At 37.7% G+C, this 115199-nt stretch overlaps 7 protein-coding genes and 1 long non-coding RNA gene across 11 annotated transcripts; 4 read left to right on the top strand and 4 right to left on the bottom strand.

Annotated features, from left to right (window-relative positions):
- The first annotated feature begins 701 nt into the window (after nt 1-701).
- LOC139937850 (eIF5-mimic protein 2-A-like) lies at nt 702-13043 on the top strand. The gene is made up of 16 exons (XM_071933198.1): nt 702-809; nt 2998-3092; nt 3533-3609; nt 4306-4482; nt 4884-4993; nt 5548-5616; nt 5948-6083; nt 6227-6336; nt 7294-7380; nt 7863-7952; nt 8240-8305; nt 8770-8850; nt 9169-9240; nt 9698-9764; nt 10242-10364; nt 11867-13043. The coding sequence occupies exons 3-16, from the start codon at nt 3549-3551 to the stop codon at nt 11887-11889; spliced, it is 1272 nt and encodes a 423-aa protein (XP_071789299.1). The 5' UTR covers nt 702-809; nt 2998-3092; nt 3533-3548; the 3' UTR covers nt 11890-13043.
- A 137-nt stretch (nt 13044-13180) lies between these two features.
- LOC139937849 (uncharacterized) lies at nt 13181-23029 on the bottom strand. The gene is made up of 17 exons (XM_071933197.1): nt 22786-23029; nt 22253-22299; nt 22041-22058; nt 21645-21665; nt 21186-21287; nt 20985-21033; nt 20727-20759; nt 20395-20496; nt 19694-19804; nt 19278-19427; nt 18924-19037; nt 17620-17760; nt 17100-17276; nt 16523-16639; nt 15507-15789; nt 15248-15336; nt 13181-14865 (listed from the first exon to the last, which is right to left on the bottom strand). The coding sequence occupies exons 1-17, from the start codon at nt 22868-22870 to the stop codon at nt 14675-14677; spliced, it is 1830 nt and encodes a 609-aa protein (XP_071789298.1). The 5' UTR covers nt 22871-23029; the 3' UTR covers nt 13181-14674.
- Nucleotides 23030-25717: 2688 nt separating this feature from the next.
- Nucleotides 25718-45450, bottom strand: LOC139937848 (serine/threonine-protein kinase ULK4-like). The gene is made up of 26 exons (XM_071933195.1): nt 45353-45450; nt 44231-44538; nt 43765-43904; nt 43062-43233; nt 42682-42867; nt 42242-42320; nt 41443-41623; nt 41027-41202; nt 40365-40626; nt 39527-39772; nt 38184-38230; nt 37699-37777; nt 37165-37356; nt 35959-36120; nt 35298-35480; nt 33637-33764; nt 33064-33203; nt 32311-32432; nt 31708-31816; nt 31097-31243; nt 30628-30859; nt 29988-30142; nt 29562-29728; nt 28846-28944; nt 27693-27875; nt 25718-27202 (listed from the first exon to the last, which is right to left on the bottom strand). Exons 2-26 carry the CDS (start codon nt 44466-44468, stop codon nt 27041-27043), a joined length of 3987 nt encoding a protein of 1328 aa, XP_071789296.1. The 5' UTR covers nt 44469-44538; nt 45353-45450; the 3' UTR covers nt 25718-27040.
- Nucleotides 45451-45529: 79 nt separating this feature from the next.
- On the top strand, nt 45530-53506 carry LOC139936985 (3-hydroxyisobutyryl-CoA hydrolase, mitochondrial-like). Its single transcript, XM_071931887.1, has 9 exons — nt 45530-45640; nt 46383-46575; nt 47036-47120; nt 47627-47760; nt 48240-48464; nt 49501-49587; nt 50510-50650; nt 51346-51465; nt 52250-53506. Exons 1-9 carry the CDS (start codon nt 45609-45611, stop codon nt 52397-52399), a joined length of 1167 nt encoding a protein of 388 aa, XP_071787988.1. The 5' UTR covers nt 45530-45608; the 3' UTR covers nt 52400-53506.
- A 1234-nt stretch (nt 53507-54740) lies between these two features.
- LOC139936984 (uncharacterized) lies at nt 54741-86146 on the bottom strand. 2 transcript variants are annotated; one of them, XM_071931885.1, is made up of 7 exons: nt 86062-86146; nt 65797-67945; nt 64989-65176; nt 64230-64408; nt 63034-63125; nt 61843-62007; nt 54741-61209 (listed from the first exon to the last, which is right to left on the bottom strand). In XM_071931885.1, exons 2-7 carry the CDS (start codon nt 67858-67860, stop codon nt 60955-60957), a joined length of 2943 nt encoding a protein of 980 aa, XP_071787986.1. In that variant the 5' UTR covers nt 67861-67945; nt 86062-86146; the 3' UTR covers nt 54741-60954. The 2 variants fall into 2 exon arrangements, with proteins under 2 accessions (XP_071787986.1, XP_071787987.1); XM_071931886.1 differs by lacking the exon at nt 86062-86146 and adding an exon at nt 75824-75899.
- Nucleotides 86147-87310: 1164 nt separating this feature from the next.
- Nucleotides 87311-92101, bottom strand: LOC139937073 (uncharacterized). The gene is made up of 3 exons (XR_011786047.1): nt 92010-92101; nt 90443-90597; nt 87311-89574 (listed from the first exon to the last, which is right to left on the bottom strand). It is a non-coding gene; the product is annotated as an uncharacterized lncRNA (long non-coding RNA).
- Nucleotides 92102-93023: 922 nt separating this feature from the next.
- On the top strand, nt 93024-97853 carry LOC139937576 (uncharacterized). 3 transcript variants are annotated; one of them, XM_071932783.1, is made up of 3 exons: nt 93024-93102; nt 94267-94416; nt 95915-97853. In XM_071932783.1, exons 2-3 carry the CDS (start codon nt 94404-94406, stop codon nt 96565-96567), a joined length of 666 nt encoding a protein of 221 aa, XP_071788884.1. In that variant the 5' UTR covers nt 93024-93102; nt 94267-94403; the 3' UTR covers nt 96568-97853. The 3 variants fall into 3 exon arrangements, with proteins under 3 accessions (XP_071788884.1, XP_071788883.1, XP_071788882.1); XM_071932782.1 differs by lacking the exon at nt 93024-93102 and having other exon boundaries at nt 94150-94416; nt 95915-96522; nt 97568-97853; XM_071932781.1 differs by lacking the exon at nt 93024-93102 and having other exon boundaries at nt 94150-94416.
- Nucleotides 97854-106061: 8208 nt separating this feature from the next.
- LOC139937817 (uncharacterized) lies at nt 106062-114209 on the top strand. Its single transcript, XM_071933142.1, has 2 exons — nt 106062-107006; nt 111128-114209. The coding sequence occupies exons 1-2, from the start codon at nt 106478-106480 to the stop codon at nt 111652-111654; spliced, it is 1056 nt and encodes a 351-aa protein (XP_071789243.1). The 5' UTR covers nt 106062-106477; the 3' UTR covers nt 111655-114209.
- Nucleotides 114210-115199: the final 990 nt, after the last annotated feature.

Below are 115199 nucleotides of genomic sequence, written 5' to 3'. Positions count from 1 at the left end.
TGTGTACAGTAGGCCTTCTACAAACACGGAAAAGTCTTTCTCAACCAAACATGTTATTTTCCAAAAATGTAGATTTATTGATAGAAAAAGATGTATCAGCCGCAGGCTTATTTGCTTAAAAAAATCTTTTGGTAGCATTCGAATCATTCGGCTCTCGAGTTTGTGAGAGTTAAAAGCTCCCTTCTTAGGGAAAAAAGAAATAGCAACCATGCAGCGTTTCTCATTATTATGCCTTGACCGCTAAAAGATAAATAAACAAACGAATAAAAAAAAGTAAAAAAAACAAACAATCAAACAACAACTAACTTTTGAAAATCCAGAAAAAACCTTATAGACTATGCTCATGTTGCGATCATCTGCTTAAAAAAGCGCAATATATATAGCTGCATTACACAAAAATTCCCCATGACACTCGGACGGATCTATAAGCAAAAATTGTATAATAATGTATCATATTTAACAGAAATAAACAGATGGAAGTAGAACAGATGTTTTTGTTTGATTTCTCACGTCACCGACTAATCTATGTGTCATAAAACCAGAGTAAGGACAGTGGATGTCAATTAATAAAAGGTCAAAGGTCACGCACAATTATGATTCAAGCGCTGTACAACATTCTGACGCATTGAGTCATTATTCGACCCGTAATGTATATAGGAGGTACACCCCTAAACACGTTGAACGAAAGCATGCAAGATGTACATGACATTTGTATACACACACAGCGCATAGAGTTTGGATGTACATGTACCACACGCTCTCAAACTTGCAGTTGCTCCTAAAACGTTGAATCCGAATTAGGAACTTTGGTAAGTTACTCCATATTTCGTTGTGTAAAAATGTTAATAAAAACTTTAGATTTTAACAAAAACAAACAGATCGTGTAGAATAACACTTTGTGATTAAATTGGTGGGAGTTTTGACGTATTATTTTTGTACTGAAAGGGTAATTTAAGCGGATAAAGTGTGCCATTTCAAAGTCAAAACTGGACAACTGCGACGACGTGTTTGTTGGTACCCCGTCATTGGGTTTGAACTAAAAAGAGAAAGGGACCAACTAAATTTCTAGGAAAAATTAAATTGTGTTTTCTCCCTTTTCTTTTTTAGAACCTTGAAATGAAAAATGAAATCTTTTCTTTACTTAGTTTGAATGGTTCAATATAGAAATGATTTAGGATTTAGTACATATAAATGTCACCGATGTTTCACTATAACTATAAACGCTTGTTTAAAGCCATTGGACCCTTTCGGTACAGAAAAAAAAAAAAAAGTTCACAGATTTACAAATAATTTACAGGGTTTACAGAAGGTAATGGTGAAAGACTTCTCTTGAAATATTAGTCCATGAAATGCTTTACTTTTTGAGAAAACGGTAAAACAATATAAATTCTCGTTAACGAGAATTACGGATTTGTTATAAACACATGTCATGACACGGCGAAATGCGCGAAAACAGGAGTGGGTTTTCCCGTTATTTTCTCCCGACTCCGATGTCCGATTGAGCCTAAATTTCCACAGGATTGTTATTTTATATATAAGTTGTGATACACGAAGTGTGGGACTTGGACAATACTGTTTACCGAAAGTGTATAATGGCTTTAATAATATAATAAAAGGAAAGATTTCATTTTCAGTTTCTTCCACCACTTTTTGATACATTGTTAATTTTATCAAAAGCTAATTCTAATTTGTGATGAGAATATCATCAAAATACACTTCGTATTGTCTAAAATAGGTGAAAAGGACAGTTGGGAAAGGCATCATACATACCATGTTAACTTCATTTAAACCCAAATTACTTCTTGAAAATGCACTAAATAAAATGTTTACCATAGCAATAACATGGAACATGCATGGAACACATACATTACAATTCTCCGTTTCAGAACTTAAATCTTTGTCTGTTTCAATTCACTGAACATGGGTCTCACTAAATACCGACAACTCATGACGACCCCTCACGATAACTCACGACAACAGTTTTTAAATGCACTGTAACAGAACATTTGAACATAAGTCAACCGTTAAAATTAAACATATGCACAAGAGTCATATGCACCCAGATCACCTTTAAACTGTTGAAAAAATTGTATTTTTAACTGTATAAAAAGTGTTATTTACCCCGAATTTAGTAATGAATGGAAATATCCGCCATGTTGTCTTTCAACGTCTTAATTTTACTCATCACCAAACTAGGATTTAAGAGTTGGAACTTACAGTATTTCAATGTCTTTATCACTTGGCTGACTTGTGGCGTTGTTGTCTACTCAGTGCCTTTATGTTTGGTTCACATCCACCATAGAGAGAACCAATATTTCCCAACTGTGTTCCACTGAATGATGCTCAAAGCTTATGGCTGGCTGTGAGCACTAGCAGTCTCTTACAGCCCTCTCCTCTTTCTCCACATGTATCTAGTACTCTAGTACATACTAAATTGTTCACTTCTTATACATGCACTCCATCTTTCAATGATGTTCATTCTTGTCTTTTCTTATTCTCTCACACAGTGAAACCACACCCCTCTTATATAATTCCACAATACTTCTTCAAGATCTACTTTAACTACACTGAAATAAAAGAACTCTTGAAAACTGCATTGCCCAGCTGTGTTTTTTTTTTCACTGCATTTTTTATTTCCTACTTTTGTAATTCTGGGTTAAGTACTGGAAGAATCCAACATTGTCTTCTAAATGGATCTACAGTATTAGACCAGAGGGCTGTAGGATATAACAAAAGGTTCTGTTTAGCAAGTCACATTGTAAAGAATTCCAGTTGTTTAGAAAGTACAATCAGACTGTTCTATTAGGTTAAAAGGTAGGCTTATGTAAAGGTTGAACCATTTTGTGCATAGGTAACTGAATAAACTTGGGTTAAAATTATTTTTTTGACAGTTTAAGTTGTGTACACTAAATCAGTACTGCATAAGGAAGGGCAGACATTTTAAAAGTAGCAATTTATTTTATTCAATTTCCTTGAATTTCTCAAACATTGTTTTAGGTCCAGAGACTTTGGACATTTTGTTGTACCACAAGGCGCTATAATCACAGACTGGTGGAAACGTTTGTTAGTGACAGGACTTATTGATCTTTCCGGTAAGTGTAACATTTACTTTTTATTTTTGTGTGATTGTTTTCTGATGAACTGTATTGTTTAAAATTGTTTTGTATTGCTTTACGTGCCATAAAACTATATTTAAATTACATCATCACTGTTTTCAGGGACTTTGTCAAACATGAAAGTTTGGCTGCAGGCGATAATTTTTTTTCTTGTGAAAACGGTGAAGACATTTTAAGTGACGAGTTTTGAATTTTTTCTTGGATGGTTATTTTTTAAATTCAATCATGGTGAATCCAACAACAAAATTGGCCCAGACAGAAAATATTCTTTGTTTCTTTCATGTTGGGGTGGATCTGCAGGGTGCTGTGTATCCTTCAGATTTTAAAGAATTTAATGTTTTTTCCCCCTGATCACAGAATCTCACTGTATACACTATTTACCCTGTGTTCTTCTAATACTTGTCATTTGTTCACAGCTAAAAAGTTTTATTTATGAGTAACAAGCAGCAGAAACCCGTCCTCACAGGCCAGCGGATTAGGACCCGGAAACGGGGTAAGTCGGATTTAACCTTTCCTGATTCATCAACCCAAAGTACTAGAAGTAGTGATGATTATTACTCATCGGGACAAAACATGTTGTTTGAATGAAATGTTTCTGTACACTTACTTTGACCTAAGGTCATTGCCATGTTACCACTAATTTGTCCTTGATTAGAAGGTTAGTCAAAATCTGGCTAGTCTGGCTAGCTAGTTTATTGCTTCTCACTGTTGTAAACCATTGATTGTTCATTTAGACCTTTCAAGAGTAAGGCACCCTCGCCTAGACATCAAGGGGAGGTTCTTATTGGCAAGATCTGTACGCCGTGTGTACTAATAATGTGCATTTCCATTGTGCCATCACCAATTTACCTCCAAGATGGCTGCCTTATGATGTCAATACATAAGGTCTATCTATTGCTACAAATGAAAAAGTCCCTTGTAAATTACGGTGTTATTTAAGGAAATCTTGAAAAAGAGATTGGTTAAAATACTTGCAGACCAGTAAAATGATATGCTAACTGGTGCTCCAATAAGAAACGCCCAAATAAATAACCATCAAATAATAACAAAAAGCAACACAAGGTTACAATTTCAGCAGTTTACCTAACCCAATTTCCCCGTTGTCATGTTTATGTCCTCTCTACCCGTACCCCTTTCACCCCCGTCTCTCTAATATCTCTTTGACCCTAACCCCCCCTATCTTCCACAGATGAGAAAGAGAAATACGATCCCAATGGGTTTCGCGATACAATTGTGAAAGGTCTCAATGCAGCTGGGTTTGATCTGGAACTTGTGTCCAAGTTTCTAGATACAAGTGGTGGCAAGGTTGACTACAAACGCTACTGGGAGACGCTCTTCGATATTCTTTTCGCTGGAGGAATCTTGGGTAGGTGGAAACTTATTTTGAAATCATTTCCTTCGGCAGCATCAAAGGATGCTGGATCCGCAGCAGGCCTCGTGTGTCTGGCGACTTGCATACAAAATATAAAAAATAAAATAAAAAAAAATCTACGGAAGCCAAGTCTTTCTACCCAAATTTTTTTTAAAGATGTTTTTTTTTTTCTCTTTTTTTTTTCCACAATGAACTATTTGACAGCAATTTCTATTTTACTTACTCAATTTTGTTTGTGCACATACAAGAAAACACTAAAAACTTTACACAGTGCGAAAGAATACTTTTAAAAATCAAAGGAAATGATTACTAAAGATGGACCTTGTGGCTGGTTTGTGATAGTACATGGAAATGAATCAACGTTTTTTTTCTTTCTTCTCTCTTTTTTCATAAAGCCCCGGGAGGGACGTTGGTCGAACATGACGACAAGACAAAGGTTGCTCTCTGTGAGTTCTGTCTCTTCTCGGCAGAGGAGAATATCGAGGCTATTAAGGGGGTGGCCACGGTAAGTCAAACTTCAAATCATTTCATTTCATTCTGGTTGGAAAGCCAAGGACTCTCAGAAAAGCAAACTCAATGACTGTACTAGCCAAGAAACCAATAGAGAGAAAAAGAGGAAGGAACTTTCACGCAGGTTTTCCAGGGAAAACTCATGCAGTCAGGTAGGTACTGAAAATCCAATCCACAAAGTGCCCCCGGTGGGAGTCGAACCAGGGTCCTAGAGGTGGAAGGTGAGGAAAGATACCACTGCATCAACTCGACTACCCTATGAAAAAGGCATAAGTCATAAGAACAGGGTCGGGAATCTTGGGTTTGGGTGAAGAGTTAGAATGTCAAGGAAAACTTTCCATCACTTTGATTTGATTGGGTTTGATGGAGTCGCAGCTGTATGTCAACTGAATGCATGAGTCAAATGAATAGGGTCAGGAATCTTGAGTTTGGGTGACGAGTTAGAATGTCAACGGACATGGGGACTTTCAGCCGAGATGTCAAGGTGTAGTATTTCATTATTCACCAGAAGTTTAATTGTTACTTTGTGCGTTATATTTATTGTGACAGGTGTTTCAGAGATTGACGAGGCGTTACAGGTATCTGGGAAAGAAACTAGAGGATGATCAGATGAAAAAGGTATTGTAGATAACCTTAAAACATGTTCTGTTTTAAATACTGTGTTGAGATATGTGCTCTTGGTTTATTAAAACTAGTCCACATCAACCCTTGATCTTAAGCTGCACTGACACTTTATTCTCAGGTGTTGAATTTCATCTTCGATTTTTATTTTGTAAAGGTTAGGCCCTTTCCATTTTGGAATCTATTTAAAACATTTGAAGGGCACCAAAGCTAAGACCAGGGCAATGACAATCATGATGTTTGTGTAATTCCATGCCTGTATTCTTACACATAGTATTTTGGAAGCAGTTTGCTAACCAGTTGTTACTTTTCCCTTGAATGGATGTAGATCCTATCATTTCTGAAGTCGTTCTCCCCATCTGAGCGTAACAAGTTGGCCATGTTTACTGGACTGTTCCTCAGTACTGGCGAGAAGCCTGCCAACTGCCTGGAGAGTCTTTTCCAGGAGACACTCGTCAAGGAAGGTAAGACTTTAATTCTGTCTTGAAATCAGGAGTAAAAAAGGTATTTGATAGAGGCAAGGCAGACAACTCTATGATGGTTATTTTGCTTTAACGGTCATTATCAATTAAAATCATAAAAACCCTGTGCGTTTTTTTTTCATTAGGGATTTCGCTGGAGTTTTGCAAGGTGATGTTCAAGGCTTGGTTGGATGAGAAGGACATGAACAGCGTGGAAAACATTCTTGTCAAAGCCGCATTGGATAGAAGACTCTTGGTGAGTGGCTCAAGATACTAACTGACCAATAAATATTAAAATCACCCTTTATCACTTCAGTCTCCTGACGATGACTAGAGCAAGCTAGTTCAAACGTTGACACCAATTCAAGAACTGACACCATGGTAGTGCAGTTAATAACGATCCTATAAGCAAAAGTAGTAGTCTCAGCCAAATTTCTATACCTTCCTCCCTTGTAGTAGTTAAGAAGCAGGACAGTTCTTTTCAGAACTGAAGAGTCTCCCGAACCTCAGATAAATCTACTCCTCGGTAGTAGAATAGAGAAAGACAGTTCTCTAAGAACAATCTCTACCTGGCAAGTAGATACACACGTGGTGTTACTGCAAACCAAATATATATTGATACCTCACCATGCAATGCCTCAACTCTTTAAAACCAAAATAGATAGCCAAGCAGAGCTGCAAACTCCCCTGATTCAGCAGAAAGTTCCCAGAAAAGAATACTCTCAATGATTTACAACTTTGACAATACTCCCTGGTTATAGAAACTTTGTCAATCAATCAAACATAGTTTGTACAGCGCCTAAATAAAAGGGTTGCTCAAAGGCGCTGCGGACGGAAGAAATAAGTCATTGATTGTTGGCCTCCTGTTGAATGTACTTCTGAGTCTCTCCCTGATTGTTGTGCAAAATTTCCCTGATTTTAATATCCCCTCCTAGGAACTCTATGTAGGCTACGTTTTCCAATTACTTTCTGTTTCTGAATCCACTGAAGTTGCCTTTCAGAGAGAGAAGTCCTGGCTTGGTTGATCATAGAACAATGACCAGGCCTTAACCTTTGCTCCTGAAGAGGCTCAGCAATTTCTGCCTCGGGCACTTACAAAGGAGATGTAAATTTGTAGCAGAACTTTGCAAATGGTGTCACAGCAGATGCAGTTGGTTTGCGTAGGTTAATTTGAAGTCTGGATAATAATGTTTTGTTTGTTTGTGATTTTCAGGAGTTTATACCCAGTACTAAACGATCTGAAGCTTATTTTGAGAAATATTTTACAGATGCTGGATTGGATCAGCTTGTTACCTTTCAGGTAAGTCAAGTTATTACTTTAGAGGGCAGGTATATGTTTGGTAACCAGTCTTCAAATTAATGACTTAAAAAAAACCTTATTTAGTTAGTAAGTACAGTAGCTTTTGATTGTTAGTTAAGTTTTTTTAAGAATCATCTCATTACTAATCAATGTGGTTATAGAAATACCATGAATTGTGCTTTTTTTTGTGACTGGGTTCCCTATTAATATTTGCTTAGCAGAAGTCTGTATTAAGCACCATTTGCTGCTGAACAGCATCATGACATTGGACCCACATTGCAACTATAACCAACCTAGCCTCCCTTGTTTAGACCCTTTGCATGTGACTGTACATGCTCTGAAAGTGCCCTCACTGGGGTCAAAGGAGGTAAATGATTGGATGATAGCTGTCTTTATGCGTGAACATGTGCGCGTCAGTGTAGCGTTTCGCGGTATGCAAGAGGTCTGTGGTCAGTTAATGTTTCTGTCTTTTCTCTTTTCAGCGAAACCTGCAACATGATGACAACAAGAACTTCTTCAAGTCTGAGATGAAGGAACTCATGCAGAAGGACCCGCCACCTTCAGTCAAAGATGTAAGACATGAACATGATTTGTGCATTATTTGTGACTGGGTTCCCTTATACTTTATGTCAGCAGAAATCTGTGCTAAGCACCATTTGCTGCTTAACAGCATCATGACAATTGTCTGCTATGAGTGATATATAAGCCACAAATTGTGCTTCATGTAATTTGGTTGGGGACCTTAATCTTGTAAGCGTATTTGCTGTGCCTTGCTTCTTTTGAATATTTACCATCATCGAGATTGGCTGATAAAATGTTGGGTTGGTTTGATAATTATTTGAATTTTCTTTTCTTCCAGTTGGAGGCAACTGCCAAGGAAATTATGGTGAAGACATCTCTCACTGAACCTGAAGTTATTAAACTGGTAAGAATTCATGTAAAAGTGTTAAAGTGCAAGTTTTAAAGCTATGTAACATGTCTGGTAAGCAGAGTGAGTGATATACAAGCCACAAATTGTATATCATTGTAATTTGGGTGGGGACCTTTTAATCTTGTAAGCATATTTGCTGTGCCTTGCTTCTTTTTGTGCTTAAGCAGCTCTATGAAATCAGGCCCTGGTTAAAGTGTTAGAGGGAAAGTCCCGTATAGTGGCTTTTGATAATAACAATAATACTAAAGGGTATTTGAATTGCGCCAAATCTACCAAATTAAGGTGCTCAAGGCACACAAGACAGAATCCTCACACAGACAGAAAACCCGTATTGAACAAGTAAGTTTTCAAACTAGTCTGAAAATTTTCAACATTTTAAATGTGATGATGTTAGGGCAATCTTGTATTCTCGATGTTTTGTTAAATGTTGACATTTGTTTCGTTGTCTGTTCAATTAGATCTGGAGCTGCATCATGGGAATCGTGGAATGGAATAAGAAAGAAGAGCTCATTTTGGATCAGGCTCTGCGACACATTAAGGTACTTTACCCCCTTTCTTATCCTCGTGACTCCTGTCTTGTTTTTGAGCTTGAAAAAATATTCTATCTATTCTAGCTATAAGCGAGTTTAAAGTTGCCAAAATGTACCTGGCTTATAATAGCCCAGATAAACACACAAAATAAGTACGCGCAGAGACCGTTTTTGCTTAGAGCATTTTTTTACAGAACTGAGATATGGCGTTTGTTTAGTGAGGCGATGAGTTGTTCATATAGTAAGGACTCTTCTTTTAAAATCTACGTGAATTAAAAATTAACAAATCTTCACACTAGAAATTTTGTTTGATGTCATTCCTTACAGCCCTATGCACCTCTGTTGGCTGCCTTTAATACTCAGGGTTCATCAGAGTTGACTCTCATCTATGAAATACAGGTAAGAACCCATCAATACTTCGTTATTTATTTTTTGATTTATTTTTCATTCTTGTCAATTGTTGCTATGCCTTTCTTGTATGTAATGTAGTTTCCTTCACACAGGGAAGACAAATTTCATGTTTTTTTTTCATGACAATAAATATTTTTTATCTTTGGTCTTTGTTATTAATCCTGGTATAAACATGTATTCACACTTTAGAATAAATGATATACACTGGATGTGTAGTTTTCCCGAATCGTTTATCGGTATTTACTTAGCTCGATTTAACCGAGTAAGACAAAACATCGTTAGACAAAACAGTATCGCTATAGTGATTTGTATTTGACATCACTAGCAACTACGATTGGTTTGCAGTGAAATCTGCCCCTGAGTGGGTAATTTCTTTTTCAGTATTCTTTTATCCAAGATGATGTGATTTCTCCTTAATTTACCATCTATTCTGAACCTTTTTCAGGATTACTGTTACAACAACATCAGCTTCATGAAGACTTTCCAGAAACTGATTGTGCTTCTCTACAAAAGTAAGTCATTTTATATTTGGTTATTATCTTGATTTCCGTATTTTACTTGTTTTTATAGGAAGAGACTGTCATTTACAGTGCTTTGTAATTTAACTTTGAAACATTGTTTGTAAAAAATCTACTTTGCTGTAGTGGAGAAGTCCCCCTGAGTTCTGAAATAATCTACCTGCAGTAGTAGAATCAAAAGCAAGACAAGTTCTCAAAAGAACAAAATCTACCCAACAAATAGATACACACATGGTGTTACCGCAAACCAAATATACATTGATACCTCACCGCGCAATGTCTCTAGTCCTATTATATTGCTTAGTACGTAAAATTGCCGACAGCTCATGGACATGATTTTTTATTTCCAGCTGCATTTTGTCCAAGGAGGAATTGTTTTGAAACATTATTGTACTCACCAAGTTAGTATGTAAAAGTGATGAGAGTTCATGGACATTCAATTTATGATTTATTTTAATTTTTTTTTTACAGCCGACGTGTTGTCTGAAGAGCAAGTGTTGAGGTGGAATCGAGGAACTCACACTGGCAAAGGGAAGAGTGTCTTCTGCAAGCAGATGAAGCAGTTTGTGGAATGGTTGGAGAATGCTGAGGAGGGTAAATACTCATCTCCTTTAAACTCCAAGGCAAAGACTTTGCAAGTCGTTTTTGATAACAATATCTAGTTTAATAGATGTCAAATTTACATCAGAGATAAAGAATATTTAAGTTTCTACCCATACACCGATGTGTGTGTGTTAGCATTGTATACTCCGTACTTTCTCAAGTCCTGTGAAAAAATATCACAGGCATGTTACTCGGGTGTGATTCGAACCCACGACCCTTGCAATTCTAGAGAAGTGTCTTCCAAACTAGACTACCAAGATTGCCGGGTAGCTAGAGGCAGTTCGAATCCTATGTTTTGGCAGTGGGTACAGAAACGATATAGTAGATGTTAAATTTGCAACAGGGGAAAAAAGAAGAAAGTTTTTTTACCGGTGTTCTTCCTTAACATTGGTCCGCTGGCCAAATGCCAGTAAAAACAGAAGAGGACCAATCAACACACTCTCCGAGTGGTCCGGCTGGCTAGTTCAGTATTGAAAAGCAACCCTGTTCAATATTTCGTACGACATATGGACAAGTTAAGAAGAAACTATAAATAAATAGTAAAATAGTAATATGGACAAGTGAAAAACCTGAAGGACTAATGTAATGAACAAAAACTTTCTAAGCACAGAAAATATTGCTTAACAGAAACCTCTTGTAGAAACCAACCTCCAATCATCATTAATGTCTTGTTACTGAACAGTATGAAGCTTGGGTGATATCGATTTATTTTATTCGCAATATATCGCTGACAATATGCCGTGATATTCGATATAATCGCGATAAATGAATTTTGACATCATCAGTCTTAAAAGTGAAAGTTGTAGAAGAGACAGTCCTTGCCTAAGAGAGGTGTTCTCATGACCTATTCTTCTGGTTTTACTCCAAACCTATGGGGTGCAAGATGTCTCAGCTAGCAAATACATCGCGATATTTAATCGATATCGCGATATTCCACGATATATCGCGATGTATCTCGATATTTTGATTAAAACCAAATCCATCCGATATCGAAATCGTTTCCAAATTAATATCACGATATTCGATAATATCGTGATATTGCCCAAGCTTAGAGCAGAGTATACTGTTTGAAACGCCGATACCACACAGGGTCTTTTCAGAGCCGATACTCCCTCCAAAGAGATATTGCACATGGTTGTACCCGCAGGTGTACTATTCATATTTTAAGTTAGCACACAAGCGCGACTGGAATACAGAAAAATATAGCGCTTCCGCATCCCATATCCAGCAAGGCCGTTTTTCCACGATCGTGTGTGTGATAACGTATTTATCTTCAAGCAAACTTGGCGCGTGACATAGAACACACAAGACGTAGGTAGTGATTTTAGCCGTGCAATATAGGTTTTTATTACTACTCCATTCTGCAGTTCTGATTGGTGGATTTGCGCGTACTTGAAGATAATTATATTTATAGTTTCTCTAATTCTTCACACCATGCAAACTTCAAACATTATTTTCAATATTCTGATTTCTTATTTCTCTTTCCTTCTCAGAATCTGATGAAGAAGAAGACTAAACTCCTACCTCCAATCGTAAACTCTCCGCATCATTCTAGTTTTCCTGTTGTTAACATTGTATGTATTGGTCATGGAGAGAGGGTTAAGAACAATAAGAATGATTCATCATCTCTTTTTCCATAGCGTCTGATCTGGTGATAAGGTACAGTAGTCTAGTCTCTGACTTTGATTATGCAATATTTGAGAAAGATTAATAAGTAATGTATGATTAAAAAAACTCTTTCTTAAGTAATTTTAGTTTACACTTCTAGAGGTTTCATTACAAATGTAATGCTTTGAATGCATATGGAGAAATTTGCATCAGGAAAAACGGTGGCCTCAAACTTAAATAAAACCATTTTATTTGTGTATTTTGTTTCAACTGATGATCTGGTCTTTGTTGCTCTGAACACTTTCATAAAACATCCGGGGCATTTTCTGTTTCTTTCGTTAAAACAAGTTTTAAACATTTGGCCTACCCAGGCTTGCAACTTATTTTTCATAGGTTTTCAAAGTAGTACAATTTATTAACAGTAAATTTTAGTAGTAATTACCGACCAGCCTGTTTAATATATTATGTACTCTGGTTTTTCTTTTATAAAATAAAAGTTTATGATACTTCCATATTTGTAGTAAAATAAAAAGAATCACACTTAAAATTTAGAGGAAATTTTGAAAGAAGTTTGGTTGAATGATACTGTTTTGCTTTCATACAGCGTCTCCAGCAAAATTTCATGATACGTTCACCTCTATAAAGATAATACGTGATAATAATGAAATTGTTGACTTTAAATTAAATTTCCTTTTGTTTTTTGTTTTTTCTTAATTTTTTTAATATTAATTTTATTTTTTGTTGAAACCAATTTTTATAAACTTACTTTGATTCCATTTCGTTAAGTGTAAGTAAGTTTTTCTTGTGGTATATTTCAAGTGATTACAAAAATATTTCCTTGGTGAAATGTGTGGGTTTTAAGAATTGTTTCTGCACTAACGTTTCACCAAAAACATCTCTATTTTTGTGATTATTTTATTGGAAATCACTGAACCTTTCACTTTAACTCTATTTTTGTGAGGGTTTCTAAAATACTTAACAAATTAAATGTGCATACAACTGTTCTTACTTTGTTTAAATTGAGTCAGGAGAGAAATAAATTGCTGGGTTATGGAAATTAAATTTTTGTGAATTTGATTTTTTGTTAAAGTTAGTTTATTATTCCTTGAAGCAATAACCAGTGTATCGTTTGTTTCTTTTAACGATACGCCTCTCTTAATATTTATGCATGAGGTACATCACAATTCTTACTCAAACAAGGCGATGGGCGCAGCCACTGCAAGTGGTGGCGGACGTGCACCCATAGCCTCATTTTGGGTAAGAATTATGACGTCATGCATAAATATTAAGGGAGGCGTGTATACCTGCACACAAATTCAGGATTATTAAAATTGGAATATGGTATTACTGATTTAAAATAAATGTACTTAAAGGCTTGTATCAACACTAAGCCTTACTATTGGTTGCTTACTCGAGTCGCGACTACCGTTTACCAGTTATTTGGATATGCATTCTGCCAAGACTACATGATTGGTGTTGTTAAACGACTATTCATGACAACAAAATTTACTTACTATCAGACATTAGTGACACAATCCTTCAATCCTTTCAGCGTGAATGTTACAATATTGCGCCTGCGTCTTGGGAATTAAAAATTAGTCACTACTATCACTTAAAGGGACGACTGGTCGAGTAATAAATATCACTTGTTGCCCAGGCCTAATCACACCAACAGATGAAAGAGAAAATGTAGCCCTTTCACATTAAATTTGCCCTACACTGTATACATGTTAACACACTGGCACTTCCAATCCCAAAATTGTGCACTAAAATTATGGCAAATTGGGTCGGAACTAAGAACTTGGCAAGCTAGGAACTTGCTCATAATGATACTGTTGCAGAGTTTAGTAATGCGCAGGTCAAAGATGATCAGAATTTGCCTGCACTGCAAACTAAAGTTTTTACTTTAATTGAATCAAATGGCATGAGACATAAGCAATCCCCAAAGACATTTATACACCATTGCAAGATGACACCCACTTTGTGGATGTTCTAAACAGTCCTTCTCATAAATTAAAACAACTAAAAAGTCTCCTGACAATGACTAGAGCAAGCTAGTCGAAACGTTGAGACCAATTCATAACTGACTCCGCGGCAGTACAGTTATTACGATCCTGTAAGCTAAAGTAGTAGTCCAGTCTAATTTCTATACCATCCGCCCCGGTAATAGTTATAAAGCAGGACAGTTCTTTTCAGAACTGAGAAGTCTCCTGAACCTCTGATTATCTACTCCGCGGCAGTAGAATAAAGCAAGACAGTTCCCTAAGAACAAACTCTACCTGGCAAGTAGATACACACATGGTGTTACCGCAAACCAAATATATATTATAACTAAAAACACATCAACACGAACCTATGATATACATGTACTGTGGTTTGGCTTAGCAGAACTGATATCATCCAAAAGAGGCATTATTTGAAGAGGGTCGTACAAATACTAAAAATATTTCCATTTACAATTCTCAAAAGCTATATACAGACGAAGAAATTTATAATTACACTAACAAAACTTCTACAAAAGAAAGAAAGAAAAAGTGTGTGCATTGACATTGTAATTTCAAAACTGGGACTTGTCTTCAAAACGGGAAACAGATGTACATTTCAAGGTCAAATTTACTGTTGCCTTGCCTTATGGGGGTGCAGTCCAGGAATTATGATGTCATTGTATGTGAACTTTGACCTGAAGATGTCATCTACATGTTGAGTAATTCATTCTTCGTCTTCTGACGTTTCTGCTGTTTTAACATTTCTAAGAGATCTTTCTCAACTTGTTCCAACTTCTCTTCTCCTGCATCCTTTTCCTTTTCCTCAACCTCATCTGAGACTTCATCAATACCCTCCTCATTCTCAGCTTCATCTATTGTCACAATCTTAGTAGGCTCATCTGAAAAACAAAGAATAAAAGAAGTGGCATATTCATGGATCAATTTAGCGTTATTTCTGTCACAAGTCTAATATTTTAACTTGTGAATGAGTGAAAGTTTTGACAAGGTTGTGTGCGGATGGGCTCTTACTCATCACCTTCTTGTTGTAGCCATCTTTATTTTGTCATACGGTGGTCATAAACATTTCCAGCATGTACATTTTACCCAAGAAAATAATAAGAAAATAATAACTGTACTTCAAGCAGTAACTTAAAGGTTTGGGGTCATCGCTTGTTCTTTGTCAACCAAATGTTCATTTATAGTCAAAATCATAAAAAAGGTACAATAAAATTCCACAGTGAGTTCTTAGGACTGCTTTATTTCGTTTCATTCCATACTGACCTTGTTCCTGGTTGCATTTCAGTGATTCTACCTTCCACAATGTAGTTTCTCCCTCTGTGGCCGCACCAAGTTTGTCAACGCAGTAACACCTAAGAATTCAAAGAAGGTTCTAGATAATAGCATATCTACAGACAAAAATAATATAGTGATTAAAAAAAAAAAAATTGGGGCTTTATAGGTGCCTTTGACATAACCAATGATGATTTTTGTTCTTAACAGCCAGTGCCAATTCTCATGGTTTAAAATTAATTAGACTTACATAGATCCAGAGCATTGAATGTCATCATAAAACCCATCGTCGTCGCAGTTGGGTACTTCGGCTCCAAGGAGAGGAGTTCCGTTGAGTCTAGCGCCCTCTATGATCTCTAAGACAGCGTGTTTCTCAACAGCACAAGGTCCTGGTTCTAGAGCGGAACTACTGCTGGAAACCTCATCCTCCTCCTCCTCATTTTTCTCACCCTCTGTCTCCTCATTTTTCTCCTCATTATTTGCATCGTTTCCGAGGTACTCGGATGCTACTTTCTCTGCTGCTTCTTTCATGGCTACCATGGAAAAATACAAAGGTAAAATCAACAACAAATGTTTGGCTCTAAATGTTAAATTTGTTAAGTTAAAAAATTCCATTGTGATTAAAGGGGATGTGTTGTCACGATCAAATTAGGAACTATGACTGCACAAGGAGTTATAAATCCTCACCAAGTGCCTTCTATGGATTTAATAAAGAGGAGTCACAAAAGACAAAGAGAAAGTGGAGATGAAGGTTACACAATGTATATTTGGTTTGCGGTAACACCATGTGTGTATCACCTTGCCAGGTAGAGTTGTTCTTAAGGAACTGTCTTGCTTATTCTACTGCCGTGGAGTAGATAATCAGAGGTTCGGGAGACTTCTCAGTTCTGAAAAGAACTGTCCTGCTTTTATAACTATTACCAGGGCGGATGGTATAGAATTTAGACTGGACTACTACTTTAGCTTATAGGATCGCAATAACTGTACTGCCGCGGAGTCAGTTATGAATTGGTCTCAACGTTTCGACTAGCTTGCTCTAGTCATTGTCAGGAGACTTTTTAGTTGTTTTAATTTATGAGAAGGACTGTTTAGAACATCCACAAAGTGGGTGTCATCTTGCAATGGTGTATAAATGTCTTTGGGGATTGCTTATGTCTCATGCCATTTGATTCAATTAAAGTAAAAACTTCAGTTTGCAGTGCAGACAAATTCTGACCATCTTTGACCTGCACATTACTAAGCTTCATCTCATTATAAACTACTTACCCAGTTTCTTCATCTGTACAGCAAGTAAGGTTTTGTTCAAATCCTTTGTGCTCAGACCAGCTAGGAAGTTCATCAGTGATGTCATCACCTCCTCTTCAGGAATATGACGTTCAGTTTCTGAAAGAAAAAAATGCAAATGTCATGTTAAAAAATAAATAAAGATAATGTGTATGTTATAATAATGCTCTCTTGTATGATTGTGGAAATAAACCTCTTGTGAAAGTGGTTCATCAATTAGACAAACTCAGCAATTAAGATTGATTTGCAGTTATGATCAATCTTAGCTCTTTGTGAAATTGGCCCCTTGTCGTGGTTATGCTCTTGAAACTATAATTTTATAATACTTCATCAAGGCAACGAAGGCGATTGCCTCCGTGCCCCAAAGCCTTGATAGCAGTTTCAGATCCATGTTCATCAAAATCATAATAACATCCATGAGTAACATTTATAGTTCTGTAAACAAAATGGGATTTCAAGACCAAACTCACAGTGAAGAAAAGTGTGTCATCCAAATATATTTCATTGATAAATATTTGGTGAATTATGCAAAGTAATGATGTATTCACGAAATACTAACCTCCGTCTTTTGATGAGTCTCCATTACTGCCTGAATCCACGTCACTGGATGAGGATCCTTCACTGTCGTCTTGACTAGAACTAGAACTAGAACTAGAACTAGAACTAGAACTAGAACTAGAACTAGAACTAGAACTAGAACTAGAACTAGAAGACTCATTCTCATCTTCACTTTCATCTGTATTCAAATCAGAGAGAAATAAGAATTACAAGCTGTTGTTTTGGGAATGAAAACCTGTCTTTTCCCTCCATTGAAAATCAAAGCTTCAATTCGAGACTGGACAAATTCAAATTATGAAGTTTATTTATTTATTCATATATTTGTTGATAACCAACAGTCCCTGCCACTAATATCATCGAATAAGAAATAAGAAAGCATAACAACAAGAAATATATCAAATATTTAAATATTCAAGGGAAACCACCAAAATTAAAAATTAAATATAGAATACAAACTGAGTCAACACCATCTTAATCAACCATTAAAATGACCAGAATGCAAGGAAATATTTGGATCATACCCTCTTTCCTTGCTTGAATAGCTGCCAATATTCTTTTGAGATCAGCCAGGTTGACATGGCTAACAAGTGCTGCAATTGCATCGTTCAATTCTTCATCTGTCATTCCAACTTCTTCTGTTTCCTCTGAGGAGGAAGAGGGTACTGAAGAAGTACAACAATATTTATAATTATTATAATAATAATAATAATAAAAGATCTTATATAGCGCAGAATGCGCCTCAAAAGGCGCCCATGGGGCTTCACACAAACATTAAATTAGTAAAAGGTTAAAAATGCATAATGAAGAAATAAATGTTACTTCAAAAGTACAGTAATATGTAAAATAAAAGCAATGAAAAGAGGGTCATAAAACTACAGAAGAATTAAATGTTACTTAATAATTACAGTACAATGCAAAATACAAGCAACGACAAGAGAATAATATTATAAAGAGGTTACCTCATAAAACTACTGGAGAATGAAACATTAATTAAAAGTACAAGTAGTAAGGGCCTAAGGGCCTATGTACAATAGAAAGCACAGACAAGAGGATACTATCGAGAGGTTGCTTTATAAAACAACTGAAGAATTAAAGGTTATTTAAAAAGTATAATACAATGCAAAATACAAGCAATGACAAGAGAATAATATTATAATGAGGTTACCTCATAAAACTACTGAAAATTAAACATTACTTAAAAAGTACAAGTAATATGACCTATGTAAAATACAAACACACAAGAGGATAGTATCAAGAGGTTGCTTTAAAAACCTACTAAAGAATTACATGTTCCTTTCAAAAGTAAAACAATATGTAAAAAACAAGCAAGTATCAGCATACATTGTAGGAAACATGTTTTGAGCGTTAAATTTAAATTGTTGTGACTCGTACTGATTTGAGGTTAGTTGGTATAAAGGCAGAGTCACGCACAACTTTTGAAGCAACTTTTAGAGGCAACAAACTGCACTGCGTGCTCAAGGAACACTTAGGTAGCACAAAAGACACTGTTCTAGCTGTAACTAACATCCCCAAGAAAATAATAAGAAAACGTAAATGAAGATTGCCTGGAACTGGTTGCCTGTGAATAGGCTCATATGTGTGACATGCCGTCGATTTTACAAAACTCTTCCTAACTTAAGACTAATCTTAGGACTTGGGACGAGTCCCAACCCTGCACTGTAGCATGCAGACCTTAAGATTAATCCTAAGTTAGGAAGAGTTACTCGTCCTAACTCGAGATAAGACGAGTCCTAACTCTTTGTGAAATCGACCCCTGGCCTTATAAGGCTTCATCAGATAAGGTCAAAGTTCAATGGATGCTTACCAAGTTGATTCTTTTCTCTTAGAGCAGCTAGTATTTGCTGAAGATCTCTGATGCTGAGACGACTCACAAACTCTTCTGTTGCTTCTTGTAGTTCTTCCTCTGTCCACACACCATCTAAGAACAAGAGAAGGATAGCATCTTAAAACCTAAAAATAAGCAAGCTATAATATTTAATATTTATTTTCTCATGTCACTTCTGAGATTTTTTTTAAGATCACAGGGGGTAATGTCAGTCAGGGCCACATTTAATTATGCGGAAAATACTGCTTGACAAATTTCTTTGCCAAGCAAAAATGGAGTCGGGCACCAGCCACAACAATGCAAATGTAATCTAATTTTTGTTGGAATATTTACCTTTGTTTTTCTCTCTGATATCATCTGCAAGTTTCTGCAATTCGTCAACGCTAATGTCTTGAAGGAATCCCCCAGCTCCATCCTCCTCCTCCTCCCCAACCTCCCCCTGATCAATCTTATTGTCATCTTCTTCTCCTTCTCCCTCAGAATCTACAAAGGTCAAGTTTAATATTTATAGTAAGTTTATGCTGATAAAAGCACTCTGTCTGAATCAAGTGATTCAGTTTCTCTATTGCTTAAAATCACATTACTATTATTATTATTTATTTGGGATACAAAATAAACAATACAAAATACAGGATGAACAACACAATAAGCCAATGGCACATGCCTGGAATGAAAACAAAATGTAACTCAATAACTGTGACTCTAAAGCCTTTAACTCCTATGTATAAATTTAATTCTTGTTACTTTACCTTGTTTGTTTTGCTTGATGGCATTGAGTAACTGTTTCAGATCATCAATGTCGAGATCGTCAAACACTGATTTTAAATCACTTCCACCAATCTCAACTTCATCATCACCAACTGAAGAATAAGAAAACAACACAAAAACTCTCAATCAATGGTGTCAGTGTTGTTAGGAATGAAGTCTAGACAAATGCAGCCTGAACCTTGAGCATCGGACAGTGTCTTGCCAGATGTAAAAAATAATAATAATAATAATTTTGGGAGGCTAACCATTCTTATTAACAGCTGAGAAGCTGAATTGCGAAATAAGCGACTATAACTTGTTCGAGCAGCAGGCACTTGCAAGGCAAGCCTGTATGCAGCCAGTCACATCAGTCCATGTATGACCACCTACAACGACAGCCTGAGATCAGAGGGAGGAAAACTGAAGGAGAAAACCAAATCACAACTGGTGAGAGGCAAGCACTATACACACTAGCCACCCATGTATCTTTGTACCTTTGACTCTGCATGCCATATTACTGTGTGTGTCACTACACTGATTGTTTGTAGTATCACTGTCAGTCTGGGATGTGTTTAGCAGTCACAACCAATAACTGCGTTTTACATCTAAAGACAGGGGACTAGTCTGAGGCAAATACATCAAGTAACAATTACTGATATCTCTGACAAATTTTTGGCCAACCTTTGTCTGTCCTGATTCTTACCTGTTTCTTGTCCAACGTCATTATCATCGAAAGGTTGATCAACAAAATGGCCACGCTCAATCTCATCATCCAGGAGACGTTTTAAAGCTTCTTTGTAGGGCTCTAAGAATGAGAACAAATACAAGGCATTTCACTATAAATGTACTATAAATGTATTATGTTAGATTTTTTTGTTCCATGGTTTAACTAAAGACTAGGAATGACTTTACACTTCCAAAGGGAATGATTAACGTTCCTGATGGATAACATGCTGGGGATACTGAAGTTAAGATTTATTCTAAATGTACATCAAAGAAAAATGTGGATGTATGTTGCTTAGTGATTGGACTCACCATAGTCAGTTATCTCATTGTCATCGCTGGGAACTGGAAAACAAAAACATATAATTTAAATTAAAAAACAGTTCGACCATAGCAAGAGTTTTTCTCACAGGCTAAACATTTAGTAGCCTTTGAGACTTTGAGAAAGACTCTGCCAGGGTTGAAACAAAATCATGAATTACATGGACAATTTTACTAACTAAAAGGCTGAAAAACAAATTCTTGAATTATTCTAGAGTTTTCCTTATTGAACTGTTCTCACATACATACCCTCTGGATCTTCAACAGCCTTTGGAATTGAGCCTCTCTTTAAAGCAGACTGAACAAAACAAAGAGCAACAGAAAAGTAATGAAAGTTAATGTGGTATTTCCTATAGCTTTTGTTAACAATTCATTGCCATTCTTCTTGTGACGTAGTTTGATCAAATGCCTTTTATCAAATAAATAAAGAAATGAGGTATTTTAACTTACATTGAGAATGCCTGCTTTGACCTCTGACCTTGCTGACTCTGCTCTCTTATTGGAGGAATCTGTTTTTAAATTCAAATCTTCATTTGATCTTCTTCCAGTAATCTGTGCCAGAATGAAACATAAAATACCGCTTTAATAGCAATCTTTACTAAGACAGGAATAATATTCGACCATTGGAAAAAATTATTGTGCTGTTCTGTTCATTTGTTTGTCCTTTTTGCAAGTCCTTCTGTGTTCTTTGTGTATTTATGTAAACAATTTTTAACTCAGTATTTGCCAATGGTTGAGTGCAGGTCGTCGGCCCAGTGTTCATCCAATGTACAACTTTTCACTGTTTTCCTTTTTGATGACCTGTATCATTTTTTATTTGCATCAGTCAACTTTCATTTCAACCACCTCAACAAAAAGTAAAGGTTCTTAAAATAGTTCTTTTGTTCTCTGTATAATCTGTAAACTTACCTCGCTTTCTAGATCTTGGAGCTGATGGAAAACCACAAAAACAGTCAAAGATTAATTTCAGTTTTGATTTATATAAACAAAAATGAAGACTGGTCAGATTTATATAAACTTAAAGGGAAAGCATACATTTGTAATCAGTTTATCTTGTTGTAAAGCGCCTTGTAGCATTTTTAAATGGATTTGGCGCTATATAACTTACCAATTAATAACCCTTTGCAATAACAAGTTGCATAGATATAACCGCTCCATATATTCGGCAATATCTCAGAAATGCAACTATCTTTTGAATTGAAATTCTCACAGGTTAGTTTTGATTTGTATAAAATGTACACTTTGGTTTCAATCAAACTATCTTATGATTGAACAATCCCCCAACATAAGAAGTGTTCTACTCACCCTTTTCAGAAGGGACTCCTGCATAAAAAAGGGACAAGAAAAAGTGTCACTGGGATATTTTTTTCAGAATCATTACACAATTTACATTGGCAACCTGTCCTGCACAGTTTACATTGAGTTTTAGAATTAACGACAAGATCATTCTACTGATCTACAAAACACTTTCATTAATATTTTTTAAAATTTAAAGAAATTATGGAGACTAAACTCACCTTATCTTTACTCAAGTCATGCCTTCTTGACTCTTTCTCTTCTGAATCTTTTATAAATAAAAAGGTAATCATTTCAAAATAAATTCATCAAAAGATATTCTTGTTCTTTTAAAATGCACTATCAAGGAATTCTTTTCAAATAATGAACATATATCAAGTAAGAAGACCACAAGGGAAACTGACTGGGTGATTCTAAATAGTTAATTTGGAGGTAATTTGTTCAAATCACTCTCCAGTAAAAGCAAATTCTGTTCAGCCCAAAATCAAATATGTTTATGTACAAGTATTACCTTTCGACCTCATCACACAATTTTGTACATGGGACTGCTATTTTACTAGTCAGAAATTAAATGATTGAATTTAATGTATTTATCATTCCAAAAAGTATTCATTTGTGAAAACAAATTTACAATAATAATTGCCAATAAATCTTTCCAATTTATGGTATCAATGAAAAGGCCACCAATCAGGAAACCATTGATTAGCAACACTACCTGTTATCATAATAATAACAATAATCAAACCATTATTACCTTTTACTGGAGCAGCCGTAACAATCACCACCATTGAATAAATTACCATCAAGTTGAAACAAGTAACAAACTTCATCTTTGCCATTCTACCTCACATTAATACAGTGTAGCAGCAGACAGTGTATACGTTACTACATCAACCACTTCTAAAACCAAACTTGTTCTCACAATGAGTCTAACCTGGACGACTGCCGAACTACCATCAATTTTTTCTGTAGTGACTAAACTTATCTGGCAATCAAATCATCTTTTGTTAGTACAAGACAAACCCTACTGGGTTCAAAGTCTACCGCTTCAAAGCACTCATTTCATGATCTAACTTGAAGTTTGATTGTCCGGTGTATAGAATGTTTGCATGTCACGGCCACAAACACACCCAGCTTTTTAGAATATTCCAGTTATTTGACATTGTTCAATGAACGAGTATAAGTCTGTTGTTAATTACTTAATCTTATTAAACCCACTCCGGTTGCGGGGGAGGGGGATAGTTCCGGATAAGTTTGCTAAGAGTACCTAATAGTATAGAACAAGGACCAGACTGGTTCTTGCTAACAGCAAACTTATAATAATTATAATAACAATACTTTGCATTTGTATCATGCTTAATGCTATGTTTCTAATATAGAAAAATTAATTTCTGATTTTAATTCTTCGTACTATTTTTATCTTTCGTATTTGTAATACTTTTCAGAGTTGTTTATATTATATTTCCATGTATTTTTGTAAATGGTTAATTTTTAGTTGTATACAACATAATATTTTTAGACACGCAAAACCAAAACGAATTTCACTGTACTAATATTTGTTTTTTTACAAGTGACAATAAAACATTATTCTATTCTATTCTAAGTGTTCATAATATTTGCCCTGCAAGGTATATGGAGCTACGTTTTGAAGTATGAGCCTGTTCTTTTATAATGGTTTACAAGGTGCTGTTGTGCAATAGGCAGTAAAAAAGTTGAACCCTTTCTTTTTACGTGCATTACACAACGTACAGGCAGACGGCTTTACATCCCATCCACAAGACGAAGCAATAATGGTTAAGTGTCTCGCTTAAAGACACTGGACACTATTGGTAATTGTCAAAGACCAGTCGTCTCACTTGGTGTATCTCAACATATGCATAAAATTACAAATCTGAAAAAATTTGAGCTCAATTGGTCGTCGAAGTTGCGAGATAATAATGAAAGAAAAAAAACACCTTATCATACAAAGTTGTGTGCTTTCAGATGCTTGATTTCGAGACCTCAAATTCTAAATCAAATTCGTGGAAAATTACTTCTTTCTCGAAAACTACGTCACTTCAGAGGGAGCCGTTTCTCACAATGTTTTAAACTATCAACCTCTCCCCATTACTCATTACCAAGTAAGGTTTTATGCTACTAATTATTTTGAGTAATTACCAATAGTGTCCACTGCCTTTAAGGACACAAGTGTTATGAACAGGACTAAAACCCACACTCTGCTGATCAGAAACGCCAGAGCTTGATTCCAGTGTTCATATCCACTCGGCCACAAACACGCCACCAAACTTGGTTTAAGAATCTGAATATGCTATTAAAATGATATTTTATGCATTGATGTTTTCTGATTAGATTAGAATCACTGAAAGATGATTTTGACGGTCTTAAAAAGTACCAGTAAAGTTCATGGATAACTTTGTGAGCCTTATCAGAATGTATACTTGGTGTTGTCATTACAAACAATTTGTATCTGGTAACTAAACAGTAGAAAGACCAGCAGAAAATCCTTGCAAATACAGCTTTCTGCCGATAGTATCAGAAAATAACGACAGCATTAACATTATAATTAAATGACAACCAAAGGCCCAGCTATACTCATGGTTTTAGAAGATCACATTAAAGGAACACGTTGCCTTGGATCGGTCGAGTTGGTCTTTGAAAAGCGTTTGTAACCGTTTTTTATAAAATGCATATGGGTAGAAAGATGTTGTAAATGTAGAATACAATGATCCACACAAACATGCCTCGAAATTGCGTGGTTTTCCTTTTACCTTGTCGACTAACACGTCGGCCATTTATGGGGGTCAAAATTTTGACTCCCATAAATGGCTGACCATGTTAGTTCGCACAGTAGAAGGAAAACCACGCAATTTCGAGGCAAACTTGTGTGGATCATTGTATTCTACTTTTAAAACATCTTTCCAACCATATGCATTTTATAAAAAACGGTTACAAACGCTTTTGTTTTGACCAACTCGTCCGATCCAAGGCAACGTGTTCCTTTAATTTAAACCATCGATCATAAACAATATAACCAGTGAAACCTTCAAAGAAAAAAAGCTGAGTAAATTTAACGAGACTGTGTAAACGGAGGGTGTTAAGTAGTTGTAAATTGACGGTGTTATCTATTTAAGATAACTGATTAGTGGCAATCATAAATGATGAATCAAATGTCCCTTTGTTAATACAAATGTTATTCAACACTTATCATAAAAACTTATTTCTGATGGGTGCCAGCTGTTTATGACTTCTTTTTCAAACAGGTCTGAGGAAAGCCATCAAAAAAAGAATAGAAAAGTTGTTTCAAAATGTTTGATTTGTTTCTTAGTCCTAAATTTAAACCCCTCCCCCCAAAAAAAAAACAAAAAAAACACTAAAAACTAAAAACTAAAAAATTGATTTGAAAAAAATAGAAGTTTTAAATGTTATATCAAACAACCAATGTACTCTTGACTTCTAAAAAACAAAATATTCAAAAGAAATTGAAATAAGTTGTTTGGAAACAAGCCATGGAAAGGAGAAGATTCATTTTGTAATGTGGTCGTTACTGCTAATTGCTGATTTGTTTACTTATTGTTTACTCTGGGATTTAATATTTAAAAAAATAAATCGCCTACAAATGTTTTTAAAACACAAATAATTTTGGTTACAGTCTGAAACACAGATTACGTTTTTTCACTCCTGTACATTAAATCAGTACAATTTATTATTTGCTTTAATTATATACAAAACAGATATAAACAGCATTTCATTATCACACACAATAAATAACATTTATAGTTTTCTTTACAATAAACCTGCAATAGTGAGATTATTAAGTGCAATACACCATATTAATAAAAACATAAATATTTGAATATAAACCTTTAAGGTCGGTGTTAAATGTACAATTCCAGTAAATTTAATATCATTTGGCCCATTATAAAAACCAAAAAGACTTAGGGGCAATTACAAATAATAAATATTAAAAAGATTCAATTTGTTTTCGTAATTGTTTGGCCCACCCACCCTAAGTTTCATTGTTTAAATACTCAAAGCGCTCATCAACACCAAAATTAGTCTGGAAAAACACAAATACATCACATATATTTCTAATCCCCAAACAAACTGATGTATTATGTTGACTGAAAAAGTACCATGAAATGCACCACAAACTTACAAAGTAATATACAAACATTGGATGCACAGCTCAGTACAATAAAGCAGAGTATAACAACAAGGTGAAATATGGAGGCAGTGAAAGGAGTTACTGGATTGGTGTAGATAAAAACAAAAGTTGTTCAGTTTTAGTCTCAAAGCTTATTTTAATAAGCTTAACGATGAAGTTAAGTTAGTTTTCTTCACAATAAACCTGCAATAGTAAGATTATTAAGTGCAATACACCATAAGTATAAAAACATAAATATTTGAATATAAACTGCGTCCAGAAGAGCTGCGTACAGCAATGGACGACCAACGTGTTTGGAGGGCCATCATCCGATGCTCCGCATCGACTGAATGAATGAATGAATGAACTATGAAGTTCAAAACTAGAAACATTTTGTCTGTGAATTACTTCCCTCTGAAACGAAGTCTGTATCTGAAACTGTATCTGACACCCTTAAAAAACGCAGTAAAATTGGAACAGTCCAGCTTTCAGTGTGTGATTATATTCTGCTATATTGTATGAACCAAATACATCCGAAGGTTAGCTGCAAAGCATCCCAATTGTCCATTATTTATCAATATAGGACTCCTGTATTAAAATTTGGATTGTACAATATATATGGCAAAATCAAGAGCAACATGTGATGCATAATCAACCAATCAATGAAAAGGATTAAATTCAATTTAATTAAATTTAATGCAGTAAAACAATACGGAGCAGATTGGTTCTCAGAAATAAAACTTTCCAAAAGGATAAACTTGAAACTGGAAATCAAACGATCCTTTCCTTGATGAATCCAACTTTCTTAAAGCTGAAAATTGTAATGAAAATGATGTAAATAAATGAATGAAGATGATAAGAGATCTCAGCTTACTCTAACTCCAGCCATCTTGAGTACATCTGCAGCTAGTGATGAAACAGCGACATCAGCGTGGGAGCTTGCTGTCTGCATCATGTCTTGAAGAGTGATGCATAAACCTTGACCTTGATCGCGTAACATATCGGCATGGTACTTCTCAGTAGAAATCTGACAAATAATAATAAAAATAATAATAATAATAATAATAATAATAATAATAATAATAACAACAATAAAAATAATAATTTAAATTGTGCCTCTTATATACAAATGATCGAAAATGCTTAAGAAAACAGATAAACCAAACTGGTCACCAATAAGAAACCAGATAAACCAAACTGGTCACCAATAAGAAAACAGATAAAGCAAACTGGTCACCAAGCCAGTGCCCAAACCACAGAATGGGGATACGTGTGTTTCTTCCTATTCATAAGCTCTCCTTTCAAAGCCCTCTTCATACTTCCTGCGAATACGAATGCGTTACATAACATGGCCGTTATCGCAGTGAATGTTTCGCAGGAGGTGAGCACAAGTCAACTGACGCAAATTATTCGCTGCGAGATTGTGAAGAAATATTACTATTGCATTCGCATTTGCAGGAAGTATGAACCGGGCTTAACAAATTAAAAAACCTCTAAAAGTTCTGGAAGAGACTCACCACTCTCTTGATGAATCTGAGAAGTAGTTTTTGACGCTTAGCGTCAGATTTTGGCAGAGCGGCAGAGAGACATTCCATATTCTCCTTGGACATCGTTTCTTTGTATTCACCGCCAAAAAGCTGAGCAATCAGCGACAGACACTCACACGCTCCGTTCTTTATGTCTCTTTCTTTACTGCATATCTACAATCAAGAATACACAAAGATTGTTATTATTAGTAACATACATTTCTGGTAATGAAATCAAGGATGCCTCTTAAACTAACTTAATCACTGTACATCACAAGCCTGAGGAAACCTGTAAACAAGGGTGCTTGCTAATGTGAACCAGAGTGTCGTGACCGAGCGGTTAAGAGCACCGAATTCAAACTCTGGTGTTTCTGATCATCAGAGTGTGGGTTCGAATCCCCAGTCGTGACACTTGTGTCCTTAAGCAAGACACATAACCATTGCTTCGTCCTTCGAATGGGACGTAAAGCCGTTGGTCCCATGTGTTGTGTAAATGCATGTAAAAGAACCCAGTGCACTTATCGAAAAGAGAAGGGGTTTGCCCCGGTGTTCCTGGCTGGATTGGCAGCATATTGCGCCACAGCACCTTGTAAACCATAACATGGTTGCTAAGGATTAGGTCTTATATCTCAAAATTCGCCCCACTCCTTGCAGTAATAATACCTGGCACTTTGTATCCTTTGGCAAAAGGCGCGTTATAAATACGGTTATTATTATAAACACCGGGGTCATCCCCTACTCTTCTACAGTAAAAGGTTCTTGGTTTTTTTAACGTGCACTACCAATCCTAGTGCATGGGACCAGGGCAATGGAATCAGGGCCAAATTTAATAAAGCCTTTAAGCACAAAGAGTTGCTTAACACAGTTGCTTAACAGAAACAGGTTCATCATCATCATTTAGAGGTCGCAACTGAGATTTCATTTACAACGTCACGCCAGAGGTGTTTATCCATCATCATGTTTAGAAGGTCCACGATTTCAGACTCCGGTTACCAATCAAGTTTAAATTGTTGTGACTGGTGCCCCCATTCATTTTTAGCTTAGCAAAGACATTTATCAAGCAGTATTTTCTGCTTAACAGCTTTATAAAATTTGGCCCTGTAGGGTATCAAGCTTTCTACAAGATATGTTAATTTGTTCTTACCAGCTGCATGAAGCAGTCGGTGATCTCAGTGAAGGGTTTGTTGATAAGAAGTAAAGACTCTGCTCCGTGGGTGTCCGCATCCGCACCAGACTTCTTGGCCTGTAAATAACAAGCAATCAAGAAATCAACAAACAGCCCCCTCAAAATAGTATCATCTTTGAAGAGCTTAATTTTTGTTTTTTGTTCTATGCAAGTTCCCCAAAACAAGGTAAAGGGGCTACAAGCAGAAAATGATTAACCATGAACATAACTCAGGAGAGCCGGAGGCAGGAATTGATACTCCTCTTAAAACAGTCCAGATTGTAGGATGGGGGGAAACATCCACCAGGCAAGGAGTTCCAAGGAGATGCAGTACATGGAATAAAGCTGTCGGAATGGCTCTTTGTTCTACATCTCAACAAATCAAGGGTGTATGAAATAGGGACAAGAAAACAAACAGCAGGGGTTGCCCTTCAATATGAATGACTAGCCAGCAGGACCAACTCTTGAGTGAATTTGTAAGTGACCCTTTTTGCAAAACCAGCAAACAAATGTTTTAGTGGCCTGAAAGTTTCAACCCTAGCAGAGTCTTTCTCAAAGGCTAAAATGTTTTTTTTTACCTTTGAAAACGACTCTGCTAGGGTCAAAACGTCTGGTAACTAACTATTTTATTTGCATTTATACCATCGGTCCTTTTGGTTGATAAACAATTTGTAATAACTAATACTATTTTTCACCTGTAGAACCTGTCGGACTGTGGCAGCCACGAATCTCAGTAATATAAGGCTGGTATCCTGCAAGCTGGTAAGCAGCAATTGTACACTCTTTGTGTCTGTATTCTCGTTGGTCTCCATGTAAATTGTCACCCCTTGCTGGAGGAGGTTACACAGTTGATCAACAATACCTGAAACAAAAAAAGAATTGCTCTTAATCGCTGGGCCATGACGCAATAAAGACAAATTTAATTCTGAGACTGATCTGTGATACATTTTGCAAAGACTCAAGATCTGCTAACATAATTATACTTTCTGCATGGTTTTTGAATGCCAAACAATGAAAACAACTCTTTGAGTTTTTTTAGCAGAAATACAGATTGGTTGAAAAAAGTGACCAATCAATAAGCAAACAAAATACAACTAGCCAATCAGAATGCTTGTACTTACCCTGGTCATACAGTGCTTTCATATCAGTGTCTTTATGTGATACCAAACAATGTAAGATGCCGACCAGGTTTCGAACGGCACTGCTGATTGGTGCATTCTGATGATCCAACAAAACCTGGAACAGCACTGGGTAAAGTTCCAATTCTTCAATGCGTCTGTGGTAAGAAAAATCAAGATAATGTCCAATTTGTAAAATGTTTATAACAAGAAAGCAAAACACTGTCTTTAGACAATCCTCACAGAGTTTTTTGAAGTGGACAAAAACAGTAAATTAAATACAAGAAGCATAAAAGACATCTGAAAAAAAAGGGATTTTGTGGAATTGACAAGGATAACGCAAACAAAACTCCAAAATGCTTATTTCCATTGTGGTCTTCTATATAAAAAACACTCAAGAAGACAAGTATTAAAGATTGACAAGAAAATTCCACATGAAATAAAACAAACGGAACAATGGACCAAGACACCCAACAACAGGAGTGCGTTTTGGAGGTTGTAACCAAAAACTGTTTCGGTCAATGGCCAGTGCTTTACCAATGGCAAACACAACCAAAACAGTTATTTGTTATGACCGCCGAATCGAACCCCAACCAGATGATTGGTGTGTGTCACCTGACCTGTCACCTGACTAAAGACTTACTTGATATAAGCTGGGCTCCTCTCAAGTAGAGACAAGAGTAACTTCAATCCATAGACTGGTATCGGATCATTATCCAGTAGTATCTGCTCACAGTGAGGCAGGAACCGTTCCCCAATAATCTCCTGAAGGAGCTTAGGGTTTGTTAGAGGGCGCTCTTCAGTTAGCTGATCGTGGGTTAGGTACAGTGAGGTGACTTCAGCGAACAGACGCAGGCACAAGATACGAGTATCACCTGGAAATAAGTGTAGAATAAATTAAGTCATTGGTTCTATAAATGTAATTATTGTTAAAATTATTATTGTTAACGTTTATTCGACAATGTTGTTACCTACCATTCTCACTAGACACTAGCAAGGCAAGAGAGGGCAGTATATTCTCAATAATGACATTATGATGTTCCATCAGGATCTGTGGATCAGGGAGGGGGGGGTCATGGTGGGTGTGTGTGTGGGGGGGGGGTGTTACCTACCATTCTCACTAGACACCAGCGAGGCAAGAGAGGGCAGTATATTCTCAATGATGACATTATGATGTTCCATCAGAATAGTTGGATGTTGAGCTACTGCCTCCAGAATAGAAAGAACTGTATTGATGAAGTCCGTAGTTCCTGACGCACCTGTAAATGTACATAAGAACAATCAGCATTGTTCAGAGCTCAACATTTTACTTGATGGTAGGCCTGAAGCCAGTGGTTTTAATGTTTGTCCTGTAAACACACAACCGCACAAATACCTGACTTTAGTCATAGTTGACTTTGATGCCTCTAAATTCTCATGGGCATCGTTGTTGAAAAGGTTTCAAGCGTATTTCACGGGTTAGCGGCGAATATTTGCTTCTGCGCGTGCGTACTCCACATTACTAGGCATTCTACGCTTACAAGGCTAGCGCAGATATTCGGCGCTTGCACTAAAGCGGGGAATTGTGATCGTAAGCGCAGACTTCAGCGGTAAGCAGAGCCATAAAAGTGGGCCCTGTTCATCAGGACATTGAAAGATTGGTTTATTTTCAGGGAACTTTCTGCAGAATCACGGAGAGTTAGCAGCTCTACTGTATGGGATAATATCTCAATGTTCTAATTACCAATGGCTGGTTCGATACTCGTCTCTCCACAGTCCAGGGACTGAACATGGGCCAGAAGATCTCCAACGTCCTCAAGGAATTTTTCCCCCACGATCCGTACTCTGAAAACCTAAAACACAGAACAAACAAGAGGGATGAGTAAATAACAAAAACCGAAAGCCAAACTATTGTATAATTATCAATATTGGCATGATAATTGGCGCTTGGAAATAAGTATGAACATTTGACTGCGTACAACGACTGGCCTACATGTACATATTTGTATTTATATATCCCTTGACTCGGCCACAGCTTTAGTTGTCTTATAACTGCTGTGAAATTAAAGAAAAGTGCAATTAATGAATAATGCAAACGAATTTGAGGCCAAACAAGAAAACTTGACTGGAGCTGGACTTGAACCCCAGTAAAGTCTAGACAGATCAGTTGGAAGAGCACCCGCAAGTTAATGCAGAGGAAACATGTTCAGGTACGGCTCCAGTCAATGTGTCTTTGTTGAAACCCAATTTTTACCCATTCAGTTTCCCTTGTGGTTTATTACTCAATGCAAAAGAAAACATTTCTTAAACTATCTCTCTAAATTCAAGAGATACACAGAGTACTGACCTGACTGGTAACCAAATGTAAAGCAACGGGTACCAGTGGTAAGCTGGTCTTCAGCTGCTTGGCTTGCACAGTGGATGGGTGTTTGCGACCAGCTACGGCATTTAACGATGTCACGGCATCACCTGTAACAAAATGGTGGTCAAGATCCTTAGAGAAACTAAAGACAATTCTAGTTTAGCTTCAAAACATTTCATCAAAACATTGATCATTCAGAAAATAAGTAAGGTCGTGTCCAACTTGGCGACTACAGCTACGCCTGTTACTAAGGGTGTTGCTAAGGACATGCTTTACCTCAACACATGATGATGCGGAAATCTAGCCGTAGCCGTAGCAGTAGCCGCTTATTCCGACACAGGCTTAGACTTGAAAATTTGCACAATTTTGAAGAATCATTTTTGTGGTGACATCATGTAGATAGATTTCTCTTTTGAGTAAATGTGTTCCTAAGAAATGGCAGGACTCATCACAGGCCTGGAATTTCATATTTGAGAGGGCAAGCCCACTTTCATTTTGCAAAGGGCACTTCCATTGAAAAATCTTAAAGTCAATGGGAAACTTTTGAAGGGGCACCAAGGCCAAGACCAGGGGCAACAGAGACAATGGTCTGCGTGTTGTTCCAGGCCTGGACTCAACTCTCTTTTGAGTTTGTGGGTTCCTTTTGAAACCATACTTACTCATCAGAATGGTGTCTACAAAATAACTCAATATATTCTACTGCTAAAAATAATTTAAGACAATCACTGCGTGAATTACCATAGATCTGAGGAATAATTTCCACCAGGTAGTTGGTGATAAGATCCAGACATTTGGACATGTAGTTGGCCTGAGCTTGACTATCTGATTTCCCAGTGGATTGTTGACGGCGACTTTCTCTCTCTATGTACATCACAAGTCTACAAAACAAAAATTATTAAATTACAATAGAACATGAACTTGATCATGTCAAAGTTGGTTTTAAAGGGTTTTGATACCATTTGTAGATAAAGTTTTTGGTCATAGTTTTTGGTCATGACATGAATCCCTACTCACTGTAAATGAAGATTGATGTAATATTACTTGTGAAAGTTTCAGCTTTATAAGTTGTCAAGTTTTTGAGAAAAAAAAAATCAAAAATCACAGAGCAATGTTTTCGGGAGAGTCGCATAAATCCGTTCAGACAAAATAAATTGTTTGAGATTGTTTTACCAGCACTCATTTCTCAAAAAGAATAGCACCTAAGCGAGTAATATTTTATGGGAAACTTAACACCATCATTATCTTTAAACCGTGTAAGTTTAATGTAAATCTGTGGACATTTGATGAACTGCAACCCTAGTTACTACTAACCTTGCTTGACAAGCTACATGAATCATCTCGAGATTGGTGTTGGTTACTTCAAGAACAGTCAGGAATGTCTTGGCTCTGATCAGAGTAGATGGGCTGTCCAATAAACGCATGATACGAAGAATAAAATCCTGTAGGGCAAGACAAATAATTTGTAAAAAGAAAAAAAAAACAATCAAAAAATAAATCGTGCAAGTCTCAAACATTGTTTTACACCTTGGGTTCCCACATATATTGCCTTAACGAACGAATGAAGGAAATATTAAAAATGCACATGGCTTTCATGGTCTACTCCGGAAAACAGTTTATGTTAGGCAATATCTCAAACCCGCCCCCCGTCCCCCCCCCAAAAAAAAAAAAAAAACATTTATATTGAACAGAGAACTACCTACCTACATAAGGATAAAAAACAAAATTAATTTAGCAAAATGAGATATCACAAATAAAAAACAAATGAAATATTAAATAAAAATGATATGATTTGGGTGTTATTACCTCAGCATTCTGATGTTATAAGATGTGCAAATAGTTAGTAGAATCAAGGTCAAAGGTTATCCAGTAGCATGGAAGGCAAACAGAGTGATGTTATGACAAAGCACAGCATGAACACAACAACATTATGAACTGGATCAATCAATATTAAACACGTTGCCTTGGATCGATCGAGTTGGTCTTTGAAAAGCGTATGTAATCATTTGTTATGATCCGAAAGATATTTTAAAAATAGAATATAATGATCCACACAAGTATTACTCGAAATTGTGTGGTTTTCCTTTTACCTTGTGGACAAACACAGTCGGCCATTTATGGGAGTCAAATTTTTGACTCCCATTAATGGCCGACTGTGTAAGTTTGCAAAGTAAAAGGAAAACCACGTAATTTCGAGGCAAATGTGTTTGGATCATTGTATTCTACTTTTAAAACATCTTTCTAACCATATGCATTTTATAACAAACGGTTACAAACGCTTTTCAAAGACCAACTCGACCGATCCAAGGCAACGTGTTCCTTTAAAATTAGTAATGCCATCAAGCAAAATGAGTTGTTCGTCAGAAATATCAGGATGGAGTTAAACAAGCCAAAACGGCCAACAGGGGTAACACTTTAGACCCCTTCAGAAAATAACAAATAACAATCCTTCGAATGCAGAGAACTGTGTAAACTTCATGAAATTAAATGAAACTCAAGAAAATGGAAAGTATGTATACAAAAAAATTCATAAACTTTTAGTCAATTTCTCTGTTCAGTTTCACCATGTTCACAAAACAGTTTTCATGAATAAACCCGATTGCATAGACAGCAAATACAAATATGTTAATTTTTGCATCAGAGATAAAGAGTATAATTTGTTTTTACCCTTGATTAACATCTATTAAATCGTTGCGATACTTTGCTACAGCATAGGATTGAAATTGCCAGCTTCGGTGGTCTAGCAAAGCAAAGGTTGTTGCTTCGAATCCCAACCGAGTGATTTGCCTGTGGATTGTTTTTACAGAGTTTTTTCACAAATACCGAGTATACAGTGCTTAATAATACACATCGGTGTAAGGGTAAAAATAAATAAAAAGCTGAGTTTGTGCAACAGAATTGAATCACTGAAAGAAGTCTTAGACTGTAACAGAATCTAACCAAAGGTGAAAAGACAATATAAGTAGAAATCTAACCTTGTCGTGAATCAATCTTTGTAAGTGAGAACCCTCCGTCAGTAAGGCAGCAAACATAGTAACTAATGCCTGCTGGACCTTAGTGATATTGACTGCTAGGGCTTCTAGGATGTTAGGAAGTCCAACTTTATCAATAACACTCTGGAAGATTGCGACTGATTGTCGAGTCATTCTACATAAAGCCTGTAAAATAAAAGACAAGAAAATAGTCAAGTTAACAATAAAATAAACGTCTCAAGCTCTGAGCTTTTTTGAGACTAAAGATGCAAGATCAGAATGATGACATTGATCTTGAATTTGGGTGAAAATCCACGAGACAACAATGCACTAATAGTGTCCACCGTATCTCAATAAAGCCTGTTTTATATTTCCTGCAAATGCGATACAAATTTTTAATTCACAGGGCTGTTTCCGCCACTAATGTTTCGCAGGAGTTCAGCACATTTCAACTGATGCGAGTTAATCATTGTGAATTTGTGACGTCAAAATACGTATCGCATTTGCATTTGCAGGAAGTATGAACTGGGCTTAAGGCTAACTCCCTACCCAGTCCATCGCTTTATGTCCTTCATCCATGACGTTATTAGATGATCTCTCCTTCTTTTTCCAGCGTCCGACCCCTGCGTTATTTCTATATCGAAGGACAATGGTTGCAACTTACGGATATAGCACTGATCTTGAGAGAGTCTGCCGTTGAATGATTGTAAAGATGCCAGAGAACATGACCACTTTCATTGGTAGACATCCTCTGACTATGAGTACTCATAGTGGAGCACACATTCTCAATACTCTTTGCTGTATAATGCTGAACAATAGAATCTTCCTGTATAGGACAAAAGGAAGTCAAAGGTGCTCTGTAACTACTTGAGTTTAAAGACACTGGACACTATTGGTAATTGTCAAAGACCAGTCTTCTCACTTGGTGTATCTCAACATATACATAAAATAACAAACCTGTGAAAATTTGAGCTCAATCGGTCGTCGAAATTGCGAGATAATAATGAAAAAATAAACACCCTTGTCACACGAAGTTGTGTGCTTTCAGATTCTTGATTTCGAGACCTCAAGTTCTAAATCCGAGGTCTCGACATCAAATTCATGAAAAATTACTTCTTTCTCGAAAACTACTTCACTTCAGAGGGAGCTGTTTCTCACAAGGTTTTATACTACCAACCTCTCCCCATCACTCATTACCAAGTAAGGTTTTGAGCTAATAATTATTTTGAGTAACTACCAATAGTGTCCACTGCCTTTAAACGTTCTAATTTATGAAAATAACAATAACAATAATATATTGTCTCATACAGCGTCCAAATCTACCAAGAAGGTACTCAAGGCATTTGAACAGAAAGAAACATTCTAAGACAGTTTTTAAATTTTTTTAAATTATGAGACCAAATTTATTTAGCACCTAAAGGTGATGCGGTGCACTCAGCAGCCACTGCCAGAAACACCGGAGAAAACCCATTATCTAAACGATAAGTGTAACTGGGTTCGTTTACCAGGGGTGAGAGTCATTGCTAACATTAAAGTTTGAAACTGGGATAATTCTAAGGTTTAAAATGATGAAGGCATTTCAACCTTTTGGTAAACCAAGGTGTTATAGATTCTGAGGAACTTTTGGGAACAGTGTCCACAGTATTAGAGAAGTAGACCAAAGAGCAGGATTTCTTTATATGTGGAAAAAATACCACCTGATTTTCTTCACTAGGCAGACATAAAAAGTCTGAAACCAGATAAAAGAAAATCTCATCCGTTTTACATGCATTACACAACACATAGATATGGGTTTACCTCCCATCCAAAAGACAAAGCAATAATGGTCAAGTTTCTTATCTAAGGTAATGATTAGTTGTTTCAGTCTTACCCCTTCTCGGATACATCTTGCCATGATGGTATAAGTAACAGCAGGGACTGTCCAAGCCTCTACACTACGTCCCTTCCTCTCTTCTTGGGTCGCTACTAAGAATAGAAGCTCTCCTAACGCAGGTAAGATACCTTGCTTTAACTTGGAGTTACGAGCATTGTCTCGAATGACTTCCGTCATCGTTGTGAACACCTGAGAAGAATTGAGAAACTTATCAACACATGTCACATTACATATTTGGTTTGCGGTAACACAGTGTGTATCTACTTGTATCAACATCACCATGTGTGTAGGTACTCACATGTTATACAAACGTCAGGCCTGATACTTCACGGAGGCAACAAAGGTGAATGCCTCCATGCCCCATGGTCATTGCCTTGAAATGTTCAGTCAGGAGAAATTTACAATTTCCTCATAGTGTGCTTTTTACCAAATTTAAAATGAAGCCTGAAGGCTTTTGATTGGACTATAATTAAAAAAATCTCTTAATTGAAATTCATCTTGGAAAATAACGAAAGGAAGGTATTGACAAACCTCAGTGAGCTGGACTTCTTCCTCAAGTTCTTCTAAGTTAAGAGCAAGTAGACCAATCACACGACCCGCCCTGCAGCGACTAAAAATATAATGAATAAATTATGAATAAGACCTTATATAAGATAATAACAGAGTGTTTCCTTAGTAGAATTTGAAACTTTGATTGGTGGGAGTTCAACCAGCTGAGGTTTGCGGTAACACCATGTGTAAATCTCTTTTGAGTAGCGGTGCTTTGGAGAAGAACCGGTGATTTACAACTCATTGTTTCGATCAGTATGCTGTGATTATCTTCAATCAGAATGCTCTGATTGTCTTCATTCAGTATGCTCTGATCATTAGAACCAGTGAAACTGATGAGTTGTTCTTTTCAGAACCAATGCTACCAAAAGAGATTTACACATGGTGCTACCGCAAACCTCGCCTGGTTAAAGTGATTTATAAAAAAAAAGTTAAAAACTATTTGAATAAGTTAATACAGAACTTACACTTCTAATGCTTGGTTTGCCTTCAAACACACCATTAAGGCTGGTACCTGTGTGAATGACAGCAAGAATACAAGGTTTAGTTAAAAGATGAAACGTGAGGTTGGGAAACAACTGGCATATCAAATGTCAACATTCACTTTGCCTCAACAAATCATATCGTTACTCAATGTTGAGGAACACGTTGCCTTGGATCGGTCGGGTTGGTCTTTGAAAAGCGTCTGTAACTGTTTGTTATAAAAATGCATGTGATTAGAAGATATTTTAAAAGTAGAATATAATGACCCACACAAGTATCATTCGAAACTGCATGGTTTTCCTTTTACCTCGTCGACTAACACCGCCGGCCATTTATGGGAGTCAAATTTTTGACTCCCATAAATGGTCGACCGTGTTAGTTCGCAAAGCAAAAGGAAAACCACAGAATTTCGAGGCAAATTTGTGTGGATCATTGTATTCAATTTTAAATAATCTTTCTAACCATACGCATTTTATAACAAATGGTTACAACTGCTTTTCAAAGTCAAACTCGACCCAACGTGTTACTGAATTGGGGATATAAAATATTTATTTATCATGGAGATCATGTTCTTATCAGGTAGCTGCAGGAAAGGTTTAGAAGAGTCTTCTACAACATTCCATCAGAGCCAATCAGCCAAACAAATATAACTGTATACCTGTTTATGTATGTTGTGTTTAGCTTTTGTGACATACTCTGCTAGGGTAGAATCGTCAGGCCATTAACTATCTTAATAATCTTTATAATATAATCTTGAACGAGTCTAGCCATTAACTGTCTTAATGATCTTTATAATATCATCTTGAACGAGTCTAGCCATTAACTATCTTAATTATCTTTATAATATCATCTTGAACGAGTCTAGCCATTAACTACCTTAAAGATCTTTATAATATAATCTTGAACGAGTCTAGCCATTAACTATCTTAATGATCTTTATAATATAATCTTGAACGAGTCTAGCCATTAACTATCTTAATGATCTTTATAATATAATCTTGAACGAGTCTAGCCATTAACTATCTTAATGATCTTTATAATATAATCTTGAACGAGTCTAGCCATTAACTATCTTAATTATCTTTATAATATAATCTTGAACGAGTCTAGCCATTAACTATCTTAATGATCTTTATAATATAATCTTGAACGAGTCTAGCCATTAACTATCTTAATGATCTTTATAATATCATCTTGAATGAGTCTAGCCATTAACTATCTTAATGATCTTTATAATATCATCTTGAATGAGTCTAGCCTTTAACTATCTTAATGATCTTTATAATATCATCTTGAATGAGTCTAGGGTTTGAAGTCTTTCACTTACCATCTTAGATTTAATCACCACAGCTCCTATGTTTCCATGGCAACAGATGGTCGCTACATAGTTCAAGAATTGAACCTTTGCTCTTTGACCACTGGCACCCTTGTCTGACATTTTATTAAGGGCTTCAGCGAGATTGTCAACATGGTGAGAGACGTCTGCTGGACTGAGCTTCAATAATTTGTCAACAGAGGGCGCTGTTGTTGGCAAGCTTTTTGCGTCGTATTTCAGAGGAACTGGTTTTTGAATCTAGAGAAGAAAATGAGATTTCATACACAAACTATTAATTAAACTGTTGCTGTACAACTATCCCATGGCTGAGTACATCTAGAGGACTTGAACTGAGAAGGTTTTAAACTATCAAGTAATGAGCCAAAAGGGAAACTGATTTTTAATAATTTTGGGTTAAGCAAAGAAAAATTGCTCAGGGCATGACTTGCGAGCTCTGGATTAAAGTTCAGGTGCTCCATCAACTGAGCTTTCTTGTAAGAACACCCTGCAGTCCAAAGGATTGCAGGTGTGTGCCCACAGGAACGTTCTATTACGTCTAGAACGTTTTCCCGACTTATGAGATGCCCCCTAAATCAAATGCCTCAAACCAATTTTATAGAGCAGAATTCAATTTCAAACTAAGCAGAAAAATTTGCCAAGCGCAACCGAGTTGTCCTTACCAGACTAAGGTAACAACCCAAGCTACAATGGCATGTGTGTACAGTTTGTGACTGGTATCCTGCTCATTTCTGCTTAGCTGAAAGCTGTTAAGCATTATCTTTTGCTTAAACAGCTCTATGAAATTCAACCCTTTTCATTAAAAAACACGCTTTTATCACCCCTTTTATACCTTAGAATTATCAATAATTGGTGAGACAGTAAGATCCCAGAGAGTGTAGACCAAGTCCGAGCTAGAACCTCCCTCTTCTATGGACGTCCTTCGATCTCGTTGATATTTCACTCGTTGCTTATTGTCCCCACCTCCTCCCTTGCTGTCTTTGCTGATAGACTTCTTCCTCCCGGAGGTTTTCTTCGGAGGATGCGGCTCAACTTTTTTTGTTTCTTTGGAGGTTGTCTCAAAAGGAGCCACAGGTGAGGTCTGGGGACGAGAGCTAGAGGAGAGACAAAGTAGTTTGTGAAATTTCAACGGAGGATATACCTTTGGCAATTACTCCAAAAATTATTGACTATAAGAACTTAATTGGTAAAAAGCAAAGCAGTTGATGAAATATTATAAACATTTTAAGAAATTATTCTCTTCTAATGATTATGGTATTAAAGAAAAGGATTAAAACAATTTCACATTGAGAAACGCCTCATTTTGATTTGGTCTTTTAGGAAATTTTCTAGGCTGCAGTCCTCGAGTTCTTGTAGATTTTCTTCCCAAATTTAAGACCAGACAAGGCTAGTTATCCTTAAAGGAAGTAAACTTGTGATGGGAACTTTTAAGACAAAATTTCTAATACCACTCCTACCTCCTTGTGAATGTAAATCCACTTCTAAGAGACGTACCTTAGAGTAAACTGAGCTTCTTTGGCGGTAGTATCAGTAGCATCTGGGGTAGGCTGTGCACGGAACGTCTCAAGACCACTAGATTGTAAAGACGTCTTTAAGAGATGTTGTTGACTGGTGGTCCCGGAGCGTGATATCGGACGACCATCAGGTGAGATACTAATCAGGTTATACTCCTGGGATTAAACAAATCAAGGTAGTGTGATTATTTTGATCACTCTATCATTTTGTTTCTCAAGAAAAATACAACAAACAACAAATAGTTGTGGTATGTTGTGGCCAAGCGGATATGATTAACACAAATATCCCTCAAAGATGTGTGGTTTTCTTTTTACTTCATCAACTGACAGGGTCTGCCATTTTGTAGAGTAAAACATTTGGTTCATGGAAAAAGTGTTAAAAATATACGTTCAAACCTTGATTTTGTTTGGAGTTTTGGCCAGCAATTCTAGACTAGAAATGGCTGTGTCATCCATTGTTTCCCCTCCCTCTGTAGTAGCTCCTTCTTCTTCCATACCAACATGCTTTAGATCCTTGTTTTCAGTGAGAAGTTCATTTTGCCAGAAGGGGTGAGCAACAAGCTTGTGCCAGTCTAATCTATGGAGAGGAGAATGAAAGAGAAGAATTAAGGATTTTTAAATACAACTTTATCAAAGAACTGAGGCGAGAAGCGATTGAAAGACACCAGGTGATGGTGGCAACTCTAGGAGTGCGTCACCATTACAACCCAAGGACGAGGCGGCCACGGACGCAAGTCTATGCCAAATGATGATGTACTTCTTGTTTGACACAAAACACAAACGTACACAGATTTACATTAAACTCACACGATTCAAAGATAATAGTGATAGAAAACTTCTCTTGAAATATTACTTGTTAGGTGCTGTAGTTGAGAAGTGAGTAAAACAAGTCACAATGAGATGAAAATTATCTTAGCATGTAAAACTGATATTTGTGACTCTCCTGAAAACATTGCTCTGTGATTTTCACAATTGTTCTCAAAAACTTGATGACTAATGAAGCTGAAACTCTTACAGGTAAATTTGATTACAGAAATCTTCATTCACAGTTAGTAGGGATTTGTGTCATGGCCAAAAACTTGAAATACAAAAAGGTAGCAAAACCCTTTAAAGTGTGTAGATTATTTACAAATAAAAGCAAGTTGCAGAAGAAACAGATGTACCATACGAATGTGTTGAAAAAAAGAGTCCATACCTTGCATTGGAATCTTTATTTAGAAGACCTTCCAGCAAGTTGCAGAAATCTGGTGATGGCTTGGAAAAGATTCTTGGCCCTGTAAGGAACGAACCATAGCAGTAGATTATTATTACTTAATTTGATTTCTCTCCACAAACTCAATAAATTACAAACACTAAAACTGAAAATAGATACAGAGAAGGATAGATTGAGGAGGAAAAAGGAAATTTGTTCCTAAACCCAAAAAGGTTAGGTCTGCCATTCATAATAGATCATAATACTATGCACTGTTAAACTCTCTCTCTCCGTTTTTCTATCTTGGACTTCTAAGCATCAAAAAGTTTTTAACTTGACAAACCCATTCCTTGTAAATTAAATATAGGGAGACGATACAAGGGTGGAACCCGGAACACTTGACCTCATTGGGTGAAATGGTATTTTTATTTTAAGAAACCCACCTTTAACTTTAGGTGCAGCAAAGCTTTTATTGAGAACCTTATCCACTAATTCTTGGAAGGAGTCTGCGGAGAATGGCGGCTTTCCAGTGTAGAGCTCATAGAGTAAACATCCAAGAGACCAGAAATCACTGGCCATAGAAGGTGATTGACCCTGAAGGACCTCAGGGGATATATAGGACGGGGAACCTGTGAGCAGTTGATGAGAAAAACGAACGACGAAAAGTCAGTAAAATAATAACAATAACAAAAGGTTCTCTCAAGGCGCTGTAACAAAGGAAGAGAAAACACAAACAAGAAATTCAGTTAACAGGAACAAAATGCTTTTGACATGAGGTGTGTTTTTGGAGACTTTTTGATTGAATAAAACAATCTCTTCTCACCCAGTGTTCTTGGTTTTGAGCCATCTCCGTTGTTACCCTGGTCGGCACTGTCTTGACTACTCCCATCATCCTCTCCTACAGTGCTTTCAAATAACTCATCTAAATCTTCACCTTCTACCCTGGACAAACTAAAGTCGTCAAATTTCAGCATGCCAGGACCGTCCAGTAAAATCTGATGGAGGGAGGAGACAAAATTATTCATAAAGTAACACTAAAAAATAAAATTTGTTGCAATATTTTTGTACTTGGATGAAAGAAGGAAAATTGTATTGAGAACAAGGGCTGACCTACAAGTGCACATGGTGCAGGCTTTAACTTACTTTTCAGGCTATTTAATCAAGTTTTTTATCAAGGGCAAACAACATCAGAAATCATAGTTAAGAAGGAAAAATATCATGCCTGTGAATGCAAAACTAGCAGATTTCAGACCTGCATCTCTTTGGAACTCCTTGTCTGGTGCATGATTCCCGGAATCCTACAATCTGGACTGTTTTACAATGAATATCCATTCTTACCTTCAGCTCTCATGAGTAATAATTTTTTTTTTATAAGCATTAAATAGGATTTTCTTCTTGTAGCCGGGCTGCCCCATACCAACAATAGCTTTAAGCCTTGTTTGGGGCGAACTTGCAAAAAAATCAAGTAAATAAATAAACAAATACACAGAGGTCTGTAGACCCAGTGCATAGACCTAAATAGATACCTTGGCTGGTTGGACATCACCGAATAGTATTCCCATTGAGTGTAGATAGTGAAGACCTCGCACAAGATCAAGACCAAACTTCCTGACGGAGCTTTCTGGTAGATGCTCATCTTGGATCAAGAGCTGACCAAGACTGCCTCCTACAAAAAGGATTTTTAGTTTTAAGAATATTGATCACTACTGATCAATAATGAACAATGGTAAAAAAGGTTTCAAACAAATAAATGAAATTTAAAGTAAAGTGTCCTGTTTTTTTTCCCGCTTTTGTTGTTGTTAAATGGCCGCTCAACACATTTTTACTAGACTATTTTCCAAGATGGTTGCTAGCTTTATTTCAGGGTGCTTTTGTCTAAAAATATGCATCATTATTTTCATAATTTGTTTTTAAAAAGCAGGAGGCCTCTAAAAAGGTAGCGGCCAGGGACGCTAAAAATGTTCCTTGTTTTAACTTTTAATTTTGACTTACCTGTACAGAGTTCAACGACCAGCCACAGATGATTGGTCGTCTCATACCATTCATAAAACTGCACAACGTTTGGATGGTCCAGCTCATGGGTCAACCTCACTCTATTGGTCACCTCAGGCCGGCGTGCTTTATCCATGCAGTGAATGGCAACAAAGTTTATTGACCCTTTGCGCCGTCCTTTATACATGATCGAGTTCTCATCGCGATTGATTTCATCATACAGGATGAAATTCTCCATCGTGTAAAAACCCCAAAGGGGTTTTAGAAAAGCTCAAGAGGAGATTCAGTCGTCAAACGGGTTGTAGAAGCTGAAAATAGAAAGATATTTGAGTGCATTACAATAATACAATCTTGAGAGCGAGTTGAATGAGAGTAGCACAATGATCAATGATGACTGGTGGTAACAATTCAACTTCAGGAGAATGAAGAATTACGATTAATGTTATTATTATTATTATTATTAGATTTAGAATTAAATTAAATAGATGACCGGGTGCCTCTTGGAAATTTTAAGGACCTGTGTATAAAGGAAAATTCTTACAAATTTAATATTATTTATCAGACACTTCTATTATTAGGGCAATTAAACAAGTAGCTTGTTCAGTCCCTCACTGCACTGCGGCTGCCCAGTTATTCCACTCCAGGCATCAGTTCTGGCTGATCGAGATATCATTCAATTCAAATTCAAATGACAAATTACGTCGAGCTGACTGAAGAAAAAGCAGGAGCACGAGAACCATTAGTTGCGATAACGTAACCCTCCTGCCGACGCCGTCGGCAGGAGGGTTACGTTATCGCAACTAGAGAACCCTCCGACAAAATTACTGCAACCGGATCAGTAACCAACCAGCAGCACTCTCACCCTGAGGCCCGGCTAATAACTCTCAGTCTAAGCCTCCTCCCAGACAAACTACTCTCTGGATCCGCCCCTTTATTCAAACTGTCAAAACCCGAAAGAATAAAAACAATGACGTCCATTCCATCCGTAGCTATAAAAACATGCAAACAAAACCAGTGTGTGTAAACGAACAAACCATTTAAGTCATTCATTCTTGTTTTCATCTTATAAACATTGGGTGAAAACTATTCATTAAAAGGGAGGGATTCGTATTATTACCTCACCTTTCATTGCTACTGGCGATAATTCACAGAAACCTGTTAAATCATGAAGCGTTTTGGGCTGTGATTGTAAGAACCGCTTCTCAAGATCAAAACTATGCTACAACAACAGCGCCACCAACGTCAGGCTGGACATGCTACGCCTCTAGAGGGCGGAATTACATACAAGTTTATGAGATTGTCGACTGCTGTGATCCAGCCATTTCATGTGCAACTGTCCATTTCGGTCCATTCCAATACTTGAAGATTGTCTGGGTTTATGTTTAAGATGTTACCAAGATTCGTGTCCAGGTAAGTATTTATTCTTTATGTGACGTTTTGTGTAAAATAAAAAGAAAGCAGCAGACTCGTCATCGTTGTTATGAACCAGGACTGTCAGCACAGACAAGACAGGGGCTAAAAAACGACTAGTGATTAGTTTGATGAAGTCGACATAAGTGACAAGTGAGTTTGGCCAAGCCAAGGGTTAGTGGGTTAAGTGGATTTAGTGTTCTATGTAGTGGGGCAATCAACCCGGTAGTGGTACTGCTACTGGTTGTGGTACCGGTGGCGGTAGGACTCCTACTAACTTATAACTAGGAGTCTGAGATAGGATGCCAGTCTTTGTTGCACTGACCGAAAAGTAGGTGTGATGTTTCCACTAGATTTAGGATGTCCAGAAACTCATACAGTTAACTGCCGCACAACCGACCCCAACCATGTAACGGCGACAACCCATAATGGATGCAGATATCCTTACCTGTCCAGATGGTTGACATAATGCATACAGTTAGAAACAAGCAGTTTAATTTTAAACAATTCTAAAAAAAGGCCTTTACAAAAATTTAAAAAGGAGTGTTGGAAACAGAACTTTTTCCGCCTGTACATTAAAACCATGATTAAACGGAGTCCAAATTGCATAATTACTCAACGAATTCCTGCAGGATGACAACTGAAATCATCAACTAACGTCTTTACAATAAACAACATTTTAAATTTTAGTTTAAAAAAGTATTAAATTTACTCAATTTTTTCTTATTTTATTTTTTTACAGATTGAGCATTGGTCGAGCATCAGTTATTTTAGGACATCTGCGCCAATCCAGTGCATCCATGACAACTGCAGCCACAGACGACGTCGTTTTATTTGACAAAAAGGACACGAAATGTGTGATCACACTCAATCGACCCAAGGCTCTCAATGCCTTGAATCAGAGTATGATCAGACTCATAACTCCTAAGCTTAGGGTAAGTAAGAAGAGGGGACAGGGTACTCCTACAACTATGAGATTCTTTCCGCTATCGTCTCTTGCTATCGTCTCAATAGCGGAAGGAACCTTATAGTTTTAGGAGTAGGGACAGGGTAGCTGTGATAATCATAACTCTTGATCTCCCGACGATAATTGTAATGATCTCTCCGACGGTCACAAAGATCGAGGGTATCGATTTTTAGAGAGGGAGGTTTTTCTGGGGTAACATACTGAATCCGACGATGGAGGAAGCCACCACTTTTTCACTTGTGATAACCAAAAACATCTTACAAGATGAGTGGAAAAGTGGGTGTAGGATTTAGCACCTTTACCTTTTGTGCTAAAAAATTCGTAAGTAGCACATAGCCAGATGTTTCAAAAACTTGAACCAAACTGGATTACCCCTGTGAGATTTGATTACATCGATGGAGACACATTTTGATCATTTTTTTCCCCAGGAGTGGGCATCTGACTCTTCTAACAGTATGGTCATCATTAAAGGTGCAGGAGGAAAGGCTTTCTGTGCTGGAGGGGACATTAAAGGTACATTTCAACTCGAGCACAGGGCACTTTATCATAGTTTCTTCTCTCCACCCAGGAGTATAAATGGGTAGTGGCAAAAGCTGGGAGGAGTAACCTGCGATGGATTGGCATCCTGTCCGAGGAAATAGAAATATTCTTATTCGTTTGCCATTGAAACCGGATAAGAACACCAGTCTGAAGAACCCTGGCTCGGAACAAACTTTACTTTACTCTATCTTAGTATAATTTCTCATTTGTTTGCTCTTAGAATGAATGACACAAATTGTGTTTAAAAATCCTGCAAAGTCCATTAATCTCATTAACACAGTGTGTTATTGTAGGTCAGCCGTTGTCCTCGATGAAAAAATTCCTGTTTTTTTATTTAAAGGACCAAATGCTAAATATCATGCCTATCCCTTTACACCAGTAAAGCTTTTATCATTAATTAACAAATTTATAGAGTGACACACATTACAGTCAAATAAAAATACAATTGCTAAATTGCTTTGTTGATTCTTTCCTTCCAGCTGTCACAGAAGCAGGTAAAGCCGGGGATCCCATGTCTACAGACTTCTTCAAGGAAGAATACATCTTGAATAACTTAATAGCAAAAATGCCTATGCCTTACATAGCAATGATAGATGGTATCACAATGGGAGGGGTGAGTAACTAAATATTTCAAAGACCCAGAGGAAATCATTATTTGTTTTGGGGGTTTTTTTTAGACAGGAAGAAAAAAGTGGAACAAGAGACAGGTTATAAAAAATTTAAAAAAATACACGATTGGTTAGGATAAAAACATTATTGTTTTAACTATATTCTGACAAAATATTGATCATAAAGTGCATACTAGAACCTTAATTGTTTCTGTGAAATTTTCCCCTCTGAAATAAAGTCATATTTTGGTTGTTACAACCACAACCAAATAAAGGACAGTGTGTTTACATACTGAAAGTTATGTCTGGGTTTTCGCTATTTTCTGCTGCCTCACACAACGGCTTAAGACAAAGTTTTCATAAGTTTGTTATTTCATGTATATTATGAATATTTGTGAGTGCTATCTACCCCAGATAGTACCTTTAAAACAGAACGATTATAAGGGATGAATAGATTGACAAACTCCATGTTATATATGAACAGGGCGTCGGCTTGTCAGTCCATGGTCGCTTCAGGGTAGCCACAGAGAAGACTTTATTTGCGATGCCAGAGACAGCTATAGGTCTATTCCCAGATGTAGGAGGAGGATACTTCTTACCCAGATTGACGGGGAAACTGGGATTATTCCTTGCTCTGACTGGGTACAGGCTGAAGGGGAGAGATGTTCAGAAGGCGGGTGTGGCTACTCACTTTGTGGAGTCACAAAAGGTAAGACCTTTTTTTATATTATTATAAATGATCCAGTGTAAAGAGTGTGGGGGATTGGGATGTTGTAAGATGTAGACAGAGATGCTCCCCAGCACTTTAAAAAACATTATAAGGTGCTATATAAATGAGGCTCATAATTCGAAACATAGCTCCGCTTGTCCTGTTGACAAGTATAATGAGCACTCTGACCATGGAGCTTTGCTCCATGCTCTGATGCTCTGGCGTGATAAAGGGCTGTATAAGAACCCAGTATTATTATTGTATTGTCATGATCTCTCATATTTGTGAATTCCACATAATCCTAATCCTATTTGTGATGACATAATAACTTATTAGTACGAAGCTGATAAGAGTGGCATTGTTTGCCAACAGCCAGCAGCTCTCATGGAAGAAGTTCATCAGGCTGGTAAAATATCAACTTATCAAATGAATTTTCTACAAAACACAGCCAATACTCACATAATTTTCGTTTAGGCTTTGACTTGTATCACTAGTCATCCTCAGAACGAGGCACCACCAGTCGGTTGGTGGCGCTGTTTCCTGCTACGGCCACTTGATGGTGGTTTGGTCGACTGTGTCCTCCCCGGGGTGGAACTTAGGGTATGATTGGGTCCCATATGTGTGATAGTTCATACCCTCCCTCGTCTCTGTTGAAAGTTGATGGTCATCTCCTTATCCATAAGCTTTCCCGAATCCACCGTCTAAAATTGTTGCCCTCCCTGTGTAAGATTGCACTGTCCGCCCACTTCATCACATGATTGTTGGTGCAAATTTATGATAATGTTCACTTGATTCTGCTCCGAAATTAAAATTTATTGTTGCCACATTTCATTAACCTGTGCACACTTTCTGACAAGTCAAACATATTATTTGACCTATATGCACCTTATAAGTTACATTAAGGGTTTGTAGTTAGACATGAGGTTTACAGTTTTTGCTTCAATCTCAAGCTCTGGATTTATGTAAAATTGTATTTTTGTTATTTCTGTCATTTTCTTTATTATTTCTATTTCTTCATTTTTAATTTTTTTTTCAGATGGCAGAGTTGGAGGAGAGATTATTAACACTATCAAATCCAAGTCCGTCTTCTATAGCCGATCTACTGGATCAGTATCAAAGTCAGGTATGGTATGCAAATTGGATTAAATAAAATAAAACCCAAAGTTTAATATTTTGGATGATGGACTATGGGTGATGCCACGGTGCCTACATCCTTACGGACTGTGGAGGGGTAACCCTGTTCCAGCCCCAGGAGTAGTTGGCTCCTCGTGGATAATACCCATGCCTACATCCTTATGGACTGTGGAGGGGGTAACCCTGTTTCAGCCCCAGCAGTAGGTGACAACGTGCCCCTGGTGGCAGTTGATTTGTGTTGACACCTTAGTGTGGCCACCTGTTGCCTTGTGATGTTAGGGAAGCTCTCATAAAAATGAAACATAAGAGAAAGATTGCCAAAAATAGAGCAAGATAGTTCAGCTGGTTGACCACTGGCACATTAATCCAGAAGTTGTCCCTGGTTGACCACTGGCACATTAATCCAGAAGTTGTCCCTGGTTGACCACTGGCACATTAATCCAGAAGTTGTCCCTGGTTGACCACTGGCACATTAATCCAGAAGTTGTCCCTGGTTGACCACTGGCACATTAATCCAGAAGTTGTCCCTGGTTGACCACTGGCACATTAATCCTGAAGTTGTCCCTGGTTGACCACTGGCACATTAATCCAGAAGTTGTCCCTGGTTGACCACTGGCACATTAATCCAGAAGTTGTCCCTGGTTGACCACTGGCACATTAATCCTGAAGTTGTCCCTGGTTGACCACTGGCACATTAATCCAGAAGTTGTCCCTGGTTGACCACTGGCACATTAATCCAGAAGTTGTCCCTGATGGCAATTGATGTTGGTCAATAGCCTAAATCATTAGTGTAGCCCTCATCTTGAAGTGGCCATCCGAGAGTTGGGCAATATCTCAGTACAAACTAACAAAAACCTGTGATATTTGATTTAAATACTGACTTTTGATTGGTTGGTGTTGTTTTTGTCCAGAGCCAATTGGATGCAGACAAATCGTTCTCATTGGAGCCCTATATGGATCACATCAACAGACTGTTTTCTGGAAGCTCATTGGAGGAAATATTTCAGGCGTTAGAAAGCGAAGGTTCTGATTGGTCAATTAAGAACCTAGAGGTGAGGAATTGTTTCTTTAAGAAAATTCATGGCTCATCAGATTCAAGATGTGTCTGTGTTTTAAAGCATGTGGGGTTGAACAAAGAAACTTGAACTCAGCTATCTAGCCATATATTGGTGGTCTCCCTATTTTGTTAATACTTTTGTTTTAAAGCAGTTATAGACCTTTCTTTTGCAACGTCACAGCTCGAGTTTTTGCCAACCCAGATTGGAAAACTATGGAAAGCCATAGGTGCCAATCAAGAAAAGATCGCTATTTTTGGTAACAATGGAACCAAATTGGTTGAGTTTGTTTACAACAAAACAACTTATTACAGAGGTATTTCACTTATTATTGAAAACTTGCAAGTTTTTATGATTAACTGTTATACTAACATTCGGCCGACCATGTCAACCAAGGCGGTTTGTTTATCAACAAAAGAAAAGTCTAGAGTAAACAGGCCTGGACTTTCATCTTTGAGAGGGAGAGGCCATTTTTATTTTGCAAAGGGCACTTTCATTTCAGAATTCTTATAACTGAGTGTATAACTCAAAATGAATCATAGTGGAGAAATGGACTTTCTTGAGTTTACCAACAGAGGGCAGTGTATCAATTAGAGCATTGTGAGACAAGAAGCGCAGGGTATTTCATGGTCATCAGTGAGTTAGATATTTGTAAAGGTATTCATATATTGTTGTCAATATTTGTTGAATAGATCTTAAAGAAGATGTCACCGACATCCATGAAGATCACTCATCGTCAACTGACTCTTGGGGCAGACATGAACCTTGAAGATATTCTCTCCATGGAGCTAAGGATTGCACATGGGTGCATTGTAAGTAATCCCCCCCCCCCCCCCCCCCGCCCCCTCTATCTAATGTGACCCCAACTTAAGTATGCGTCCCAAGACAGTTATCTTGAAAACAATGCTGGGGTGGATTTCACAATGAGTTAGGACTAGTTTCATCTCAAGTTAGGACGAGTTACTCGTCCTAACTTAGGACTAGCCATACGTTTTTGATATATCCTAGGTACTAGTTCTAAGTTAGGACTAGTCCTAACTCTTTGTGAAATCAACCCCAGGGGTGGATTTCACAAAGGTAGTCCTAACTTGGGACTAGTCCTAGGCAATGCAAAGAGATAGGACCAGTCCTAAGTTAGGATGAGTTACTGGTCCTAACTTAGAACCAGTCCTATCTCTTAGCATTGCCTAGGACTAGTCCTAAGTTAGGACTACCTTTGTGAAATCCACCCCTGGTCACAGTTTGGCTATTTATAAGAACTGTCTGAACTTTCTTACTGTATTATTCTTACATCACACAACAGGGTCTCAGTAACTCAATATCTCAATATTTGTCTGTAAAATTAGAGACTTCTCTATGTTCTGATAACTTCTGATGATCTAGCTGGTATACACTAGGGTTGGAGTGAGGTTAAGGGTTAGGCCTAGGTTAAGAAATAAAAAAAACTTGAAGGGCAGCGTTGTAGCCATGGTTTGTGGCGGAACATAGGTGTGTAACTGTACAATTTTAGGGAGGTAAACAAACTGCTAACTATAACAAGACTGAGCCTCACAACAATTCTTCAGTTCTTTTTTATCTCTTTTCTTTCTCCCACAGAGAGGTAATGATTTCTACGAGGGCGTTCGCTCTTTACTTGTGGACAAAGATAACAACCCAAAATGGAATCCAGACTCATTAGACGGAGTGACTGAAGATATTGTCGACGATCACTTCCGTCATTTAGGTGACAAAGAATTGGTGTTTTAGAGTCATTTTAAACTTTGGTTGTCGTGGCTGAGTGATCTAATATAACTGACTCAAGTTCTGGTGTTGTCAAAGTGTGGGCTTGGGTCATGCCGACAACAATTGACTGATCCATTAGGCTTTGCCCATGGGGCACGTGTGAACAAGAACATGTGAGCCTCTCAAATGCCATTCTGCACAACTCTGCCAAGCATACGCGCGCGCATGTCGATCCTTATTTTGTCAGACTTTTAGTGGCACAATGGGTTGTGATTGGTCACTGCGCAGTGGGGCGGAGCTTAATGGATCGGTCCATTATCTTCGTGTACAAAAGAATTTTAAAATCAGAAGGAACAAAAATGAATCAAAATGTATCCAAAGGGACATCAAGTTTTGTAAATTATAGACTCTTGGCTGAAACGTTACCATCAGAGGATTGTCATTTTGGCACTTAGGACTTACTTGAAGGTGAATTTTTTATTTCATTGAATCATCAAGGGATATAATAGAAATATTGACTGCTATTAGGGGCACCGTTCAAGTTATAGGCCCAAGGTGATGTCAAAACCATGACTATGCCTGAAGCGAAAAGGTCACAGTTCACGTTGAGACACGGAATGCTAGTCGTACATAAAGTACGCACAAGTGACCTATTTTGTGACCGTTATTTTCAGGGCGGGCACAGTCAATTGCCATACCCTGGGCAAACTATGACGCCATCTTAATAGAAAAAGGGGGCCCAGCTATTTCTATTACGGCATTTCTAACCAATCAGATTAGAGGATTATGAGGTACATAATGGTAAGTATATTCATAATATTGTTTAAACTAATATTCATTTTGGCGTGGTTACAGAGGTATTTTGTTTATAAAAATCATATTTATATCTATATCCATACAGCAGTTAAAGGTTGAATGGCTTCTGACTGGCACCCCCCAAAAAGAGATTAACAAAAAAGGGAAACCGCCAACATAGGGCTAGGATAGCTCAGTTGGTAGAGTGCCGCAATGTTAATCCGGAGGTCACAGGTTTGAGTCCTGCTTTAGGCCTTCAAAATGTTTTATCAAACTATATGTTGAATATTTTAATTAAGAAACAATAAATTGTACCACTCCTGGATATAAAAAGAACACATGCTCGACTCAAGAGTTATTTTTGTTAAATATTTTATTTAAATGTTTACCATGCCACTAAATAATGTGCTCCTTTGATATATTCTTCAGGAAAAAACATGCAAATATGTCCAGAAATTGCTCTTTCAAATTACATGTAGTTTCATTCTTTCCCTGAAATATCCTAAAGCCAAGTCGATATTCTACTTCTAAATGGCCAGCCAATTATTTAAAGGACACCTAGCTGTAAAAAATGTACAATATAAATACAACACTGAAACCGAAAATGCTGAATTTGGAGGATAGCTGACTGCCACTTTAAAGTCATGAACATTTTAAGATACTTGTATAAATGCCTTTAAGGAATGTTCAATTGCTCCTTGGGAATCATCTTACAGTTTAAAATCTTGCGCAGTAACAACTACTGGTTAAAGTCAACTCTATTTCAAACAGTTTTACCTTTGATGTATATTTTCGACTCGACCCAAGAAATCTACTAGTAACAAACCATAACATTTCACTAAGATGGGCCCAATTTCATAGAGCACATCACATCAAAACAAGCACACAAAATTTATGCTAACTAGAAAAAGGTTACCAGCCAAAATAGCATCTCACATAACCTGTGACTGATATCCTTCTTACATTTGCTTAGCAGAAAACTTGTAAGCACTATTTTCTGCCCTTTGCAGCTCCATGAAATGGGACCTGGGCCAAATTTCATGTTGCTGCTTACTGCAGAAATCTTTGCTTATAGTCCCTAGACTTGCATGCCTTACAGGATATCATTATTAGTCTCCTCAAACTTTGCTACTTCACCACTCCATCTAAACCTTGAAACTTCTGGTAATTGTTAAATAGTGTGCAGATGCACCTGCTTATTTTCTTTAGCACAAAAGACTACAGGTGTATTCCCACCCAATCATACCCTCCCCCCCCCCCCCCCCCCGCCCCATTCTTGTGTCTTAATTGTGTGTTTGGAATCCCAGGAATTCATCACAGGATTTTAAGAGGGCTACTTCTGTTGTACAAGAGAAAAATAGTTTGTTAAGTAAGTAAACATTGAGGGATAACCTCCGCCCCATATGGACATTGTATACAACCAAGACGCTCATTAAAATAGTCTGTCTCCTTTAAAAATGTTGCTGTATTGGTCATTTAACCACACAGGATACCAAACAGTAGTGCCAATAGTATAGAAAAGGAGACGTGTACATCCAAATTCTCTAAAGAAGCGTCTTCTCTAATGCAACTGATGAATGTTCTAATTTCCTACATGGATTTTTGCAAACTACATTATCTACAAGATTAATTATAAAAGCTACAAGCGTTTAATGATAACGCCCGAGCTATAATTGCATTAACTTAATTATAATTACATCTCTCAAAATATATAATAGATTGCAGCATGTAACTCTCCTTTTTATAAAGTCTCCTCAAATACGTTTGTACTTTATCAGGAAAAAAAACAAGATAAAGACAACAACTGATTTTGTCCAGGACAGTTACATGAACTTCAAAGATAAAATGTAGCAGTAGAACAAACAAGTTGAGATATATGAGAATTAAATGTACCTAGTTTTTTCCTCCAAACTCCCTGTTGTGTATTTATATAGCACTGTAAACTGTGGGCAAATTTTGCTGTTAAGAAACAACTCTAAAAATACCCAAGGTCTTTGGTTCGAATCCTCCAGAGGTACATGTACCTATGGATTGGACAGTACAACACGAATTACACAGCAACTATGTAAGTATTACATCATTTATAAAAAGCAGGGGAAAAACACATTAAATTGGTCCAAATATTACACATACTTTTCTCAACCTGAACATTATGAGAGAATGAAATACCCAACGCATTATGAATCTAAAAGTACTAGATGAACATAAAAAAAAATTATATAAATAATTTCAGTGTGGAGACAAAACGTTAGTGTAGAAGAAAGAATTGCTGTAATCAGTAACGCACTTGGAGTGAAATTAACATATTGTATTATACATACATTTACACGTCAGTTTCAAATATACAGTAAGCCGTTAACAATGTGTACACTCACAACTACTGGTACAGAATGCAAGAAAATAGCTTTAAAAATAATTCCCTTTATCAACTGTACAGTACATGAATGTGGCTGTGCTGTGCAATAGTATTATGGTTTAGCATGTTTTGTACCATCAAATTAACTAATTCAGATTAGGTGAACTTTTTGAATGTACAGTGCATTTAAATCACAACTCAAAAAGTCACAAGTTTGTACATAGGCTGCCATGACTATTGAGAAAACTATTCTCAAATCTGACTTAAAAATAAACATTGGCAAGGAATAAAGATATAGTGGTTGATAACTAGTAATAATACAGAGTACCGTATTTTCCTGCGGATAAGACGCGTCTTATCTGACTTTTTAGACCCCAAAAACATCGATGCGTCTTATCTTTCGGTGCGCCTTGTCTGCTGACGATTGTTTTTTTTTATGATCACTGCGTGAAATAAAAAATACCTTCATGTCCAGTTCAAATCAACGATCTTTGTGTGAAGAATCCTTACTCAATAATGCGGTCGAACAAGGCTATTCAGACACTGTGACCGTATTTTCGTTCGAACAATGCCGCAATCCCCCAGACTGTCCAATTATTCTAACAATGCTGCAACGTGTTTATTCCCCATGACCGTGCTTTCATTCCATTAATGCCGCAATGCGTCTAGCTTTCGGTCCAACAGACGTCGGCAGTGTACAAACGTTTTTCCGTGTGGCCGGGTATTCGTTCCGAAAACGATTGACAGTCAATAACTTCATACAAACGTCATTCACCCAACCGCTATTGTGTGGTAAACTTTGAGGGTTTATTTTATTTTATTGCTTCAAAACTTCGGGTAGGAACGGTTGTTAAAATCATGGTTGCCCTTGCATGAAACTTGCCTGTAAAATCAACGATGTCCAAGTTCAGACTCGAAAATCTCTCAAAACGACACAGAAAATTAGCCCCAAAACGCAACCGTTCCGAGGTCTGTAAATTTAATCACGCAACACGAAAGCAGATATCACGCCTATAGTCGAATTGTTACTGTGAGTGTGACAATAAATACAAGAAACATTGAACGCTAGAGGGCGTTTTGGAACATTGTAATAGCGTGAGGTTAAACGCCCTTATTGGTAAAAAATACGTGAACCAGCAATAAACGCATTGAGACAAGACTCGACGTGTCTGGGCTAGACTGCGCCCGTCTTTATCCGGAAGGTCCCTGCCGCTAGATCCAGTGATTCCCTTTGAATACAATGAACGTGCAGTGATATAGATGCCCAATAGTCACTGCTCTCAAGTCCGCAATGGAATTTGACTGCATACGTTCAGGCTATGTCTGGGCATGCTTGGGATCCGCACAGTCACGTGGGAATTTTGGCGCATTTCCAGGTAGCGCAAATGCGACGGCTTAGCGCAACCCGTCGGCGAACATCGTTCAATACGGTGCCCACATGGTCTCCAACATCTGTTATGCAATCTCGAGATTGAGCAGCGCAATCCACTGTGTACATGTGCATATTAATGTGCATGCAGCGACATCCCGGCCGGAGGATACATTACTACACCCACACGCTACGTCCGTCTGTCGTTGCAATGTATCTGTATCAGCAAGGATCCTCGTAGTTTGTGGGGACGTCGGATGGATGTGTCCAGGGAGGCATTGTGTTCATGTTGCAAATAAAATTAACTTCAGACAGTGCGTGGACCATGGTCTCTGCCCGCTGATTGGGCCGAACTTTATGTTATTTACAATATACAGCGTTGGCTGATTGGATAAAGGTCGGTATACGTAGGTTCTCAAAGGCAACAAATTACGTCTTTGTGTCAATGTACCGACAACGGGTGGCGCCAGGTGTTCTTTTGTTTGCATTAAACGTGCGCCTTGTGCGGCGGTGCGCCTTGTCTGCTGACGTTTGAATTTTTTTTTGTCATTTTAGCGTCCTGCGCCTTGTCCGCCGAGCGTCTTATCCGCAGGAAAATACGGTATACATTTTGTTCAAAGTAGTACACATTTGATTTTAGGTGAATTTATAGTCCTTGACTATCAAGAAGTATGTGAAACACAACATTTATGCTAACAAAAAATTTGTGTTATTAATTATATTTTATTTATGAACCCCTCCCACACCATGAAAGTTGGTAAGTGACACAAATATTGTCTTTGACTTTAAATATTATCCAAACTTTGTCTCATATAAAACTGATTCCATTTGAAAGTCAAACTTCTCAGAATAATTGATCTCATGTTCAACCTTCGGAAGGAATTCTCCAAACATATTTTACAAATGGTGACTTTCTTTAAGAGGGCATGTCTTTTCTAATAAGGAATATGGTGATCTGTTTCCACTTTCATGTCTCTGCTTAATACAGTAAGCAAAGAATCAGTGCTTATTGAAGCAGGGAATTCATCGCTTACGTCAAGCATTTTTCAAAGGTTAGCACAAAATGAAGCTAAGCACAACAAAGTATGCTTACCGGACACAGGTTACCAGCCAAACGGCTGTGTCACATGTAGAATTTGTGAATGGTATCCTGCTCATTTCTGCTAAGCAGACAATTGTCAAGCAATATTTTCTGCTAAAGCAGATCTATGAAATTTGGCCGAGGCATACTGAGCATTCTTCCCTTATGTGCAGAAGTTTAATGCTTTCCCTTTACTCTGTCAGCAAAGCATGGTGATCGCAAGTGCAGGATTCAGAGTTAACAGAGTCATGAAACTGGGCCATGATCCAAGTGTACTTGTTTTGAGATGATTCATTAGCAAACAAGTTTTGAATGGGTTTATTCGGTTTGTTAGAGTAGAAGGACTCCGAAGAATGTTGAAAAACAAACTCATTCTTACCAAACAGTACCTAATCCTTCACATACATACTGACATACACAGGGTTACCTAAACCATACTGTCTAGTCTCAAATTGCCTCCTCCCTGCCCCCTCCCCCTTCTTCCCTTTATCCATTAATTAGTTAACACCAGCCGTAGAAAAATAACCAATATACAATGTATGTCATTCACATACGGCTACGTTGTTAAACATTTACAGACTCTCTTAGTTTGATACACTGTACAAGATCAACGAATGGCTACAAACACACACACATGACACAAAATGATGTACAATTTGAACATAATACTCATCCTCAATTACAGGATGAACAACTCGTCTCTTAAGAGGTTGTTCTTGAGCGCTTCTGACTTCTTACTGTTATCTCAATATATTGCATTGCACATTCACATTTTTAGCAAGTTACATTGTATGCATTATTGAGACAGGTAAAGCTACCACTGCTGCATGTTTTGTTCCCCCCCCCCAATTTATAAAAGTACAATCCTGAAAGAACTAAAAGCTGCCCCCTTCAGTTTGAGGCCAAGGAACACATCAACGGTCTAGCATCGATGTCTGAAAACAGCCTTGCCCTCTCAAAGATGAAATTCCAGACCTGATGTTTTAAGAGACCTATCTAAAGTGGCTGGATACCATGGCCCAATTTCATGGCTGTGCTTAGCGTAAGCAAAGAATCGGCGCAAATCAAGTGTATTTGACGGGTTAGCAAGGACACTGCTTATCCACGCTACAAGGCATTCTTTGCTTACACAGCTAGCGCAGAAGTTCGACGCTTGCACAGTAAGCAGTGAATGGTGATTGAAGTGCAGAATTTGGCAATTAGCAGTGCCATCAAAATGAATCAATGCCTTCCAAAAGAAAACTCATGTTTCTTTCTGGTAAACAAACACTGTGTGAATTACACACAAATAACCTCAACTTCCTAGGTGCTCCAAAGTATATGTCAGCCTACTTTTATGAAGTTTGTTAGAAATTTTATAACGACCATTTGGTGGTGAACTGATGAATGTATCAGTTTAAGTTACTAATAATAGTACACAATCGTCCCCCAAAAAGAAATATGGAAAGTATCTAAATGAAACGTCTCTCATTTGCTATTCCAGTAAAACTAAGGCACTTCAAAAAACATATATAAATTATCAATGCAATTAAATATTACTGTTAATAAATATACCTGGGAATAGAAATAAACACAGAAATACTCGATGAGAATCAGATGAAACGAAAGTGTGGAGTAAATATTCAACCACATAAAAACCGGACAAAATGAGAGTTGTTTTCTCAAAAGAAAACCAGAAGTAAAAAGAGAGTCAGTAATTAAACAAACAAACAAACAGCCCAACACACAAACAAACACACCCACAAAAAATAAATAAAAATAAGCAAAAATAAACAAATAAACAAACAAACAAAATGACAACATAACAGACTTTGACAGAGCTAGACAGTCCTGTAAAACACATCAAAGTGTAGAGACGTCAAATTTAACCTTTCGAAGTACTATCTCTTAAAAGATGAAGTGTAGAGTAAATTGGTCGAGGCATCGAAAATACTTGATGAAAGTGAAATTACTTTAAAATAAAACAAGAATCTCAAATCAATCAACTTAAGCCACTGTCTTCAACGAACAAGGATTGTCTAATAATAACGCTGACGAATTGAACCTGATAATAATAACACTTTCAACCGATGAATCATTTGAATCCAAATTTAAAACTTAAAACGTGGCAAGCTTCGACAGAATTGTTATAAATTATGGACCAAAACAATTAAAAGTCCAAACAACCGCTTCCTTAACTTCTCCAAATAAATGTCCACCATGAAAAAGAAAAGCAAAACAATGAAACGCCCCAAAACAAGCATTGCGGTAAAAACATACCCAGGTTATTGGTAACTTTACCATTACTACGGTAACTTTACCATTACTACGGTAACTTTACCATTACTACGGCACCTTAAAAAATAATACTAATACTATATTTACATTGTTTGTTCCATTTAGTCTCACCCCAGTTGCAAACAACTGCTCACTCACCTTATCTATGTATGAAACTAAGTTAATCACTTCTAAATTGTTCTTTAAAATGTATAATAAGCATATATCTTATCAATAAATAAACAATTATGTTTATTTGTATTAATTGAACCAACTGTAATGTAGACTTCCAAGCACTTAAGTCACTGGTCCTGGGACTGATTTCACAAGAGCTAAGATGATCGATGATAAGATGTCTATCAATTTCAAATACTAAGCAAAGTTTGGTGGCACAATACAAATAACTAGAGTAATACTGACAGCACATCTTCAGATGTAGCAATTGTGATAAAGCGCCTTGCTCAAGGACAGAAGTGTTGCGACTGACCAGGCCAAGATTCGAACCCACATTCTGTAAATTAAAGAAATTGAGTTCACAGCCCTAGACCACTCGGCCACGACACCCCACTATTAGCCCCGTTGGCTATTTTACAAAAACATTAAGTGCAAGGGCTGGAAGTCGAATTTCCAGTGCTTAGCAGGTTAACATTTCCCCATGTCACATGTTGGTACCTAACAATACCATCTATTTGCTTGAGGCAGGATGAACTGATGGAAGTCATTTACTTATCCGGTACAAATATCTCTACTGGAGGCTCACCATCCTCTGATTTGACTCTTTTTCTTGCCGCTGCTCTCTTGGCGGCAATGAGACGTTTACGGGCGTCGTCTCTTGTCTGACGTGCCTTAGCTGCTTTCTTCTCCCTCTCTGCCTTGGCTTTTGGGTCAGCGTTAACCTGGGCCAGGGGATTAGATGTTGTCTTGTAGATTCCTGGTGATGGAGGAGGGGAGGTGACGGAGGGCTTCTTACCACATGCCTGACAGGATGAAAACATCAACAAAATTAAATCATTGGGTAATTGTTAAGTTGTGTGCAGATCTGTGAACATTTATATGTTTACACTTACGAATGTTATGCACACCCTTTAAAGGCAGGGTATACATTTTAGCATATGTGAAAGACTAGAATCCTCACTTGGTGTATCCCAATATGTGCATAAAAACAAATCTATAATTTTTTTTTACTAAATTGGTCATCGAAGTGGCAGGAAAATAATGAGAAGGAAAAAGCGCCCTTGGTGCATAGAAATGTGTTTTCAGATGCATGAGATTCAGATTTTTAGGTGAATGAATTACCTTTCTCTAAAACTAAATCAATTCAAAGGGGGTTGTTTATAGTGTTTGTGTTGTTATGGTCATTAATTTTTGGAGTAATTACCTTTAATTTCTTTTGACGGCAAACATCAATCACAGACATTTTTGACTTTTACCAAAAGTGTCACTACAGCAAGTAGGCTTCAAAAACCAAGTTCTTCCACTTATAAATTACATCAGAACCTTAAGACACAACTTCCAAGAATGCCGGATATGTTTTTCTCCACTAAATTACACATTAATCATAACTGATTGATTTGCAATGTCTGTCAGGATTTCTTAAAGCTAAAGACTACCTTGAGTTTTTGAGGAGACTGTTTAGGAGTCCGCCAGCCGTTCTGTCTGAATCCTTCGATCTCTTTGAACATGCTATTCACATCGTCGACTTGAATCAAGACCATGTCCCAGAAACCTGCCAAGTCTAGATCGGTTACGGAGAGGACATCTGCTTCGGATGGATTCTGTGTGCAAAAAGAAAGATCTTTATCATGACGTCGCCATCTTGATTTACTTTAATTTTGAAGTCAATGTAAACCAAATAGAATGGTAACCTGAACAAAGATATTGTCAAAATAGATGAGACTGCCAACATTAGGGCAAGATTTGCTACTTGCACGGATCCGCCATGTGCGTGTACAACCTCAACTTCATTTGTATTGTATTTAATCTGTTTGGATGAAAGTGTCACTACATTACCGTGACAATACAGAGTTACATGATGCTCTATTTACTGCTGTCCCCAATCCGAGGCTCTATACGTAAAAGGCCGACCATGCAAACGCAAATGGCTCAGTTGGTAGAGTGCCAGCACATTAAAGGAACACGTTGCCTTGGATCGGTCGAGTTGGTCTTTGAAAAGCGTTTGTAACCGTTTGTTATAAAATGCATAATATGGTTAGAAAGATGCTTAAAAAGTAGAATACAATGATCCATGTTTGCCTCGAAATTGCGTGGTTTTCCTTTTACTTTGCGAACTAACACGGTCGGCCATTTACGATTTGACTCCCATAAATGGTCGACCGTGTTTGTCGACGAGGTAAAAGGAAAACCATGCAATTTCGAGTGATACTTGTGTGGATCATTATATTCTACTTTTAAAATATCTATCTAATCATATGCATTTTATAACAAACAGTTACATCCCCTTTTCGAAAACCAACTCGACCGGTCCAAGGCAACGTGTTCCATTAATCCAGGAGTCTCAGGTTCAAATCCCACTCTAGCCAACTTTTCATTGTTCAAACCCAAATTACTTAAATAAACGAAATAGAGGGTTGAAAGAATACAAAATAGTCTGGAGCTCTAAGAAGACTAACAATTATTATTCAACCTACTAATTATGTATACAGGGTACTTGACACATTCCATGATTAATGTACATTGAATGGTAACGTTTTTCACACAAAAATGAGATTTCAAAGTTGTTATTTGAAGCTGTATGAGAATTGTTGGTATAATAAAATTTTGTTGAGTTCCTGTAAACTTACGACATTCTGTTCACAAAGTCCTCTAAACTGCTTAAACTTCTTATGGGTCAGAAGATACGCCTTGCCAATTGTAGCCCTCAGCTTTCCACACACTGTTCAAGACAGAAAAAAGCCATACATATATATTACTTAGAGTAATGGTAAAATCTTATCTCTTTGGGATACTAAAGTTTATTCATTGCTCAAATCTTCTAGAAACACATGGCACTACTGATCTTTAATATCAATTCTTCATCAGAATTAAGGAATATTTTGATAATCAATTTTAAAAACCTTTATTTATTTATTTATTGGGCTTAAAAACACAAAACATGGTCAAGTCAGTAGGGTTACAATGACAATCAAAAACCAAAGTTCTGGACCAGCCTATACAAGAAATAACCAAATATTAAATGATCAAAATACAACTTGCAAAAGTGGAAGTTACCACAAAGAAGAATTACAAGATATACACAAAAGGGTTACAATGAAAGGAAACATTCAACCTAAGGATTATTTTTCATGTGGTCATATCAAAGTATAACAATAAACCAATGGCATTCAGATAGAACAAATATTGCAGTCAATATGTCAAAGTAAATGACCTATCAAGTCAACCATTTCAAGCTTTCAAATACTAAAGCCCGGTTCATACTTCCTGCGAATGCGAATGTGATTCGAATTTGATGTGAATTTGACGTCACAACTCTGTTTTCGCTGCGATATTCGCAAGAGAGTTGAGCACAACTGAACTCACTGCGAATTTCGTTGCGAATTTGTGACGTCAACATTCGTATCGTATTCGCAGGAGCAGGAAGTATGAACCAGGCTTAACAAAGATAGTTAAGAAGGCACAATTAAACAAAACTGATGATGAAAAGCATCCAATTAAAACACAGTAATCAAAATAGAAAACTACAATAGAGAAATTGAAATAAGTTAAATGGACACACATTCAATAAAACACAGTATTTAAAATAGAAAATAAAGATAGAGAAATGAAGAAGTCAAATTGAAACACGTCCTATAAAACATAGTATTCATAATATAAGACAGTGAAATTAAGAATTAAAATTGCAAAAAATCAATAATTATGGCATTTCAATTATTGGCTTAAGACAGCATACAAATTATTTAAGGAAAAATCAACAAGAAATGGAAAATAAATGCAATGCAAAATAATTGAATCATAAAATTCCAATAACGCTCTCTCTTACCTTCTTCTGATAGTTCCTTCTCCATATCTTTATTTGCTGCCATACTCAATGTCTCCAGACGAGATTGTTCTTCATTCACGATGCGTAAATAATAATGACCATCTTTCACCTCTGGCGGGCAGACTTGTATCACTTTAGGCTCGCTGGTTTGTTTTTTGTGGTTGGACGTCTCGCGCTCCCTGTGGATGAATTTGAGTTAATCGTTAAAAACATGTCAAGGTCTCGCCTTAGTGCAGAAAGCAAACACTTAAGATCACTTACTTGCACAGCTCAGCGTCCATTTTTGTTAAGCAGAAAATATTGCTCAGCAAATTTCTTTGGGGCACCAGTTGCAACAATGTTAACCTTATGGAATGTTGGCTGGTAACCAGTTTCTGTTAAGCAAGATTTTTTTGTGCTTAGCAAGTTTTTTGTGCTAACAGGCTTTATGTATAGCAGTTTTAAAGAGCTGCTTAAGCACAAAAAGTAGCTTTTGAATAAGTAACTATGAGTTCTCTGTTGGCGGGACCGACGTATCCCCATACTGTGGTTTGGGCAATGGCATGGTGATCAATCTGAATTATCATTATAAAGGCTCGGTCACACAGGCCCCGATAACGAGGACGAAAACAAGAATGATAAAAATGCACGCCCTGGATTGGTTGAATGAGGTGGGAGTATTCTGCATGGAGCAATTCAACCATCAGACTACATTCTCTTTTCTTCGTTATCGCGATCGTTTTCGTTATCGCTGCAGTGTGACTTGGCCTTTACAATTACCTGTTGACTAACGCTTGACGTCGACTCTCTGCTTGCTTGTTATCAATTTTGTTCTCCTCTCTCTTCTTGCCTGGTTCCCCGACAGACTGGTTCTCTTTCAGCATGGACCACTTCTCTAAAGCGTCGCAGTATTCATCAGTCCCCATGGAGTACATCTTGTCATTAGAAGTGCTGATGATTTCATTCTCCTGCAGTTGCAACAAAATACAGTTTTTCAGAATGATAAGTTTAAAAAAAGAAATAGTTAAACAAAACACTTATAAGGCGCCATACAAAGCACAGAGTTCATCCAGTAAATAGGGGACTTGTTTGGATTTGTTAAGAGATGTCCCCATAAGCCATTTTGAAAAATATGGTGGACACCGTACTACAACACTGTAAGGTTTTGGTAAATCTGTCTGTATACACCCAAACTACACAGTGCACTCCTAAAGTGGCCACCATATCTCTGAAAGGCTGCAGGTACATGTAACTGCGGCCATTCCATGGTAAAACAGCCCAACTTGAATTTTTTCTGTTTTTATATACGGTAACTTCTGGTTAAAATGAGAGCGCTTCCATTCATTTCAAAGTTTCATGCTACATGTACATGTATGTATGGTTTTGAATATTATGTACTGTCCTATATCGGCACTTTCATCCCAATCACATTCGTCTTGGTTAGCTTACCTACGTCAAATAATCCAAGTGTGGACAACGGTAAGATTTACCCATTGGAGAGTTACCAATGGTCTCGGTTATATTTTAGTCCGATGTGAACGCAACTTACGATTTGGCAGTTCAGTTATTATGGATATGTATAACTAACCTTGCTGGGAGAATATCTCCTGGTAGAATCAACTTCATCTGTTGACGGTTGTAGCTTGGGCATCAAATTAATGGCATTTGGTTGAATCTTGTGTACATTCTCCTGCAGAACGGCTGGTTTACAAGTATCCCCAGATGGTGTGTGGACAGGTGCCACCACAGCAGCAGGTGTCGGTAACTCCTCATTGATGTATAATTCAATCTGACCCTTCTGGTCTATGTTCAAAGGTGGTTTAGAGGCAAGGTTCTCTGGCTTCGCTGGTATGGCAGGTTTCTTCCCGCTGACTTGACCTCTCATCCCACCAGCCGAGAACCCACCAAAGAGCATGGCTTTCCTCTCATCAATTAAAGACCTTCTACCAACACCTCCTCTCTGGAACCTCTTCTCTGGAGACATCGCTGATGCTTTCTTCGCCTCAGCTGGCGAGTGGGAGGCCTTTTCTTCCCAGGCTTGGCGTCGAGATGCAACAAAGCTGTCCTTATTGGATCGCCGTTCCTGGCTTTGACTTCTACGCGCATGGATGATGTGCGTGGTAACAACACTGCCCTCGGGGGCCTGCGGAGTATGGCTCGCAGCGTCAATGGTTGTCATTGTAGACCCAGTTACATTCCTAGGCACTGGTTCCATACTACGAGCTCTTGCCCTAGAGCGGTTTGGGAAAGAAGTCTTTGTGGCAACTCTACTCCGGTCTGGACTCTTAAGGTTCTGTTTCATATCACCGGTCCTTGCCGATCCTGATTTAGCACGCATCGGACCGGAAGGTGAAATACTAGGCAAGCTTTGGTCTGTCCTTTTGAAAGTTGGCGCACTCACGATGCGCGACTTGTCAACATTGTAAGCACCATTTGATTTTCTATCACTGCTTGTGGTTGCAGTACGTACTTTCATCCTAGCACCAGTATGAGATCCAAGAACACTAGGACGTACAGTGCTTGCACTTTTCAATTTAGTTGGGCTGGCCCTTGTAGAGTTTGAGTTCTCATCCGTAGGGGAAGACAAGCTTTGTTTCGAGGGAGACTTACCCATACCAGACTCTGTTTTCCCAGCTGTAGGAGTGGCATTTGACTTACTGATTATTTTCTTCTCCATGACTATCTCCATGCAAACTTTTCTCTTTGTGGAAGGCGTCCTTGAAAGTGCACTTTTTGATTTCCGCTCAGAGTCACTAATGGAATCTTCACTGCTGCTTTTAGCTGCAGTTCCATTTCTCAGTTTTCTAGAGGGTGCACTTTCGCTTTCTGATGACACGGATGTTTGTGTCGATGATCCATTGTCCAAGGATGAACTGGATAGAGTCCTTGTGGCTGATTTTTTCGTGGATTGTTGCGGCCTACCATTCTGGGAAGATCTGAGAGATGATTGACGTTGGAATCTTGAGTTGTTTTCACTGGAGGGTGGGGAAGATTTCCTTCGTACACTCGGCGGAGTCTTTGATTTTGAATATACACTGCTCCTACCCTGTGGGCTTCCTGATGCACTAGTTACTCCGTTCTCCTCCATTGTAACAGATCTCCTGGTGCGAGATTTCTGAGGCGATACAGATCCTTTTACTCCTCTCTCATCTCCTTCAGAGCTGGAGCTAGAACTTGCAGAGCTGACTTCTCGTTGGGGGCGAGTACCACTTGTTCGATAGCTTGCCTGATCTTGAGGATGAGACTGCCCTGAAATGCAGCCATTTTCAGACCCTGCTTGCACTTTATCCGCTGAGGTAGATCGTCGTGGTGCCTTTCCCGTAGGTGGTCTCGTCGAAATAGATGCTTGAGTTCTAACTGAGGTTGCCGATCCTGTCACCTTCCGGGACAGTAAGGCTTCAGTTCTACTTTTACTTTTAGTCGTTGATGCTCTAGATGCTGTGGCTTGTTTCTTCTTTTGATCTACGGATGCAGATCGTTCTCTTTGTGGTGCATAAGGAGACGGGGTGTTCTCTACATTACTATTTGTAAGACTGCTACTGCTGCTCTTTCTCAATGAGGAGGCTGAGGATGATGATTTGGCTTTTCCGTTTCTCTCTTCTGATATTGGTGCTCCTGTGGATGCGCTGCTTCTCTTAGATGATATAGACATGTTATCATCTGCTCTCGCCGTGGCTTTCACTGCTAACTGGTACCCTTCTCAGTCCTTCTTGCATGGTATTCTTCAAACTGATGATCTGTAATACAAAGACAAGAATTTCATGAGGTTTGCGAGTCGACGTAGGAAGAAAATTAACTTTTTTGAATTGCAAGGAAACAATCCTCATGAACATCAATTGAATTTGAGTCACAGAGAAAGCAATAACTATCACCTTGGCCCAATTTCTTAGAGCTGCTAAGCACAAAAATTTGCTTAGCATGAAATTTCTTCCTTGATAAAAACAGGATTACCAACCAAATTTCAATCTGCTGCAAATTGCTTGTTACTGATATTCAGCTGTTGTTTGCTTATCCTGGAAATAACGTGGAAATTTGGTTGGTAATCCTGTTTTTATTAAGGAAGAAATTTCATGCTAAGCAAAGTTTTGTGCTAAGCAGCCCTTTGAAATTGGGCCCTTGTCACTTGTAATTGTTTTTGGTACCAAAGAAATCTAGAACAAAAATTAGAGTTTCAAACAAATGAAAGTATCCACATAAAACCCCAAATGAACTTCCAGGTTTGGTTGTGGGATGGTTAATTTAAATGAAGTGGTCTACTGGCATGACTGGTAAGACATCTTACTCTAGAATTGCAAAGGTCGTGGGTTTGAATCCTACTTGAGTAATATGCCTGTGAATTTGTTTTCACAGAGCTTAGGAAAAGACTAAGTATACAGTGCTAACAAACATCGGTGTAAGGGTAAAACAAATTATTATTCTACATTCTAGTATTCTTAAGACAAATTTTAAGAATAATCAATTACAACTTGAACAACTCACTTTATAAATAATTTACACAAATAAACAATTTAAAAAGTGTAATTTTCTAAAGATTCTCTGACATGTCTACATACATGTCTTAGATTATAAAAGGTTCATTAATTTGTAACATTGTTAAGAATTTAAATACATGTAAAAACACAAACAAATTATTCCTTAGTCATCAATGCAAGTGGTTGAAGTATCAAGAACAAACATGATCAGTTTCACAGTTAAACACCACAGCATCATGTTCACACATAATTTTAGACCCACATCACGATACTTATAATATGCAGGATCTTTAAAAAAAAGATAAGATTATGGCCAAGTCTTGCAAGACACGCTAAAAAGCAAAAGATGGAGAGCCACACAGCCTCGTAAAATACATTATTCAATGCTTTATCGGTCAATAGATAGGCCCATGATGATGCGTGGAATAACTGTCATATAAATGCAGTAGGCACTGGATTCTAACCTGTTTAATAATCACCTACAGTTGTACATGCACTGGAATGTACGGTACATGGATAGTACATGTAGGATATTTTTTTAATAAGAACGGCTGAAATAGGTGAACTTAATTGCAATTTTTATCTAGTAGTGAGACCTAGATACATCAACTCACAATCTATATGTACAAATCAGTATACTCAACCAGTTCTACTTGAATATGTGCATTATTTATACACAACAAATGTGCAACAAATCGCATTCTCCCTTAACTTGATTTTGAAAACGAAAGCTCAGCATACAATTTATTTTGTTTTTAAATTATGAATACTTTGCTAATATTTCAGCAGGATGTTTAAAAATATAAGGATTGAAGCATTTTCCTCAAAACAACGAAAGGAAATGTCAGTTTTTACACTGGTGTTTTCAAGGCTGAACATGTAAAATGAGCCAATTTCAGTCAATTCTAGTGTCAAGATCGGGATAGATTCTCACCATTCAATAACAAGCCTTCATGACTGTACTTGTTATTTCCCCATAATACATCCCCAACCCAGTGGGTGATTCCTGCAATCTAGTATGACCAGTGCTCTCCAACCCAAACCTCAAAGCAAGTGGCAATAACAAGTATAGGCCTAAACCCAACACCTTAGACAGGTAGTGTACAGAAATAACATTCCTGAGGGGCTACCATGTGATCAGAACCAACAGAGTTCCAACAAAGGACGAACATGGCCCCCAGGGGTGGGGGGTCTGTGTTTACCACACCATCTGTAAACTAAGCGCGGTCTCGTAAATGGGAATGCTGCTGGTGGGATTTAAACTGCTGAGTAAAGCTTCATGTCAACAAGACCGTGTGGAAAGTGAATTCTTAAGGCATCATTGGACTGGTAAACAAAAAAATCATACGATCACACGATCAAATACATAACAAATATTAAAGGTCACACTACGACACGACATTGCTTCTCAGAAATCTTTTGATCATCAACAAGTAAACAAATACCTGTCAATGGATTCTAATTGAATGTGAAATCAAACACAACACCCCTCAGCCCCCCCCCCCCCCCCACAAATGTTGTACAAGTAAATATTTCAACTAAAAATGACAAACATCTGCACAAATCTGTTGATTGATACAGTAAGTATTTTGATCTGAGCGAGTCTCTCTTAGGCTAAATGACGACACAACACTCAAGTAGCACAACAGCAGTCAAGATTCTTAGTAAATATTGATCAGGGTTTGCCTTTTTTTTTCATAAAGCCTGTAACCATAAAAACTTGCTAAGCACAGAAAATATTGCTTAACAGAAACTGGTTACCAGCCAAAACTCCATCCAGTTTACATTGGTGCAATTGAACTGGTGCCACACACAAGTATTTTGCTTAGGAAAGAAATTTGCTAGGCAGTACGTATGCGGCTTACAAAAGCAAATTAAATTATGCCCAGTTAACTTGTCATTTCACTAGTCCACCAATGTTTTCACTGGTCATATCAAATTTAATAGGGATGCTTTTTAACCCTGATCTAGCCAGCCAGACCATGCATTTAATTTTCATTGGTCCACAGGTGTTTTATCTGGCACCTGTCCAGCGGACAACTGCTACAAGAGAACCCTACTCCCATCAAAAACTACAAATTAAATACCTACTTGATTAATCTCACTTTTAATTAACACAATAATTACTCTCATTACAGTAAACTAACACAATGCTTAGAAATGTTGTCTTCCTTAATCACATGTCATTTTCTCTTAATCACTTGTCATTTTCTCACCATCTTAGACGTGTATCAGTTCAGCAGATTAAAACATCTCGACTGTGATTAAGTACCTACTGTTTAATTTGTTAATCAATATTTGAGTCTTGTGTACGTACTTGCAAACGGCTATATTACATTTACCTGTACAAATGGCCTACATTACCTTTACACACAGTACATTTATTTTAGTTTATTTCAAATGATATGAAACCAATCAGATACTAATATTAGTGTAATATATATTTTGCAGTGAAACAACTTTATGTGTACAGTACCTGTAATTAACATTACATTGATCTATTTTATATTAATCTGAAACTGCCATTATAGTACAAATACATTGTACTAAAAACGATTCATCAATCCATAGGACAAGCGTACAACCCATAAAACAGCAGTTATCACAAGAGGGCAGTAAACTAACACGATGCTTAGAAATGTTATTGTCAAGAATTACTATTGACTCCGGGATACAACACAAATCAGCAAATAACTACATGTTTCTTTTTCTTTACAAATAGTGCAATAGACCGTATGCATTGACGTCTTCCAGCCGCCATCTTTGAGGTCAAACAGTGACGAAACAATCGAAACACACATAGATTGGCCGATGAACAACCTCCTTTTGACTTCAAGGTGAGGGCGCCATACTGAAATGACGTCATATGCATATAAGGTCTATATTTTTTCCCAATAATTGACACGACAAGTAACACCAAGCTGTACTGTACATGATGTACAACAATAAAATTAGCAAAGTTCACTCACATCAATTGGAATTAAATACCGGTACCCAGTCACCATGAGAGTATAAAGAAGCCACAGATGGTGATAACCGGCTGCCAGTAATGACATGACCTCTCTGTCTACATTAATATCGATCAGAGCATGGAGGTAGGAATCCTACCTTCATGATCAGAGTGAGGTATTACAAGGTCCTTGTTATTACATGGACTATGGACTATGGGGTCCTTGTTACAGTAGTAGACACTGAACCATTGAGGGAGAAAGTGAAACGACCCGACATGAGTCACATGAACAGCACACTATCACTTCACAACAAACTAGCCTAATAGATACTTTTATCAGAACAGAACGGCGCAGATCGTATTCAAGAATTTGATTCTGCTTTTATAAATGCTCAGTGAATAATTTTGAAAAAGAGTATAGCAAATTTGCGATATATATATTTTTTAACATTTAAATTCTTGATTCCTGGTAGGGATGTATTCAACCTGTGTTTGGTCAGTCATTTGCCTGAATAGACCCTTCCCATGAAATATGTAAATTGCACATAGCGCGTGCGCACTAACGTTTTGGTTGGCAAAATGAGGGAACATCGCGCTGTTTTGTACACGGCTTATGGGTACACGTGACGCAGACGCGATTGCGCGTCAGCTTAGTGCTTAACTCTTTGGCGTTTGCCAACCAACAGGGTCTGTACGCATGCGTGAATGTGATTAGCATATTTCATGGGAAGGGTCCATTGGGGACAGCAGTGAATAGAAGTTCATGATTTAATTCTGTATTTTAACATCAATGTAATGACACTTTCATCCAAACAGATACAAAATGATATGTAAAGCATGAAATACATGTAGTAGGCTGTACACGCACATGGCACCCGTACAAGTAGTGTAGTGGGTGTGTGCAGGCTTGGTTGTCTTGTAGTTTTTAATGACATGACTTCACCATGTAGAAAACCCACTCCCACGGGAAGTACGTGAATTTCAAGGAAAGTACTATGTAGTTCATGTTACCGTCAATAGGTTTGACGTCACATCTTTATCGGATGTTAATGTTGTTTCAAATGTGTATTATGTTTTTCAAAGAGGATGAATATCAGACAGTACATGTACTTTAATAACATTCTGAGGAAATGACCAGGATTCACACAAAAACAAACCCAAAACACTTCATACAAGATCCGCTACAAGAAATGTTCACTAGTTAAAACAACAAATCAGAGTTGTACCTCCAAATTGTATACTAAAGAATGATGTAATTGATGTGCGCATGGCTCTGTTTTTGTTACACTGGACCACAGGCTGGAGGCAAATAACTTTAGTGTCAGGCCAGTTGACTGATAACCAAACAATTTCAGGGGTCTTAATAATAATAATAATAACCAGTTTTATATAGCGCTTTTCACACCCAGAGGGTATCCCAAAGCGCTTCACATTATTACCCCTGGTCAATGGGCCTTATTTCACTCCTTAAACCATCTCAGCTCCCTGGTGGGGATATACATGTACAGCCTTGTGCAACTTAAATATGCGCTACTCAGCTAAATCAATCACAAGAACCATCTCTACCCTCACAGGTACCCATTTTCCCCTGGGTGGAGAGAAGCAAGTGTCACGACCAGGATTCGTACTCACACTCTGCTGAACAAAAGCACCAGAGCTTGAGTTCGGTGCTCTTATCCGCTCGGCCACGACACCCTTGTGTTTTTCAATTGAATTTAATCAATTGTTACTATCTACATGTACATGTACATGTAGTTCAATACTGCTATGCAATGTCACTTTGTCTTACAATGTATGTCCGACTTGAATACAAGAAACAAAGGAGTTATGAACATTGTTACTGCTGCAATCTACTTGCTCTTAATCGTCTTATGTTTTCGACCCAGGCAGAGTCTTTCTAAATCGCTTAAAAATCTCAGACTCAACTCGAATAAAAAAACTTAAAAGCTTTAAAGATTGATGTACATACTTACCCAGTGAGTTATAATGCACATTAACTGTGCATTCTAAGATACATTAGGCAGGTTATAACTGGACTGAAAGCTTGATTTTTTAGAGGTCAGACAAAAACCTTAGTATAAATTTAGACACATATGTACAACGGCTGTGAATCAGAATCAGAATGCTGTGCTATGCTATGAGTCAAAGTGGTGACACTCGGCTGCTGAATTTCCTTAGACGGAAATGAAAGATCAAGGGACAGCCGGGATAGATGATCGACCCTCTGGTTCACACGATGGAAGAGGGGGACAACAGTTAGAAAAATACGGGGGAGAGGAATGGGGGGGGGGGGGTGGGGGGGCACAACATTGTGCGTAAGGCTTAAGGGTACATGTATTAGGATAGGGCACTTGCATTAGGGGTGGGGGATATTGTGTATGTAAAGGGTTAAGGGTATTGGTTAGGAGAGGGCACGTGCGTTAGGGGTTGGGGGGGGACATTGTGTGCCAGGGTTAGAAGGGTACGCAGGTTAGAGGGCACTTGCATAAATTCATTTGGGGGGAAATTGTATGAAAGGGTTAAGGGTAAGGAGTGAACTATGGGTGGACGATAAACCTTCTGGGTCACATGATTAAGGTCGGGGAGGGGGATGCCAGTGGGGAAACACAAGGTAAGGGTTAGTGGGTTAGTTCAAGGGTAAATTGATATGGAAAGCCATGGACACATGATCAATCTTCTACATCACATGAATGAGTAAAAAATCAAGCTTTCAGTCAAGAAAATATTGGGGTACGAGTTAGTGAGGGAGGGGGAGTTAAATACAATGTACATGTAGCAGTGAAGGGAATATTAGTATGGGGTGGATACAGAGATCACATGAATGAGGAAGGGGGAACACAGTCAAGGAAGTTATGGGGTAAGGGTTTAGTGAGGGGGACGTTCAAAAGGTAAATATAGCAGTAAAGGGCTGTGTAGTACAGGGTGGTTCTAGACATCACATGAATGAGGAAGGGGACACACACAGTCATGGAAATATAGGGAAATGGTTAATGAGGGAGGGGAAACCTTAAGTAAAAATAGAATGAAAAGGACGTGATGGTATGGGGGTGGTTACAGGTGTAACATGAATGAGGAAAAATACAGGGTAGGGGAATGGGGGGGGGGGAGAGGAAGGGACACACAATCATGGAAGCAGAGGGTGCTTCTAAGGGGTATCGAGAAAATAAAGAAATGAATCCAAAGAAAAAAAGAACCACAACATTGATAAGTACATTTTTTTTATTAAAATTGTTTTATCAGATTGTTTTGAAAATAAAAGTCCTACAATGTGAAACATTTTGATAATTTTCTTATCATCTGAACAGGTCATGTTACTCATGTTATGATTGTCTATTCAACAATGAAAGCTGTCTACTATTTCCTCTCAAAGTACTGTACGTTAAAATGGCCAAGACTCATGTTCCAAATCTACATTTTAATGTGAAACTACAATTCCTGCCATAATACTCATTTTTTGTTTCACACCATACAGTATCATCATTAGATGACTGTGACTCAAAGATCCATATGGTTAGGGTTTCTGATACAATGTCATGTGAGCTCATGATTCAAGATTATTAGCACAACCTTAGATATGTGGTGTGGGGGGGGGGTAGGTATAGTGGTTACGGTTCATGTATTTATGGGATACAGACGCACCAGAGTTGCGACACCTTATTGTCACCATGGTCACGTAGTATATAATGCAGGACTTACAATCGCAAGGTTGTGGGTTTGAATCCTACTGGTAAGCTAACCTGCTGATTTCACAATGCCTAGAATTGTCATCTAGTTACTGATATAACATTCAATACGTCTGTAGATAGATGTAAAAACCAATACAAGAGAGATTGGTTGCCAGCCTGGTATTTGCATGCCCTTGTGGGAGCTTTGCCGAGTTCCCTTGTTGGGAAGATAATCTACATGTACAACGAAATACAAATACAACAAACAAACTTCATGTAACACTGTCAGGTCTGTATGTTTCGTATGAAAGGGCAAGAGCACCAAAGAGGCATTTTTTCTTTGGCAAAGGCACCCGTTGAGGAAATTGTTATTTTCTACTGGAGCATTACAAGGGCACCAAGGCAATGGCAAGGGGCAATGGAGGCAATCGCCTCTGTTGCCTCCGTGAAGTGTCAGGCCTGCACCGTACATGAAGTTTAGAAATGAATGAACAGTACAAACAGAAGAACTTAGAAACATAATCTTACCTTTAAATTCCAGTTTCACAGGAACTGAAATGACACATTGAACCTCGTCTAAATAAGGTCAAACTTGACTCATAATAACAGCCCCAATTTCAAATCAGATAAGATAACCACATTCCAGTTTGCTCTGAACGATTTGTCAACCAACACTCAGCAACAAGTTAACCATTTAGACCTAACGGCTATCGTCAGATTGAACCGGAATTCAGGACGCTCTTTAAATTGAAAAGAACTCTCTGTAAGTACACAGACCACTGACCACTGACAACTCAGAATCAATAACATCTTAAGAAACTGACAACAATAAGATGTTCTAAAGATCTTGTGTGTAAACAAACTGTCATCAGCTGAGATATTTACCAGCTTACAATGTCCATGGTCACTGGATTGGGGGGGACACAGGGTGTCTTTAATAAGATGAGATTATATTCAATGATGTATGTTAAAATGACCTTTATGGTCATTCTTTCAAGGGTGAGAAGACTTGAGTGGTTTGTTGGGTGGCGACTGAAGCAAGACTCAAGATTCATTGTTAATCAAGAATCTTAAGTGATGTCATCAGCATTTTATTTGAATTCTCAATGTCTCAAGTGTTTACATTCTATTGATGAAGCTGTTAATGTAAGAATGTGAACAGTTTGTCTTGATCATGAGTGTAGGTCTATTGTGTCTGGTTTCCCCCATTAAAGTCAATTGTCTAATATCTAATGTATTACACAGGATTCACAATTACGTACAAAATATCTTCAACAAGGTTATTAAAAAGGTCTATAAATTTTGTTTATGTAAAAGCTAAATTGTATAAAATATTGTTTTATTCTGAACACATAATCACACATACTATAATGAAGATCAAGTTGGCTCAATGGCTCTTTCCCTGCCTCGTACCTCTGTGGACCCAGGTTTGAATCCCACAACAGACCGAGCTCATTTTGATTGGGTTTTCAGTCCCTACATGATCGCGTGTGTTTCCCCATTGGCCTTTTCCTCCAACAACTAAAACGGAAAATTTCTTCTCATATTTTTCGTAAAGAATTTTAAAAAATTGTATGGAAAACGAAAAGATAATCTTTTATAGTTTTACAGATTGTACAAACTATCGAGATAACTTTGGCCAGAGTAGTTTTTTAATATTTTTATTTTGTTTATATTTTTTGTACGCATTTTTTAAGACAACTGGCCAGGCTATTTTTCAAAATTTTTTTTTTTTTCCGTCTGAAAAAGTTTGTTGTTGTTATCGTTTAAAAAAAGAAGGAAATAAAGGAGGAAGAGGGCGGGATGCTTTTCTTGTTTAGCCTTATGATCTCAGTGTATCATAGAGACATTTCTGGGAGTCTAAAAATGTTTAAGTAATACATTTATGCCCCTAGACTGTGCACAATGTCTGAGTCATAGCTACTGATTATTTTCCTAGACATTAATCATATTTTGTTGTCTGTTACTATTAATTCAGATTATGGATTAAGGTCACAATCGACATTCCGAGCCCTCCAAAGGTGTTTAGAACCCAAACACTTTTCAAATGTGGCCTAGTGAGGGGACGAAGAGAGTTGGGGAAAAGAATGTAATTTGTTGAGTCTCAGTGATACTGTCTCTTAGAAAAACTATTGTAGAATCAAGGACTTGAATTTTGGATAAAAACCCACTTTTAAAATGTAGCAAAAAAATGTAATAATGTAATTGTCTCAAATCTTAAAAGCACTAAGCGAAGATTTATAAATCTCTTTTGTCTTGTATTTTATTTAAAACATGTATGTAATGTGTACATTTACAGTCTTAAAGGCACTGCGGATGGATTTCACAAAGAGTTAGTAAGACTAGTCTTATCTTAAGCTAGGTCGAGAGGCTTCAGGCCTAGAGTCTTTTAATATTTGAGTGAAAAATTACCTCTTTCTCAGAAACTTCCTAACTTCAGAGGGAACCGTTTCTCACAATGTTTTACTATCAAAAGTCTCCGTTGCTCATTACAAAGTAAGTGTTTATGCTATTCATTATTTTGAGTGATTACCAATAGTGTCTAGTACCTTTAAAATGATATGGGCTGATGACCATATGTCTGAATACATCTACAGCCATTATCATTAGTACAATGTATCAAGGTCAACACGAGCATTTCCATCTGGGGGAGGTCTTTGTTTCATTCTGCTCTAATATGAATGCACTTGTTGCTTGGCTACTACATGTATTGTCACTTTTAACAATGAATTTGGATTGAACAGACAAACGAAAGGGTTATCAGGAGTCCTCAACTTAAAAAAAACACCCACTCAACTAAAACCCCTTAGACCAGGGCCCAATTTTATGGCTCTGCCTTACCGCCAAATTCTGTGCTCTAAAGCACCACTCTCCACTTGCTGTGTATTCAGCGTACTTGCCAAGAATGCCTAGTAATGTGAGTACGCATGTCCGACAGCCAAAAATCCTTGCTAACCCGTGAAATACGCTTGACGTAAGCGCGGAATCCCTGCTTCCGTAAGCCCCAATTCTTTGCTTACAGTGAGCAGAGCCATGAAAATTTTACATATTTTACACACTTGATGTCTTAAAATTTCTCTTGTAGCCAATTATAATTTTTTTTTTTTTTTTTTTTTCAATCAGTATCTCATTAAAATAAATAATTTAAAATGCAACAGTCCATAGAGGCGCTCTTCGCAATATAACTGTATCATGTCCACCCATTTCTAAATAGTAGCGGTAATAATAATCCAGCAATTATGATCTAGCAATCGGTCTGGCCCTCACAGCATTTCAAGAGCATCCATAAACACACCATGCAGTCTAAGCCACTATGTACATCATGACCAGCAAAAAAAAAGGCAACACAAGTAGCTCTTGTCTAGTTTTATAACTGTCCAACATGTACATGTACGGGCTAAGTTCGTACAACGACCATTTGTTGTCTAGTGGCCAATATCAACTGGCAAATGTAGCTAAAAAATGGCCTTCACTTCACTAGAATGACTGACAACATTGTACTTTATAATTTAAAATGATAAAAACATGTAGGGTCTAACAGAACAGTTTATGGAGTTATAAGGACATTTCCATCGAGTTAGGGGGGCCTATCTGTACACATCATGTACTTAAAGATCTTCAACTACATACTCTGGGGAAAAAAATGAACAGGAAGCAGCGTTGTGTTTTAATAAGCTCTTGAAGGTGGAGTCTGGGTATAAAGCCGGTTGTAGTACATAGTGTTTACAGTCGAATAAAGAGTTCAAGCTTTAAGTGTGAGAACAGAAAACACTAACAGTTAGAGTGCGTTGGGTCCAAGTCAGTATACACACTGGTACAAAACATGTAAAATATTATTTCTTGCAGAATTTTGAAGGCATACGTGTTTGCATCCCTATTATTTATTACATCAATTAAAAGTACACTAACATTTCCGCTGACACAGCAACTCACAATGTTAACATGTGAACGTGCACATCATTGAACTTCAATTATATTTCTCTGAATTGTGACAATATGGATCATGGAATTGAAGGCTATGATCGGTTACTGCTCTCGTCCACAAAAGAATTGAATCTTTTTTTTTATTCACAAAACGCAGCGGATTTATTGAAACTTTGTAGAAGCTTGCAAAAGGGGAACAATATGGCACCATGTAATCAATCACAGTGTAAAGATAGCGCTCTTCTAGATTGCATAGATGGCTGCATACAACAAAGCAAACGAAAGTTCAGACATGTACAAAAAAAGGTTTACATGGTACAAGATTATTTAAAATTTTAACCCAGTCAGTTTTCCTTGGGGGGCTTAAAACATTTTTTATTTTATAAGTAAAAAAAAGGAGAACTTATTTCGTTTTTGACTTCACATTTTTGTTGAAATTGTGGTCCACTGTAAAATGTTGCACCACATAGAAGACGGCATATTTGGAACCATTAAATCACTAAACCACTTCATTAGAAAGGATGTGTATAGTTTGGAAACTTTAAAGGTAAACAATCTTAGTTTGAAGAAGGCTAATATCAGTTTAAAGGTAGGGTCATAGCAATGACTCCGAAAAAAAATTGATAGATCTCTCTATCTGAGAGCTTACTTGTTATAAAGATGGTAATAGTTGTAATAAGCAATTCAAGAACTGCACTGGTTAAGTGCAGTTAATTACGATCTTACATGTATTTATAAGCTAAAGTAGTAGTCCCAGTCAATTTTCTATACCTTCCGCCAGGGTGGTAGTTAAAAAGCAGGACAGTTCTTTTCAGAACTGAGAAGTCTCCTGAACATCCGATAAATCTACTCTGCGGTAGTACAATAAAGAAAGACGGTTCTCTAAGAACAAACTCTACCTGGCAAGTAGATACACACATGGTGTTACTGAAAACCAAATAGTTGTAAGCATCCTATGAAATTAATCCATCTGAAATGCCAGGGGCCATTGATTGGGAGTCAATAAAAACATTTGAATCTCATTTGAATACAGGAACAATTAATGCATGAATTGCTTCTCAGATTTCTGAGGGTTGGTGTCCTCTCGCAAATGGTACCCGCTGCCACCTCGCTAAACATGGATTTGGCATTCGTGAGAAACGCGACAGTTTTGATGCCACATTCTCAACAAGTAGACACTATTTCAGTTGAAACTTTCACATGTGACTTTTCTTTTAAATGTCTTTCTTGATAGGGGGCCTAATTGGACCGGTAACAAAAACCAAATGATGACCCTCCCTTTGAGGATTGCATTATTTAATAGCAAACCTTCACCTACATGTCACATTGTCTCTCATTAGAGCAAAATCCATTGAAAACATCCCTAGAGTGGGTCTAGTCACAGACCCACTCCCACTAGAGCAGGGAGTGACTGATGACTCATCATACCCTAGTGGGAAACCCTCCTCCCATCAGTATCCTCAACCAGTCTAGTCACAGATCAGTGTTGTAAACTGAGAAACCAGCTTAACACCTACATAGACTGACTTCCATTGACTGCTGAACTAAAGATTTAGGGACTCCTCAATGTTTGCTAAACAGAGATAAGCCTCAGTGCAATTAGGGCAGGAAGAAGACAGGAAACAGGCCATGTTTTTATTGTAGGGTTTGGCTGTCACAGGATAGGTCTACATGACAAAGTGTGCAAATTATGCGCACACATGCTTGCACTTTTCAACAGTGCAAAGCATATTTTATGATCTGTACTAAGGAAAGTGAAACTGCATATATGTACCTTTTTTTGTTTTATTAAAACCAAGGCCGGACCACAGTCGATAACAATGTGAGTACAGTGCAGCCCAGCTACATGTAATTGCAGTCAGTATCCACTTAAAATTTACCCCTTGCACAACGTGGAACGCACTACGTCCCCAAAACGCGCATTTTGATCAGACATTTCAACAATTTTAGGAGTTAAATCCTTTTGGTACATTTTGACTCCCAAAGTGGCAAACAAAAGTCGCTGTACGTAAAGTGCAACTGCGCATCGATAAACAGAGAATTCTAGATTCAAAACCAACACAATGGAATCATTTGATGTAAACTACGACAACATTTTTGTCCGTTTATAGACACATCAAGTATAACAAGTCCATTATGTCATCCAGATACAGCAGTAAAATCCAATGCAGTCTAAAAGTACTGCACTTTTAATAACCAATTTATCCACTCTAAATTGCAAAATCTAATATTTGTGTGTGCTCTACATGTGCCTACATGTGACAGATGACAGGCTTGGAATTAAATCTTTAAAAAAAAAGGCCGATGGCCATTTCCATTTTGCAAAGGGCACTTCCATTATTAATGAAGGGGGACCAAGGCCAAGACCAGGGGCAATGGAGGTCATTGCCACTGGCCTGTGTCATTCAAGGCCTGGGATAAAGTCACCCCAAACTAATTTCGCACCACCCCTTTAATATTACCAGACAATAAAAACCAAGAACCATCAAAGTATTCAAGGTAATTGCACTGTAAATTGTTATGAAGATGTTGTCAGTGTAAAAAATAGATTTATGCTGGCAGATATAAAGTACTTCAATCTCGTAATTCTATTCTAACGATTATCTTCAAATTCTTCCTCAGCTAAACAGTCTTAACAGTGTGCGGCCAGTAATTCTTCCCAACACAACAAATCCTTATATAGAATACATTACATACCACGCAAATAAAATCAATATCCTGTTGAAATTAGCAATCTTAAAGGTAGGGTCATCATTTGGGTTTAGTAAATATAATGCTCATTTTCAGGCAAAAATTATACTAAAAGATACAATAAAAATCACCTGTTACACTTTCAGCTGAATAGTGTCTTCTTGCTGAGAAAACAGCAACAAACTATCAGAGAAAAACCGTAACTGTATTTTCATGCAAACATCGAATCCATCCACGTTTATCGAGGTGACAGCAACCTATATAAAATACCAACCGCATCTTTGGTCGCAGCAATCGCGAATGGACACCGACCCAGCCCTGACAAATCTGAGAAACGGTTCATGCATGAATCACTTTTCAGACTCAATTTTGTTTTATTGATTTCTAATCATTTGGGGGCATTTCGGACGAAACAATTTTACTGGATGCTTACTACCATCTTAATATCAAGTAAGGTCTGGGATAACAATTACAAATTTTTTTTCAGGGTCATTACCAAACGATGACCCTACCTTTAAGTTACTCTAGAATGCGGCCAGTCTACCCCTGCATTTGTACCATGTGTAAAGACAACCTGCCAAGACAACTAACGTAATGGCAATACGTGAAGAATGACTTGATAGGTGAAGATACTCAATATTGCTTCATGCATTCCTTAACAACAGCTGCATCATAATTCATTAGGGGAATACAATCAACCACGTCACCACAACAATTATCCATGAGTAGAATTGAATCAAGCAAGCGTTAAAATCTAAAATCGGATGAACAGTTTACGACAAAAAGCACAAACTAAACTGGGAGCTCGGAACAAATTGATTGAAAAGTAGGTTTGTGGGAAGTAGGTAATTACATGAATCTCACAGCTGTGTGTATCAATGTGTCCTGTCATGAATGTACAATATTTGAAAAATTGCATTTTGACACAAATTCTGTAGTGTCTTGTTTTTACCGGAATTGAACTGGCCAATAACATTTCATCCCATTAAAAAAAAGGGGGAAAAACGATTCATGTGCATGGGTGGACTTGTTTTGGCCATTTTAAGTTAAAGGTATGGATTGTACAATTTAATACACCAATGTCTGTTTGTTTTGTGAAACAAAACATTTGCACAATTTCTCTAAATTGAGAAATTAAATTCTAAATCTTGTATACTACAGACAGGGAGCGATTTCAGCAAGCATAAGAAGAAGTCATTTGCTTTTTCACTAGTCAATCTATCAAATGAAATATGGAACCATGCTTTTCAACACTGAACTAGCCAGCCGGTCCATTTGGAGAGAAATCTGACTAGTCCTCTGGTGTTTTACCTGGTATTTGGCCAGCGGTCCACTGGCCTACATGTACCAGGGTTGACCGACTAATTTCAGTATAAATTGACTGCACGAAACAAGTCGATGAACTACAACAGCTCTGAAATATCCCGTGGCCCATTTCTACATTTACAACTTGTTGCCAATTTTATCTTCATGTAGTAAAATCTAAGTATGCAACTAAATATAATAGCAAGATGCCAGTGGCTTAATATTTAACTCTAGCTCGATACACATCACCGTGGCATCAAATCAAATCGCCACTTTATCTCCATTTTCGGAACTAATATCCCGACTCCAACCACTCAGTATTTTTTTTCCACCGCAATTTTATTCAGACAGCCTGAGGCAGGCCAGCTAAATAACTCAACCTTTATAAAAATAAGCTGATTTGGAATACAGGTGAATTTACTATTCATTATAAAATCTTCTGCAGCTACATGTACACTGTGGGTATATTTACATCTGTATGTATCATGTGAGTCACACAATTCTGTGAAGGACATCATTTTCACACCATTTATAGCACCTGATAGTGTGTATGTTAATTGCTTTGTTTTACCTTGAGGGGCTACAAATTCATATTGTTGAGTTAAAGGCAGTGGACACTATTGGTAATTGTCAAAGACTAGCCTTCACAGTTGGTGTACCTCAACATAGCCTATGCATAAAATAACAAACCTGTGAAAATTTGAGCTCAATCGGTCTTCGAACTTGCGAGATAATAATGAAAGAAAAAAACACCCATGTCACACGAAGTTGTGTGCGTTTAGATGGTTGATTTCGAGACCTCAAGTTCTGAATCTAAGGTCTTGAAATCAAATTCAGGGAAAATTACTTCTTTCTCGAAAACTATGGCACTTCAGAGGGAGCCGTTTCTCACAATGTTTTATACCATCAACCTCTCCCCATTACTCGTCACCAAGAAAGGTTTTATGCTAAATATTTTGAGTAATTACCAATAGTGTCCACTGCCTTTAAGAGCAGAACAGAACAAAAGGGGAAACAACAATAGAACAGACAATTGTGTGATAAACATGTATCCCTTACAAGTGGATGTATTAATGTAAGATTAGAGTTGGGCATGACAGTTGATAAACACAGCAGTTGCTGAGAAGTGTATGGCTGTATTTTGAAAACTCTGTTTCAAGTTGGACTCGGTTCCCAAAAGGCAAAGAAAACATTTTATTTTGGAACTGTTCATTTGATTTCATATCAAAAGGTGTTAGAGTTTTTGAGATATCATCGTACTGTTTTATTCTTCAATTTATATAAATTTCAACCTCTTGTTTCTAAATTCTGCATGGTGAAGTAGCACTTGATAGGGTATGATAAATGTAGCTGTAGTTCATAATATTGAAAAGGAACATTTTTTACATTCCAAATTATTTGTCATTCCACATTCCACATTATAGTGTCCACACTATAATTTTTATTCATCTTTGTAGGCTTGTCAAAGGGATGTTATTTTATGTTATAACATGCCAATTTTACTTTTTAAGGTCGGGCAAAATTTGGAAATGACCCTGAATTTGTTTTCTTGTAATATTTATCTGAAAGCCTAAGACACAGAATGTTATTTATGTTTTTGTTTTTTTTCTAAATTGTTCAAAAGGGGGATTCTTTTAAAATTTGAGTTTGCCATTCCTGTTTATAAATTGTATATTTTTTTGGATGCCAAGAATTAGCTTATATCTGGTTACTCTTTGTTGGTCTACGACTGCAAATGTAATACGATAACATGAAACTTGAAACAGTACGTCGGTTGAAAATGAAACAAGGTTTGTTACAAAATAAACATTTCCCACATGTGTTTTTTCCACATAGTTCCTCGTTTGCTTTGGTGTGACTAATAATGTCAATTTCTACCATAATGTGTTAAAAATCTATCTCCATGACCATGACCCTGATACGCCTCTCTTAATATTTATGCATGAGTTACGTCACAAGTCAATGCTACCCAAAACGAGGCGATGGGCGCAGCCACTGCAAGTGATGGGGGACGTGCGCCCATAGCCTCATTTTGGGTAGGAATTATGACGTCATACATAAATATTAAGAGAGATTGATAGTCAAGAGTATATTACCATGTTATTATAAGGTCGAGTGTCACAAACAAAATGTCATTTTAATTTCATAAATCATTTTATCGTTTCAATTATTCACAAACATGTTACTTGTTAGTGTTGGGTGTTGGACGGTAAATGATATACTTTTATAAAGATCTGTAAAACTGTAAGAGAGAACAGACACTGGACAATATACTCAGGGAACTGGCTGACAAGTTTTGTAATTTCTCTGTAACTTGTGCAAAAATGTCAAATTTAACTTCAATTTTCAACATCACATTTAATCTGTAAATTGTCAAAAAGACAACAGTTACGGTACACTGACTATTATACAGAATATCTTATTGCAAAACTACTGCATAATAAAACAAACCAATCAAATCCATAAAGATATGAATAACTGAACAACCATGAAACAAATTAACGAACAAAACTAGGCCACACACATGTTCACATTCTACAATTTTGTCCCTTTTCAATTCACTTTTATTATAGTTGTTTATTAGCAGGGAACCAACACGTACAAAATCAATACACTCACACTGGTTCACACGAACACGATGACATCATCGTGTTAAAAAAAGCTCCATATCCCGACTAAGTAAAAACAAATCACAAAAATCGATGTATCTTCTGATGTTTACGTCTTCATATAACAATGATTTTACATAATACACCCACAAACAACTTCTTTGTTATCATGTTCTCATTTACCGCTCGCTTAAAACATTAAACAAGCAACAAAAATGAAATTATTGGTTCACTTACCGTGGGCAGTAGTTTTACCTTGAAAGCTCCAACACGATCGCGATTCTCCCAGACGATTGCGCATAAAAGACCGCGCAGATTTGATGCAGATGGCATTATTTACATATTTTGTGAAAACACACGCGTAAAGTGAAAATCACGTCTGATATGTGTCAAAAGAGGGCGTAGGGCGTTAAGCAAAATCCACAGCGGTATTAATTTGTCAATAAATTTATTGAATACAATTTTTGGGGAGCTTCAGTCACACTTTTCCCGAGTTTCTCGACAGCAGCCACCACATAATTATTTCCCACTAAATAGCCAATCGTGTTAAAATTAAATTTGTTTTCAAAACGCTAATGGTCTAAAACTATTTCTACCTGAATGCAGAAACAAACAGAAGATTTTAGTGATACATGCTTTTGATAAAACAAAATTACTGGAAAGATGTGAACCTGCGACCTCTGGGTTAATTAACCGATGCTCTACTGTGCCATCAATGTGCCAACTCCAGCTTATTAGCTAATTTATTTTGCAAAACTAGGTTACCAAACATATTATTTTGAAGTTTATTTATGAAGGGGTCACTTTTCCTTGTTCAAAATGAGGTAGTTAAAAATTCAGTCATTTAAACTACAACACCACTATTTAACTGTTTTAGCGACGACACTTTCTGCAAGTTTATGAAAAAGGGCTGCCCAATTGACAGTTCAAGATAAACAATTATTGACTCTGTTTATTAAATACTAGAGAGAACAAATACAACAAACAATGTTTTCTTCATCTTTAAGTTTAATTTTCCCCAAAAATTCACTGTATAATACAATGATTTAAGTTTGCACTTTCAAAACTATTTAATTCACATAGACTTCAAAATAATATAATAATTAATTTCAGCAAAAAGTAATTTACATAACAATACAGGGAGGGATGTACAATAACGGAAGAACTCTCACTATCTCACCTAAAATATTCAAGTTAATTATTATGGTTGCTATGATAATGAAGTGTGCTTATACACACTTCTATATCAGAAAATTCAATTAAACGATTCACACAAAACTAAACTAATGTACATATTCAATCAAAAAAATTCATTCTGAATACCAACAATCCATTACAAGAAATTCTTAAAAAATTGTCGCATCCAAGTTAGCTCGTAGGATTTGATGGTGGTCTTCGGTATTGAAAAGCTGAATAATTGAGATAATTTGGGGGCATGCGACCTTTACTATGTATTATTTTGATTTAACAAGGGCCCAATTTTATAAAAACCTTTAAGCAGCAAATGCTGTTTATTAGCAAACTTCTTTCCTAAGCGAAAAATGAGTGGGCACCAGTTGAACAATGTAAACTATAAAATGGAATTTTGGCCGGTACCCAGTTTCTGTTAAGCAAGATTTGAGCCCAGGGTCCTTTGGCCCCAATTTCATACCGCTGATTTTTGAAATCACAAAAAGTGGCTAACCATAACAAAATTATCCAAACCAGAATAAGGTTTCCAGAATAAGGTTTCCAGCATAAGTACCATCTCACATGTACTATCTGTGGCTTGTATCATGCTTTGTATCCTGCTAAGCAGAAATTGTTTAATGGCTTAAGCAGCTCCATGAAATTGGGCCCTGGTACACGGGTACACGCATGTGTGATGAGCACCGCAGACTCAGTGTTTCCAAGTCCAGTGAACAATATTACCCTGTTACGGCACAGCAAAATGGCACAAGACTGGTTCAACAACCAGAGGCATTAAGGCAATTGCCCCAGGTTTGCAAAATGAATCAGTTACTACTAATTCTTTTTAAAATTGCTTCTCAAATGAGCAGAAACCGCAAACCTTTCTTTATCGTATTTCCACAATGCTAAGTTTCAAATATTACTTACTTTGTTTTTATAAAGGGTCGGCAGTGTTTCTTTAGAAAAGGGCACCTCTAGGAGAGGGAAACACAACTGAAATATTCCATGGGGCAACCAGGCAACAACCAGTCAGGCAAACAATCAGTTGCTACTAAAACAAAATTAATTGCTTCTCAAATGAGCAGTCTTAATAGTTTGCCATGTAAAAAATGTTGGATGAAATAATTTCTTGGCTCATATAGGATACTCTGGTGGATTTTGATGGATTCGGATCAGGGAGATTTGTCAAAATGCTTAGGTTTTACAGAATCTATTTAGTAGTGAGCTGAGGAAACCGTTTTCCGTTAATTGAATACAAATATAGAGTTAACAGGAAACTTTGTCATAACATAAACAATTCATGCAAACTTTGAAGGAATAAACAATCCAATAAAACTCAAGATTATAGCTTTGTATGATTGCAACACTGTCGTTGTGGCTATGGCTGATTTGGCAGATTCTCCATTTTAGTTTCAGCTATAACCATGGCAACAGCCTAAAGTACTTCATAAGGAACCAGCCATACACATGATACCTAGTGTGAGTTAAAACCTCCTCCTTGAAAGTTTAGTCTTTGTAGTTTGTTGGTGGAACAAGGTCGAAACTCGATTCTGCAACAGTGCTATCTGGCACGAAAAATCTCTGAGCAAAACTGTCGTATCTGGGCGACTGTGGGTGTACATCAGGATTATTTTAATGTAGACAGTATCCTTTTCAGGCTTGTATGCCTAGTTTTTGAAAGGGCAAGGGCACCAAGGCCTTTTCTCGTTGGTAAAGGGCACCCTATGAGGAAATTGTACATTTTCACTGGAACATTTCAAGGGCATCAAGGCAATGACCAGGGGGCATGGGGGCAATCACCTTTGTTGCCTCAATGAAGTATCAGGCCTGGCTTTAGACATTTTAAAACTCATGTTTCATAATTATGTTCTTTTAGGAGATACGACCTTGTTCCACCGACACAACACAATGTTAAATATACATACACACATACACATAGAATAATAATTGCATTGATAATTCTGTGAAACTGTTAAACTATAGTAAGAGTACCATTGTAAAACCTTTAAGACATCTGTAAACTTTATGTGATATTGTGATTGCAGTCCTCATCCAATGATGTCGGTCCACAGCACATTTGGGAAAAATTCAGAGGTAAGTAAGTGACAAATTCCTGCCTAGTGCCTTTGCATGTGCTTAGAAGCATTTTTGAGCTTACACAGCAAGCACAGTAATTTACCACTTACCTAGTAAGCACAGAACTCTGTGGTAAGCAAAGCTATGCACTTTGGGCTTAGTACATGTCAAACCTCACGGAGATGGAATAAAAGTGGATGGAAACATGAGTTCTGATTTCACAGTTATTGTTGTTGTGGAGCATCCAGTGAGTTTGTCACCGAAAATTTTTTTTGAGCCTTCTAGGTATTCACGTTGCATCATGACCCTAGGGGTCACATGATGACCTGTCCACTGGGGTCAACAAACTATTGACATCCTCATTCCTGTTTAGGAAGGAAGTGAACGGCATGATTGTGTTGTGAGCAGCCTGTGGGCGCTAAATACAGACATCCCAACACCAGCAAAGAGCAAGAGTAGAGCTGTCTTGGGTATGGCGTTGTCGTTGGATCGCACACTGTTCATCTGTTTGGAAAGAACAAATAAAAGTTAATTAATATCAAGTCAGATTTTAAAATAAGACCCTCCTACTTTCAGTGTGTTTGGAAATGTCCAAAAATCCAGAGCGTTTAAGTCTTTGCAGCAAGAATAACCCGTAATTAGAAAAAATAATCTGAGAATTAAATCTATCCGATAGTTACATTTCTAAGATTAAAATTATGGGGGATAAAAAACAATATTTTTTTTACCAGATGACTTCAAAATTAAATGATTCTCAAAATACTTTAAATACTTTCGAAAGCTTCTGTAATTTTATAACCAGGTAAGTTTTTATTACCATTGATTGATGTTAAGAGTGATTACCAACCAAGTACATTCCCTTTAAAGGAACACGTTGCCTTGGATCGGTCGAGTTGGTCTTTGAAAAGCGTTTGTAACCGTTTTTTATAAAATGCATATTGGTAGAAAGATGTTGTAAAAGTAGAATACAATGATCCACACAAATATGCCTCGAAATTGCGTGGTTTTCCTTTTACCTCGTCGACTAACACGTCGGCCATTTATGGGGGTCAAAATTTTGACTCCCATAAATGGCCGACCATGTTAGTTCGCACAGTAGAAGGAAAACCACGCAATTTCGAGGCAAACTTGTGTGGATCATTGTATTCTACTTTTAAAACATCTTTCCAACCATATGCATTTTATAAAAAACGGTTACAAACGCTTTTGTTTTGACCAACTCGTCCGATCCAAGGCAACGTGTTCCTTTAAGTGCATTAACATAGTTGCAGAATCGTAACCCTCCAACCTCCCGATGGTCGGTGGATGGAGGGATACGATTCTCGCAATGCATTTATACAACTTTGTATAAGATTAAGAAGTTTGAATGTACCTGCCACAATCTGTTGGCTACAAGCCGTCGATTTATCTTTGATAGAATCATCATTGAACGGGTCGGTAACAGATAAGGAACTGTCACTGGTCTGGTGTAGTGTTGATGTCGGCTTCTACAACAACTTCCTCAGATTACTCTCAAACATGCTGGGGCTGAAGGAAAAATAAAACAATAAATAATAAAGCCAAATTATATATTTTTTTAAATAAGGAAAAACGAGGTTGCCTCTTGAAAGGAATCGGGCGGGGACACTAAACATTTTTTTATTTGGCTTTAAGGGAGCTTGGAGTAATACTATGACATGAGTCCGTCTAGTTGCGATGCCGTCAGCAACTATAGTCCGTCAGGCCTGGAATTCCATCTTTGAGAGGACAAGGCCACTTTCATTTTGCAAAAGAACATGTTCATGGGAAAATCTTAAAAGTTTGTGGGAAACTTTCACAGACCAAGGGGAGGCCAAGACCAGGGCAACAAGCTATGGCCTCCGTGAAACCTAGGCCTGGTGAGTGATTACAATAATTCAGACATACAAAACAAGAAGTATGTATTTTAGGTAAAATTTCTGTATCACTATCACTTATCCGTATCAGATTGCCACTTTTTCATTCATTATGAAATATTAAAAAAAACTAAAAAGAAGAACAAATAACCAGGGTGCTGTACAAATGTTGTCGTTGTAATCCTTTTTGAGGCACCACTAGGAGTTACTTTCTTTACACTACTTGCGTCTGAGCAAGATTAGATAGTATCTTTACTCAAATGAGATGAAAAATTGGCAGTCATAATATACGGAAACGTCAGCATTTTAGCAGTGCTATAGCACACTAACAACAGTAACACTAGCATGACTACCCCTCCAAAGGCTAAGGCAAGACTAAGTCATATGTCGGACTAGTACGAGTGTGATGGGATGACCATGGTCTGGATACTACTTGGATGGATCATTTTCTTCCTCCATGGATGGATGAACTTGAAGGAAATCCCTGATGGATAACTTTCCGTATGGCGCCACCACTTTTTCACTCATTTTTACAAAAAGGGATATATCAATCAGGTAAATAAGTTCCTATATTATTTCATATCGAATGAAAAAGTGGTGGCGCCATACGGAAACTTTTCCTCCCTGATACTTTGATAGTGATACTGATACTCATACTGATATTATAGTGATAACTTTTTGAAATTTCTCTGAAAACCAACCTACCTGCAAGCCCAGTCCAATATCCAAAAAGAAATATTGTACATGCAAGTTACTCGATACTACAAAATAATGGACTATAGTCCGTTTAATTAAAATAATTGAAAAATAAGAATAAGATAACCCTAATGATATGTTTTATTACTTTTTACAAAACAAGACCGCACAACGGACAGTCGGCACATTTTCCCATGTTTTTTATATTTAGAAACAAAACAAAAACTAAACGCACACATGAAAAAGCTGAATTTACAGTCAAGCAGACGCACCAATAATAACAAATTCGAAACTGAATCGAGACAAAGATTTTTAGGTTGTAGATAAGTTGTTACTCTCGTTACAAAGCCTCAAAAGGAGGAAATTTACCTTGAAAATAATGAGTTTGGCAACGACATGCCGAACCAGCCCCACGCACATTCATTGAAAAGAAATTAATTGCGCTTCTTGGTTGTTGCGTAGGTCGCAGTTTGATATTTTGGTTGAACGGTAGAGGGCGCTATCTTACTTTGACCGGGAAGTGATACAAAATAATTGGAGGTGGGGCGGGCGGCAGAAAGGGCGGGGGGGGGGGTAGGCCAACTGTGTTTTGTTATCAACCTTTGATACTACGGGATTTGCATTGATTATCAAATAAAAAAAGCCAATAATACCATAACAGTTGCTGACGGATGACCTCCAAAAACTATTTTCTGTCCATTTTAAAAACAAAATTACCGAAATGATGGATCGTTTTTGGCTTTCTTGATAGATTTCACTAATCCATAAATCCTCAAATCCACTAATCAAATTTCAACTACAACAGTAAAGGTAAAGACCGCGTTACGACAAAACAACTCAGAAACATAATACAACATGATATTCAACTACATCCAAAACAGTATCATAGAGCTATGAACGATACAGCATGCAGACTGGCTCTGTGGTGAGATTATTATACACAAATGAATTAATTTAAAAGTGCGTGGAAAATACAATTATTATAGGGAGACCTGGAGAAGAATGTCACGGGGAAAAACAATGTGGGACATGCACACAAGCTTTCGATCTGAGCAAACATAGAAGGCCTACCTACTATGTATCCGAATGGCGGCTAAGAAAAGGGGGAGGGGGCACTTAATTGTAACACTCATTGATTCCCAAAATGGCGCAACCAAGATTATTTTGACGGTGACGTCATTCGTCAGGTGAATCAGCGGCCAAACAAAATTCACAATAATGATCGTTGTACCCAAAGCAAATAAGGGTACTGAACTGCATCACTCATCCTGGACACGGCCAAAGTATTGTCACTAGTTTTATGTAAGAGGCGATCGACATAAAGCTACCGGATTCTGATAAATAAAATAATACAGAATATCTGCTGCCGGGAAAAATATTGTTATTTGAATGTAAAGGATTTAAAACAGACTGAGCGCCACACGAAGAGTAAAGCCACACCGTTTATGGTCCAGAACAGAGGGTAAGAAGAAACGGTTTTATAAATATTGTTCCTATTTTAGTTCACAATAAGTTGCAATTTTGTTTTGGTTAATTGATTTCACTGTCATCGGATATAATGTGATGTAGACTTCAAATAAAATGAATGAAGTATAAAAAAAAATATGACTCGCCATACTCCAACAAAATGACCATCATCCGAGTCCATCCTACCGAAGTTTGTGGATCGGAGAAACCCCTGCATTGGCCTAAGCTCTGTTTTGAGTTGTGGTGGTTCTTGGATCGGGAAGAACCTGTGGTTTGACAACTCGACGTTTCTATCAGTAAATTTTGTTTGTCTTCAAAAGAAGGCTGGACTTATTGCTGGTATGCTAATTATTCCACTCTTCGTCTCATTTTGTCTTATTTTGAGGACCAAAATTATTATCAATTTTATACTATAGTTACAGCCCATTTTATTTTCCTAGAAAACAATTGGAAAGAGAAGATTATTGTTTCAAGTACCTTTTGTGTTTTCGTAATCTTTTTATTCCACCAACCGGGTGGAGCGAACGAACATTGTGTGCGATATCGTTCAAATAATGGCACCAGTGTGTGTTTCACAATGTTAATGAGTTCTATGTAACGACTTATACTGATTGATAACATTGAAGAACTGATAGAGAAATTAAAAATAGTAGTAGTACATTAGACATGATTGTATCAGTCATCCCATGTCTTTGGCAGAAATTTCTCTTTGATACTTCGCAAAGGTGATGTCTGTATTAGGGTCAATATTCTGACATCATCGACCTACCTAAAAAGCAATAGTACCATCGTGTCTTTGACACTGTTATCAGACAATTGCAATAAATGTCAATAGTATTATTGTGATAACATTGAAACTGATAAAGAAAATAATAATAATATCTGCAGTACAAAAGACAATTGTATCAGTCATCACAATGTCTGTCACGAAGTATAACTTCGACACTTTGCAATTTATTTTGAAATTTTATCATTAAACTTAGATGACGATCTGTGAATATTGCCAAACGCCCAAGGACAATCAAAACTACAGTGTCACATTGATGGAATTGATGGAGAAACATTTTGCTTGATTTTTCCTGGTTCTTCTGTACTTTATAATCATGTGTTGTGACTTGCTAGTTTAAAATGTTCAGGGTTGCTTTGTTTTTCCCGGTAGCTATCGCGCTGCTCGTAAGCCTTGTCGACGGTGGGGCGTGGACTGCATCAAACACGGCGGGGACTACTGGCTCGTTACAAGGCCACTATCATGCGTGGTGGGCCATCGTCCAGCTACCCAAGTCTACGGTGGAGAAGATGCTTCCAACAGGTATCGTTTCAGGGACTTAAAATGTTACCATCAGATCAATTGGATAGGTTTTCTCATTTCAAAACTTCGCAATAGGGTCCATGCGATGTATTTTTTTTTAAGCAATGCTTAGATATTTGTTTCATCTTATTTTAAATTTTCGCATTGCTATTTTTCAAGGGTATTTTGCGCCTTTTTGTTATGCTTATGCCAATTTCCATATTCGTGAGATAATGTGACATCATGTCAGGCTTAAATCTCAATGTTGCAGTTAGTTTATGCACAAACAGAGGAAATAAATAATGTTATTTCGCTGTCGGTTATCTTTTTCTTCTTCAGTGGTTAGAGTGTCAGCTCATGACAGTAAGCTAAGCAACTTTCTTCACAAGTTCCTTTAACATGCACAATTTTGTGTTCACAATTCATTTTTGTTCAAACAGAAATGACCTCAATGCAAAAGAGAGAACATAATTTTTTAAATCTTCAGAAAATTACTTTTCGATGAAATTAACAAAAAACACGGATGTCAATTAGTTTCACTTCAAGGCAGTGGACACTATTGGTAATTACTCAAAATAATTATTGGCATAAAACCTTTTTGGTGACGAGTAATGGGGAGAGGTTGATGGTGTATAACATTGTGAGAAACGGCTCCCTCGAAGTGCCATAGTTTTCGAGAAAGAAATTAATTTTCCACGAATTTGATTTCGAGACCTCAGATTTAGAACTTGAGGTCTCGAAATCAACCATCTAAACGCACACAACTTCGTGTGACAGGGGTGTTTTTTTCTTTCATTATTATCTCGCAACGTCGATGACCGATTGAGCTCAAATTTTCACAGGTTTGTTATTTTATGCACATGTTGAGATACACCAACTGTGGAGGCTAGTCTTTGACAATTACCAATAGTGTCCACTGCCTTTAAGGAAGTTATACCTTAAAATATCCTCCTAAGAAAGTTTATCATCGGAGGCTCTGTTAGATATTTTTTTCTGAATAAATTAATAAAAACATTACACCAATTCAGGGGCTATAGGGTAGGCCTACATTGTTTTGGGCAATAAAGTTGAAATAATGACCCTTTACAGAAATTTGAACTTGACACCAGAAAATGAGAACTATTATTTATTTGGACAATTCATTGCACCTGTTTGTTTCCCATAAGCTCGTCATAAAAAAAACACCAATTGAGTATACAATCAATTGAATTATCTGAAGATGAATAACATTTAGCTTTCACTTGAAAGTTGCCCGTGGCTGATAGCGTGAAACCCGGCGTCTATATCTGTAACTGCGTCGATCTTAGAGCAACAGGCTAAATAAAATTAGTTGTAAACTCAATTATGCCATTTTTGTAATTTAAACCGATGTTCAAAATAATGATGATCAATCTGAAGTCATTTACCCTAATTTCGGCCTGTTAAAAGAGTTTGGCATTTTGGCCTGTAAAAAGAATTCGGCTTTTTGGCCTGTAAATATCATCTGTCAAATAAATATTGCCTGTTATTATTCAATCAGGTCGTTCAATGGTACTTGAAGAGATATCTTTACCAGGTCTTCTAGCTGACCATCACCCAGTCGTACTGGAGATTGGTACTGAGCATGACGTAGGGCCAGTCGGCTTCCCAAAATGGATCCTCATGAAGTTCCCAGAGTTCAAGCTGGACATTCCATTTGTCTCAACAGCGCCCTCAAGCGGTGGTGACACCCACACTAGCCTGAACTACAAGTCCATCGTGTACACCGATTCAAAGTTTTTGAGTTTCTCGTCGCGGTTTCAGTACAACCTCAATGCTAAAAAGGCCGCCATTAAAATGACTGATACCACATACGATTTAACATTTGAAGGGAAGAAGTTTACTGCTTCATTTGACCCGTCAGGTGAATTTACTTCCCCAGAAAACTTCTCAAACTTTTCTGTGTATCAAAACATCATGTCCCAAACATGGTTCGGGTCTTACAACAGCAACAAAAAGACATGTGCCAACCACTACTACCAGTTCGATAGTATTCAAGTCCGACCAGCAAGTATGACCATGCAAGCACAGACTGGAGTACTGGATGTAAATTTCCCGGATATTCAAATCAATACCCCATCAGTGACTGAAGCACTTGGTACTGTGGAGGTATGGGCTTGCTTTACCATCAGTAACCCATTCGACTGTCTTTAAGGCCCTTTTCGAAACCAAGGCTTCGGCTTTGGATTTGGCTTGAGGCTTTCGTTCTCTCGTCTGAAGCCCTGGGCGCATATTATGCACTCCCCGTGCAAATTGCCAAAACCGACAGGGCCAAGCTAGCCTGAGCCGAATCCACAGCCGAAGCCGTCGTTTCGAAAAGGGTCTAAGATGCACTGCTAAGACGTGAACATTTTAATGGGGGACTTGTGTGACGCTAGGTGGCAGCAGACTTCCCCACTTCCACCTAGGACCCTGGTTCGAATCACGCCGGGGCACTATGTGGATTGGGTTTTCAGAGCCTGTAGCCTGACTGTGGGGGTTTTATTTCCCTGGAATAATTCTCTTGGGTTTTCCTCTAACATTTAAAGTCACCTGGAAGTGGTATTTTTTCAAAATAAAGCTTTTGTCACTAATATATGTGTTTTGATGAGTTGAATGTGAATACACAGTTAACTAAGGTTTTAAAAAATCAGTTCTTATGTTATTTACAAATTTAAGAGTAGACCCCGACCCGAGAGGGCGCTGTTCGTGACGTCAATCGAGGCAGACTTTGCCTGTAATGCGTATAGTAAACACAATTGCAAAGTACATGTACGGACCAAGTCGTGAGTTTGTACGTTTCAAAAAAAAAAAAATGTTTTTTTCCGGCAATGCCGACCAGGTGTATTGCTGCTGAATGCAGAAAAACACTTTTTGAAATGTACCAACTCACGACTTGGACGTACATGTACTTTGCACGTGTGTTTACTATACGCATTGCAGGCAAAGTCTGCCTTGAATGACGTCACAAAAGGGGTAGGCGTAGTCAGCCCCCCAAACAACTTTATATATTTTTTAAACATATAAATCGTGACAAACAATTACTAAAAAAATTGTTTTATTGTTCGTAAGCATATTCTCTTATGTTTGAAAGAAAAAAAATTCTATTTCCAGGTGACTTTAAAACTGAAACCTCCTTTCTTGTTTTCTCTCCTCTTGGTTCTTGGCTTGGTAGGTTCGCCTTTAAAAGAGTCCTTGGCTTCACAACTGGAATAAATGCAGTGATATTATAACTATTCGTCCGTTCGTTCCTCGTAACCCCTGAATAGACAGACTACAAAGAGCAAATTTATGCTGTATATGCTTCAATGCACTCGGCAAAATAAATGCTTCAATGATTTTTATAATTGATAGTTAGTTTTTACCATAATTAAATATTTTGCACAATGTGCTCCCAGGTGCCTAAAAAATGATTCAGGCCTGAAGTCCTTTAATAATTATTTGAGTGAGAAACTAATCTCTTTCTCAAAAACTACGTTACTTCAGAGGAAGCCGTTTCTCACTATTAACAGCTCTCCATCGCTCGATACCATTTAATTGATTATGCTAACAATTATTGAGTAATTACAAAACAGTGTACAGTGACTTTAACCAACAGTCAAAATAGCATCATGCCTTGACGAATCTAGATGAAGCCTTCTGTGAAATTAAAGTCATTTATCAAGATTCCTGTCCACTGCTTCCCACGTACCGTACAGGAAGAGATGAAACTTATGGCGTCATTTGGGCATTAAAGGCAGTGGACACTATTGGTAATTACTCAAAATAATTATTGGCATCAAACCTTTTTTGGTGACGAGTAATGGGGAGATGTTGATGGTATAAAACATTGTGAGAAACGGCTCCCTCTGAAGTGCCATAGTTTTTGAGAAAGAAGTAATTCTCCATGAATTTGATTTCGAGACCTCAGATTTAGAACTTGAGGTCTCGAAACCAACCATCTACATGCACACAACTTCGTGTGACAAGGGTATTTTTTTCTTTCATTATGTATCTCGCCAGTTCGATGACCGATTGAGCTCAAATTTTCACAGGTTTGTTATGTTATGCATATGTTGAGATACACCAACTGTGAAGGCTAGTTTTTGACAATTACCAATAGTGTCCATGTCTTTAAACACAAACCCATTCAACAACGTCTTTATAATCATGATTCCAATTCAACAGAGTTGTTGACACATTTTTTTTTAAGCGAACATTTTTCCAAATCTTTTCCTTTTCGTAAGACGGGCAATTAACCAAAATTTGGGGTGCATATTTCTCAGACACCATTTCGCTAAAACGAGAACTACGTCTGTAATATTTTGCCTTGAATAATCGTTGCACATAAAGATATGCAAATTTAGCTGAAAGATAACTTTGAACGATGTTTCAAGTTATCTTTGGAAATATTTCTGTACATACATTACGTCATTACGTCCTTTTTTTCCTTCTTTGGAACGATCCAAGTTTTTACAAACACGTATGACCAGATAATTTCAAAACGAACCAAAATAAGTAAAGGCATACACATTTTATCTAGCTGGAAGAATTACTTTGGATGATTATTCAAATTAACCTGAGATATATTTGTTGTATTTATAACATCATTACGTCATAGAACAATCCAATTTATCAAACCATAGATCAAACACGTCTGGTCAGATGATTTACAAAACAAGCAAAATAATAAGCAATTCATCCGTGCTTTTTAACGTAATTTATGGAGATAATTAAACTTCCACACAAGTCTGTCCACATTCTTTCAAAACAAACCGAAATACGTTTATGTAATGTGCCTTTTTTCAGTTTGAAAGCATCGGCAACAATTTTAATAACATTACGTTTTGTAAAATGAATGGATTGAAAAGTGAAATTAAATTATTGTGCATATCATTTTCTCCTCAGTGTGTGTGATGAGTCTTTTAAGCAGTGTACATTTTAGTGTTCTCTATTCTCTCCAATCAAATAAAAAAGTGTGGCATTTTCTTCCCCCGTCATGGATGCCACTAGAGCGTGCCTTGGTTGTTTTCTCTACCATTGTGGGCGTTTTCAATGGAAACTATGTCTTGCTCCTAGCAATACTGGCAGCTTTTTCGACCAGATTAAATATTAAACTCGTTTACTCTGCCACTGAGAATGTTTGGTATTGCTGAACATCAAACAGCGCGCTGATGTGCCGCTGTTTATGCATGTTAGACTGAATTATTGTTATTGTGTGAAGGGGGCGAAGATTGAAAGGTCGCCTGGGGCGAAGTGGTTTCTAAGGCAATTCATGGGTAGGGCGGGTGTGTTGGGGACTGCACCGTCCCGGCCAACTTTTCCAAAATACCGACCCTCCCTGGTCATTACAAGGCAACAAAAAAAGGTAACAGTTACTCGCACAGCACTGAAAGAGATTCCTGGACTGAAATTGGTCTTTGATAGATCCTTGATCCTATTACATGAGCGAAAGTCACCCCCAATTCAAGCTAGTAGAGGGCGGTGGAGGGATTACGAGGGACGCCAACTTACTATTATTGATACCGGCCGCTTGGCAGTCTTACCACAGCGGCTTCCCTTGTGTGTACGGCATTCTACGGTGAGCCCAGGCATTCAATCTATAAAATTGAATGCTGTTCGGGGAGAAACTCCGGATAATAAGAAGGAGAACAGCGGCCGAAGGGTTGCCCACCGGCCGTTGAGCATGCCCTAACCACCCCCGATCACTGGACCACGTGTCGGTGGCCTGTAGCGTAAAAAAGCACAGATTTGCTGGCCGATCCGTAAGCACACAATAGTCGCCCAGACTGCCGCCTTTGACCAACGAAGATCAACAGAAAAGAAACAGAGAATTTCGCCTGATGAACTTTGCCTCGCTAGGGCCTCATTTTCTTCTTTTCTTTTTTGTCTGGAAATTACCTCCAGTTTTCTAAATTAGACTCCAGTATTGGCCGCGCATGAGACAGGTGTTACCCCATCGAGACACCCTCCCGGATACCCCTAAAGACCACGGCATTGGCGGCAGCCGATTGAAGTGGTCTTTCTAAGCCCCGCTATTGTTGAATGTGTAACCGATTTGCCCAGGAATTTGGTGCCATGAGATGAAATACCAATCTTCTTTTCTGCCGGGGATTGGCGGTTGTTAGTCTCGGTGTTTTTCTAACTAACGAGAAACGCTAGTTTGCCCCCGTGCGTAATCACTGAGGCTTAGTCGAGACCCATGCCTGGTGCTTCCACTGCTTGCTTTCCCCATGGTGCAAATATGTATAGGAGTATATATCACTATTTTTAATGCAGCTATCTCAATTAACTTAGCTTGGGAGAAAATTGAAATAAACCTGCTGTAGTTAATTTGTAACAAGGCGTCCACGTCGTTAAGGGAATAGATGACGAAATGCCCCTTCACTTGCTAGATAATTACTGCGCGAGATACCTCAGATTGCTACCATGTGTTCGAGTTTTATTTATCCACAGTGTGGCTTTGTATTTTCCAAAGTACTGACAAATATCATCAAAGACTGTATAGTTTTTCATCAGAGATTTAATTAGTTTCTTTCTTTGTCGGCCAGAGGGCGTGTATGGCTTCAGCTTATGTTCCAACTTCTCAATTATCTTCAACTATAGAGGAAACAACGCGAGATTATCTGGAGATTACATCTTATGTGACTTTAAAGCTTACTATGCATTAAAGGCTGGGTCTACTTTTGAAATTATTCTGATCCAAGAATTTGGTGTATTACCGGCATAAACATTTAAGACTAATTAATTGGCCATCGAAGTTAAAATAATGAACGAAAACACAAACTGGTATCCTTGTTTTAGATAATACGCCAATGTGTGCGCTCAGATGCCTTAGCAGGCTACAGACTCAATTTTTGCTGGGAAATTACCACTGTCTCTAAAACTACATTACTGGGGTAATTTCGAACAATGTTTTATTATCAACAGCTCTCATGTGCTTTAACAACAAGTAATTGTTGTGGTAAAAGGTACATTGTCTACACCAAGTTGGTGTTATAGTACAAAACATCTAACTTAGATAAATTTCATATCAGAGAATTTGCGAAACAAGAGTATAGGTGACATGTTCAAAATGAAGAGTCAAGTTCTGTTTCTCAACAAACCGTGATCCGTCAATTCATTAACTGACCGGAAGATTGCTGCCTGAACCATCCAAAAGTTATACAAATACAGAGAAAGATGTCCACATGACAGCATTGTTTGGAGGTTTTGAAGTAACCTTTGTTTTGAAGTTCAAAACTAATTCATCAATATTGATAAAAAATAAGAAAATATGTAAACGGACTAAGTTCTTCATTAACCTATGTTTTTAAGACATTCGAAAGGATCTTGATTAACTATGTTGATTAACTATGTTTTAAAGACATTCGAAGGGATCAGTAGATATTTGTTCATAGCTATTTCAAATCACATTGTTATACTATCCTACATTTAGGAAGCACTTTAAGACACCCTTGTTCTCAACTTTTATGTTTGATGTACGATCATCCATTGAATGCAATGTTCGTATCTATCTATATGGTCTATCCATATCTGATGAGAATTGATGCTTGTCAAAGCACTGTGGTCTGGACCTTCATAAAGCAGAACATACTGCTTCTTAGGGAATTTCTCTGCTAAGCAAAAAATGAGTCGGGCACCAGCCAAGCACTGCAAACATTATGTAATTTAGGCTGGTATCCTGATTCTGCTAAGCAATACTATTACGTGTTTAGTGAGGTTTTGTTTGCTTATGCTTACGAAAGCTGAGCCTGAAACTTGGCTGCAAGACATGAGTTGATGCCCTTTTTTCTGCCCTGTGCAAACAATTCGTCACATGATGAGTGAGAGTTTTTCTTCCACCTAGTGAGAGCATAGAGGGAGGACAGCATAGCTCTATGGTGAGAGTGACACACCGTCTTCGGAACAATTATTTGCACATCTGGTCCACTGTTATACACCTCTTTATAATAAAGAGCAAAACCAATGACGCGACCGTGTGATGGGTTTTAAGACATCAACCGACCCAATGGTTTTGGGAACTGGTTATTTTCTTACCGGGTAGAAAAAACCGTCGCAAAACACACATGTAGGAGATAGAATTTCTTTAGGAGAAATATGAGCCTGATTTGCAAAGACCGTACTCCGTGATTATCGACCATGGGGTATCCGTCTACACGTGTGCCATATTACCAACACCCGGTATTCAACCTTCGTAGACGACCACTATACCGTAATCTGATCCGGACCGATCCGGGACGAACCCAAACACATTCCGGAGTATCGCTTTAACAAGATAATAGAGGCAATTACCCCTTGACATAATTGCGAGTTCTGGACAACAATCCGGACTCATTCCTAAGTCGCGGTCTCACCTATTGCTACCGCACGCTGCTGGTAAAGTCGGTTTGATCTTTTTGTTGTGTACACTGGCCTTGTTGGATATGAATTGGAAATGGTGATGGTTCTAATTGCGTTATGGATCCCTTTGACATGCCGACCGTAGTTGAATAAAACCCTTTTTAAAGAAGCTGAATAATTAATTTAAATTGACTCTTAACTTGTTGCGGCGTATTAGATAGAAGCTGTTTGGTTTATATCTGTTTGGAAAAAGAAGGCTTAGCCACTTTTGCTAACATGCCTTCTAGAGCGTTGGGAAAGGTATATGGTTAGCGAGTCTTTGTGCTGAGGAGTATGACAGATCTATGACCAGACTACACATGGTCAAATCATGGAGCTATGTCAAACCATGGGTCAAACATGTATAAGAGTTACCTATATGATAAGTAAGAGCAAATCCCATGGTAGTTTATATTTTTGTATTGCATGAAACCAATACAAATACGTATTGTTAGAAGCATTGCATGCTATGGATAAACAGGAAAAAACCTAAAAATACAAATACTTAAACCTCTCCAAACCAGTTGCTCTTTTCAAGGGTCAAAGGTAATTTAAAATAACATATGCCTACTTTACAAAAAAAAAAAAAAAAAAAAAAAAACAAGGAAAAATGTTTCCTCCTTCTTACTAGACAAAAGTAAGTAATTTCCCAAGACTCAAGCAATCCCCCCCTTTTCCAACTCTTCAATAATTCAATTTCTAATCATTCACGGTAAAGACGTGGTCCAATGTATTTTTCAGTAGCTCCCCTTCGTTTCAGCCCAGCAGAGCGGTGATCGAGGTCCCTGCGTGACGTGGGTAAATAAATACACAATTCTCTTTTAGGGGGTCTCAAAAGGGGCACACACCCTTTAAGAAAATCACACGAGGGCTTCCCAAATGAGCTGGGCAGGAGCCTTCAGACCAAACACAACGTCTAGCCGCTCGTTAATCAAGTTGGTTACGCAATTTGAAACGGAGAAGGATTGCAAGTTAATGACTTCCTTTTGGTGATGATTGTCGATGTGCATCAAACATCTCGAGACAGCTCGACAGGTCATCCCCCGGGACGGAGTGACATAACACCGCTCTCTCGAACAGTGATGAAAGCTTTCTCTGCTGGACGAGACCGGTCTATCACTATCAGCTCCTGGGACTGGTATAGGCTATTGCTGTCTTCATGGTGGTCAGCCGATTTCTCCACGGTCAGCCTTGCTCTCGAACGTTGGGTCAAATTTCTCTAATATTTGTGTCCTTTATTCGATATCAATGTCATTTAAAAGGCACTGGATACCTTTGGTAATTGTCAGACTCTCACTTGGTGTATCCCAACATATGCATAAATAAAATAACAAACCTGCGACGAAATTTCTCAATTGGTTATCGAAGTTGCAAGAGAATAATGATTAAGAAAAACACCCGTGTTGCTTAAATTCGTGTGCTTTCAGATGCCGAAAAAAGGCTTCAGGCCTGAAGTATTTTGAGATTAATTTTCATTTCATTTCAATTTGAGTGAGAAATTTCCTTTCTCAGCAACTACGTTACTTCAGAGGGAGCCGTTTCTCACAGTGTTTTATGCCATTACCAAGAACATTGTTATGCTAACAATCATTTCGAGTAACTACCAAAAGAGTCCAGTCCCTTTTAGTTTGTGTGTATCAATCGGAATATCAATTGCAATCGTATCAGAAAAATCCGGAATAACGACATGAAATCAGTGAACCATGTGCATTAGCTCCTGCTTTAATACACTGGAAGTGTACATGTAGTCAACTCCCTCAGTGTCATTTTAAATAAGACACCAACAGAAGTCCTTACCGTCGCCATCTTGTTTATAGTCGCCATATTGGTTGACTAACAATTTGAAAGCCAAATAAAAATACAAAACCAACAAAATAAAACCAACTTACACTCCATCCCAAATACACAACAAACACAATGACTTTAAACGAACTGGACCTAATAATTTTCTTCCTATATAGTTCACAATAAAACCCTTCGATTGTTTACATCCTACAAATTAATGTAGATACATACAAGTAAACAATAAAACTAAACAATAAATGTGAACACTTCATTTCAAAATGTTGTTGAGATATCACACAAATCTGGAGCAGTACCACGCATGAAGAATACACACTCTGAGAAACGTTTCGTGCATAAAACGTTTCTCAGAGTGGTTTTGTTTTAAAGGCAGTGGACACTATTGGTAATTACTCAAAATAATTATTAGCATAAAACCTTACTTGGTAACGAGTAATGGGGAGAGGTTGATAGTATAAAACATTTCAGGTGTAGAATTTGAGGTCTCGAAATCAAGCATCTGAAAGCACACAATTTCGTGTGACGAGGGTGTTTTTTTCTCCATTATTATCTCGCAACTTCGACGGTCGATTGAGCTCAAATTTTCACAGGTTTGTTATTTTATGCAAATGTTGAGATACACCAAGAAGACATGTCTTTAACAATTACCAATAGTGTCTATCTCTAAAGCTGTCTCTCAATACATTTAGATCTTCTTCTTATCGTGTCCACACACTATGTGTTGTGTTTCAGCCAAAACTGAACACAGCTCCTTTCAATATCATTGTACTCTTTAATGTCCTCAACTCTGCATTCTTGCTCCAGTAGGGGGCATCTCAGGAGGTGATCCATAGTTTGTGGAATATATTTAGATAGCTGAAGTGCTTCTTACTAAGTAAGTTTGTTTGTCATTAATTGTTGGAGTTATTACCGAATAGGACCTACTAGAATGTGTACACAATACCAAGTCCATCATCGACTATTATGCGACGATGGACTTGGTATTGATATATCAATAACACAATCTTAGCGTAGATCATATGATTATATTAACAACCTTATTAAATTATTAATAATTGGTGACACTGCACGCCATTTGGCTCTCGACCTACGCAACCATTATTATACTCTATAAAGAAATGAACAAACAAAAAAATACTCAACAAACGTCAAAAGTTCTTCACAGAAATCCTTAACAAATACTGCTATGTACCGATCAGTCAAGTGTAGAGTTAATTCACCACAATAATATTTATGATTCAGGCCAATACTCGTGTGGAGTAATCTGGGTGCAGCGGTAAAGCAATGTAAATATTGGATGATATCAAACGCGTGCTGTGATGGTGATGACAATATTGGGAAATAGCCGACCAATCAGAAGCCGTGAAACGTCAGACAAACTTACCTCAACCATTGACCTTTTGTGAGAGGATCGAGACATGTACATGTACACATGTGCAGAAGGCTTGCGAGAGAGGCTGGTACCGGCTGCAACAGCCCAGACCTCCAGTAGTTTTTTGTTTATTACCATGATTGGGTTGTCACGAAATCTGCATGCCAGGTTTTTTTTCCGCGAGTTGCTGACGTTGTCCAATCACGCGAGGCGTTGTATTGCAAGTTCGGCAGGCGATCGGAGGCTGAGTCCCGCCTAACCAATCGTTGGAGACATTACTTGCGAGCTGGGTTTTGATTTATACGGCTCCCTAATTTATGGAGAGAGGATACGATGACGAGGATGACAAACATTTACTGCTGGAAGAGATGTGATAGAAATGTAAGCCATGCCAGTACCATCCCGGCTGCAGTTTACTTATTACAAGAAAGAGCATCGTCAGTCTGATAGATCATTCACTCTGTCAGAGTAACGACAGTTACTATCTCTGTTTCATTGTGAAGAAGAAGTAATTATAAAATAGATACTGGGACATTTTTTTGACGGAAGATGCAACCCTCCAAAGCCGTGATGGCTTTTACGGTGGACTCTCTGATTGCATCATCGCTACCGAGTCAGCCCCCGGTGAGCAGCGCGCCGTCGTATCATCACTACCCGGGCTTCGGCAGCTTTTTACCGGCGCACCTTCACGGGAGCGCAGCGGTCGTCCCGGCTCACAGCAACGGACTTTTGCATCATCACCTTCACCATCACGCCGCGTCTCAACAACACTTGCCGTATAACACTTCAATGAGAGGCCCTCCTCTACACCTGATCTCACCGCCACATCAAATTCTTGCAGATATGGAAAACCCTTCCATTCCGAATATAAGGACTTCACTAGGTAGTCAACAACCAGAATTATACCCACCAAGAACTATGGTTGGTCACCTACCTACGGATTCCGTGACATCTCACCATCAAGAACCAATCTGGAGGAGGTCTTACAGTGAAGAGACACATTCTCCTTGCTCAAGAGAAACGAATTCTTCCTTAATAAGTGATCGTTTTATCCAAACTGAGATGAGTCCTTTATCGGGTGAGTTTCTTCTTCTGAATTTAGCTCAAAAATCACCAGAATCCAAACTGGTTTTACGATTTCTGCTGTTCCAACCAGCAGCGTACACGACACGCTACACGCGAACAATAGTTGACAGCTAATGCGGGGCCCATATTGCTTGCGGCAATTTCAACATTACAATTGAGGTGAAATACAAAATACTAGAAATTAATAATGGCAATTCACTGTTGGCTTGCCAGGCAGGTTGGCTCGCTTTATAAATAATAAGCTACAGGTGTTGCTAAACTGTTGACTGAAATTGGTAAAGCAGGCATTACTATTATCATTCACAAAAACCCGTGTCATCTGGTCCTATAACAACAGCCCGTGTGGTTATGAGAATAAATTTATTGCAAGTATGCATGGAATTGCAAATTGGTTTGTCAAAAATTTACGCAATTATCCATATCTTGATAAGTTTTTTTTAATAAAAGCGAAATTCACTTTTTGTTTCCTCTTGATGCATTAAGACAATTGCCCCCGAATATTTAAAGTTTCTTTTGGGTTTATCAACCTGTTTAGTGTAGTGGTTATTGTTTTTATTACACGTCAAATTTATGATTACAACAAAACCATTCTAGCAAAATTTAGTTTTCATTAGCAAAATGCAAAATCCGCAAAACACGATACGTGTCAATTAAATTCTGTCGTTTTATTTTCCGAAATTCTTTTCAACACAACTTCAAGAAAACACAAAACTTGTCAACTTGTTCAACGAATTTGTAATGACAATTACGTAAATGGTGCATTTCACAATCATGTACCCGAGGAATAGAAATGCAAAATGCATATTTTTTTATTTATTTGCAAACAATTTCGTTAATAAATTTATGTCAGTTTGATACCAACTTTGCTGAAAAACACAACTAAAGCCTTTTTTCAAGGGTTGATAAAGTTAAAATGTCTTTTAATACAACATTCAATTTTAATAAAGTATCCTTTTTTATTTTGTTGCTGGGCAGATATTTGAAATGTTTTTCTTTATTCGTTTGGTCGTAAACTATGAGCTGATGCTTCCCTTACGAAAAGGTCTTGACGCAGATTTGTTTTCTTCTTATCTTTTTCTGAAGGTGGGCGCGAAAAAAAAATCCAATGAGGAAACGATTCTTTGGGGAGCAATTGTCTTAAATGTGTCTAGCTTACTCAGACAGCAAACCATGTCATGCATGTTGGACATTTAGCACTATCAGCGATTTGGGTGATAAATTTGACTGAATTTCATTTTATGGTTTATGATCACGGAAGGTGTCGAAGCCCTGTCCAATATGTGATGGGTTGATTTAACGACACGTCGTTAAGGTAACTACGTTGTACGCTGGATGCCGCGCCGTCAATTCTTCGTGTAGCCCGGGCACACTTCATGATGCAAATCATGGAGGGGAGCGAGGACCGCCCAGGTCTAAACACGCTGGACATTTTAGAAATAAAGATGTAAAATGTTCATGATCGACAACATGGTGGCAGTCAACCGAACTCGGACTCACTTTAACCATGCTTTAACCAAACACAACCATTGCTTGCACATAGCGACCCTTGCGTAACACTGATTTTACTGTAACTAGCTTGGGAAAATAATTTGTATTCTTTGCAACACGTAAAGCTTAAAGTCATCGAACGCCATTTTTTTTCGTTTTGGTACAGACTTTGTACATAATGTACGCAGACCTGAACAATGTAACTGAATATTGGATTGTTGATTGTTTTTCCGTCAGGTTGCGACTTGCTTCTATAAATTTGGTTAGATTTGTTTTCATTCATCAAATAATTATAAGGGATGACTAGGTTTTTAAAACAGCTGTGAGATTAGCTGTGGCTTGAAACGTTCGAGTTTATGCAACACCATGTTATTAGTTAACTGGTGATGATTGGTCTTGAAATGTTTGAACGTTGAAGAATTGTTATTGACTTATTTGACGAGTTATTTAGGGTTATAAGTCTATTGGGCAATTAAAGAGAATCTTGATGAAAACAAGTTATGCAAATTCCAGATCGTGTGGTTTAGTTCTATCCTATGTTACAACGTACCAATCTTTTATATACGCATGCCATTGTTTAGACCAAAACACATTTGCATAATGTTAGAAGTGTCATAATTATAACCTCGATTGAAATATAGAAGATCAATTTTTGGGGATCTATTCTCGGAAATTGAGGCTTCGATTGAATTGATGGATGCAACTGCCCTAGTTTAGTTTCATGTTGACCTTTTCATGAAGTGGTCATGAGAATGGTCCACGTCATTCTGAATTCTTAACTTAAAAATGTTGAAAATGACTGGAGGCAATTCCTAAAGAAATACTTATCTTTGTCAAACACTTACTTCACTGCTGTGATGTTTAAATATAATTGTTGCTAATTGGCGGGTATCCCATCTCTTGACCATCGACACTCGAAACCAAAATATTCGATCAAAAAGCAATCACGTGTTTCTTAAGTTAAAAGTGATCTTTTAGTTTGCAAACAAAGTTACACTCACCAACTTGTGAAAAGTTTATCAAACTAGGATGATTCACATGGTTGAAAACAAACAAGTACTGTTTGAATCTTGTCATGAATATTGTGTACACGTTCCTTAACGTGTTTAATTCGATCGCCACTATCGAAATAAACAATGGTCAGATTTGGATTGGAGGTCTTCAGATACTATTCAATCGAATTTGACATAATTCCAGACAACTTTGTCCAGAAAATTGGTACTGGTTAACAATTGGTTATTTTTGTTGCTGTTTTATATTTCTCGATGACTAAAATCAATCATGTACTTTGATTAACAGTGAGCATTGCATTAACTCAAATGCACCAGTATTTCAAAACTAAAGTTGAAACAAAGTGTTGCTAAGATCCTGACTAAAAATGCATCACTTTGAAGTATAAGAGTATAAGAGTACAAAAGTTCCCAATGCACTCTCTGGTGGCATAAACTTGTTAACAGTTTGCACTCATGTTTATGAGAGAGGTTTCTTGCAAACTGTGACAATGGATTGAATTTATGTCAACTCTTGCTGATAGATACAACAATGACATTCCTGTGTCACATGACTATTGATTCTCTCCACCTACAAACTCAAGTATACATCATCCTTTGTGTCCCAGTTATGCTTGTCATGGTCATGTCTATTTACTTCCTAAACGTCTTTAAGAAACTTGAAATATTTAAATCGGCATCTATAAGCACTTTTAAGCAACCTAACAACATTTGTATGCACAAGAATTTAACAGATGTTCACCATTTATACCGTAAGACAAGAAAGTCATTTTGGGTTACTTCAAGAGGCGTGTTGCAGCTAGCTTGTCATGGTCATGTCTAATCACTCCCAAGCGTCTTAAAGAAACTTGAAATATTGATATCGGCATCAAAAAAGCAACGTAGCCAAATTTGTTTTCACAAGAGTTTAACATATTTTCACCAATTATCCCGTAAGACAACAAACTTTGGTTTTCTTCAATAGGCGTGTTGTTATTATTGCCGAACAATAATAATCTTTTCTTGTTACATCATACATCAACTTGAAGTCAAAATCACATTCTGACTGATTGACATCAAAGGTTAGGCGTTTTTAGATTGGCATTTTGACACTGGGTGTGAAAGTTAATATTTTCATTCGTTACATGACGCGAGTTCACAAGGTCGTAGCTGGTAATTATGGCGTGGTTTACGGTAACGAGACCGTGCGACACGCTCCGTGGTCAGCGGTCAACTCGCAGTCAAACCAGGGGGGAGTTTTTGTGTCAGAACCGCTGACGTGTCATTCATGTTACCAAACACAGAAAGGTCACTTTTATGGGTATGGGTGTGTATAAAAATGTGAATTAACCACCTATTGTTCAAATTACCCATGTGGTGACTGATTTTGTACTCTGGAAATGTTGCACGTAAACGTAAAAGAAAGAAACTTTGAGCAATACAACTGTTCTTGGGATTGGTGTTGGTATGTGAAATGGAGACACTCTGCCTGAAGGCTTGTAACTAAATCAAAATATCCCAATTCTGGGAAAAAAAAACTCGGGATTGATTGTGTGGTGGCTCTGTAAGGTCACTATGCAACTAATACAAGTCATATTTGTTTAAATAATTTTCTCCACTTGGGTCACTTTGATAGATTCTGACGGGAAGAACGACGTTGATTGCCGGAGCGACCACGGAGACTGTGCCGACTCTCCGCTCCAAGACGACCCGGATGATGACCAAGCTGAGTCCGGTGGAGACGGCGATGGGTGCGGTACCCGAGGTGGGTCCAAATCACGGCGCCGTAGAACAGCTTTCACTAGCGACCAACTGCTGGAACTGGAGAAGGAATTCCACAGTAAGAAATATCTGACTCTTAGCGAGAGATCGCAGATCGCCAGGGCTCTTCATCTTAGTGAAGTCCAGGTTAAAATCTGGTTCCAGAATCGCAGAGCAAAGTGGAAGCGACTGAAAGCCGGCATAACGAGTGGGCGTAATGGGGTAAACCCAAACCCTAAACTGGTAGTTCCTATTCCTGTTCATGTGAATCGTTTTGCCATACGGTCGCAACAGCAGTGTCGGCCCCGCTTGCCCGAGCCGAACGATCCCATACCGCAAATTGGTTTGCATAGAAACATCAGTAGCATTGGGGAGTTGTACGGCAAGATCGCCACGGCGTAGCGACCAACCAATACCACAGAGAAATCTTGGAATACACTCTGTCAAAAAAAAATGCTGAACCGACTTCATTTTGATGACGAGGACAGAGTAAATAGTCATGTCAAATTGCTCCCAACATAAAGCAACAAATAAATACTTTGAAGCCCGGTTCATACTGCGAAGTGTGATACCAATTTTGAAGTCACAGGTATGTTTTCGCTGTGAATGTTTTGCAGAAGTTGCTCACATTTCAACTGATGCAAATTTTTCGTTGCGAAATTTGTGACGTCAAAATTTGTATCGTATTTGCATTTGCAGGAAGTATGACCCGGGCTATTCATACTGGAAACAACACACCTTGCAAATGCATGTCAATGTATAGTTTGAAATAAAAAGTTTCATGGAGTCGACAGATTTGCAACTCGGGACATTCACAAATCGTTTATATCGGTCTTATTATACAATATATCGAGTCCTGTGTGACGAGGAAAACAAAATGGTGGACATGTCTAAACTAGATTGTTATTATCATCTGAATGTGTGCTCCGTAGTGTCTGTGTTTTGCAGTCGAAGCATTAATAATTATTCTGTATGAGTTAAGACTTGGTTGTCAGTGGTATTTGGAATCAGTTTAATGTCGTGATACTGGGCACAACCAAGGCGTGACATGATTGGTCGGTTTTAAGATGGGCTGCTTGGATCTCCGATGAGGGTGTTCTCCTGATAAGTTTTGGGAAAATAATTTATAAGGATTATAGACGGATAATCCAATCTTTGGGGTTTATTGATTATACTCTTGAATCGATTATCTGAGTTTCAATTCAAAGTCAAACTTTTGATAAATGGACGATCTGGGCCATTCATTATTGCGTGAAGATGGTATATTTATACGGGGTCAATATATTCTGAAAGCATTGGATATCGAATGGATATCTTACCATGGGTGCAATTATCACAAGGGTTCCTTCTGTCAACTTGAATTAATATAATATTGTGTTCACGACTGTCTATTCAGATCTATCAAGTAGGTTTTGTCAACTTTTTAAAAACAAAACTCTAAAACGAGTTTCAGAATTGTCAGATAGCAATATCCACACAACAAACATAGCTTGAACGCGTTTCCACGATACTTGATTTTGAAACAGCTTTTCGCATATAGCTTTTGAAAATTCCAGGTCATCTGAAGATGTGCCGAAAAAAAAAAAAATTGTCGACAAAACAAACCTTTTGCTAAGAGTATAAGACTGACCTAAAAACAATCTGACCGACTGTTCCAATGTTGTATTATGGTGTGTCACAAGGAAAAGAAATGACTGGGATGCATTGCGAGTTACGCATCAAACCCTGGTGGTGTGGGGTCTCAATCACTATTTATTTCATCATATAAGAACGGTCAAAGTTCATTCATTCCAAACTATTATTTATTTATGTTTTGTATACATACCTTTTGAATGCAAACAATGCTCACTTTACTTGTTTTTTTTTCAATTGAAAACATTGTTAATGCACGGCTCAATGTGTAAATGATTGTCGGGCAACGGAAGCCCGGTTTTTTGTTTGCAAAAGTCTTGCGTTGAATTGAATGTAAACAAACAAGCATTCAGACATATTCATGACTGACTAACTTATGTCGGTCCGCTAATTTCGTTTACTTGGTTGACATAACTGTTATGTTAAATCGGGAAAAGATGTTCGACTTGTCAAATATTGTGAAAGCCTGGAAGTGACACAGCCTGCACTTTGAAATGTGTCACGCTGGGGAAACCGAAAATATGATGACCATTGTGTTTTGTACAAAAGGGTATGTTTGTTAAGTGCGTTGTTTACAAATCATTTAGTGTTAAGCCCTCGGCTTGAGGAAAATCCGAACCACAGTTGGACCTGTCCCAAACTGCGCCCAACTACGACTGAGACAGGTAATATACATTAAGTGTTCCAAGCTGGGAAACACCCAACTGTTGCAGGGGCAGTTTCTCAAGTCGTAGTGTGGCATGTACATGTACACATTAGTGTCAGTGGAGCAAGAAAGAGAGTTATATTATTATTGTTGACATAATGGCGTTGTTTATTATGGGTATGTTAAGTTTATTTAAATTTTCCTGTCCTATTCTACTATTATTTGAAAGATATTTATGGGTTTCCCCAGTGTCTATTGAAATTTATTTTTGGGAAAAACTTAACGTTTTGAAAGTGTTTTGATGAAATAGGCCTACGCATAACTAACTGTGACGAGGATAACCTTTACGACAGTTTTGACGAGAAAATTCATTATGAAAACATCCATGGAAAACTATCTACAATGGAAATTGTTGGTCCGGTAAATAAGTGTTTTGTCTCATTGAGTATTCCAACACACCCAAGACACACTTTAAATATATTAACTAGTATTGGGACGAAGTGCTTTGTGTTATGGAAACAGTCGTAACGAGAAGGGAGTACCTGTTCCCGTGTTGGGACACAGAACCGTCTATATAAAATGCAATGTCCATGCGCTATACATCGGGTACCGTACTGTTAGTCGTATGTTAACGAATGTTAAACATGTTGACGTTTGAATGTGATATTAAACACAATGATGAAAGTTACTATAAAACAGAGTTGTTCTTCAAAGACTACTTAATGTGTTCTCTGCTGTAAATATGCAAAGCTGAGTCGATCTTTGCTGAACGAGCTGCAGTGTTTAGGCCTGTATGTCGTTTTTGAAAGGGCAAGGGCACCAAGGCATTTTCACCTTGGTAAAGAGCACCCTATGGGGAAATTGTAAATATCTACTGGAGAATTTCAAGGGCATCAAGGCAATGACAAGGGGATGGAGGCAGAGGCAATCGCCTTCGGTGCCTCCGTGAAGTATCAGGCCTGATCGAGTGTTTGGGCAAGGCATGCGTCCACCTTCTCCTTCACATGGGTACGTGTAGCTCACCCGTGTCTTGGTATGAATGCTCATTAGGTAAGTGATCACTTCACTTTCATTCGACATTCGAAAATGTCATCATTCTTGGCTAGCAATTATTACGACTTACTCCATACTTAGCTAGTCTATCCCCTGGCCGACACATCTTTCAAAGAGATATACCGGAAATTGTCACCAGTTTCTTCTTGACTGCATACCGGGGAGAAATTGAAATTTAACCAATCAACGATCTTTGTATACCTGAATACCAATGTAAAACTGTGACCACCTTTGATAATTACAGAAATTGTGCCGGCAAGGCAAGCCTGAACGCTCATCATTAATTCAAAGACCAATTTTAGACTTGGTTTCGTGACGTTAATCTTAATTCCACCGGAAAAATGCTCGGCCATAACTCGCAGACGACAACGAAAAAAATGCGGAAATTTTTTCAATCTTTTCAAATTTGCGCAACTGATGGGACCTTTGTTCCCGCCAAAAATAATGACAAGGTTTGATTGATTCCAGTGATGTTAAATGACTTCAAGATGTCCTAACGATGAGATAATGTTACTCATACATCATTAGTCATCATTAAACTAATATTAAAAACTCATTTGTAGACGGCAACAATGTGCGGACACAACTGTGAGCAATTTATTCCTTTATAGATATA

This window comes from Asterias amurensis, chromosome 5 (genome assembly GCF_032118995.1).
Source record: "Asterias amurensis chromosome 5, ASM3211899v1".
Classification (NCBI taxonomy): domain Eukaryota; kingdom Metazoa; phylum Echinodermata; class Asteroidea; order Forcipulatida; family Asteriidae; genus Asterias; species Asterias amurensis.
This window is presented reverse-complemented; position numbering and strand designations above follow the sequence as displayed.

Excerpts from the sequence above, each read along its gene's own strand:
- LOC139936985 (XM_071931887.1), top strand. The coding sequence starts at position 45,609 with ATGTTTAAGATGTTACCAAGATTCGTGTCCAG. Across the intron at positions 46,576-47,035 it reads TCATAACTCCTAAGCTTAGG|GAGTGGGCATCTGACTCTTC; the intron begins GTAAGTAAGAAG and ends TTTTTTCCCCAG. Across the intron at positions 47,761-48,239 it reads ATGGTATCACAATGGGAGGG|GGCGTCGGCTTGTCAGTCCA; the intron begins GTGAGTAACTAA and ends ATATATGAACAG.
- LOC139936984 (XM_071931885.1), bottom strand. The coding sequence starts at position 67,860 with ATGTCTATATCATCTAAGAGAAGCAGCGCATCCACAGGAGCACCAATA. Across the intron at positions 65,177-65,796 it reads GGAGATATTCTCCCAGCAAG|GAGAATGAAATCATCAGCAC; the intron begins GTTAGTTATACA and ends TTGCAACTGCAG. Across the intron at positions 64,409-64,988 it reads CGTCAAGCGTTAGTCAACAG|GGAGCGCGAGACGTCCAACC; the intron begins GTAATTGTAAAG and ends ATTCATCCACAG.
- LOC139937850 (XM_071933198.1), top strand. The coding sequence starts at position 3,549 with ATGAGTAACAAGCAGCAGAAACCCGTCCTCACAGGCCAGCGGATTAGG. Across the intron at positions 4,994-5,547 it reads CTATTAAGGGGGTGGCCACG|GTGTTTCAGAGATTGACGAG; the intron begins GTAAGTCAAACT and ends TTATTGTGACAG. Across the intron at positions 6,084-6,226 it reads GGAGACACTCGTCAAGGAAG|GGATTTCGCTGGAGTTTTGC; the intron begins GTAAGACTTTAA and ends TTTTTTCATTAG.
- LOC139937576 (XM_071932781.1), top strand. The coding sequence starts at position 94,236 with ATGTTCAGGGTTGCTTTGTTTTTCCCGGTAGCTATCGCGCTGCTCGTA. Across the intron at positions 94,417-95,914 it reads GGAGAAGATGCTTCCAACAG|GTCGTTCAATGGTACTTGAA; the intron begins GTATCGTTTCAG and ends TTATTCAATCAG.
- LOC139937817 (XM_071933142.1), top strand. The coding sequence starts at position 106,478 with ATGCAACCCTCCAAAGCCGTGATGGCTTTTACGGTGGACTCTCTGATT. Across the intron at positions 107,007-111,127 it reads TGAGATGAGTCCTTTATCGG|ATTCTGACGGGAAGAACGAC; the intron begins GTGAGTTTCTTC and ends TCACTTTGATAG.
- LOC139937848 (XM_071933195.1), bottom strand. The coding sequence starts at position 44,468 with ATGGAGAATTTCATCCTGTATGATGAAATCAATCGCGATGAGAACTCG. Across the intron at positions 36,121-37,164 it reads CAAGATGTATCCGAGAAGGG|GAAGATTCTATTGTTCAGCA; the intron begins GTAAGACTGAAA and ends TGTCCTATACAG. Across the intron at positions 27,876-28,845 it reads CCGACTGCTTCATGCAGCTG|ATATGCAGTAAAGAAAGAGA; the intron begins GTAAGAACAAAT and ends TCTTGATTGTAG.
- LOC139937849 (XM_071933197.1), bottom strand. The coding sequence starts at position 22,870 with ATGGCAAAGATGAAGTTTGTTACTTGTTTCAACTTGATGGTAATTTAT. Across the intron at positions 22,300-22,785 it reads TACGGCTGCTCCAGTAAAAG|ATTCAGAAGAGAAAGAGTCA; the intron begins GTAATAATGGTT and ends TATTTATAAAAG. Across the intron at positions 17,761-18,923 it reads AAGAGAAAAGAATCAACTTG|TACCCTCTTCCTCCTCAGAG; the intron begins GTAAGCATCCAT and ends GTACTTCTTCAG.